This window comes from Mytilus galloprovincialis, chromosome 3, assembly GCF_965363235.1.
Source record: "Mytilus galloprovincialis chromosome 3, xbMytGall1.hap1.1, whole genome shotgun sequence".
Classification (NCBI taxonomy): domain Eukaryota; kingdom Metazoa; phylum Mollusca; class Bivalvia; order Mytilida; family Mytilidae; genus Mytilus; species Mytilus galloprovincialis.
The window spans coordinates 27,727,083-27,871,261 of record NC_134840.1 but is presented as its reverse complement, the minus strand read 5'-3'; the positions used below and the strand labels follow the sequence as shown (position 1 = coordinate 27,871,261).

The 144,179-nt window shown below is 32.2% G+C and overlaps 4 protein-coding genes and 1 long non-coding RNA gene across 15 annotated transcripts in view; 1 reads left to right on the top strand and 4 right to left on the bottom strand.

The window, feature by feature from the left end:
• The window catches only part of LOC143067601 (helicase-like transcription factor), a 49,072-nt gene extending 2,671 nt beyond the window's left edge, over nucleotides 1-46,401 (bottom strand). The window contains exons 1-24 of one of the 3 annotated variants that reach the window (XM_076240962.1): nucleotides 46,300-46,401; nucleotides 37,109-37,200; nucleotides 35,443-35,718; nucleotides 34,146-34,312; nucleotides 31,895-32,096; nucleotides 30,595-30,669; nucleotides 27,563-27,728; nucleotides 26,263-26,411; nucleotides 21,838-22,042; nucleotides 21,155-21,272; nucleotides 20,115-20,197; nucleotides 19,389-19,583; nucleotides 18,070-18,345; nucleotides 17,289-17,426; nucleotides 16,238-16,374; nucleotides 15,622-15,765; nucleotides 13,601-13,736; nucleotides 12,650-12,785; nucleotides 12,014-12,193; nucleotides 10,829-11,150; nucleotides 10,162-10,299; nucleotides 8,479-8,591; nucleotides 7,361-7,541; nucleotides 6,018-6,098 (exon numbers count right to left, since the gene is read on the bottom strand). In XM_076240962.1, coding sequence (XP_076097077.1) covers nucleotides 6,018-6,098; nucleotides 7,361-7,541; nucleotides 8,479-8,591; nucleotides 10,162-10,299; nucleotides 10,829-11,150; nucleotides 12,014-12,193; nucleotides 12,650-12,785; nucleotides 13,601-13,736; nucleotides 15,622-15,765; nucleotides 16,238-16,374; nucleotides 17,289-17,426; nucleotides 18,070-18,345; nucleotides 19,389-19,583; nucleotides 20,115-20,197; nucleotides 21,155-21,272; nucleotides 21,838-22,042; nucleotides 26,263-26,411; nucleotides 27,563-27,728; nucleotides 30,595-30,669; nucleotides 31,895-32,096; nucleotides 34,146-34,312; nucleotides 35,443-35,718; nucleotides 37,109-37,200; nucleotides 46,300-46,324 — 3,735 coding nt within the window. In that variant the 5' untranslated portion in view covers nucleotides 46,325-46,401. Of the gene's footprint in view, nucleotides 1-6,017; nucleotides 6,099-7,360; nucleotides 7,542-8,478; nucleotides 8,592-10,161; nucleotides 10,300-10,828; nucleotides 11,151-12,013; nucleotides 12,194-12,649; nucleotides 12,786-13,600; nucleotides 13,737-15,621; nucleotides 15,766-16,237; nucleotides 16,375-17,288; nucleotides 17,427-18,069; nucleotides 18,346-19,388; nucleotides 19,584-20,114; nucleotides 20,198-21,154; nucleotides 21,273-21,837; nucleotides 22,043-26,262; nucleotides 26,412-27,562; nucleotides 27,729-30,594; nucleotides 30,670-31,894; nucleotides 32,097-34,145; nucleotides 34,313-35,442; nucleotides 35,719-37,108; nucleotides 37,201-46,246 lie in introns of all 3 variants that reach the window. The other 2 variants (XM_076240964.1, XM_076240965.1) reach the window with 2 other exon arrangements.
• A 9,194-nt stretch (nucleotides 46,402-55,595) lies between these two features.
• LOC143067600 (uncharacterized) lies at nucleotides 55,596-57,523 on the bottom strand. The gene is made up of 2 exons (XR_012975983.1): nucleotides 56,664-57,523; nucleotides 55,596-56,016 (listed from the first exon to the last, which is right to left on the bottom strand). It is a non-coding gene; the product is annotated as an uncharacterized LOC143067600 (long non-coding RNA).
• Nucleotides 57,524-69,042: 11,519 nt separating this feature from the next.
• LOC143067598 (golgin-45-like) lies at nucleotides 69,043-83,906 on the bottom strand. Of its 3 annotated transcripts, none has more exons than XM_076240959.1 (7): nucleotides 83,824-83,906; nucleotides 73,070-73,570; nucleotides 72,440-72,516; nucleotides 70,996-71,118; nucleotides 70,611-70,739; nucleotides 69,976-70,195; nucleotides 69,043-69,278 (listed from the first exon to the last, which is right to left on the bottom strand). In XM_076240959.1, the coding sequence occupies exons 2-7, from the start codon at nucleotides 73,565-73,567 to the stop codon at nucleotides 69,114-69,116; spliced, it is 1,212 nt and encodes a 403-aa protein (XP_076097074.1). In that variant the 5' UTR covers nucleotides 73,568-73,570; nucleotides 83,824-83,906; the 3' UTR covers nucleotides 69,043-69,113. The 3 variants fall into 3 exon arrangements, with proteins under 3 accessions (XP_076097074.1, XP_076097073.1, XP_076097075.1); XM_076240958.1 differs by lacking the exon at nucleotides 83,824-83,906 and adding an exon at nucleotides 74,053-74,158; XM_076240960.1 differs by lacking the exon at nucleotides 83,824-83,906 and adding an exon at nucleotides 73,937-73,988.
• Nucleotide 83,907: 1 nt separating this feature from the next.
• Nucleotides 83,908-89,686, top strand: LOC143067599 (nucleoside diphosphate kinase homolog 7-like). Its single transcript, XM_076240961.1, has 9 exons — nucleotides 83,908-84,059; nucleotides 84,973-85,077; nucleotides 85,525-85,694; nucleotides 86,058-86,219; nucleotides 86,889-87,043; nucleotides 87,586-87,741; nucleotides 88,308-88,543; nucleotides 88,785-88,892; nucleotides 89,447-89,686. Exons 1-9 carry the CDS (start codon nucleotides 84,054-84,056, stop codon nucleotides 89,477-89,479), a joined length of 1,131 nt encoding a protein of 376 aa, XP_076097076.1. The 5' UTR covers nucleotides 83,908-84,053; the 3' UTR covers nucleotides 89,480-89,686.
• A 16,746-nt stretch (nucleotides 89,687-106,432) lies between these two features.
• LOC143067597 (ATP-dependent RNA helicase DDX3X-like) lies at nucleotides 106,433-143,377 on the bottom strand. Of its 7 annotated transcripts, XM_076240950.1 has the most exons (19): nucleotides 143,253-143,377; nucleotides 142,555-142,606; nucleotides 139,921-139,983; nucleotides 137,489-137,599; nucleotides 136,131-136,235; nucleotides 134,674-134,730; nucleotides 130,222-130,420; nucleotides 129,581-129,952; nucleotides 126,406-126,505; nucleotides 121,643-121,778; nucleotides 120,816-120,898; nucleotides 119,046-119,141; nucleotides 117,198-117,358; nucleotides 115,936-116,080; nucleotides 115,191-115,335; nucleotides 109,794-109,978; nucleotides 108,353-108,470; nucleotides 107,731-107,887; nucleotides 106,433-107,313 (listed from the first exon to the last, which is right to left on the bottom strand). In XM_076240950.1, exons 1-19 carry the CDS (start codon nucleotides 143,295-143,297, stop codon nucleotides 107,124-107,126), a joined length of 2,520 nt encoding a protein of 839 aa, XP_076097065.1. In that variant the 5' UTR covers nucleotides 143,298-143,377; the 3' UTR covers nucleotides 106,433-107,123. The 7 variants fall into 7 exon arrangements, with proteins under 7 accessions (XP_076097065.1, XP_076097066.1, XP_076097068.1 ...); XM_076240951.1 differs by lacking the exon at nucleotides 134,674-134,730; XM_076240953.1 differs by lacking the exon at nucleotides 137,489-137,599.
• Between the last annotated feature and the right edge of the window lie 802 nt (nucleotides 143,378-144,179).

Here is a 144,179-nt window from a genome sequence, read left to right as displayed (position 1 = left end):
ACCCCACTTGCACCGCTGTTTTTGCATAAAAAAGACGAAACCCTTTTATTCTCGTACTTTATTTCAATAAAAACACCCATACAGTATTCCGCGAACTTCCATGTTCATGATATATCATTTTTATTTAATAGTTTAAAAACATGGAATAGATTAGATTAGTATATATACAATCCATACAGAAATATTGTTGTCCTAAAATAATGTAGTAATGTAAAATCTATCATAAAAATATTTACACCTACTATTTTATGTACATAAAGCATAAAATATCATTAGTTACGATATCTTTAAAAGTACAGATTTAAAAGGAGTGGAATAGATTTAATAGCAAAAAGTAAAAGGGCACAGTTGTGTCTATTTATTTCTTGACAGAAAAAATAAAAGGATTAATACAAATATAGATAACTAATTAATGGTCTGGGATTTATTGTTACTATGTACACCACTAAAATTAATATTAATTGTTATTTTACGTAAAGAATTATGACGACATGACAAAGGCTAATTCAATAAAGACAGAGAAGATCGAAAAGTTTTCATCACCACTTGTACCTTTGGAGTAATGGATAATTTCAACAGGGAACCTTTCAACGCTCTTTTAAGAACGAAAGGACATTTCCAATTTTAACTATTTACACGTTGACTATGTAACAGATAAGGATAAACTACGCACACGATTTATCTGGAGCTCTGATGTGATTAATAATAAAATACAATAAAACCAAAATGTATATGCAGTCTAATTAATATTTATGTCAAAACAGGTTATCTTGCAACTTGATGCATTCTTACTTTATGGGACGAGTAATCTTAGGCCGAGTATATATATATAGCGACTGGTTTACGGTAGAAATTTTACCCTCCAGTATCTATATCTGTATGTAAATAAACCAGTGTAGACAATATTCGACGAAGTTGTCAGGGGCGTAGCTACCGTTAGGCACTTTAGGCACGTGTCTACACATAATTTTTTCACAAATATATTTTTTATTAAAGAAAATAATAAACAACGTGATCTATAGATGAAATCCAGTGAAGTTGTCAAAACTCTTTAATTATTGAATGTGTACACTAGTCTCTCGTCCTTAGTGAATGGAATATTGGATAGAATTGAATGTTTTTACGATTTTACTTAATATATAGAAACTATAAACTAGAATTTTGGTTCAGATCATTTCACTTCTATCAACAAAAACTTGAATGACCTCAACTTAGACAAATGAGTTTTTTAATTAGTAGTCAGTTTTCAACTAGCTTTCCACTTTGTCTTCACCCGACTTGCCAATGTTGTTCGTCCGTTCGGCTGTGCAGGATATATGCAGTCATGTCTGATCAGAATGGGGACATTAAACCCGATGCCTAGTTGTAGAGAGAATGCAACTCTTTTAGGAGTTCGTAGTTGGTATACTGAAAGGCAAAATTTCTGCTCCTATCCAATATCTTTAAATTTCCAGACCTTCGTCCTGGACGATACCTATTACAGGACCTAGCTCCAAGTTGTATTTATTGTAAATTTGTTTTTTTGTCCCGAGCTTGAATAAATATTTGACACTGGATGTTTAAAAATCATTCAATCAACTGGCTTCCAGTAATTTTGAGTACTCTCAGATTTGCGTGTAATGACCACAATTATTCAAGTTCCTAAGCAGGTAGGGATTTTACAGTAGAAGATATAAAGAAATATGAATTTCTTGAATTTTGTTAGGCATCGACTATGCCTGTATGTGTTTGTGTGGCTAGGGTGAAGGTTTAAGATTCAAAAGATTGATGGTTGCTGTCTAGCCAAAAAGCTAGTTTAATTATATAGTAATATCAGTGTTTAAGTGCCTATATTTCTTTTAATAAAGGATCGTCAAACGTATATATCAATCAGAACTGAATAGATATGATAATACCAAACAGGGTGTACTGCTCAATTAAAGGAATACGCTGATCTACGCTGGGCAATGCATATATTGTAAATTATTTTTTTTATATATTTCCAATTGCGTTATTTAATTCACCAGTCAGATGTTATGGTACATTATTCATAATTCTTCAAACTTTTCATCATGTATATTATAATTATCATGAGAAGATAACCAGTAAATTTAGTATTCTTGTACATAAAATTTTGCAGCTAAAACACTGAAAACCGTTTTCCTTGAGCGGCCCCCATACCCCCTGCCGATTGATGCCTACAGTTGAATTAATACCTAGCTACGCCCCTGGTTGTCAGATATGACTGGCGTTTGGACTATACTTTGCCGAAAGTACAACAGATTGATGTTCAATTACAAATAAATTTACTACCCCTTGGGGTACCACGCTACAGACATTTAATAGCCTGACACAAAAGCTACTAGTCTCGGACTAGCGGGCTAGCGTTAGTGTGAAACCCTAATGTTGAAGTTAACATACAAATTCAACCTTGTTTGTAATGTTCCCTTTGGTGTCGAGTAACAATTTGCATCAAATTATATCATTAATATCTTTCAAGACATTACAAAGTTATATCAGATTACAATTTGTAATTTGAATATGAGGACAAAAAAAAAAGAACTAAATTTGTGACCTTGACCTTCCAGACAGATTTTTCCATGGTATTTGTAACACAACCTTTGATATAGGACAACAATAATACCAAAGATAATCAAAGCACTGTAAGTGCTGAAGGCAGTTAACCAAAAACCAAGGCAAATGTAATTATGAAAACTGTGGCAATGTTGCTTCAACATTAAACATTCATATATTATAATGGTGATTCTGCAATGGTACAAGTTCACAATGATTGCAGTTGTTCTAGTTGGTAGTTAACGTTGGTTTTAGTTGACTGTTACAGTCTTCACGCTGAGTGGCAGCCCAGGCAAGTGAAATTGCTCTCTGGCCTGTAAAAATCATATCTACAGGCCAACAGAATCTAACTAAAAATTTCAAAATTTGAGCTCCGGGTCTGTAGATTTAAAAGTTCTTCGTACAGAATGCTGTTAGTCGTACAAGTTTACTTAGTACGAACATATAATAGAATGAATGGACTGGTTCCCCTGGAAAGAAAACTGAGTTTGTGTTCTACAGTACAAAAGTTATGAGACACAAATCAGACAAATGTTCACTACTACAGGGATCAAAGGTGGTCTGACTGAGTAACAAATCATTTACATTTACTATGGGCAGGCCACTGACCTGCCCATAGTAAATGTAAATGATTTGTTATATTGTCCCATACATGAATATATATGGTTTAGGGGTGGGGATCTTAACGGTTTTCAAGTTCTCAAACAGGAAGGGGTAGGGTGATCCCAAGGACTCCCCCTATATTTCATTTGAAATGTTATATTGTCCCATACATGAATATTTATTATTTAGGGACGGGGATCTTGACCGTTTCCAAGTTCTCAAACAGGAGGGGTGGGTGACCATAGGGACACCCCCCTATATTTCATTTTATTTGTTATATTGTCCCATACTTGAGTATATATGGTTTAGGGGTGAGGATCTTGACCATTTCCAAGTTCTCAAACAGGAGGGTATACAGTGACCCCAGGGACTGCCCCTATATTTCATTTGAATTGTTATATTGTCCCAAACATGAATATATATGGTTAAGGGGTGGGGATCTCAATGGTTTTCAAATTCTCAAACAGGAGGGGGTGGGTTGACCCAAAGGACTCTCCCATTATTTCATCTGATTTGTTATATTGTCCCATACATGAATCATCTTCGCTAGCCAAGGGTTACGATCAACTCCCATTCTCTTCACCCTTGGCAGATTAAGCCAACATTTGTGATTACAATGTTGCACCATCTATTGGAAGATTAAAGTCACCCCCATTCCAAATACATTATTCTCGACAAATGGAAGCACTTGAACTCTTCAATTTGGAGGTAAAAACACGGTAGCGTCTAGATTCTACACACTTGGTAAAGCCGGAAATGAAAATATACGTCAACATTCATGCATTTATGCATGGAACATACACAGGAACTTCTTTAAGTTGATTAAAAACATTCAAGTTGTCACTAAATGTAGTCATATGTTTAGGGATGTAAAGACTTGTTACACAATAAACATGTGGCAATTGTTTACAAACACTTTCTACATTTACACATGATCATGTAATAGGCGCTTTTTGATTGGATGCAGCGAGTTTCAACTGCAACCAATAAAAATCCTTACCTTGTGTCTCTGAAATTTTATCTCAATCCGCCAAGGGTGAAGAGAACAGGAGTGGATCCCCCTATATTTTATTTGATTTGTTATATTGTCCCATACTTGAATATATATGGTTTAGGGGTTGGGATCTCGACCGTTTCCAAGTTATCAAACAGGGGTCCCAAAGGACGCCACCTATATATCATATGATTTGCGTACATTCAGGTATTCTATAATATAGTTGCATTATTTGTGAAAATAAAGTAAGAAACTTCCAGCTGCTTTAACTGACCCTTCAAAATTGAGAAAAAAAAATGCCCCTTCAAAATTGCAGTAATATATTAACACTATAAAAGCATCTTACATGCATTATCAACATTTATAACTTATAAATTATTTTTTTACTGTGACCAGGAACATTTATATTGTTAGATATACTGTTCTCAGCTGTCTCATTGTATTTGATTTTGACATTAAAAATTGTCAAAAAGTAATTTCGAGTTTCTGTATAAAATATTTTCTGCTTTTTCTTTCTTTAACATATATCTTTTGGTTTTCAATTCTAGTGTTTATATTCATTTACCATGCATAGATGTATTTTGTCACCTGCCTGGATTTTTTTGTAGTTAAACGCCAAAATCCGGAATCACCCTTATCCGCTTCCAGAATCGAATCCGATATTGTAATTTAATCACGGCAGCCATTGTTTTTGTGTTAACAATGTTGATTTTGTCAGTAAAATACGATTTTACACATTATTTGTCCACTATTTTCTGTATAAAGCGAACTGTTGAACAAAATGAACATGGCTGTCATGAATAATAAGGATGAAAATAAGTTTTGAGATCGTTTATTTGGAGACTTTGGTGAAAAGGTTTGCAAAGTTATTTTTTATTTTCTTTCAAGTGGACTGGAAGGTCCGTCGGGCATAGCTAGTAACCAAGTCGAAAGTCCGATTGCAAAAGTGGAAGGTCACGGACCTCAGACCACCGCTAGATTGAAACCCTGCCTCCAAATTGAAAAAATACAAAAATTTCGCCTTCTAATTTGAAATTGCCGCCAACAGCATGAACAGTTGAAATTATTATATAATAGACTACTGACATAGTTGTACTATGTATTGAAGACAAACAATATTCCTACGACTTTTGCCATTTGGGAAATCTATAAACTTCTGTTCTTTAGAGATTTTCGGCAATTAATTATTTCATACAATTGTTCTTAAATATCTTAGCCAAAAGCACAGGCGAAAATAAACTACATAAGGATTCATAATGAGCACTACTTCTTATGTGCAACTTCAAAACTTTTCCGTGATTCAACAATCATTTAAGGTTTTTCTGGTCTTATTTTTTGTTATCGAGAATTAAAACTATTTAAAAAGGGTTCAATTAGTTATATATAACATAGTAGCCATCTAGATAATAACAATGGCAAGTATTTCAGCATTTATTGGGAAGAACACAAATCTAGGGTGCTCGCATAATGCAGCTTAACTGCATAATAATATCCTTTTTAACCACTGACAGATTCCTAGATACCTCACATGCATAATTTATCCCCAGTCATTGCAATATAACCCTTCCAAATGATTTCAGGTGGTGTTTTTGAAAGATCTCTGATACATTTAGAGCCTAATTTATATGTACATTATTTATGAAAAACTTCTGATGAATGGACTACCTTCTTTATTAAAATGAATTATGCGTATGTTAATATAAAGTTGCTCTGAATGGTCATCTATTGCAAGCTTGAGTAGAACCAAACAAATGAGGTAAATGTTTTAACTTTTATACATGGATTACTTTCACTGCAAAGTACATCTGGAAGTTAACTCTATTTATAAAATATCCAAGTAACTTTGAACAAGTAATTATCAGCCTACTTTTGTTATTGTTACATTCCTGGTTTGGCCAAGTCTGTGACATCTATCAAAACACTGCTCCTCTGTAGCTGGATTCCAGGCCTAAAAAAAGAGAATTCAAAATACATAATTTCAATGAAATATATATAACTAATTTTAGACTAAACTTGTGTGCGATAACTTTTAATTTGTATAGGAACCTATTGAACATAGGAATGATTTATAAGACATCCTAATTAACATAGGAATGATTTATAAGACATCCTAATTAGCTTTACTTCCTGTGCCTTAAAAAATACTCTGAATAGCTCTTCATAAAATTGCATGTCACTGCATTTTGACATCAGATATGCTTGACAGGGATGTCATAATGTTTGACCTTAACATATCACATTATCTTCTAGTTTGCCGGCTCAAAATCAATAGTTACTTCCCTATTCTAAAACCTGTATAGTAGGGGCTCAATTAGTGACTAAGAATTTGGTTGTATTTTCTACCCCTGCAATCAAGTATAAAAGCTTTCTGTTTGACAGTCTCAAAGTTGTATTTTATAAAGCATGCAATAGCCAGGAAACAAAGTAACATGTCTTGAACTGAATTTTAATGTGCGTATTGTTATGGTTGACTTTTCTACATTGGCTAGAGTTATAGGGGGAGGGTTGAGATCTCACAAACATGTTTAACCCCCGCCGCATTTTTGCGCCTGTCCAAAGTCAGGAGCCTCTGGCCTTTGTTAGTCTTGTATTATCTTAATTTTAGTTTCTTGTGTACAATTTGGAAATTAGTATGGCGTTCATTATCACTGAACTAGTATATATTTGTTTAGGGGACAGCTGAAGGACGCCTCCGGGTGCGGGAATTTCTCGCTACATTGAAGACCTGTTGGTGACCTTCTGCTGTTGTTTTTTTCTATGGTCGGGTTGTTGTCTCTTTGGCACATTCCCCATTTCCATTCTCAATTTTAACAAGTGTTTACATTTTGATTAATAACAAAGTAACAAATATTAATTCTCACAAACATATTTAACCCTGCCACATTCTTTATGTGTCTATCTCGAGTCAGGAGCCTGTAGTTCAGTGGTTGTCATTTGTTAGTGTACATCACATTTGTTTTTTCTCATTGTTTTGTTATAAATTAGGCCAGAAGACTTTTAATTGAATTGTTTCAAATTTTTGATGTACATCTTTTTATAGCCAACTATACATTTGGCTTTTTCTCATTGTTGTAGGTCATACAATTGTTTTTAATTGCTTTCATCCATTTCATTTGAAGTTGGGTGGAAATCTATCTAATTGCCAATCATACCACATCTCCTTATTCTTATATAACTAATAACTTGTTATTATCAATATAGAAGTCTTACAGGGTCCATTAGGAATACTCTGGAAGCTGCTATCAAGTTGATTCCAACTCCACCAGCTTTTAGAGATAGCAACATAATGGTAGGTGAACCAAAACTGCTGTTACTAAATTGGGTTATAGCTGTCTGTCTCTGCTTCAAACTCATAGTTCCATCCAACCTCACAAAGTTAAATCCATGCATACTACAAAAAAAATTATATCACTGTTAATGTTTATCTGTTCAGAAGTGGGCTGTTTTGATTGCTTTCAAATATTTCTACTATTGAGATTTCCATTGCCCAGCTTGCCCTACTTGGCATTCTATGAAAATGTAAATGCATGCATGATAAATTATCTAATTTTCCATTTAAAACTTCTTTCAATAGACAACTTTGGAGTTCGATGCATTTCCGTCAAAAAGTCTGGTTTTAGTGAACATCATTAGTGTGTTTAGGTGCATCTTCACTTCCGTTCCAATGTTGAGAAAGTGGTTGGAAAACTGTAATGCTATATTGCATGTATTATTCGGCAAACTAGATTTTCATAAATGACAATCAGCACTGCTGTTGTTGGGAAATTGTAATTAAGTACCTACAAAACAAATATTATTTCTAGTTAATCCTGCACAATGACGATCACTAAGACGCTTGATGGACGTAAATAGTGCAGATCATTGGACTATTCAATGATTAAACTTCCAATAAAATAATACATGTCATTCCTTGCAGCATTTATTATTACTAATATAAAATTAAATATAATCAACATTTCAAGAGGCATAACTTTTTTAACAATACTTGATTGGAACTGATTAGTTTTCTTGTCCTAGGCACTGCTGATATAAACCTTTGATATAAGTTTGATAAAACTCTAGAGAATTGTATAGTGAGAGCAGCTGCAATGCACTTTTCAATATAATTACTATTTCCAAGGGGCATAACTCTTTTTAAAATAGTAATTCAATAATAATTTTTAAACTTGTCCTAGCCATTGCCGAGATAAATCTCTGTATTAAGTTTAATATAAAGATGGCATAAAAATTTATAAAACAGCTTCCCAATCTATACAATAAGCTATTAAATATTAACTTTACTTTTGTCAGATCTACAACAATTACATTCACTGTTGTACCATACTTACCCTAAAGGTATTTCTATAAGTGACAACAAAGATGTGAATTGTGAAACAACCAAACTTTTAACTGTGGGGTCCTCTTGTCTCAACTTCAACAAAGCATTGATCAAGGCATCAACCTGATGTAAAAGAATTTTTGTTATTTTCATTGAGAGAGAAAATTTATGATAATTCAAAATATATTGATAAGAATCAAAACTCCCTCAACACTGTGTGATAAATGTTTCAAACTAATGTCCTATCTCCAGTAAAATTCCAAGCATTTGTACATATATCCTATCCCAACCTTACCTTTACTTTAATATCTTATCCAGCTAGGTTTTTGAGGATTTGTAATAATATCTTATTCAAACAATACTTTAGCATAATATATAAGCAGTAGTAATAATATGTGATATCGTTGAATTCTGCACATCTTAGCACTGGTTTTCAAAGTATTGTCATGATGACAAATACATTAGCCTAGTCTAAATAACTAGGACCCTGACAATTCACCGACATTAGAATGAATAACTTATCAAATTCAATAAATCTTTCTGGTTGCTAGACACAATATGTAGCCTTTTTGAACACCTGTGCTCACTAGACAGAAAGCTTCTTATTGTGACTAGCAGCTGATATTTAACAATATCAATATGCAGAGAATCTGAAAGTCAGTACATATTAGCACTAATATCCTATTACCATCATACCCTAGCACTAGAGTTCTTAGTATCAACACTTATATCATATCCCACTTTTTTTCTAGCACAATACAATAATACTCCAAATTGACAACAACACTGGAGTTTAATTTAATATTATTTATTCGTGAACCCCTGCATCCGAAAGAAACTGCCTTGCCACACGTGCCGATCTACAGGCCACCAGCATATACATGGACCAAGGAATATTCCATACATGCAACAAAATAACAACTGAACAAGATGACCACAATGTCCGATACCACCTTAACATCTATAGAAGATCTATAACAGAAGAAACATACCACGGGCGCCGATCTTAATAAAAGAACTAGGAATTCACAAGTCAACCATGCCATTAAACAGACCAACTACTGCAGACGATCCAAAAATTATAGTCACCAAATAATTAACAAGGGAACATTTTTTGACAATTTTATTATCCATAGCAGCGACCATAATCTTCCTATAGTTGCCGACACGCAAGGAAGTAGTAACCTCCAACAATGGCCAGGTTGGAAGAGAAGCCTTGCAAAGTGATAGGAACCATGGGAAGTTCGTCCAATTAGGTACCAAGCCTTAAGAACAATTTCATGTATCATATAATAGTAAAACAAACTCAAGTTACATTGTAAACAAACTTTTAATTTTCTATATTTATCTTATCTATTTATAACTCTGTATTGCTACTTTCACTTTTCATCGTTTCTCTCACCATGACGACGTCAAATTCAATGCACCACTTTGAGTACTTCAGGGATTAATTTCTGTATAAAAATTGTCCTGATGAAGCCCGTCTTGCAAGCGAAACATGTAGACCATAGCAAATAAAATTGCAGACAATTTGAAGTGTTGTTGTCAATTTGGAATATTATTCTAAGGTTGCATTCAGTTGCATGATTTGACAACCCTGCATACCAAGGTATCCACTTCAGGGACTCTATCGAGGTTCACCTCATGGAGTTTAATTTTCTAGCACAAGTATTGATATTCTATCCCATCTTACCTTAGCACTAGATTTCCAAGTACTAGCACTAATATCCAATTGTTCTGTGTCTTTCTGTTGATTCAACTCTTCAACTGAAGGTGAAAGCAATTTGTCTGTATCTACATTTCCTCTACATAATGGGCAATGTGGATGTGGCTGAAAAGATAAACATGGATATTCAATCATAGTTACCTCAGAGGCAAGATATATAAAAATTCAATACAGATAAGACATATTTGGAGATCTAGAAGAATAGGATTGCAAATCTTTGTCTATTATGATAAAAAACAAATCTTCAAATAGTACTCTCACTTATTTCTCTTTTTCTCTTTATAAATATGTGCAAGAACTAAATTAACTTGTGAAAAGAGGCAATTGTAAAGGCAGTCTTTACTGTAAAAATATATATGGAGTCCGGATATTCCCATTATATAATTGTGATACACTAATCTGGTTCAGGGTCTTTTCATTTACTGTGGATTCATTTTTTTTCGTGAATTAAGGAAAACTTGCATGTTTGTGGATATTTTATTTCGTGGTTTCGCAAAAGTCTGCACACAAGCCTATAGAAAATTTGTCATTCGTTGAACATTTAATTTTTTCGTTCACCTTTACCCACAAAAATTGGTATCCAACGAATAATAATTAATCAACAGTAAGTATGAAATATTTCTCAGAAGTATACCTTTTCTGCCTGAATCACAGTATCAATGCATCTCTTACAGAAGACATGTGCACAATGAGTAATAACAGGTTCCTTCAGACCATCTAGACAGATGGCACATTCTTCATCCGAACCAGATCCTAAAACCAACAACAATTTGCTGATTAATTTTTCTCTCAAATGATCAGGAATGGCCTGCCCTGGTTCAAGGTGCCCAACAGTCTCCTGAATTGCTGCTGCTGCTTTGGCAACAAGCAGTGGATGGCAACACATCTGTCTTAACCGCATCAATATAGCCAAAACATCGCCATAGTTATGAAGCAATGTACCTTGAGTGAAGTACCTGAAATGTTAAAATATAATGCTGTTAACTGTTTTAAATATCCATTATAACACTATATATTATCATGAATGAGACCTACCAAATTAGACTATTTACCGAATTTGTTATCACATAAGCAACACGACTGGTGCCACATGTGGAGCAGGATCTGCTTACCCTTCCGGAGCACATGAGACCACCCCTAGTGTTTGGTGGGGTTCGTGTTGTTTATTCTTTAGTTTTCTGTGTTGTGTCATGTGTACTATTGTTTGTCTGTTTGTCTTTTTCATTTTTAGCCATGGTGTTATCAGTTTATTTTTAGATTTATGAGTTTGACTGTCCCTTTGGTATCTTTCGTCCCTCTTTTATCATCATTTTTTTCTGTAAGAATGTGCTTTGATAAAATTGATTTCTTTATCTTGGCAGAGAATGATAATTCATTTTGATGAAAATGTTCAATTGGATTTTGAAAAAATTGCATGGTTTCAACATGGAAAGGGATATATGTGGTTTGAGGGACTTATTGCAACTCACCAGATCCAAACTAACAAGAATATTGTATTTTGAAGAATTTTTACACCAATGCACAAAAATTTCATAACACCTAAAAAATCTGATCTAGGTTTTAAAATTAGACTCAGAGAATTTTGAATTCATTTCTTCTACTACCTATATTCTACCCTTTGGATTCTCCAATGTATAAGAAACATATTTCTGTACAAGTGAAAAAATTAAAAAAATTATCATATATGAATGTCATTTTACAATAGATATTCTGTTTAAGGTACTCACTGAAATTAAAAGTAATTTTCATTCAGCCAGGACAAGTATGATGTTGAAATATTATTCCTGTCAATAGTTACAAATTATTTATATAGTTTCACCTGCTGACAATTATTTTTCCTTCCTTCTGCATGGCCTCGTAAACTGATCTTTCCTCTTCACTCAACTGGACATGTTCAATGAAAACATTCCTTTCAGGTAGATCTACAATTGGTTTATCATTTATCTTCATGGTCTTTGTTCTCCTCATAGCTATCGCTCCCATAAGATGCTGGACTCGTCTATAAAAATGTGTATCATAAGACAACAAGAAAATCTTTCAGCACAACCAATAAGTTCCTAGACTCGAATATCATCTGTATTTGTACTTTGCTCCAAATAGGAGTTATAGCTGGCTGATGCTCCCATTAAACCTATTCCTTAGCCTCATACAAATACAGATAATATTTCAAGGTAGTTGAATATTTGAGGTAGTTTTTGATAAAGTTGAAGTCCAATCAACCTGAAACTTAGTATACATGTTCCTTATGATATGATCTTTCTAATTTTAATCATTTTAATGTCAAATTAGAGTTCTGACCCCAATTTCACGGTCCACTGAACATAGAAAATGATAGTGCGAGTGGGGCATACGTGTACATTCTTGTTTTATATCTGTTTTTCCCCACCTTATTCTAAGAAAAGGGTTGCATAGTAAGAAATTTATAAATAACAAAATAAATAATAATTTGATATACTTAAGAGCATTGTCATTTCCCTCGTTCAGAGGTCTTTCTATTGCTCTGTTCCACCATTGTTTATCTGTAAATGGACTGATCTGTAGAAAGTTTACCAATGACCAAAGATCCTTCATGGAATTCTGAATGGGAGTACCTATAAATAGACAGATATTTATCAAATACATAGTTGTAAGTACAAATACAATTTATAGCAGTTACACAGCCTTTAACAAACCCCTTTTAAAACATCTAAGTATATTTTCTGGTTATATGAATTACCAGGTGTGTCTTTTTTCTTCAATAAAACATGCTATTTAAACCTTAAACAAATTAAAACCCTTGAGCAGAGCTCTACGGTTTATATTGATCTCTCAGATTGATTTCGAAAAAGCAGATAACAATAGGATTAGATCTTTCATGAAATGTGGAAATTCCGAGAGAAGCATGTAATTCCTGTTGAGAACTTTTCTTGTGAAATAAAGAAAATTATGTGTTTTATCATATCTATGGCGGTCTTTTACAAAAAACAGAATATTCATGTTGGATTCAATTTTTTTCAACTTGGGGCCATGTGAGCTAAAAATGTATAAGAACAAATTAAGAAATGCAGCAGTTAAAATTCATAAAGGGTTAAAAAGTTCACATCGTAATAAATATGTGAAATAAGTTATAAGTTGATGTGACCTTCATGGTAAAGTATCTTTCCAATTTTCTGTTGTCTAAATCTGATACAGGACCAACTACCAGACTGACACAGACCAGAAAACAAAATGCCACACTACTATCATAGGAAGGTGGGTCATAAAAGATATAATTAAAACTGGTCTCCTAAATTTAGTTCCAAGAGTACTCCAGTATCGATTCCTTTAAAATTGCCATCCCCCATTAAAAAAACCCAAAAAAACAAGTTTTAAGGATAACCATTGCATATAAATCAAAATTAGAGAACGGCAATCTTTGAATCTTTACCTGTCAAAATCCATTTTCTTTCTGCTTTGAGAGCACAAATAGCTTTTGTCTGCTGTGCATTTGGATTTCTTATAGCATGTCCTTCATCCAATACTATCCTCAACCATTCCACCTTCTGAAGTGGGTTGTTTTTTCCCTGAAAGATAACAATTTTGATAAAAAAAAAAAAAATTAAACAGGAAGAACAAGTGAAACTGTGAGCTACTGCTCGATGATGATACCCCCATCCACTTGACGTTACTTGACAGTAAACAGGACGTTGTTGAGTGATGAATCTAAAAACACATCACACAGTATAATTGACTTATATAAACCCTGAAACCAAATTTCAGAAATCCTTGTAATGTAGTTCCTGAGAAAAATGTGACGAAAATTTTCAACTTGGATGTCATGTGTAAAATGATGTAAGTGTTCCGTAAACAGGAAGTTGTCAAGTGATGAATCTGAAAATCACACAGTATAGCTGACTTATATAAAGCCTGAAACCAAATTTCAGATATCTTTGTTATGTAGTTCCTGAAAAAATGCGACGAAAAATATTCATAGGACGGACAGACGGACTGATGGACAGACAGAGGTAAAACAGTATACCAGTATAAACATGAGAAATAATCTCATTTTGGATGAAAATACGTAATAAACAGCTGCGCCATGAGCGCATGATACGCCTGACATCTTGTGTGGAAGTTTTATGCAATAATCATAAATAGTTTCTGAGAAAGTTTTAAGCAATAACCATATATTGTTTTTGAGACACGGCGGGACATGTGAAACCCCCAACCCTGTTTTTTTTTTACAAAAAGCTAAATATCACTAAATAAAATTTTGAATCAAAACCAAAAAGTATACAGATCTTTAGATTAATATAACAAAGAAGTGTGTAAAGTTTTAAGCAATAATCATAAATTATATTTGAGATACGGCGCGACATGTAAAAAAAAAAAAAACCTCCCCTGTTTAACAAAATACTCAATAACTCCAAAATAAAGTTTTGAATCATCACCAAAAAGTATTCAGATCTTTAGATTAATATAACAAAGAAGAGTATAAAGTTTTAAGCAATAATCATAAATTGTTTTTGAGATACGGCACAACATGTAAAAAAAAACTCCCCCTTTTTTACAAAATACTCAATAACTCAAAAATGAAATTTTGAATCATCACCAAAAAGTATACAGATCTTAAGATTAATATAACAAAAGACATGTGTAAAGTTTTAAGCAATAATCATAAATCGTTTTTGAGATATGGTGCGACATGTAAAAAAACCCTCCACCTTTTTTACAAAATACTCAATAACTCAAAAATAAAATTTTGAATCATCACCAAAAAGTATACAGATATTAAGATTAATATAACTAAGAAGTGTTTAAAGTTTTAAGCCATAATCAAGAATCGTTTTTGAGATACGGTGCGACATGTGAAAAAAACACACCCCTGTTTTAGTTACAAAGTGCCGTAACTCAAAAAGTTTTAATCTTATTTTCACCAAAAAGTATACAGATCATTTGACCATCATAAGAAACAACTATATTAAGTTTCATGAAATTTGGATAAGTCGTTCTCAAGTTACGGTGCGACATGTTTACGCCGGACAGACAGATGGACTGACGGACACTGGACATTTGTATACCATAATACGTCCCGTCAAAATTTTGATGGGCGTATAAAAATACAAAAATCAAGAAAATGAAGCTTCCAGGAGCATGTCTCCCAGATTTAAATCTTATGCATAACAATTCAAAACAGAAAATTCTTTACAAAAATAATACTGGGTTACAATATTCTGAAGGAGATCATCCTTTAACTTAGCTTCTTCGCATAATTTTCAAATTCTTTGCCAAATTTTAAGTCATTTATCACTATAATTTATATTTTCAGAGTGTACTAGTCCCTCTTCCCACAAAATGATAATTAAAAAATACATCATTTTTTTCCCCTAGAGATGTAGTTTTAAAGTTTGAAAAACTGATGTTTAGTTAACCTTGTCATACGACAAGACAAAATGACAAAAGACTTACCTTTGCATCAGCAGTAACTGTAGAGTAGGTAGTCAGTACTATGTCTTGTTGACCAATAATTTTGGGATCTTTAGTTCTACTGGCCCCATAGTATGTGTATATATCAAGATGCACATTTTCATGGATATGATCTTCAAACTGGTCCTATTAATGATTGAGAAAAAGATGCAGGTAAGTATAACCTAGCGTTAAAGTACCACAAAAGACACTGACATGCATTAATAGAATTGCAATGGTTTTTAATTACAATTGTAAGATTTGATCATATTAAAATTCAGGAGACATAGTTCTGGGCTGACCGCCTATTTAACAAGAAAGAGTAAATATTTCTTAGAAGGCTTACTTTACTTTATGTTTTTTTAATTTTCTGCAAAAAGTCAGAAGTATTTTGACATTAAACACAAGACTGTATAACAATTGTGTTGGCTAATCCAAAACTTGCAACTTCTTCGTGCCAGAAGCATTCAAAATATATGAGTAAGATTTTCATGACCTGGTGTCATGTTAAAGTTATTACAAATTGACCTCTTTTCAATATAAGTTAATAATCAATATATGTATACATAGATAATCTCTTTATTATTCCTTTTCATAAGAGCTTTGTTTCACATCTTACCAGCCAGTTGTTAAGAACAGACAATGGTGAAATAATAAGAGTACTTCTTGGTCCAGTTGTTTCAGTTCTTCCTGTACCAGAACCACACTCACTAGAGGAGGCATTACTACCTAAAACTTCTAAATCATCCAAAGGATCTAAAAAAAAAAGTTAAATTGATAAATGATGCTTACCAATATCAAATAAGTTATATAATCGTTTAACAAAAGAAACACTGGCAAATATTATAAAGTGAGATATGATCTTGGGGGTATGGTACATACTGGAATAAAATAATATTAATTTTGATAACTAGCTTCTTCCTTATAAAAAAAACTGTATTGTCTAATTCAAATAATCAAATAAAGTTTGAAAATGCGTTGTAAATGCTTTTATGAATGTAAGTTGTGAAGAGAATCAACAAGACAGCAACCCAACAAAAATTGCCAGGTCACTTTTTCTGCAATGTTCTCTTAAACTATCCTCTTTAGTTATGTAAAAAAATTGAAATTCTAGGCCAATGTCGTTTTAATGACACCAAAAAGTGTACCGGTAATCAACAATAATATACAACTTTCAATCCTATTAAGAATAAACTGTTAACCCAGATGTCTCAATTGTGTTCAATGGTATATATAATATTTGCCTAATTTTTCTTTATTCATACACCGACTATTTCAATGAATTCTATGCACCTACTATAGAAAACATTTTGTTTAGATGCAGAAGTCTCACTTCTGCTACTTTGTAGCTGAATGAATTTCTTCTGTACTATACAATCAATTTAACGGTTAGATTTTCCCTGTAATTTAAAATTTGTAAATTCTTTCACTGTCAAGATGTCTTTTTTGTTACTGGGTTCCAGTTTCATAACAGTTTGCCTCATATTTCTTGTTCATATACTGACTATTTCAATTTATTTGAGAGACCTCAGATAGAAAACATATTTTTTTTCAATTTTGTCTGCTAGCCCTCATTCTTAACTATCTATCAAATTCACTATGCTACCATAATACTAATTATTTTGGGTAAGCATATGTTCACTATAATATAATTAGAACAGAATTTATACCGGATTCCAAAATCATGACAGGTTGTTCTGCAGGGTCAGGTAAATCATCACAACATGTTATTGAGGCTGGTACTTTTACAGACTTGATAGGTTCAGTCTTCAGGTTACATCCTGTATTTTGGTCAATATTTTTAGACTCTAAAAATATATCAATGTATATAAGCAGTTTAAAAAATAGGTTCTCCATTGTTTGTATGATTGACAGATTTAGACAAACTTCTGCTGTATTTAAATTTTGATAACAAGCAATAATATTAGGGTAAATTAAAGAAGTATTTAAAGATGTGCCATCTTTATCTATACCTATCAAAATATACCAACCTCTAATGTGTGAGGCAACAAACACATATTATAGATGAAAGAATGGATTGTGATTCTCTTTTAAAAGTAACCAGGGTAATTCTATTTATACAAAATAACTTGTACCAGATCATTTTTTCCTGCATGCCCCAAATACTTTTTATAAGAGGTGAAAAATTGTGCCTACTTCATTAATGAATTCCATTGGGTTTAAAATGTTTAAATGATTTGTATTTAGTCAGATAAGATATTTACATAGGCCTTCAACATATTAAACCATTGTTTTTTGTGATGAAGGCTATATTGTTTATAAATATTGAACATCTTCTAAAAATAACAAATATGACAAAATGTAATGTTACTGTTTTGCTTTTGTTTTATATCTTTAAAGTATGTGTTGTTTACTTAAGTTTCCCATTGGTTATTCATTTTCTCAACTCCAAACATCTCCTTTTTATGTATTGCAATTACACATATTTACCTGAACAAGTATTAACAAAGTTTTTAGCAGCTTTGATAACTTTATGTCTTTGTCCAAATGCTTCAATACCAATACTCTTTAAATCTTCATGCCCCATCTCAACTAAAACATCTATTGTAATCTGTTCTCTATCAAATATTTCTTTTAAGTGGAGTAATTCTACACTTTTCAATAAAGTCAGTATGCAGTCTTCTTTGACAGAACCAGGTTGTTTTGTGGATTCATCAACAGTTGGAGAAGGCTTTTGCTTTTCACAAGGAATACTCGCAGTCGGCCCTGTTAAAGGTAAAGGTATGACTATAGGTATCACGAAAATCTAAAGAATATCTTGATTATCTATCAAAATGAGGTTAATGTCACATTATCTCAATCAGATGGACATGTATCCTTACTATAATTCTGTATAGCAAACATTGTAAAATTTTTAAAAAGTTACTAAAATTTTAAAGACATAAAAATACCGAAAGCTAATCAATGAACTATAAAAATCAGGTTTAAAGGCAGATGAACCCAGTCAGAAAGACATGTACACACACCTTCCTTCAAATGATCCACCTATTTAGAATACCTACTGGTTTCCAAGAAATACTCATGATTTCAATCAAATCTTAGGATGAGACCTCATGAAACACTTTATGAGTGTTGAATCTGATTTTTTGAATAGTTTTCTTCAGAGAAGTATTCAACCAACAATTGAGGCTACCTTAGCCATGCTAGCATATTTTTTTACCCTGCTTTCTAAATTCTGCCCAGTAACTTTATTTCCTTGTCCAAATGCAAGGATTCTTGTTTGTAGCCACATTTTGCAGGTTTTTTTTTAAATATTGTTTTACATTTACTACATTTATAGTCTAGATAGGCAATAAGGGAAGTGTGTGCCTGTGCCAAGTCAGGCAAAACTTTTAGAAATTTTGGTCCTCAATGCTCTTCAACTTCGTACTTTATTTGGCCTTTTTAACTTTTTTGGATTCGAGCGTCACTGATGAGTCTTTTGTAGATGAAACGCGTGTCTGGCGTATATACAAAATTTAGTCCTGGTATCTATGATGAGTTTATTTATCCACAATGTGTTATGTTGGTGAGTTCTATTGTGCTGATCAGTACTTTTTGTAAATCCCATTCTTTTTTTTTTACATATTACTAAAAACAAAAGTAACTGTTATCTTCAAATTTTGCAAGATAAAGATTTTCTTTTCAATATCTTAAGCATCTGAAGCATCAAAAGCATGATTGACAAAAATCAACTCTTAACTTGTATTCACAATCAGTCCATGCATTTATATAATATAACATGAATTGTTGATCAACTTTCATTATACCTGGTGATTGTGCTGGTGAAATCAAATCAATAACTTCTTTCTTTGTTTCTACAACAACTTGGGATTGCAGAATAACTTGATCAGTAGGAGATATCTTTTTACATTTGGAAATTCCCTTTCCTTTCTTTCCGATTCCTTTTCCTTTTCCAATCATTGAGTGGTAGGGCTTGTCATCACCTGATTGTTTGGCCTTTACTGTAAGAGAAAATAGTAATTTGAGATGCCTGTTTATTTCACGAACAAATCTCAACTATCTAAGGCAATTATACAAGACCCTTACACATAAAATTTCCTTGTTTTTTGCTTTTCAGATTTCACTATACAATATTTATTATGTACATCAATGAATGCCTATGTTTGTCTCATTGACATATACACACATTAGTTCATTCATGTATCCTGTAATGTCTTGCAATAGGAGCAATATTTTAAATTATTAAAGATCAACACAATTTGGAACTTAGATCACTGTTAAATTGACCCTTACAGATGTATATATGTAATTCTTATTAACAATCTCATATGTAAAACATGACTTACCAATCATAAAATTCATATAAAATTTCAGAGATTTGATAGACCTAATCTAAACACTTAAATCTGACCAAGTGTGATATTGAAGTAAAAACCAGTTTAGTTTACCAAAAAGGCTTTCCTGAATAAAATTTATTCAAAAGAAAGCGATGAACACTTGGAAGTAGGTGCAGGCTTATATTCACTACCTACCTTTCTTACTTGGAGTTTTAATTTCACCAAAATCTTCATCTGATCCACTGTCTTCTTCATATCTTATTGGCCTTTTCACTTGTCTAAATCAGTATTAAATTCAACTCTGATTAATATTTCATATACATCTTTGAAATTAAATATTTTCTAGTCAGTGGAAATGTGATTTCAAAATTTGCTACTTTAGGTGGTTACACATTTTTGAAAGTGTCTTCCCTGGGTTCAATGTATGTTTAAAGTGAAGTGCCCTTAATGCATGTAATAAATCATAAACATAGAGTAATATACATCAGGAGCCTTTAGCCTTTTTTAGTCTTGTATTATTTTTAATTTTAGTTTCTTGTGTACAATTTGGAGTTCATTATCACTGAATTAGTATATATAATTATTTAGGGGCCAGCTGAAGGACACCTTATGGTGCTGGAATTTCTCGCTGCATTGAAGACCTGTTGGTGACCTTCTGCTGTTGTCTGTTCTATGGTCAGGTGGTTGTCTCTTTGACACATTCCCCATTTCCATTCTCAATTTTATTTACACTGATATAAAACCAAAGCTTTTACCACACATGGGAAAGATGGTATTGCCTATTGCTTTACAATTATGATTTTTTTCTCAATACGAAAATCTTTTTCTCTAGAAACAGAAGTTTCATACTAAATACTGATGATCTCAATACAAAGAAATAAGAAAGACATATATGCAAGATCTTCAAAATTAAAATGACTTTTAAAAATTTGAAATAGCTGAACAGACTTGTACCCTGCAAGAGTGTATACTAGCCATAGGTTGGTTCTACTGCCTTTGAATGCTATTTAATATTAAATCCTTCCAATTTATAGTTCTGCTCATCATACTATTTCTGAATTTTCTAAGGGGTTTTCCAGATTTTTATCACTATTCAAGCCAAAACAACCTCTTAGCAGAACCTTGATAAATCTCACTACAAATTAAAATAAATCTATGTTTTATCAAATTCATCAATGTTTTATATCTCTTTAATGGGAAAAAAAATCATCTGCTGGAGTTTTTAACATACAAACCTTCTTGGTCGTCTTGTATTTTGACATGGTGATGAATTTTCTTTAGACTCCTGTATATCTAGTTTAAAGTCTGGATCCTCTTTCTTTAACATACAAGCAGCATCTCCCTCACATGTTACTGATAATATAAAACTTATTTACATTTAATGATAGCGACCTGACCTATAGTATCAAAGGTAGTGTACTAATTTAGTTGAAAAAACTTTTCCATATATTGAACTGACAGAGGGTTCAAATCATACATCTCTAAAGTCAAAAAGATTACTATAAAAGTAAATCTGATATGTTAAAACTCAGCTGATCAAAATAAATATATTACATTAATGTTTTCACTATTATATAAAATTGCTGAAAAAGCTATGAAACAGTACTCACAAAGTCACATTCTTTAATCAAAGCATTATTCCTTGAAATCGCAATTATAATAGTATCCAGCATTAATGTCAATTGTTAAACAATCAAAAACATTAATGCATATACAATTTCTGATCAATCAACATGGAGATGTTCAGGAAATTTAGTATCGATGATATTTATTGTATAAATATGTCTTTTATTAGCAATTTATAAGATATAACAGGACAAAAGTTCAACAAGAGCATTATCCGATTGTAAATATTGCATGCCCCGCCCTTATTCTAATCGAGCTAGCCTCCACATGTGGTTTTGTTTAATCTATATACCTTCCTCCAGATCAGATTCTTCTTCAGAATTAGTATCAGTGCTTTCTTCTTCCTCTGGAAGATTGGAATCCAAACATAATCCTAGCACTTTCTTTCTAGATATGGTTTTATTAATAGGCCCATTTTTATATGGTGAAGATTCACTAGTAAAATTCATTTTCAATTTCTTAAAAGGTTGAACACTTTTTTTAACATCTTGCACCATCTGGAATATATGGGGGGAAAAAATTATGAATGAATTATTGCAGTTCCATACAATTTAAGAAATTTTTCATTTGACCAGTCAATACACATACTATTTGTTCTTCCTAAACTTAAGTTATTCAGTAATCATTTATACTGCTTTCATTTTCTTTCTATCTTTTATATAATTTAAAGTTTTCAAGAGAATTTCCAAAAACTTGAGAAAAGGGTCATTTACTTAAAACAAACACATCATTTCGAAATACTAAATATTTATGACCTGTTAACCCATTCAAGGCGTATGATGCCTTAAGACATCCCCATGGTACCGCCTTATGATGCCTGAATGCATCATGGACAACGAAAAATGCTCTGGCCTACTTTCAGTTTTAATATCAGATCAATTACATAAAGCTGTAAAGCGTAAGTTACTACAATGTGTTAACAGGTTTCAAATTTTAATATTATGTATAAATTTTGACAATAAAAGTCATAGTTATATAATTTCTTCGTACTGTCGATTTGCGTTCATGATAAAATAATATGCCTCCATTGTTCAACTCTGTTGACATGTGCAGTCAACGTGGTCGCTTTAAAAAATGAAAGTTCATTACTTGACACACAAAATATTTAAACCATTTATGTATTGCTGTTTTAAAAATTAAGAATATTTACTTAGGACTGTTAAGTGTTTAATAAAAATTTCTGTATCATCAATTTTGCATGTTGTTGATTTATGCTCTGTTGACGATCGGAAGTTAACGATTTTTGCCGACAAATAAATTTCACACGACCTTCAGGTGTTCTCCCAACTAAGGAAATCCATATTTTTGTGCAGCCAATCAAATTTTTCTAGGCTAAAAGGCAGTTCCATAGTAAAATTGCAGTGAAAAATGTAGTATTGTTGTCTGGGTGAAAAATTAAAAAAAATGTCTCAATCTTCGGATGGAGAGTTTGAACGAAGGATTTTCACAAAATGAAGTTGATGCAGCTGCACAGCAGTACAATCATAGGCTTGAACAAATTGGGATAGGTGAATTAGATGTCGTTGATAGTGAAAATGAACCCCTTGTAGATGAGGCTGGTGACCGTCCTGCTGAAGCTGATGGGTGGCATGAAAATTTTAATTATTATGAGAGGGGATTACCATGTGGAAATAGTGGTCCTACCACAGTTTTAGATCCAGATAATGAGCCTGTTGATTTTTCTCATTGCTGTTTACCAATGCCATTTTGCAATACATCATACAGGAGACAGACGCTAATAAACAAATTTGTGATCATCCTGATGAAAATAAATCCCCATGGGTTACGCCAACTGTTGAAGAAATGAAGGCATTTCTAGGTTTTTGTTTCTTGATGGGTATCAATGTAAAACCAGATATAAAATCCTACTGGACCACAGATTTTATGCTGGAGACCCTGTACTTCAGTAAAGTCATGAAAAGGGATCGCTATATGCAAATTATGCGGTACATCCATTTTTCAAACAGCAAGCAAGCCCCACAGCCAGGGTATCCCAATTATTCAGCTTTATACAATATTAAATCGTTAATGAATATGTTCACAGATTCTATGGTTAACCAGTACATCCCTAAAAGGCAATTATCCGTTGATGAGGTGATGGTTCCATTCAAAGGACGACTGTCTTTTAAGCAGTATATGCCAGCCAAGCCTACCAAATGGGGAATAAAAATGTGGGCGATAGCGGAAGCTAATACAGGATATGTTTCCTTGGGAGGATAAATGGTGCAGCTCATGGTCTGGCAAACCGTGTAGTCAAAAATTGCATTGAAAAGGCAAATGTTATAGGGCAAGGGTACCATATTTATATGGACAATTACTTCACTTCTCCCTCCGTATTTACAGACTTGTTTGAACATTATAACACTGCTGCATGTGGTACTGTACGACTAAATAGGAGAGAACTTCCTACAGATATCATGAAGAAAAACCCAGAAGGTGTAACTAATCGTGGGAACATGCAGTTTAGACAGAAGGATGCAGGGACTGCTGTTGTATGGAAGGACAAAAAAAATGTAAACTTAATTTCAAGTTTACATGATTTCTCAGTTGGTGCAGTGAAGAGAAATGTGCAACAAGCAGATGGTATTTTTCAACGACAAGCAATACCATGTCCACAGATGATTTGTGACTACACACAATACATGGGAGGGGTTGATAGGGCTGACCAGTATATCCAGTATTATGTTTTCCAACACAAAACACTGAAAGGGCCTAAAAGGCTTTTCTTTACAATGATAAAAATGTCGAAATTCAATGCCTTAAGGCTTTTTCTGCTCTCTCCTCATCATCAACCAGAACCAGGTAAGAGACCAACAACCTTTTTGAAGTTTTCTAAGGCAGTAGCAGCAGGACAGATAGGTGGATACGCAGGTGGTTCAGTTCGTAAAGGCTGTCCATCACTTGTCCCAGTTGATGACCGTCTTACACAGAGACACTTGCCAGGTTCCTTTGGGAATAAAGTTGGTGCCATGTCTGTCACATGAGAGTCAAAAAAAAAATCAACAAGACACACATAGACAAACAAAATATGGCTGTCTAGATTGTGGAAAGCACCTCTATCTACCAGAGTGTTTCACTGTGTTCCATTCTGTTAAAAATTACTGTTAGTGTTATAGCTATGTTGTTAATTCCAGACAATTTTGAATTTATTGACTTTACCGTTTCAATTAGCGAACTTATTTATTTATAAACTATGAACAAAACTAAAGAATAACTGATGAAGGATATATTTAAAAAGATAGTATCAAGAGACATTGTAAAATAAAGAAGGAATGTTATAGAGAGATCAGGAGGACAACAAAATGTAGTAAAATGAACACTGATTTTTTTTTTAAAGACTTGAAAAGAGGCAAGTAACAAAAATTTTAAAATGTTATTTTTGTTTGTTATATAACCTTATAGCAGTTTAAAAAAGAAATCAAAATAATATCAATACCTTTAGTAGTTGTTATTTTCAAATATCTAATAATTCATTTGATTTCGATTTTTTTTAATGTACTTTTTTTATCTGCTTAAATTGCTATTAGGTTGCATGCCTGTTACTTAGTTTGAAATGAATGTTTTCAAGGAAGGTAATTTACTTTGACAAATACAGAGATTATTTGTATAATCACTGAACAAATACAGATTTTTATTTGTCATAGAACTGTAACAAGAATTTCTGTTATACCCTCAAAGTGATACGGCAATGTATTAAAGAGTTGTCGTCCGCCAACATGAACGACACTTTGCAAATGGCGGATTTCAATCGCTGGTACTTCTCATGTTGTCGGTCATTTATCGTCTTCCTAATCAGTTATGGAGCTGTCATAGACATTTCATTTTATTCTTTGTAACAAAAAAAAAACATCGAAAGTAAGTTAATAGCTCGGAAAGGGAACGGTCAGAAGAAACTCTCCCCTTCGCAGACATGTATTTGTAAACATTCAGTTATAAAAAAAACCTGTTACAATTGCTTCTTTTTAATATCGCTCTAACCACACCACAACTCAAAACAAGTAGGGTACGACTAAACCTAAAATGGTTTCACGAAAATCGATCTCAAATAGCGGTAATTGTCGTTTGAAGATCTGAGACGATTTTTTTAAGAGCACATGTCAAATTAATCCCTAATAAATCTCTGGCTATACGAACGCGCCAAAAAAAAACCAATTCCGTACTGAAAGTGTTAATCATAAATACTGATGAAAAATATGACCTCTTTACTAATGTAAGAAATAACATTCAAGTATGTCATATATAGTTACTCAGGAATATACCTTGTTCTGAAAGTTTAACTTCCCTTTGGAATTTAAGGAATGACTGTAATATTTTTTCTGTTTATGAAGAATAACATAAAAAAAAATTATTAGTCATTCCTTATAATTTATTTCAAAATTTCATTTTAAGACTGAGTAAATCATAAAAAAATGTTGTCAACGTCAGGGTCACATGACAAAATAATGACATAAGCTGATAGACAAAACACTGTCAGCCAATCAAAGAAATCAAAATTAAATTATTGAAGAATGAACATGAAATCAGGGTAAGATGACAGTTACTGTCAGAAAAGTTCTTAATATAACCAACCTCAATAACATTTTAGTTAACAATGGTGAAAATATAACATGTAAGATACAATAACTTTAAAACTGCTGCACCGGAAAGAGAAAACCAAGTCTCAATTTTTAATGATGCAAATGTGACAACTATCATGACTATTCTTTGAATAAAGTACCTGTTGTTTTTTAAGAATACTTAGATGTTTGGATTTTCTGATATGACCAGACACTGGTACTGCTATGGGTTTGTTATCTTTGAAGTTTGTCACTATCAGAGCAATCATTTCTAGAGTTTTCCCAAGACCCATATCATCGGCTAGGATACCTGAAATTATAATCATACATTAATTTTCTTTCTTTATCATGTTGATTATTATCAATAAATACTATTTTTTATGTCTGTAATTTACAAATACCTTAAAAATTCTGGAGTTTTATCCAAATGAATAGTGTGGGCAATTCTGGAGATATTTACAGATTGAAAATCATTTCAAATTCAAACTGTTACATTTAGAAATTCAGTGAGAAATTACATGAGATTAATTCACTAAAACCGTCAATACAACTTTATTGAGCCTTAAATCTAGTATATTTTGAACTAGACAGTTTGGAAACAGGACTGCAACTTTCAATTCAACTCAAAACAAAATATCAAACAAAGATTGTGTGAAAAATTTCTAGATGCTCGTCTTTGTCTGCACAACTTATTAATACCTAAATTGTATGTGATTGTTTGCTGTCTTTCCATGGAAAACCTTATTTTTCATCTTTAAAATGTAAAAATCATGTAAATGATGACATGTTTTGAATACTTTACCATTGTTAAACAAGCAAAAAACAAAACATTGATAAAGTTGTGCTCGTCATTAACCAGATATAGAAAAGAGTGTGTAAATTGCAAACAAATGCCGTGAGAGTGAGGCTGTAAATCAATACTAATAGATATTACAAAGGACTACAACTTTTGAAAGTAAATCAGACCATTGTCCTTTTAGTAAAATACTGTTAATTTAGCTAAAACAAAAAACAGGCAGCGGTATGAAACACCAAATAAGAAAGAATAACCAGTTGTTTAGTAATTAAAACATTGTTATGATGATTTCAATCCTACTACTACACTGTTTATATACTTAAATCAGGCACTGTTTTGGTGTTTGTATTTAAATTGTTTCACATTTTGTTATCCTGGTGGATTTTTTTTATAGTTTACTATACAGTATGGGTTTTGATCATTAGTGAAGGCCTTACTGTGGCTTACAGCGACCTGTAGAAAATAACATCCTTATCCTTTGATGGATAGTTCGTCTCACTGGCAATCAGACCAATGTTTTCTATTTTGATAAACATAAATATTAGTTGTTTCTTCAAAAGAAATTTCAATCAACTTTAACTGTTACAGTCACATTCTTATCTCTAGTTTTCTCATAAACAAGTGATACATGTTTGTCAAACTTTTTAATTTAGTACATTAATTACCTCCTCTGACACTATTTGGTCTTTGATTTGTTGTGAATATTGTAACAGAATTATAATATCTCCCATTTTTCTCTTCCCAAAATGGTGGAAGATGTGACCCCTTTTCTCTCTCTATCATCCATGATAGTGCTTGTTTTTGGTGGGTATACATAGTAGTTCCTATTGCCTAAATATATAAAGTACTTACATTCATTATATATATATATATATATATATATATGTACAAATACAGTTATTTGTAGAAACCTAAATATGCAAGTCAGTCATAATCAAAGCTAAACAGTTGTAAATTAAGTTTTCATGTCAACACCTTAAGCCATGACAGAGTATAATACTACCTGTTTAGGCTTAACATGCATCTAAGGTTGAACAATAATATCAATTGTAACAGTTTACAATATCTTTCACATGCCTAAAATTTACATTATGAGGGTATCTGGGACAACATCCCTAATGAGCCTCGAAATGAGGAACTCAAAAGTCACGTGTAAAGAAAAAATCTCTGTGTAGTGATATTGGACATGTTTCTATTTTTAACAAATGACTGAACTTAATTATTTGTGGTGATTGGGAAAGTAGAGGAACATAGAATAAATGTGTAAAAACTATGGAGCTATTGAATGTGTTCAAAGTATTAAATTTTCAAAGAACTTATTGTGTTAAAAAGGGGATATTTTACCACAAGGAGCCGCATCACAAAAGGATGTTCGGGGTTTGCTAATTTACGGAAAAAGTAATCTCACTTCGTACCACATATGTAAAAATGTCACAGCTTCGAAACGAGCTATCATACATATCCAAGTTTAAGATATGGACTGAGCTACAGGAAAAAAACGTTACCATTACCGCCTATGTAAAAACAATTAAAGATATTGAGCCATCTAGGTCACTTGGAACTGAACACAAAATATTACCCTTAATGAAAGTTAAGTTATATGTAAAACTTAACCTGGCAAATGAATCATGATATACAAGTCATAGTTGTTCACATCTTTGTCATGATATACAAGTCATAGTTGTTCACATCTTTGTCATGATATACAAGTCATAGTTGTTCACATGATATACAAGTCATAGTTGTTCACATCTTTGTCATGATATACAAGTCATAGTTGTTCACATCTTTGTCATGATATACAAGTCATAGTTGTTCACATCTTTGTCATGATACAAGTCATAGTTGTTCACATCTTTGCCATGATATACAAGTCATAGTTGTTCACATCTTTGTCATGATATACAAGTCATAGTTGTTTACATCTTTGTCATGATATACAAGTCATAGTTGTTCACATGATATACAAGTCATAGTTGTTCACATCTTTGTCATGATATACAAGTCATAGTTGTTCACATCTTTGTCATGATATACAAGTCATAGTTGTTGACATGATATACAAGTCATAGTTGTTCACATCTTTGTCATGATATACAAGTCATAGTCGTTCACATCTTTGTCCTTTGATCTTTGGTGGATAGTGGTCTCATCTCATTAATTTTATATAAATTATTCAGGACATCACAGTCAAGAATTGCACTTTAAGAATGAAGTTAAAAAAAGAAACACCACTTGGGCCACACCAATTTAATTTCTTGTTCTACGGATTTTTGGACTCCAAAATTTGGGGCGAGCGAGCGATTTGAAAATTTTAATAAAAAAATATTTAATTTGCAAATTTTTGAGGCGAAGCTTGAAAAGTAAAGGCGAGCGATTATATTTTTTTTTTTTTGTAAACATAAAATAGTAGGTTTTGACAATATTAAAACTTGATTTATCACTTGTACTTTAACATTTCTTTAATTTCTGAAGTATTTTTTCCCTGTTCACCAAGAAATAATTAAATCTGGTCTATGTATGTGTGACTGACAATGAGACAATTCTCCATCCAAGTCATAATCAGTTTGGGGGCAACCCCTTAATGTTATAAATATCCCTTTTACATGTTTTATGAGGGATCAATATAAGTTATAATATATTTGTTTGTACAAAAGGGCTCATATTTTCTCAAAGAACTATATATCTATCTGGTATTAAATGGTCAAAACATGTTCAAGAATTTTGCAATATTCCTGGACTTTAACCATGTTAAATTAACACATTTACTTTAACACTTAAATATTTATTCAAAATAAGTGGACCCCTCTTTTAGAAAAAGTTGTTTAAAATATGATGTAACTCTCCTCTTTTTGAGTACAAAATTCTAAGTTTTCAAAGGTTTTGTATAGAAGAACTATACAAATCCTTGGTATTTCTATTTTCTTTTCTACATCAGTAAAATAACCCCTTGTCTGAGGGAGGGTTGTTCTCAACCTGATAATAACAACCACAGTTCAAAGTACGGCCTTTTACACAGGGCTTTGATACAGACCAAACAGCAAGCTATAAAGGACCCCAAAATTATTAGCGTACATAATTCGAACAGGAAAACCAACGATCTAATTTATATATCCAAACGGGAAAATACCAATGAACAACATCAACAAACGATTAACTGCTGAACGACAGGCCCCTGAATCAATCAGGTGCATAAACATGCAGCGGCTATAGATAGTTTTGTCTCGCCAGCATACAATATAATTGCAGTTGAAGGCAAATCCTTCAGAAGTTCTTTGTAATTTATTCTAACAACGAACATTTTTTGATAGGGAATATAAGTAAGGGGGAAAGTAACCAATTTTTTGTTCTTTACAGGTATTTCCGCTGTTATAAATTTATATCGGAGCACTCCCACTTTGGATAAATATGTTTCATGCTGAAACAAATATTCTCACAGATATTTACACAGTGTGGTGGGGTGCTTTTATGTTTAAAATCGTTATATACAGGTTAGACTGTGATTTTAAAAACAAATGTTGATATTTTTTTATAATATTTACAAAAAAAAACGGTGCGGGAAATGGACATGATTACATTTCCAGATGCGGGAAGCGGGAATATAAAAAAAATAGGTGCAGGCGGGTCCGTCGAACAAGGAATCAAATTGGTGTGGCCTTGGATTACTAAAAATAATTTGAATCTAAGAAAAAGATACCTTTGCTGGATCAGAAGTACTAGTTTTGTCACCTTCAGATAGATTTTCAAACAATCTGTCCAATTCATTCTTCACCTAAAACAATACAAAAGTTGTCTTAAATAAAATAATAAATAAACATTGACTTTTCCCGGTATTTTGGGAAATGACATTTTACTTCAAATTGGAAATCTTTATCAACTGAACAGTCACTCTTGGGAATTCAGAGTTTGCGAAAACTTTGTTTGACCCGTCGGTCATGGGACCGACAAAGCAAGATTATTTGTCAGTCCTACAAAATTTAAGCCAGTCCTAAAAAATCTGTCAATTTGATCCTAAAATAAAAATAATAACATATTTCATCCAAAAGTAACTTTATTATTATTAGTTTTATTTTTCACAGCCAAGGACAAATTAATAAAGAAGGACCAGTTCTGATCTTCTGATTGTTCTTAATTAAAGTCATTTTCTCTATCCATTTCATCATCTGAATCATTTTCTCAGTATTTGTTATCTCCATCTAACATTTCAATCGCCGATTGTTTGCCATGAACAAATTTAGCAGGCCACATGTAGATCGGCACTTTGGTTTCCATAGCTTTCAGTTTGTTTATAACAGGAAACCAGTACCGGAAATTAACAGCAGGTACATCTGAAGACCAATGTTAACACATATTGGAATTAGTTGCGGTACAACTAATTACCGATAAAAAAAGGCACTGCAACGGCGGTTTTGACATCGTTCATCGGGACCGGCACTAGCTTTCAGAATACTGGTCCGAGCCTCATTTTGACCGATAGTATCATTACCTCCATAAAATATTGTCATCCCATTCCAGACAGAGGATTTATTACTATAAGTTATTATATTGATTGCATAGTATTTATATCACCCCCTATAAGGCTTAACTATCACATTTTTTAAAATCTTTATATTTATTAAACTCCAATACTATTTTCAACAAGTTTGACATATTATCAGAAGACAGTCCCTATACTACCATTCTACAGCATTCTTTCATCTTACAACCAATAACAATCACACAAATCCTAAATTTACTTCATTATATTAATAACACTGTATTAAACTTTTGTTTCTGAGTTACACAGTGGTGTAATAAAATGCATCCAAAATCCAGATCAAATCAGAATCTGAATTAGTGTTAAAATAATCGAAAACAAACCAAGAGAAAAAGGGATATATAAAAACTATGGAAAATAATTTCTCTCTAAAGTAGTTATTCCCTTTCAGAAGTTTGGGCTCATGCATACTTTTTTTTGATAAATTTAATTTCACCCATGAAATTTTAAAAATGCTTACCTCAGCAGGTGACAAGAAAGTCCTTTTAGGAGTAAGATATCCCATACTGGAAGATGGTATTGATTCCTGGTATGTAGGAGTATAGCCTGTAAACCCATGTAATCTTAACTTGTTCATCACCGTTTCCTGGTTCTCTTGTCTCCCCCATAACGATATATCTATTGGCATTGAATATGCATTTGTTGCTCCAAAAGGGACAACCCTGAAAAAGTTGACAGACATCTTAGAATAATTACATTCTCTCCTTTTCACCTTTTGCAATATTTTGTAACTCGTATTATATTAAAGTCCATTTAGAAATAGGAAAATGCAAATCCAGTTAATTTATTTATTGATCTAGGGCATGTATGCTTTAAACTTTTCCAGATACACAGGTTTGTCTGTACTCTGAGTAACTTTCGACTTGTATACACAGCCTTTTAAGCCATCTAGATCTTTTATAGTTTTGAATATAATAAGCAACAATGACAATTGTCATAAAGGACCAGTCTACGCCAAACGCAATCGGTCCTGACCGATGATATAGACACAGGTCTGCCAAATCATATGTCAATTCCCATCCGTATGTCCGGTGTTTCCCCATCTCTAAGTCCGCCTGAATCGCCTAAATTGGTAAAAAAAAATTGTTTAAACCAAAATGTTTCATATCAACAAAGTGACATATCCCTGTTTTACTTAAATCCAATTGCTTCAGACGATTTTGTATACTCCCATCTTAAGTAACAACATGCAAATCATCGGGGTATACCCATTTCTATTTATTTACTTAGTACCAAAAGGTCAAGGTTGAACAAGTCAAACATTGTATGACCAAGTTCCTTCAAGTTGAAAATTTAAAATAAAATGTATGCAAACTATTCTATAAATGCAAATTCTTGACTACCTTAAATTGAATTTCTATATCCAATCAAATAAATAAAATCAGTAATCCTGCAAAACAATCATCCTCACATGCAAATTTTGTGTGTTTACATTTGTTGGAAGACAGTCAAGTCATGTGCTTTTTGGTGGGAAAATAGAAAATACAGGAAATCCCTAGATTAATGACAACTATTTCTGGTTGTTTTTAGCCAGCTAAGAATTCCCATCTCATACACGACTGAAATGGGAGTGTTATTAAAATTTAAATCATGCACACTATCTTAGGGAAGGAGTGAAACTGCAAATAATTGTACATACTTACTTTTACATACATTTATTTTTTTTTTTGTTTTTTTTTTAGGGGGGGGGGGGGGGCAGGTTTGTGGGATTTAATAATGTCATTTTATACTAATCGTGACAATATTATAAAATACACACACCCCATAAAATGTTCTTGCCTGAACCTTTGGCTCAAAATTACTTTGCAATTAGTAATGTCTGTCTACGAGATTCAGTTGTTTTTTTTTTGTCAGTTAACTAAAATTAAATCTAAATTTGTCATGTCTCTATCAGAAGTATGTTCATGGGGGTATCCATAGTAAGCCCTTGAAATGTAACATGAATGAAAGACAATTTTTACCATTTATATCATTAGAATTTGACAGAGTACATTTAAAACATACACATTACAATAAGCTTTATTAATTGATTTTTTTTTTTCTCGGACAGACAAAAATGTGTTCGGTCAGACAAAACCTACAACACTGTCTGACCTAATGTCAGACACAAACCAAAAGAGTTTTGCACAGACTGAAGGACAATAGGTGAATAATATGAAAATTCTTGCACTTGTCATTTTTCTCAATTTCTAGCAGTTTTCAAAATAACATTTAGCTCTGAGTTCTATTTTGAACCACTGGCACATTTTTTTTAACTAGATACCCTGAGGATGATTGTGGCCAAGTTTGGTCAAGTTTGGCCTAGTAGTTTCTGATAATTATTTTATAAAAGTTAATGGACGACAAAGGACCCAAGTGATGAGAAAATTTCACTTAGCCCTTTGGTCCCTGTGAGCTAAAAATAGTCATGCAATGGCAATAACTATTGAAAGAAGTTGTCCTTGTTATGTTTAATTTAGCAAGAAAAGACCTAAAAATTTTGTACAAAACAGATCCTCTCTCATCTATAAGAGCTTTAAAGATACAAGGCAATTTCTTGCATATACATTTGATACACTAGAATAATTGTGACAACGTTTTGGCTAGTAGTTTTTAAGGATAAGATTTGTGTAAAAGTTTGTCAACAGAGGAGATGTTAAGGCAATAGCTCACACTCCCACTAGTGCCCTTAAGGTCATTTGCACATATATTAATTCAGCTTAACTCCATACCCTTCAGGTCTTGCCAGATTCCTATCAATAATATCTGCCAGTGGTTTAGCCAGTTCTCTTTTGATATGGCCAACTTGTATACGGTCAACATTGGTTACTTTTATGGCATTACGGTCATACTTATTTTGTTGCTCTCTCTCCAAAGCGACCATCTCGTTATTATTTACCTATGAAAACATAATACTCAAAATTCTAAATTTTATTGCAGTCCCATATTTCATTTATTGCATAAGAGAATAGATCTTTTTCATTTAAAAAGCCAAAACAATATAAAGATATACAATGAGTCAATAATCATGATAAACATTAATGTCACAATTTCACTTGTAAAGAACCTTAGTGAGCAAGCTCACAATACCCCAAGATTAAATTTGCTTTAAATACTGAAAGATCTAGGTCAAATTGAATTTTCAAGAGAAAAGTCCACCTAAAGCAAGTCAACAGCCCTGTATAAGGCATCAGTGATCTAGATATGGACAATGCCTCTCTCCTTTCCCCCCCAAAAAAAAATCAAAATCCTGTGTCCATGCACATCTCCATTATGTGTTTGAACATCCTACAAAATATTAGAGCTGTATCTCCAAAACTGTAGGAGATGGCCAGACAAATCATGATCTCTTTATGCAGCTTGTACCAAAAAGATGACTAAGTCCAACTACCTGTGGCTTTCAGAATATTTAAAAGAAATAAAAATGCTGTGGTCATGCACACCTCCATTATATGTAAGAACATCCTACAAAATATAAAAGCTGTACCTCCAAAACTGTAGAAGATAGCTGGATATTATATTTTTATGCAGCTAGTACCAAAAAAGCCCAACTACAGGTCATTTTCCAAATATTTAAAGAAATAAAACTAAATCCTGTGGCCATGCACAATTTGTGTTAAATAGCCTTAACACTAAGAGTAAAAGTTCCACAACTGAACTATGGAGGGATATATATTCAATCAAAAGAGAGCTTTCTTCCATCAATTAAATTATGTTAAAGTTAAATGAGAATGAGTTATCCTACACAGTGCTGATAGATAGTTTCAAGCAGTTAAACTTCCTTTTCAAAAAATTATTGTTATAGGTATACATTTTTCCTTTTTTCTATTTTGGTGTTGGCGAACACTTTTAACAGAACATTTAATTTGTTAACTTTATGTTCAGTATTGTTTTTCATAAAAACTGAAAACCCTTGTTAGAAAGATTATTAACTATTATCTAGAAGTTTATATTTACGCTTGAATCTGTGACAACTCTAAGACAGATGTTCTCCTCAGACAAACTTTATGTATATATGTGATAACTTACCGAACCCCTATAGTATTGTATTCCGACTATGTTACCTCGGATGCTTCCGAGGAGAACTTCTTCATCTAAGTCGTCGTGACCCATTTCATCAAGGTCAATAACAGGTGTTGCCATCTGTGAGTGTGAGGTTCCCATTGAACTCCCCGCTCCACCATAACTCAAAAATCCTTCACAACTCCCAATATCGCCATAGTTCATATAACTTGAACCGCCCATTCGAAATGATGCTCCAGATTCCATCCATCTCTTTTTTTGTTTTGGCTTCTTTTTCTTTGCCTGACATAATAAAAAATTAATATGATGTGATTGGTTCTAAAATTACCATGCAAAACAAGAAAAAACAAGAATGTGTCCACAGTACACGGATGCCCCACTCGCACTATCATTTTCTATGTTTAGTGGACCGTGAAATTGGAATAAATTCTCTAATTTTGCATTAAAATTAGAATGATCTTATCAAAGGGAACATGTATACTAAGTTTCAAGTTGATTGGACTTCTACTTTATCAAAAACTACCTTGACCAAAAACTTTAACCTGAAATTTGCACTATCATTTTCTATGTTTAGTGAACCGTAAAATTGGGGTCAAAACTCTAATTTGGCATTTAAATTAGAAAGATCATATCATAGGGCACATGTATACTAAGTTTCAAGTTGATTGGACTTCAACTTCATCAAAAACTACCTTGACCAAAAACTTTAACCTGAAGCGGGACAGACGGACAAACGAACAGACGGACGGACGAACGGACGCACAGACCAGAAAACATAATGTCCCTCTACTATCGTAGGTGGGGCATAAAAAACAAGAATGTGTCCACAGTACACGGATGCCTCACTCGCACTATCATTTTCTATGTTTAGTGGACCGTGAAATTGGAATAAATTCTCTAATTTTGCATTAAAATTAGAATGATCTTATCAAAGGGAACATGTATACTAAGTTTCAAGTTGATTAGACTTCTACTTTATCAAAAACTACCTTGACCAAAAACTTTAACCTGAAATTTGCACTATCATTTTCTCTGTTCAGTGAACCGTAAAATTGGGGTCAAAACTCTAATTTGGCATTTAAATTAGAAAGATCATATCATAGGGCACATGTATACTAAGTTTCAAGTTGATTGGACTTTAACTTCATCAAAAACTACCTTGACCAAAAACTTTAACCTGAAGCGGGACAGACGGACGAACGGACGCACAGACCAGAAAACATAATGTCCCTCTACTATCGAAGGTGGGGCATAAAAAACAAGAATGTGTCCACAGTACACAGATGCCCCACTCGCACTATCATTTTCTATGTTCAGTGAACCGTAAAATTGGGGTCAAAACTCTAATTTGGCATTTAAATTAGAAAGATCATATCATAGGGCACATGTATACTAAGTTTCAAGTTGATTGGACTTCAACCTCATCAAAAACTACCTTGACCAAAAACTTTAACCTGAAGCGGGACAGACGGACGAACGAACAGACGGACGGACGAATGGACGCACAGACCAGAAAACATAATGCCCCTCTACTATCGTAGGTGGGGCATAAAAAATTAAGCAAACAGTTTAGTTTTATTTTGTTTTTACAACCAGTTTGAGTGGAATTATCAGTTAAAACTCAATCACGCTAAAAGTGTACTAAATACCATCCTATTTGAAGTTAACATACTTTTCTAGTATTTGATGAGAATGTTGCCCTTGAGTACTGTGATCCTCCAGTGCTTGCTTTGCAGGTCTGTTTTGTTCTAGCCATATTTAATTCTACAAAAGAAGAATGATAAGTAAAAAAATACCTGCATTTTGAGAATATTGGGGGAAAAAATCAAAATCCTGTGGGCATACACACTATAATGTAAAGAAACATCCTATAAAATATCAAATCTGTAGCTCAAAAACAGTACAAAGAGAAAGCCATACATATATCATGCAACTATATCAGGACGCACAGGGGTGAATTTATATGCCCCTAAATATTTTGTCACAGGAAAATAAAAAATATTTAAGGCACGTATCTGATTAAACATTATACAGTACTATAACATATGTATGTATATCTCCTTTCATCAGCAGTTGAACAAGAAATTTAACCTTTAATACATCGATAAATACTAAGCAATAATAAATACACATACACTCATCTGAATAATCCATCATTAAAATAGTTATAAAACAAGAGTGCACACGCTGAAATGTCTCGCCTTCTTTACTTATCATTGATATTATGTTGATAGACCTAAATATAAAGCTTTATTACAACTGTCACATTAACTCAACATTAACCAAGAAAACGAAACATTGATCAATGAACCATGAAAATGAGGTCAAGGTCAGATGAACCATGCCAGGCAGACATGTACAGCTAACAATTCTTCAATACAACAAATATAGTTGATTTATTGCTTATAAATTAAGAAAAACAGACCAAAACTCAAACACTTAACACTTAGCAATGGACCGTGAAAATGAGGTCAAGGTCAAATAAAACCTGCGTAACAGACATATAGATAATAAAATATTTCCATACACCAAATATAGTTGACCTAATCATAAAGTATTAGAAAAATATACCAAAACTCAAAAACTTAACTTTGACCACTGAACCATGAAAATGAGGTCAAGGTCAGATGACACCTGTCAGCTAGACATGTACACCTTTCAATCATTCCATACACCAAACATAGTAGACTTATTGCTTATAGTATCTGAGATATGGACTTGACCACCAAAACTTAACCTTGTTCACTGATCCGTGAAATGAGGTCGAGGTCAAGTGAAAACTGTCTGACGGGCATGAGGACCTTGCAAAGAACGCACATACCAAATATAGTTATCCAATTACTTATAATAAGAGAGAATTTAACATTACAAAAATTCTTAACTTTTTTTTCAAGTACATTGAAGTAGTCACTGAACCATGAAAATGAGGTCAAGGACATTGGACATGTGACTGACGGAAAGTTCGTAACATGAGGCATCTATATACAAAGTATGAAGCATCCAGGTCTTCTACCTTCTAAAATATAAAGCTTTTAAGAAGTTAGCTAACGCCGCCGCCGGATCACTATCCCTATGTCGAGCTTTCTGCAACAAAAGTTGCAGGCTCGACAAAAATGACAAACAAAAAGCACACTGAAACATCTTTCCTGTTTCACTGATTAAAATTGAAATTTGAGTTTTAAATTTAAAAAGTTTTCAAAATGAGATTTGACTATAGGCATCACAAACTGAACTGTGAACATCAAAATGAGATCACAGTCAGAAGAACCCTGCCAGTCTAACATGTTCACCTTACAATCATTTTATCTATAGTTACACTAAATTATTTGAAGTGTTTGAAGTTTTAACATGACAGAAGATATTACATTGGGAAAATATTTTGAAATGGTCTACAAGTTCAACTGGAGGTAATCCTTTTAAAAAAAAAGATGTGTTTATCAGCTCAGCACCTTCATACATTTTCACAAGAACTATTTGAAGTCTGCCAACATAAACTGTTAGTGCAAAATCTCCTTACATATTTAATCGTCTCAACAATGAAAAGAATTAATGTTCTATAAAGATTATAAATAATAGCTATTAAACTTTAAATGTAAATCCTATTGATACCATTTAAATACTATCATTATAGCGGATGGAAAAAGTCATCCTTACTGAGCACACAGCTTAGTTGAAAGTTTAAGGCCTAAAAATTCATATCGTTCATCATCCATTAAAATATAAGTCAATATAAACTAGAGGCTCTAAAGAGCCTGTGTCGCTCACCTTGGTCTATGTTAATATTAAACATTGTACACAGATGGATTCATGACAAAATTGTGTTTTGGTGATGGTGATGTGTTTGTAGATCTTACTTTACTAAACATTTTTGCTGCTTACAATTATCTCTATCTATAACAGTAGTTTCGGTGGAAAATGTTAGTGAAAATCTACAAATTTTGTGAAAATTATTAAAAATTGACTTTGAAGGGCAATAACTCCTTAGGGGGTCAATTGACTATTTTGGTCATGTTGACTTATTTTTAGTTCTTACTTTGCTGTACATTATTGCTGTTTACAGTTTATCCCTATCTATAATAATATTCAAGATAAAAACAAAAAAAACAGCAAAATTTCCTCAAAATTACCAATTCAGGGGCAGCAACCTAACAACCAATGATCCAATTCATCTGAAAATTCCAGGGCAGATAGATCTTGACCTGATCAACAATTTTACTTCGTGTCAGATTAACTCTTAATGCTTTGGTTTTTGAGTTATAAGCCAAAAACTGCATTTTACCCCTATGTTCTATTTTTAGACGTGGCGGCCATCTTGGTTGGTTGGCGGGGTCACCGGACACAATTTTTAAACTAGATACCCCAATGATGATTGTGGCCAAGTTTCAATTAATTTGGCCACGTAGTTTCAGAGGAGAAGATTTTTCTAAAAGATTACTAAGATTTACAAAAAATGGTTAAAAATTGACTATAAAGGGCAATAACTCCTAAAGTGGTCAACTGACCATTTTGGTCACGTTGACTTATTTGTAGATCTTACTTTGCTGAACATTATTGCTGTTTACAGTTTATCTCTGTGTAAAATAATATTCAAGATAATAACCAAAAACAACAAAATTTCCTTAAAATTACCAATTCAGGGGCAGCAACCTAACAACAGAATGTCAGATTCATCTGAAAATTTCAGGGCAGATAGATCTTAACCTGATAAACAATTTTACCCCTTGTCAGATTTGCTCTAAATGCTTTGGTTTTTGAGTTATAAGCCAAAAACTGCATTTTACCCCTATGTTCTATTTTTAGCCATGGCGGCCATCTTGGTTGGTTGGCGGGGTCACCGGACACAATTTTTAAACTAGATACCCCAATGATGATTATGGCCAAGTTTGGTTAAATTTGGCCCAGTAGTTTCAGAGGAGAAGATTTTTGTAAAAGTTAACGCTGGACGACGACGACGGACGACGACGACGGACGACGACGCCGTACGCCGGACGCAAAGTGATGAGAAAAGCTCACTTGGCCCTTCGGGCCAGGTGAGCTAAAAAAGAAGATGTGGTATGATTGCCAATGAGACAACTCTCCACAAGAGACCAAAATGACACAGAAATTAACAACTATAGGTCACTGTACAGCCTTCAACAATGAGCAAAGCCCATACTGCATAGTCAGCTATAAAAGGCCCCAAAATGACAATGAAAAACAATTCAAAGGAGAAAACTAATGGCCTTATTTAAGTACAAAAAATGAACTTCATTTTTACCACATGTTCGCTGGGTGAAGTTTGTACATGTTGAATAACCTTCTGGTTGTTTGATCATGCTCCACAAGACAGTCTTCACGATGAACGGCAGCCCAGACTTGTAAAATTGCTCTCGGCCTGTTAAAATCATATCTACAGGCCAACAATCTACTGTAACTAAAAATTTTCTAAAATTGAGCTCCAGGCCTGTAGATTTAACAGGTCATCGTGAAGACTGACAAGAGCCCTGCACAATAGAGAATGAAGAACTTAATAAATAAGAGTTTATTCCTAAACGGAAGATTATACACACAGAAGAAGTATACTTGACAACAAAATTATTTTTATTTACCCGTGTACTATATGACGTAATTCTTTTTTATAGTTGATGTTTTTCATAAACTTGTTTAACATTTCACAGCGGTTTTATACTTTTAACTTAGTTTAAAACTATTTATTTACTTTTTACCTTAATTATTCATTACTTATTTTTATTAACTATGTATTTGCATTGTACCACAGATCAAAGGAGTAGGTCCAGTAAGACCTCTTTTTGGCCCCAAAATATAGCAGTTTTACAAAATTGTTAAAATGTAAACTTTTACTTAGTTATTGGATAGTAAAATGATTCTGCTACACAAATATGGGCTGTTTTTGACAATACAATGCACATATATTGGGTACTTGCACCATGAAGTCGTGCTAAATTACTGAAATCTTCACAATTCCAGCACTTTAGTTAAATTTTAGACGGTTTCCGGGTATAACAAAAGTGGCCGCATTCGTGTTCATTCAAAATATTGAAATGGAAGTTGTATTTGATGATAATACATAACATATGTAAAGATTGAGGATGAACACGGATGCGGCCACTTTCATTTGTGACAAAAACCATCTGAAAAGTGTCATTTTTTCGCATATTTGGTAGATTTTTCATATTTGAGCTTGATTCGGAACGTTTTTAATGACTAAATAAGTTAAAATCTTGCACATAAAATAATTGAATCATATGAAATAGACACTTTAGTGTTTAAAAAGTGGTCAAAATCTTTCGTCAGATGAAACTGAAATTTGAGGCCAAAATCGGTCCTTACCGGACCTACTCCTTTATTCGTTCATTGTGTGATAATTTGTGTAACTACCTTTTTTGATGAGTTCAGCTTTCCATTGATATTTTATAGTGTGTCTTTCTATGTTGTGATGTTATACTTTTGTTTCAGAAAAGGGAGAAGGTTTGGAACCATTAAAACATTGAATCCCCCTGCAATTGTTTGCACCTGTCCTAAGTCAGGAATCTGATGTTATTGTGGAGGTTAAAAGTACAATGTATGATATTTTCGCTAATATAAACAAACACGTCTGTTCAGCCATAATAGTCCAGTCATTCTAGCCAAAATATGACCAGACCAAACCTCAAACTAATTGCAACAGAATGTTCTTCTAGTTTTCCAAGCTGGTTTAGGTGTACTGTTGAACATAAAAAAAATCAAGAATGTTTGGATGAAGGGAAATTGTTAATTTTGGGTGAAAACTTTGATTTTTTGTGAAAAATCACTGAAAACTGGTAATTTGCCGTGACTCAAAAACAAAAATAGTAACTTGCATAATTTTTAATGAAGTCAATAGATCTTATTACAGTAATGATTTATTTAAACGTTCATGAACTGCAAAGATAAGGAAATTGAAAATTTTGGGTGAAAACCTTGGATTTTGATGAAAAATCGCCGAAAACTGGAAAGGAGTAGGTCCGGTCCGGTAAGGACCGATTTTGGCCTCAAATTTCAATTTTATCTGACGAAAGATTTTGACCACTTTTTAAACACTTAAGTGTCTATTTCATATGATTCTATTAATTTATGTGAAAGATTTTAACTTTATTAGTCATTAAAAACGATCCGATTAAAGCTCAAATATGAAAAATCTACCAAATATGCGAAAAAATGTCACTTTTCAGATGGTTTTTGTCAAAAACGAAAGTGGCCGCATCCGTGTTCATCCTCAATCTTTATATATGTTATGTATTATCATTAAATACAACTTCCATTTCAATATTTTGGATGAACACGAATGCGGCCACTTTTGTTTTACACGGAAACCGTCTAAAATTTAAGTAAAATGCTGGAATTGTTAAGATTTCAGTAATTTAGCATGACTTAATGGTGCTAGTACCCAATATATGTGCATTGTATTGTCAAAAACAGTCCATATTTATGTAGCAGCACCATTCTTCTATCCAATAAATAACTATAAGTTTACATTTTAACAATTTTGTAAAACTGCTATATTTTGGGGCCAAAAAGGGGTCTTACTGGACCTACTCCTTTGCCGCGACTAAAAAACAAAAATAGCAACGGACACAATTTTTAAGAAAGTCATTAGATCTTATTCTAGTTATGATTTATGTAAACGTTGATGAACTGCAAAGATGAGGAAATTGAAAAATTTTGGGTGAAAACCTTGAATTTTGATGAAAAATCGCCGAAAACTGGAAATTTGATGCGACTAAAAAACGAAAATAGCAACGTACATAATTTTTAATCAAGTCAATAGATCTTATAACAATAATAAAGAAATATAAACTATGATGATTTTTGAAGTATAGGAAGTGATAATTTTGGGTGAAAATGTTAGTATTTTTGATAAAAACTGGGAATTTATGTTTTCTTAATAAAAATCAAATTATATCATGAGTCTTCAAATTAATTTTATATACATGTTAAGTGTTTAGATGGATCAAATAATGACCATTTCGTAAAATTAATAGATCATATAACAACAATAAAAAACGATTGACCGGTATTATACTTTTTTTTAAAACCAAAATATTTACTTTATATGATAACAGAACCATGCAAATTGTTTTACCGAAACCCCTTAATCATGCTTATTATGGTTTTTGCGTATTCTACATAAATCTTTAGAACATGTAGAAGTTGATTGTCACTTAATCGTCCATGTCAACTGTTTTGCTCGAATTTGTACAACCAGTTCCTTTACATTCGCCACAAGCTACTGAACATTCAAGTCCGTTTTTTCTACAAGTACATCTATTAGTATCACAGTTTGTCTTACAATTGCATCGAATAATGTTCAGCAATTTAGAGGGAGCTGCGTCCATTGTACACTTAACTGGAACAAGGTTTCCATTAGCGACTTTCCAACCCCATTCACACGGATTTAGATTGTCCTTGTTCATCCACATTTTCATTTGAAGATAAGCTCTCTGGCTATGAAATGAAGCCGCATTTGATGTTGGCGGCAAAGTATGAATTTGAACGCATGTTTTGTTTGTCAATACTCTTGCAGCAAACTTCCTGTAGCGAAGAACATTCAGTCCTTCATATGGAGCACCATTATATAAAGAGGAAATAATGTTTTCACCAGCAGAAATAACATCATCATTTGCGTTAGCATTGCAAAGTAACTGTGCCTGAGTCTTAAGAAAGTCATGTTCTCCAAATTTCTTTAGGGTCGCTGCCTTACTGACACCGAACATTCTTGAAGTTGTGTCACAACCACTGATAGCATGAATTAAAGGTAACAATGTACATAGTTCCTCACCAAGCAGCAATTTGGTCTTCAAAATATCCCATATTTTAATATGTGTGTTAACTTTTGACACATTGCCGGATTTGAATATCAGCGAATTTGATGTAACGTCCGCATGATGAAGGAGTAGTACCAGAAGATCAGTGTCCTCTTCAAGCAAAACAGTTGCTTTTGTTTTCGCTGATTCGATGGCAGTAAGGGCAATCAAAACATCAGCATCGGCATCTGCGTGTTTAGTTTTGATTCCCTTTTCTACCATCTTTGCACTCAAGAGATTAATAAAGTTCTGCTTATTCTCAATGTTTGCTAAACATATTTCTTTTTTAGATTTGAAAGGAGTTCTATCTGTTAATGAAACTTTTGTGCCTATGATTCCTTTGGTGCGCCGCTGATGAGTGGCATCTTTAGTATCTGGACCCGAAGCATATCTATCAAATACAACTATAGCTTTATTGTATTTCCGTTCAACGCTGTCAATGTACCTTTGACAAATTTCACCGAAAGAAAGTCCGCTTTGCCAGTGTATACGATGGAGAAAAGAGCCGCCATCAATAACATACTGAGTTTCGTCGTTTTCGCTCATTTCAAATGCGCAACAGTCGCCCTTTCCCCAAATAGCATCTGCAAGACTAGACTTTTGCATGTTCGCATGAGACCATTTGGATCAAACATTGAGCTGGGATGACTACAGAGTTCATAGGCGAATATTTCGGACTGATCTTCATATATGCCATTTGATGCAGCAAGAAAGCGCTGGAAGAGAAGCTGTGAATCAACAATAATGACATCATCATCAACTTTGATAGCCGATTTTGCACTTAAGATAGTAGCCTGTTCTTTCCTTTTAAATGAAAATTCATGTATTTTTTTTCCGTCCATGGACTTCAGTATTTTAATGCCTAATTCCTTCGAATTATCAACATTGACAATTTTGTCCGCCGAGACCCCTGTTTCTATGTTTCGCAAACTCGTTTCCTCTACAAAAGGACTTCTGCTAATAAGAAACGATACAAATGTTTTCAAATCTTGACAGTCTCTAGATCTCCTTGACTCCCCACCTTCTTTATGTTGGTCACTTGTTCCATAATTGACTCCAGTAAACTCTTGTAAAGCATTGTTCATTTCCGCGCAGTCTGGCATAGATAAAATCCATTGGGCTCGCTGACCCTCTGACATACCTCTTCCTCGAGTCATACCGCCTGTCGTCTTTAAGCTTCTCATTAAAACCTGTTCTATGACCAAATCAGAAGAAAGACCTGCCCAAAATTTATCACTCCTCCTTATAACATGATGGTAGAAAAGCTAATACTTCGGGATGGGTTGTTTTTCAAGTTCTCCATTTGTTGTAAGTATACCCGTGATGATTTGACATACAGATTGCTACGGATGATCCCAACAACAGAAGTAAGCGTGTTGTACACCATTGTGAAGATAAATCAATTAAGACTCACGACATAACAAGTTTTAGTGGGGTTGACAGCCAAGAAATCCGCATATAACGGAATTTCGTCACCGCCTGGCATTTTTCAAAATTGTGAGTTAAGTACCTTGTGTAATATAAAGCCTTTAAAGGTATAAAGGGAAACAAAATTTTGAGACGAGTGCCTGTGTGTTCCCAGGTGTCTTTTTTTCAACCATTTTTTCACTTTAGACACATTGGTATTCCACTCTCAACTCCTTACATGATCTTACATTTCACTATATACGATACATGAAACTCAAACAATATGGCCAATGGTTACATTTTCAATTCTAGTCGGCTCTAGAGGCAATATATGAAAAAAAGGTATATACATTTTTAAAATCTAAATTATATGAAAAGATTGGGGTAACAGAAGCCCAGCAGCACCCCTATCAATATGGTATCGAAATAGCACCCCCACCCCTACTTTCTCAGCCGCATACTCAGAGCTGAGCTCCTGGATGAAACCCAAGCCAATAATGGTATACATTTTTTAAATCTGAATTATTTGATAGGGTATAATTGACCGTTTGTTTGTTTATATTTATCAAAATTATAATTACAAATTTAGCAACTCAACAAGGAGGTTTTTCAGTAAAAGAGGTAAAATGTTAACCCCAGCAAATACCAAATGGCAGCATGCACCGAAATCCTGTTCGTCTGCAATAACTTCCATTTAGTTCAATACGATTTCCCGCCAAATTTCATTTCCTGGGCATACTAGTTTAAGGAATGTGACCCTGATCTCAATTATTCGCATGGATTCTTTGAACTTTAACACAGTAATGTTCGTCTCATTTTTCAATATACCAAATAAAAAATCATGAAACTTTAAGGGCTGTTATTGTTTTTTTGTCTGAGTCAGATATTTTTTGTAGGAAAACAATCAAACAGGAACATTTATTTAGTTTTATGAGGGGGCAATAGGGTTAACATGTTAACAACACCTCGATTTTGGCAAAAACAGTCAACAAAGAATGCAAAAATGCTGATAACAGTTAACAAATTGGGTTGAAAACAGTTAACAGCTTAAATTGATCTCTGATAACAGAGGGCCCATAACAGTTAAGGCAGCAACCATTTGATTTTCTGGGGGGGGTTCTGGTGAGAAATACTTTTTTACTCTAGCAATGTTGATATTCTTATCCAATATTTTGGTTGGAAGCGTGTGATGTAGTTTCATGTCGTCTTTCAATATGATCGCATTGCTGTCCATTACGGATTTTAGGTTTACCTCAGATTTTAGTATCCAACTTAGCAGTTAGTAAACTGTAATTTGCTTTGGATGTATCAAATTTTTTTAGAGCTGCTTTCGTATCTATAGCTGTATGCAATTTGTGTCTTGATATTGTTTCAATTTCGTTTCAAACGCATCCCAAGTTTTAATTTTTTCATCCAAAACAAAATTGGTAATAGGAATCTCTTCATCCATTGTTCAAAGTAACCCTAACCCTTACCATGATGACAGTAATAAGAGCGGTCCAACGATTTACAGAAAAGAGCGACGATTTACAGAAAAGAACCGAAAAGGACCAAAAAGAACCGAAAAGGACCGAAAAGAACCGAAAAGAGGATACATATATATTTATTAAATAAAGTTAAAACCATGTATATTCACGGATTTTTGTTATATTGTTAACAATTCTTCGTAATAATAAAATTGAATGCATAATTCAAAATTTAGATTGTGCATTTATAGGGATATGTGAATTTACAAAAAAGAAACAATATAACTTGGTTTTTTTAGTAATATTTTTTTTAATATATGTATGCTTAATTATCATTTATTTTTCATCAAGGATTTTAATCTTATCATTTAAATATTTGTTTTATAGATATAAGAAGGTGTGCAAACTCCCAATCAAAGTCATAATTTGTACAAGTAAACTATTATAGGTCAAAATACGATCTTCAACAGGAAGCACACACCAAACAGCAAGTTATAAAGGGGCCCCCAAAAATGACTATTGAAAAAAACATTCAAACGGGAAAACCAACGGATTAATCAATATAAAAACGAGAAACAAGAAACACAAACCACATCAACAAACGACAACCATGCACTGAACATCAGGTTCCTAAATTAGGACAGGTGCAAATATAAATGCAGCAGGTTTAAACGTTTTAATTAGCATATTACATGTTTTTAATATTACACAGTAAAAATAAATGAAAAGCAAATATCATCGTACTACAAATGTTTTTTCCTTACATTTAAAAAAAAATATTTCCTTTGTTTATATTTAAGATGTCAGCGTATTGCCCGGTGGCATTAGGTATGGTAATATAAAAAATATACATGTCAGCATCACCATTTCCTCTCGGATGTTAAATGTCAAATATACATTTGTTACATTTAATCACGATAATCGTCACTTTAACAAAAATAAAAAGGCTTGTTTCCTCACTTGTTTTCAAAATTACAAAAAATGGTGAGAGCACGTAGTTGTAAATCTCGATATCGAAAACAGTACCCCTGCTGTATCTGTAGTAAGGATTGTGAATGTACAGAATCCTTCCTCTGCTTTGGGTGTGGAAAATGGGTGCACAGTGGCTGTTTCGGCAATCAGAATTAACAAAACAATGGGCAACGAGAGGACTAAAATTTTGCTGTTTTGATCAGGAAAGTTTTGACTGCCAACAGTCCTTGTTAAGGTAAATATTTAGAAAATAGAATTATAAAATTATTGGCCGAAAATTTCGAGTCCTGCTACATGTAAAACTTGCCAAACTTTACGAGATTCTTGTTTAGTTTCAATTTCTTAATTCGTATAAAACAAAGGGCTACATGAGAATAAAAGAAGATTTATTAATAAAAAAAAAATGACATCATTATTCGATCGGATTATGATACTAACTTAGTATAATAGTCCCAATTATTAGTATTTTATAGTCTTTTCATTTCGTCTTTCATAGGAAATATAAATAAACGAAAAGCGCACCCGCTCTCGGTATAATTGTTAATTGTTTACCTTATAATTAGCGTATAGATTAAAGGGTGCGAAAAAGTTAATGACCTGTGGATTTCTATCTATTTTATCTAATAAACCACTTAAAACAGATATGTAGATTAGCGAAATGATGTCCGATAGTGATAAATATTGGCCTGCGCTACATATATCTATTTTAGATAAGTTTGTGCATGGAGATAACGGGACCTATCTTTAACGATTTCAAATCATAGACAAGTTTAACGTATCAAAGTCATAATTAATACACATTAATTTAACATGCATGTAATACACACACACAAAACACAAACAAAGGCAAACAAATAGAACAAAATACTAAAATAAGTGTGAAGAAGTCGAAGAATTCTGTAAGGAGAAATTTCCATCATTGAAAGGCTACTTTTCAACGGTTTTGAAGCCAGTACTTAAGGGGAAAATACACGAGCCGCAAAATGCGGGAAGAATTGAAAGAGAGTGGACTAACAACAATAGTGAATCTTACAATCATGTTATTAAGATAGTTGTTGATTGGAAGCCTCAGTCATTAGTTGACTTTGTGATAAAGATGACAGACATGGTAGAGGCTAATTATAAAGACTTACGGAGAGCAGTGATAGGGAGAGGACCTTATATATAAATACGCTTACGAGCACACACGAACATTTTAAGATTGACAGGCATGTTTGGGCAAATAAAACTTTAATGGAAAGGTACAAATATTTTGCCAGGTTCCGCCGATAGCGTATGAAGACCAAATTGGTTAAGTCAACAGATGGCAGACGAGTGGTCAATGAAGCTAAGTCGAAAGGAAAGAAGAAAAGTCAGAGGAAAAGGAAACTGGCTGATAGGACAACTACGATAAAACGGCAACGCGTGCAGTAAATTGATTTCAAAAAAACAAACTGTGTGTAATTCAATGTATTTATATGTGTATATATATTTCTCAGCACTAACTACTTATACTTCTTGTTTTTCTTTTTATACTAGGTAAAATACACTAATAAACCTGGAGCGCATAAGTCAATGTCAACACTAGTATTAATTGAATTATAGTATATTGCTATTATTTTGTTGCGTGTTTCCTGGAGTATTTTTTTTATTACTCATATTACATATCTATTGTCTGTGTATTGCATATGTTATTGTTTGTATGGCTATATGCCCTCCTAGGGGCCCTTATTTGTTGAATAAAAAAATTCTTTTCTATATTTCTATTCTATAAGATAGGCATCCAACCCTACCTGTAATTTTTCACATACATGTGGGTTAAAATTAGTCCTGTCACAGTATAAGGTTTTCAATGATTTGCAATTTGCTTATTTCCTTCGATTACAAAAAAAAGTCGATTTCCTTTTCGGTTCTTTTCGGTCCTTTTCGGTTCTTTTTGGTCCTTTTCGGTTCTTTTCTGTAAATCGTCGCTCTTTTCTGTAAGTCGTCGAACCCTAATAAGAGTAGGTGTGCAGTTAAACTATTTAAATACCATTTGTTGAATGATGATATGTAATCTGGGGGATTATTTCGACATTTAAAGACAGTGATCAGTCGGAAACCAGGTTGAAATAGAACAAAAGAATCGAAGCTCTCTATTAGAGAAGGCGATAAATGTTTACTGTATTGTTTACTATAGTGACAAATTTTTAAAAAGTTAATAGAAACAAACAAAACTGCAATTTTCTTCTCAATTACGAGGTGTTTTATTTCAAAAACACCATTTGCATAAGTTTTCAATTTATCTAGTACATAGTTAAGCAGAACAATTAGATATCAAGTCGACGACATGGGTATCTTTCAAGTTGGATGACAAAAATGCATAACCTCCGATTTTTTTGAAAAAATTACCACGGACGGAAAAGATATCAATCTATTAGTTCAGTAATTTTCGTGTCTGCCCTTCCATTATGTGACTGAAGAAAAAATTCCAAAAAATAGGTAACAATTGTATCGAAAAGAGAAAATCGAGTGCACCTTTTTATGTTAGGGCGTGTTTGAGTTGAGTATTTTGTCTTGATATCGTTCAAAGTAAGAATATTTCATACATCGTCTCGCTTCAGATTCTATTATTTTTATATATTAAAGCTACAGGTTGACTTTATAACACAAAAAAATAACAGTACTAAAAGATGAAATATATGGGTCAAGTGAAATACCTATCTAATGAGTCACAAAAACAGGGAAGGTGTGTTCGAATAGCTATTTTTTTACTGAAAGTACTTGACGACAGTCTTACAAGTTGGATGATGAAAATGCATATCTTCGAAAAATTCTAATTTTTTGTGTGTGATAACTAGGGTTTATAGTCTTCAACCACTAAAAAAATCTAGTCTGCCCTTCCACGAAATATTTAATTAGATTTTTTTTAAATGTTTATGATTTTTCGAAAATTCCACCTAACAACCGATCAGACAATAGTTTTAAGTTGAATCAATACAGACAAGATCATTAACTGATGCTCATTAGCTAGTTGATACATTTGTCTTTTAAAATATAACTGACATATAAGGATCGTATTGGTGCAATGTGGATAAATTTATCGGTTTCCAAGAGCAAAATTGGTAGCGCGTCATCGCTACAATGGCTTCCATTTTTACGATTGTGAAAATGAACTGGCGTAATGGGGAGATAATTTTGACGAAGTAGGATCCTGACTGTGATGCCTACGAAAAGTTGCATATAAAATTTATTAAAGAAATCTTGGGAGTACACTGTAAGGCCTCGAATGATGCATGTCGTTCCGAACTTGCAAGACTGCCATTGAAAAATAGGATAATGTTATCTAGCATTAAATTCTGGGATCATTTAATCACTTCAGAAGGAAGTTTAGTTCACCAAATATATAATGCTACAAAAAAAAGCAACCCATGGGTTAAAAAGTTAAATATTATTATTCAAAACTTAGGTTTATCTTATTTGTCAAATGATAACCTTACTATTAAACCCCTGTTTGGTTTCATAAAACAAAGACTAACTGATCAGGGTTTTCAGGAACAACATGCAAATATTTCAGCATCTCCTAAATTAATATTTTTCCAGAGTGTCTACAAAATTAATGAACGGGCAGGTTATGTTGATGCTTTAAAAAATAGATCAGATCGATCATCATTATGTAAATTAAGAGTTAGTGCTCATAACCTTGCCATTGAAAGAGGAAGATATTTAAAAATGCCCAGAGATCAAAGAATTTGTGAAATCTGTAAAAATGGCGAAATTGAAAATGAACAGCACATGTTGCTACACTGTAGCGGTTACTCCAGTATTAGAGAGTCTTTTGTATTAAAAATGTTTAATATTACAGGAAAAAGTGTAACCACATTGGGTGATAAAAATATAATAAATATCATACTTAATAATACATCCTATAAGGCACTAAAATTATCTTCCTCTTTCGTAACAAATTGTTTTAATGCAAGAAGTAATCTATTGTAATAGATTTTCATTATACCTTTAATCGTTTATTCACATATATATATAATTGTTTGTATTTTACTACCATGTATAGCAAATTGTTTATCCATTCGGTCATTACCATTTATTGTAAATGCGTTTGTGCCAATAAAATATTGTCTAAATATTGTCTATATTGTATTATTTATCATTATTACAAGTACTATTTATAATTAATACATGTGAAAGAATTAAGCAACAAAACTATAGAAGATTTAAATTTAATAAATCTAGCATGCATACATTGCTGTTTTTCATGTAACAATAACACAATGACCAATGTAACCGTAGCCTCAATAATTATTGTTACATTCGTAATTAGTCAGGTCCTTACCCAACCATGCATTCCGGCATTTAGTCTCCAATGTAACAATAATATTTTTATTATTGTTACATTTCCATGTAACCGTAGCCAGTGCCAAAAATATAACCCCTCCCCTCTTTTTGAAGTTTAATGGTTATTCTTCAAAAATACATGCATAAAATTTCTAATTCAGGTTAACTTAACTTGAAATACAAGTTCACTTTACAATCATTTTGTCAAAGATTTGTATAGTTAGACTATACAAATCCTTGAATTCATACATCAACAGGGGTGCAGAACCTGTCCCCATTCAAATGCATTGATCGTTAAATCAAAGCGCGAAAGCGCTGTAAAGGCAGTTAATTACAGGTTGTGTGTATTTCTAGTCCAGTTATATCATTATCTTCCATAGAACAGAGGTGGTTTGTAGAATTTAAGATTTAGAGTTCTTTTGTACCTAGTTCACCTATATCTATAGTCTACTGTTTACAGTATATTTTCTGTGCCTCGCCATGAAATGCATTTTTAGCCATGGCCTTGTCAGTTTGCTTTAAATTTATGAGTTTGACTGTCCCTTATGTGTCTTTCGTCCCTCTTCTTTAGACATATAAGAACTTTTCCTTTTCAATATAAATAGACAATTTTTAATTATTGATTGTATACGCATATTCTATGACTCCCATAAAAAGAAGTTCACAAAGATTGACTAGTCTCTGTACTGTGTGTATAGCAAGAACATCAAGTAACATAATGGTAAATGTACATAGTAACACATCAACTTTTTTGATGACCATACCTGCCAACTGTCAGTATTTGCAGAGTATTTCCCCCATCGAGCTCGAGGCTCCCAAATGGAAATTTTGTAAGAGCAATTTTGTCGACTATTTTAAAGAAAACAATTCAACAATGGCAATGAGCTTGTTTATGCACGAAGAAGCCAAAAACCACATTAGAATATATTTGAAGGGAATCCATGACAAATCGCCCCATTAGCAAATAGCCCCACTTTTTCACTAACTCGCCCCACTTTAAAAAAAAACTGCCCCAACCTGGATAACCAAATCGCCCCACTTGTGAAATGTGTTATATCCCTTAATATTACTCCTGCCAACTTGCCCCAACTTATAGAAAACGAAAATATCTAGATAAATATATTATTAACCAGGAAGAATTTACTAATGCCAACTCGCCCCACTCATGTAAAAAGATGTTATCCCGTTGTATATAAGTTAAATTCCGTTAATATTACTCCTGCCAACTGGCCCCACCTAATGGAAATCAGTGAAATCTAGATAAATATATTATTAACCAGGATGAATTTAGTAATGCCAAATAAAGGCAACAGTAGTATACCGCTGTTCAAAACTCATAAATCCAGGGACAAAAAACAAAATCGGGGTAACAAACTAAAACCGAGGGAAACGCATTAAATATAAGAGAACAACGACATAACACCGAAACGTAACACACACAGAAACGGACCAAGCATCAGACAAAACACCACGAGAATAACAAATATAACATGAAAACCAAATACATGAATTAGGGATAGACAAGTACCGTGCCACGTCTGATCTCAATATCTCAAAAATAAGAGAAAACACAAACGACTCAACGTTAAAATGCAACACACACAGAAACGAACAATAATATAACAATGGCCATCTTCCTGACTTGGTACAGGACACTTTTAAAGGGAATAAAAGTGGTGGGTTGAACCTGGTTTTGTGGCATGCCAAACCTCGCACTTTAATGGCAAGGTTAAATATAACATTGAAATGACAACATATTACAGGACTACAATACAAATAAATAGGAGAACATATTAGACAAAGAAAAACATGATTAATAGATAACAAAAAGCATCAGGTTTAAAATTCAATACGCCGAAAACGCGCCTTGTCCACACAGGACTTACAAGTGACGCCCAGATATAAAAGATCGAAAGAGAAAAAAGTACAAAGAAATTTAAGTTGTACAGCACTGGAGATAAAAAGTTGAAAAGGTTTCGCCAAATACGGCATTGTTTTTATGCCCGGGATAAGAACATTCTTATTATATAGAACAATTCATGCTATTGCAAACAGTAAATTTTATCAAATGAATATGAAAGAGATATACATAAAGAAACTGAAGTATTAACTAATTACAGAAAACTAAACCCGAATACATAACGGCCAGATATAAAATATCGAAAGTGAAAAAGGCACAAAGCCGCACAGCACCGAAGACCAAAAGCTGAAAAGGTCTTGCCACTCTCCCCACTTATGGAAAAAGATGTTATCCCGTTGAATATAAGTTAAATTCCTTATATTGCATTATGATACAATTAACAGGTTTCTTTTCAATTGTTATGCAAATAACTAAGCTTCAAAACTTAGTTATTCTTCAACAATACATTTTTTTTTTTAGAATTATAATTTCAGTATATCAATAATAGTAATTAAATAAATTTTCGGTTTGTTTGTATTCTGTGTAGATTAGTTTTCATTAAAGTGGTGCGAGTTTTTATTTTTAATTATATATATATATATTAATCTAAATATTACCGTTTTTTTATAAGTAGGGCGGGTTGGCAGGAGTAATATTTAACATGATTTAACCAATTTCACATGTGGGGCGATTTGATAAATCAGTTTGTGGCGGTTTTCTTAAAAGTGGGCGATTAGCCAGTGGGGCGACTTGTCCTGCTTCCATTTGAAGGCCCCCTTGAAGGTTTTGTATGACTATATGAACCATCTTTCACGTAAAACCCCCATGTGCATTTTGAAAAGTTGGCAGATATGTTTCTAACTCCAGACAAAATCTACCGGTATGAATGAAAAAGAAGTTTTCAATTAAGGCTCTGTGGCCATAACAGCTGTCTCATTAGCATTTTAACCACTTCCCATATTTGCAATTAAAACAATAGAAGAAAATTATTCAACGCAAAAACAAAACTTACTTGTAAATATGAAATTCTCTTTACGGTATGAGTTTTTCTCATTGTTTGAGATTGTACAGTAGTATCTGTAACTGCTTATACCTATTTCTTATTCACTTTTGCTTGATAAACTCACTAAATATCATGTATATACATTGTACCACATCTCCTTATTTTTATATGCATTCCAATAACATGAACAATTGTAATTCAATTCTATATACCAAAGCAAAATGAACTGCACCACTTTCATTCACTAGTATGCATCTTTTGGCAAAATACAAGTTCTTAAATGACACAAGATATATTTATTGATAAAAAAAATAAAATTTAGTATACAACTCTTTAACAGGTATAAAAAAAAAAGCACAGCTGTGTCATAACTTGTGAAATCTTTGCTGAAAACATAGACATTGATGGTATTTGAGTAATTCCATATGTGAAGCTCAACATTAGCTCGTCAGTTGGTGGTGGACAGTTATAGTTCCTTTCTGCAGGCTAGGATGAATGACTTTTCAGGAAAACCAATTTCACAAAATCAAAACTTTCCTCTAGATTTCTCCTACAATATTCATCCAGTTTAGTTCTTTTGGTTTAATTGGACACCGTCCTGATTTTTAATTTTGCAAACCATTCAGTCTCTTGCTTGCAAATGGTGCATGAAAATAGGATTGGTATGGCAGTAGACAAGTCTCTTTAAAGTGGGTTTGTGCCCTGAAAAAAAGTTTTATAACTTAAGTTTTTTTGAAACTTGTGCAACACACATACCTAAATAACTATAACATAGAAGAGAGCATCATTCGTGTCAATGTTTTGTTCCTGTTTACATTGTCATTGATATTTTTTCAGAAAGCCTGAGGCATAGCTCATGAATTCCTGTCATTACATCCTAAATTAACATAATTACTGCTAGAATAATTATCAGTATGATATACGTACACTATCATTGTACAGCCCAAGTCTTCAGTATATATCATTGTTGCATTCATTCACTCCTGTGTTCAGTCGTTCAAAAATATTTAAACATCAACAAATGAACTTTAATATTAAAGGACAAGAAAACACTAGAAAAGATACGTACATACAACCCGTATTTAAGTGTATTTGAAAGAGAAAATATATCTGGTTAAACGATGTATAAAGGAGGAAAAAATTGCAGATATTGCATTACGATGCTTTCTACCTAATAGCACGTGGATATGTTTACATATTTAGACTTGACCCAGTATGACCCGTACCTTGTAGGTCACCGCCGTCGTTTAAACACTAGACTACAGTCGTGTATAAGACAATAAAATGCTTAAGCCTGTACTATTTGTGTGAAGTAAATGTGTTTTTTCTGTACATTTAAATTGTTTTACCTGATAGCAAGGACGTATATCTATCCGTTTCCTTCTCAATTCACTTTGTCAATTTCTTCGAGCTCCTTCAAAACATACGTATTACTGCGCCCGGAAGTGAAAATAATATTAGAAATCCTCGTAAAATAATGCTATTTTCAATTTTGTGGAATCCATTTTGTTATATTTATTATATAAAGATAAAAAAAGTTACGATTAATTATGAATTTGCATATCATTATACGGAACGTTTATGGACTATTTTTCCATAGCTGTAAGTCGGTCATTTTGGCGGGAAATCATGTACACATACACACGTAGATTGGCTGGTACCTGATCGTAATGTTACACATCAGATATATCAAATAGCTAATACCCGGAACGTAGTACCGGGAACCAGGATAATACGTAGACAACATACATAACTAATACCGAAATTGAAAACGCTTTACGGTTTCTCGTTTATAAACTGAATTCCGCTTTGAATTATAGAAGATGCAATATTAATCATGTTCAGTCGACTTTTCATTGTTATATCAACGTCTGAACTAATTAAAAAATCTTTAGATCTCAGATAACACTCGAAATTGACCCGACCTCTTTCCACACGGAATACAAATAATGATAGTTTGTAGTCAGGTTGACTGCTTATAATGCAAAATACACATTAATAACAAGTTCTATAAAACGAACAATACACACTGATCGTTTCTTTAGTCCCCAATGTAAATGAAAGAAACAAAAACCATATCATACCATAAAAAGAAGAGGAGAAATTCGAACATTTCCGGATCTTTTTCTGGCCAAAAGACCCCCTGCATAGATTGCGTATGAAAAGATTAACCTTATGACTTGAAAGTCAGGCCTTAAAGCACTGCCTTTAAAAAAGGGGGGGTCCAACCCCAGGAACCCCCCACCTCTTGATCCACCACTGCCAAATATAGTTGACCTATTGCTTATAAGTTATACAATGTAGTTTCTAAGAAACAAACTTATAATGGTTTACTTTTTTAAATTGTTATTTGGATGGAGAGTTGTCTCATTGACACTCACACCACATCTTCCTATATCTATTAGCCAGGAAAACTTAACATTGACTAATAAACCATGAAAATGAGGTCAGGAACAGATGAACCATACCAGACATAAATGTACACCTCAAACACAATCTGACCAGTATGCATTAAATATAGTTGGCATATGGTATTATATTTAAGAAATAAACTTTACCATGAAAACTTAACATTGACTTATGAAACATGAAAAAGAGGTCATGGTCATATGATACCTGCCAGACAAATATGTACACCTAATTATATAACAATCATTCCATACACCAAATATAGTTGACCTAATGCTTATAGTTTAAGAAAAACAGACCAAAACATAACCAGATGCTCCGCAGGGGGCAGCTTTATACGACCGCAGAGGTCGAACCCTGAACGGTTGGGGCAAGTATGGACACAACATTCAAGCTGGATACAGCTCTGAATTTGGATTGTGATTAAAAAGTTGAAACAGCATAGGTTTCTGACACAGAATGAATGTGGTCTAATGAACTTATTTTTTTTGTTGCTTTTGAGCAATTTACTATGCTGTTGAATATTAATCCTCTCAAAGAAAAAATATTTTTAGAAATTTTCTTTTTAAATTCTGAAATCTGAAATGAGAAAAAAAATTGACCCCCACCCCAATTTTTTTTCACTTCCCCCTTTCCCTTATTCCAAAAATGATCTCAATTCAAATTTCTAATAGAGTTTTCAACAATAATTACTCATTTAAATACATCATTAAATATTAAAATATAAAATGTCATACAGTCATGGTTAAAATTAATATTAATTTTAATAGTAACATCTAAAAAAAAAAAATGGGGAATGTGTCCAAAAGGACACAGATGATGGCCCTGCTAGCATATAACTTAATAAAGGGACATAACTCAAGAACTGTAAAAGTGAAGCTGCCAAAAATTGAACTTGAACTGAGTTTAGAGGTAATAAGCATTATATACACATTTCATTAAATTTAGTTGAGACAAACTTAAGTAAGAGAACAGAAACTAAAAAAATCTTCAATTTTTCAACTTGTGAAGGGGCATAACCCTAGAATGGTAATCAAAGTGCTTGTAATCACTGAATGGTAAAGATTGCTTTAATTTATCAGTTGGTAGTAAAGTGAATATTGCATTGTATATTGTATATAGCATTGATTTAAGTTGATTCAACTTCTATTCTGGACAAAGAAAGATAACTCCAATTTTCAAAGAAGATTATATAAAGCATTAGTTTTAGGTGATTCAACAACCATTCTGGACAAAGAAAGATAACTCCAATTTGTTGACTTGAAACTACAAAAATGCTTGTTTTGGCCCCTTTTTGGCCCTTTATTCCTAGACTGTTTGCCCCATAACCCTTAAAATATATCTCAACCTTCTTCTTATGGTATTGAACATTGTGGTATAATTTCAGAATAATTGAAATACTTATACACAACTTGTTCTGACACTAGATAAATGCTATTTTTGGGCCCTTTGGGCCCCTAATTCCTTAACCTTAGGGACCATAATCCCCAAAAGCAATCCAAAGCTTCCTTTTGTGTTTATAAACATTGTGTCAAAATTTTATTGATTTCTGTTTACTTATACTAAAGTTATTATCCGGAAACTATCCGTCTTCCTGGCTACAGCGACGACAACATGATACCAATATACGACCGCAAAATTTTTTGCGGCCGTATAAAAACTTAACACTGAGCAATTAAACCATGAAAATGAGGTCAATTTCAATGAAAACCTGCCAGGCTGACATGTACATCATACAATGTTTCCATAAATTAAATAAAGTTGACATTTTACATATAGTATTAGAAAAATAAGAATGTGCCCATAGTACACGGATGCCCAATTTGCACTATCATTTTCTATATTCAGTACTAGCGAAATGTGAAATTGGGGTCAATAATCTAATTTTACATTTAGTTTAGAAAGATAGTATCACAGGAAACATGTGTACTGAGTTTCAAGTTGATTGGACTTCAACTTCACCAAAAACTACCTTGACCAAAAACTTTAACCTGAAACTTGCACTATCATTTTCTGTGTTCAATGGACCGTGAAATTGGGGTCAAAACTCTAATTTGGCATTGAATTTAGAAAGATCATATCATAGGCAACATGTGTACTAAGTTTCAAGTTGATTGGACTTCAACTTCATCAAAAACTACCTTGACCAAAAACTTTAACCTGAAGCGGGACAGAAGGACAAACTGACGGACGAACGGACAGAGGAACGAATGAACAGACAGAAGCACAGACCAGAAAACATAATGACCCTCTATTATCATAGGTGGGGCATAAAAAATAAGAAAACAAGTACTTCAATGGTTAACAATTTATTTATAACAGATATTGCAAATAACAATTGTGCCACCACTCTTCCAAATGTCAATAATGGCATCATGTACAATAATGCTGTCTTATAAATATCATCTACAAATAACATGTAATAAACTCAGAATCAATGAAGAACAATTAGCATTTAAAGTGAATAAAACTATATAATAGTCATTTAATTTTCAATGATAAAATGATGAAGCTACAAGTCTTTAGTGGTGGGATGAGTGTTCCGTATGTTATAGTTAATACAAATAATTTTATAAAATCATAAAACTTTTGAATGTTCTTAATCTTATCAAAACTTTAAAACTATTTTTGTTGCTTTCAAAATTCAATCTCTGCTACAATAAAATGTTGTAACAAACAAATATTTTAAAAGTGACTGTAAATGTTTGATACTTTTACTAATAATATGAGAAAATTAAAATTTATTGAAAAATAACCCCTAAAACTAAATTGGGCTATAAAAAACTTCTTACATACAGTCAGAAAATATTTCACTTAAAGTGACACATCAAATATGTAAACAATTTCTCTTGACACACTATTATAACTTATATATATAATTCCTGATTATATGAGTTAATAGTTTAAAGTATATTTTTTGCAGGATGATTTACGCCTTTTACATCATTTCAAAACCCAATGTACATGTCAAGATTCACGTAAAAGACTGAAATACATCATTTCTATGATGAAGAATGGTAAAATACCTTATGTAGGTACAGCAGGGAAAACGCCATCAAGCATAAATGATAATCCAATATTTAAGTTTTTAAATTACTTTAACAAAAAAACATAAGGATATGTAGTGTAATTACCAATGAGACAATACTCTTTTCAAAATAAAATTTAAAAAAAAAAACAGAAAGGAAGAAATAAACCTTGATGTATATCGTAAAGTACGACGTAAACACCATACCTATGCCCAATGAATCTTCAACAGTGTAACCAATACCATAAGCTCTAAAAGGTTCTGACTGACCAAAAACTATATTTTAATATAGGATTAATTATCTGTTAGTAAAGTTAAATTTATCTTAACTTGAAACTAGAGGCTCTTAAGAGCCTGTGTCGCTCACCTTGGTCTATGTGCATACATGTATTAAACAAAGGACACAGATGGATTCATGACAAAATTGTGTTTTGATGATGGTGATGTGTTTGTAGATCTTACTTTACTGAACATTCTTGCTACTTACAATTTTCTCTATCTATAATAAACTTGGCCCTTTAGTTACAGAGGAAAATATTTTGTAAAAATTTACAAAAATTTACCAAATTAATGAAAATTGTTAAAAATTGACTATAAAGGGCAATAACTCCTTAAGGGGTCAACTGCCACTTTGGTCATGTTGACTTATTTGTAGATCTTACTTTGCTGAACATTATTGCTGTTTACAGTTTATCTCTATCTATAATAGTATTCAAGATAATAACCCAAAACGGCAAAATTTCTTTAAAAATTACCAATTGGGGGCAGCAACCCAACAACCTGTTGTCCAATTCTCCTGAAAATATTCAGGGCAGATAGATCTTAACTTGACAATCATTTTAAACCCTTGATAGATTTGCTCTAAATGCTTTGGTTTCAGAGTTATAAGCCAAAATCTACATTTTACCCCTATCTTCTATTTTTAGCCATGGTCGCCATCTTGGTTGGTTGGCTGGGTCACTGCACACATTTTTAAACAAGATACCCTAATAATGATTGTGGCCAAGTTTGGTTAAATTGGCCCAGTAGTTTCAGAGGAGAAGATTTTGTAAAAGATTACAAAAGTTTATGAAAAATTGGTAAAAAATGACTATAAAGGGCAATAACTCCTTAAGAGGTCAACTGACCATTTTGGTCATGTCGACTTATTTGTAGATCTTACTTTGCTGAACATTATTGCTGTTTACAGTTTATCTCTATCTATAATAGTATTCAAGATAATAACCAATCAAAGTGATGGATATCACTGATGGAAAGATTAGAAGAGTAGTTTGAATTATTTCATATTAAGGTATGGTGGGGGAAATGAACATTTATAAAGCACTATTGCTGAAAATTGCATTAACAGCAGGTCTTTAGAAGGAAACTTGCTTTTCCAGTATGAGGATAAAATGAGCTCGAATTAAATGATAAGGGTCTCTTAATTTGCACAATTTTATTTAAACTGCAGTTTATATATATCTTATCCAAATAATGTTGCCTGTTCTGAACATGTTTCAAAAAAACAAAAAAAAAAAAACAAATCTAAAATTCTTCTAGTAAATGTTACCAACTATCCTTGTAAGACATAAAATCTAGACCAACAGATAAGAACTTTAAAGTGTCAACAAAAATAATCTAAAAATTTTGTTTTGGGGCATTTTGTAAGTTGAAACAGAGGTTATATGACATTGAAGATTTAAATATGTATAGTGCCTTTAGATCAATTTTTAAAGTATTTTTCAGCACAGGGCATTGAAAATGTACCTTTTCAACATAAACAAATTAAAAAAACTTATTTATTGAAATGTGGATTCTTTCTTGATTGCAAAAAATTATATATACTCACTTCTAATAAAACTTTAAATGACTAAAATAGACATAATGTTTGATGGGGAATACACTAATAAACAATGGTTTGTTATAATTAAAAGTTTAAAATTTTCAAAACTGTTTCAAGCCTATTCCTGATAAAAAAAAAAGTGAACTAACCTACAGTGTTGATTAATTACAGATGATAATGGGAAATTTATCAAGTAAATTATAGGCCTTACTTGAATACCTTTTATATATTCATATTTCATTTTTTTTAAAAGATCATTTATCTTTCAGATATAATTTACAGAATCACTTTAAGTAAATAAAATTAATGTAGATCAAAAGTAATAGGCAATAAATAAATCATCCTTATATATCAAACATCTAATATATACATTTGTGTATTCAATTATCAGGTCAATTTTTTGTGTATTGATATGTATATGTATAATGTACATTGTATATTGTATTCGTCAAAATATTACTTTGCTATCAAACTTTTTATTTTATAGACAATCCGGTACATATTTAAATATTTCTATGTAAACCTCATGTTTCACAGTTGTGACTGAGGGTAACTTTGTTGTTATTATTTAAGGTCTTTCCTCTCCGCGAGGAAAGACCTTATTGTTTTTCTCATGTTTTTTTTTTTTTTTTTTTTTTTTTTTTTTTTTTTTTTTTCATCCAGCATTTGTTTGACATGGCCTCCCCTCGTTTCTATTGGAGTTATCAAGACCAAATATGGACCATCGGTAGAACTCATCATGAAGTATTACCAGATGAGGCTGTGTAGGATTTTATCATCCCCTTTAGAAGTTATCTCCCTTTTATTGGTTTTTTTCGACATGGCCCCCCCCTCGTTGTTTTTGAAGATATCATGACCTTATTTGGACAATAGTTAGATCTCATCATGATGTGTTACCATATGAGGCTGCTAAGGATTTCATCATTCCCTATGAGAGTTATGTCCCCTTGAAGCAATTTCCTTTTTTTACATTTTTCTCAAAAAGTATTCAAGATAGAATCGATTTGAAAACTTCAACATGTACAAGACCAGATGGCAATGTTAATAAACATATATAATCATTTTGTTGTTAACCCTTATAAGGAGTTATTTCCCTTGAAAAAAATACACACAATTTTTGAAAAATTGTATCTCGAGAACCGGAAGTCGTAAAGACTTGGGACCTACACCAATAATCTTAAATTCATGTGACCTTTAATTTGCACCCAAGGTCAAAGGTCACCGAGTGCAAAAAAAAATTACGCTGCAATTTCAAACTTGCATATTAAGAAAACGATAAGAGTTTGCTGCATACTTCCAGCGTATAAGATATTCCTCTCGACGAGCTCTACATTTTATACACTGAGCTCAAAAGAGTCCGACTGTCTGTTCAAAAGTTACGACGGGATGATTCTTAAAAGTATAGTATTGTGTGTATATCTTTTTAAAGGTAACAGATATCAACCTACTATAAACTGCAAAGATGATCAGTAGTTCAAGACCTTTAATTTGAGGTCAATGTCAGGTCATGATGAAATTTCACCTTGATCTTCACAGTATACTATGACCTTGACCTTGTGATATTTGAAAGGTCAAGTGGTCCTGAGTTGAATGGTGGTAGTCCCATGTCTCTACGACTTCCGGTTCTTTAGTTTGGTATTGCATCATATATTTGATGATTAATTGTGACCTTGGTGAACTTTGAAATTGTCCCAATTCTTTTTCTATAATGTTGTCCTTTAACTGTAGATCATTTATCATTTAACAGATTTGAGATATCTATTATCGTTTAAGAGATAATGCAGTTTGAAATTTTGCGAGTGGCGGCATGTATTTATGAATCAACAACAGCTTACCACTTAAAATGTTTAAGAAATTGAAGATGCTAACATAGTTATATGTTTGACCAAATACCTAAAACATTCCATTTAAAAAAACACCAAAAAATCAATTTGAAATTTTCATGTTTTGCATTGATTTTGTAAGTTTCATAACTTCTATTTATATCGTTGATATTGCATCATTTTTAGCACTTTGTCAAATGGGGTCATCTGATATATCAAATTGAAGGTCTCAATAAACTCTTCTTAAAAATGAAAATTTTAAACCTCTTTTTCATCCCAGGTGGAAGGGTGGGGTCATTTAGTGCAAAAATACAAATTTCTCAGATGGTAAGGTTGTCGCATATCAAATGAAAGAACATAAAGCGTACATTTCAAATTTCAAATTGACGTCCCGCAAAAATTTGTTGGATGGGGTCATTGAGTGCAAAACATAAATTTTCTTTTACGATAGGATTGTTGTATATCAAATGAAAGGTCATGATGTGTACATTTGAAATATCAAATTCCCAACCTCCAAAAATTGGTTGGATGGGGTTATTAAGTGCAAAAATCAAACTTTTTAGAACATGGCGTTGTCGCATATCAAATGAAAGCTCATCTACCCTGTGTTACATATAACATACTTCCGATCTCAAAAAAGTACGCGGATGAGGTCATTAAGTGTAAAAAGCGAAAAGTTTCAAAAGGTATGCTTGTCGTATATCAAACGAAAGGTCGTAAAAAGTACATTACGAAAACATCACTTTTACAGGAAAGACCTTTCAATTGTTTTACAAACAATTGAGATACTAGTTTCTTTTTCTTTTTCTTTTTTTTCTTCCAACATTTGTTTGACATGCCCGCCTCTTGTTTCTGTTGAAATTATTATGACCAAATATGGACCATCGCTAGACCTTACCAATATGTATTACCAAATGACCCTGTTAAGGATTTCATCATCCTCTTTAGGAGTTATCACCCTTTTATTGATTTTTTTCAACATGACCCCCCCTCGTTGGTTTTAAAGATATCATGACCTTAAATGGACATAATGTAGATCTCATCATGATGTATTACCATGTGAGGCTGAATAGGATTTCTTCGTCCCCTATGAGAGTTATATCCCCTTGAAACAATTTCTTTTCTTTGCATTTTTCTCAAAAAGTATCAGAGATAGAATCGATTTGAAAACGGCAACATGTACAGGACAGATGGTAATGTTAATGAACATGTACAATCATTTTGTTATTAACCCTTATAAGGAGTTATTCCCCTTGAAAAATTGTACATAATTTTAGAAAAATTGTATTTCGAGAACCAGAAGTCGTAGAGACTTGGGACCTACACCAATAATCTTAAGTTCATGTGACCTTTCATCTGCACCCAAGGTCAAAGTTCATAGAGTGCAAAAAAAATTTACGCTGCAATTTCAAGCTTACATATTAGGAAAATGAAAGGACTTTGCTGCATACATACAGCGTATAAAATATTCCTCTCGACAAGCTCTACATTTTTTATAATAAGCCCAAAAATGTCTGACTGTCTATTTAAAAGTTACGACGGGATGATTCTTAAAAGTATAGTATTGTGTGTATATCTTTTTAAAGGTAACAGATATCAACCTACTATAAACTGCAAAGATGATCAGTAGTTCAAGACCTTCAATTTGAGGTCAAGGTCAGGTCATGATGAAATTTCACCTTGACCTTCACATTATACTATGACCTTGACCTTGTGATATTTGAAAGGTCAAGTGGTCCTGAGTTGAATGGTGATAGTCCCATGTCTCTACGACTTCCGGTTCTCAAGTTTTGTATTGCATCATATATTTGATGATTAATTGTGACCTTGGTGAACTTTGAAATTGTCCCAATTCTTTTTCTATAATGTTGTCCTTCAACTGTAGATCATTTATCATTTAACAGATTTGAGATATCTATTGTCGTTTTAGAGATAATACAGTTTGGAGTTTTGCGAGAGGAAGCATGTATTTCTATATCATCAAGAGCTTACCACTTAAAATGTTTAAGAAATTGAAGAGGTTGACATAGTTATATGTTTGACCAAATACCAAAAACATTCCATGGAAAAAAACACCAAAAAATCAATTTGAAATTTTCATGTTTTGCATTGACTTTGTAAGTTTCATAACTTCTATTTATATAATTGATATTGCATCATTATTTGCACTTTGTCAAATGGGGTCATCTGATATATCAAATTGAAGGTCTTAATAAACTCAACTTAAAAATGAAAATTTTAAACCCCCTTTTCATCCCAGGGGGACGGGTGGGGTCATTTAGTGCAAACATTCAAATTTCTCAGATGGTAAGGTTGTCGCATATCAAATGAAAGAACACAAAGCGTACATTTCAAATTTCAAATTGACGTCTCCCAAAAATGGGTTGGATGGGGTCATTGAGTGCAAAAAAAAATGTTCATTTAAGGTAGGGTTGTTGTATATCAAATGAAAGGTCATGATGTGTACATTTGAAATATCAAATTCCCGACCTCCAAAAATTAGTTGGATAGGGTAATTAAGTGCAAAAATCAAACTTTCTAGAACATAGTGTTGTTGCATATCAAATGAAAGCTCGTCTACCCTGTGTTACATATATTATACTTCCGATCTCAAAAAAGTACGCGGATGAGGTCATTAAGTGTAAAAAGCGAAAAGTTTCAAAAGGTATGCTTGTCGTATATCAAACGAAAGGTCGTAAAAAGTACATTACGAAAACATCACTTTTACAGGAAAGACCTTTCAATTGTTTTACAAACAATTGAGATACTAGTTTTCTGTATACCATTGTATTTACAAAGGTTATCGGAATAAACAGAAACTGTATTGGGTCTGTCTAATTATGTAAGACTTAGGTTGATAGGTAATTTGGTCAATTTGATTGACAGTTTAGGAGGTGGGGCATTGTAATTAAAGGTCCACCTCGTCTCTGATTGTTTAGTGATAATGACAGTTGTCAATCATGCAATTATTGTATCAATACTTATTCCTTAATCAAACTAATTAAAAAAAAGTCTGCACATGAACACACCTTAAAGACATACATTCTTGAATGAACTGCTCCAATAATATACCCATTTTTCAGTTTATATGTGCACATACATGAGAACCATAGGGAACTATATTTCAGTGTGAATACATTTAGTAACAGTAGCTAACCTGTCGTGTTGTTAGGGAGGCCAGTGCCTAAGTAAAGATTTAGAACAAGTTCTAATCTTTCCAAAAACGGCAAAATTTCCTTAAAATTACCAATTTAGGGGCAGCAACCCAACAACAGGTTCTGTGATTCACCTGAAAATTTCAGAGCAGATAGATCTTGACCTGATAAACAATTTTAACCCAAGTCAGATTGCCTTAAATGCTTTGGTTTCAGAGATATAAGCCAAAATCTACATTTTACCCCTATGTTCTATTTTTAGCCATGGCCGCCATCTTGGTTGGTTGGCTGGGTCACCGGACACATTTTTTAAACTAGATACCCCAATGATGATTGTGGCCAAGTTTGGTTTAATTTGGCCCAGTAGTTTCAGAGAAGAAGATTTTTGTAAAAGTTAACAACGACGGCCCGCCATGGGGGGCTAAAAAATATTAGAAAAATAAAAATTCATTAAATTAAATGCTTATTTCTTTTATAAAACAATTTTGACAGATACATGAAAATATTAAAGAGAAAAATTTGGTACACTGTCTTACTCTTGTATAATTTTTACACTTAAGCATTTTTAATTGTAAACATAGCAATTGTTAATTGTCATATTTATTATCATGATTATAGGCTAAAAATACTATGTAAAATCGTTATCAAAAAGTAATATTTGATCTCCTCTTTAGTGACTCTGTTTCAAGCAACACAATAATTGTCACTAATTTAATTCTGCCAAATTATTTTATCACAGAACAAGTCATATACATATTATGCACATATCTTTTAAAAATTAAAGCAAGACTGAAAAGCCCTATCAGTATTTAGACCATATATGTACAAGTCCAGACCATTTGCATATACATCTTATATATTACAATAGCAGGGGACTGTGAAAAAGTTTGTGTCCTTTTGGAAAAATATCTACAAGTTTGGTTGAATTTTTTAAAGTTCAAGAGTTGCAGATAAACAAAATAGGAAACAAATAACCACAAAACAAGACAAAACTCAAACCTTTGCTGTGGGGCAAAAAAAAATAATTCATCACAATCAATTTCAGTATATGATCATCCATTGAAATTAACTTTTCTTAAGTCTTCATATTCTTGGTATAGATTAAAGGAAAATGTGATTTGTTATCTCTTTGGCTGCAGCTTCGTTCCTTGGTTGTTGTTTTATTTTTAACATTTTGATTTAAAATAAAAGGTAAAATCTTCTTATTACATTTTATGAGATCCTAAGCTGCTACAAACAAACCAATAAATTTGCTGAATGAGGGAAAATCGCCATATTATTTTTCAAATTAAATGTATTTTGATAAAAGTTACTATTTTAAAAGTAACTAGAATGTACAAATAGGATCCTACTATATGTAAATAAACTCTTGTGGTCGGTTATTTGTTAATGGTCCACATACTAAAATGGTCTGAAACAATAGCATGAATAATTGCTGTTACCTACTGACACAAAATGACTGAGGAAGTATGGTTATGATTAAAAATAGCAACAAAATAAATGTTTAAAGTCTCAATCAAATTACATCTCAGGAGAACACATTAAAGAAACAGTCTTAGTTATTATACAGCAATTATTTCCCCTGCACAATGAGGACAACAGTTGAATGTTAAATTGTCAAATTTAGCTTTTGGGTGATATCTTGGTATTACTGCTGACTCGGGGTTACATGTTATGGCTGGATGATGAGATTTTATGTCATCTGTAGTTATTCTTCTCGACAAAATCTGAAAAACAAAGTAGTGGTTAATTAAATCGGTATAATAAGACATTTTTGGGGCAATTTTTTCCTAATTTTTAAGATTTTTTTTATCATATTTTGATTTATAATTGTATCAATAAACCAATTTTTTAAGCCGTTTAGGATTTAGCAGTTTATTGATACAATTATATAAAATATGTTCCCTATTGGAATTTTGAAAACAAGGATATTCTGATTTGTTGATTTAATTATAGGCTGCTGCTTATTTAACTTCCAGTGGAAATATCTTTTATAAAAATAAACTAAAATATTAAAAATATACATGTTACATATTGGTTAACATTCATAAAATTGATATAACAATAAACTAATGTAGAAATAATGGCAACTGCTTTTGGCAGCTGTTGTATCATAGAAACTTGCAATTAGATAATTTTATGTTTATAACAATTAATTAACACAGGCGAATACATTTCTTAAAATGAATAAACAATGAAATTTATTGCTAGTCTAATAAACTTATTATATATTTTAGCATATATTTTTTTTATTTCAAGAATAACATTTTTTGTATGACTTCAAGAAAATTCATAATATTTGTTTTTAATAAAACACCCCTTTATTAAACCAATATCTCCATATGAGTGGATAACTGTACAAAAAACTATAGCAGCATTTTGATGGAATAATGCATTCTACATGAGTCAAGATAATTGACTAACCTCATAAGCATACGACTCAGCATGTGTGAGTGTGTCCTCCCATCTTAGGTCCATATTAATGCTGATCTCTGGTGTCCTATTACTGGGTAACAGTCTATATTTAATACTTTCTGATAGATTATGATTGGCTTTGGCAAGGTCCAGATTATTGTTAGAATTCTGAGGAACTGATCTATGAATGTTCAAGGGGTCAAATGCTGCTCTAATCTGCTGTAAAGATCTGCAAAATAAAGTTCCAGGTTATAATTTGATTGAAAATGTCTGAAAACTTCAAAACTTTTGGATGACCAATTTCTGAAATCCATAATGAGCCTTATGAAACTGATCAAAATAGTTTTCACAAATATATAGATTTCCTGTGAAAGCATGATTCTTCTAGCAGGATTAAGAAAAATGTTTTGTTTTCAAATTATGTTTTTCTATTTGACTTCATCAGACATGGTGATTTTTATTCATGACATCTCAACAGCAAAAACAAAAGGTTGGCAAGAAAATGTGCATCATAATTGAATTTTGATAACTGCAGAAGAGACCATTCCAGCCGCACTTTGAATATAAGAAAAGATTAAACTGTTTGAGGGAAAGTATAATTTGACCAAGAATAATAGAAATCTGTTAAATCAAACACTGTTTACCTATTACATTCTACCATGTTTGATCTCAATTCATGTCTCTCATCTAATAACTGTTGCACTGCATTCTGGGATTCCTGATACTGCATAGCAAAAAAGGATTTTGCACTAGCTAATTCATCACTCATTACTCTGAAAAATTAAAAGAATGTTATATAAAAATTTCAATTTATTGAACACATAAAAATCTGCTTGAGCAACCAGGTGATACCCAGTAGGAAACAGTAAGTAATGTCAGCATATTTGACATTTTCTTAATTCACAAAAATGTTCTGTTTGAATATTAAATTCATCTTCAATATTACATCCATGAAAAGTTATTCTTATTCTAAACATTTTCATTACCCCACTGACCATATTTGATATTTTCAATCTTCATTATTCTTACCTGCTTGCCAAATATTTACTTCTCCACATATCAGCCTGTATTGAAATTGCATCTAAGTTTTCATAATCCTCTGATCTCTTCTTTGTAGTGAATCCCAACTCCTGGGTTAATTCAGCTCGATCTCTAAATTACAAATAAAAATTAAATCTTTTTACAGATAAATAGTTGATACATATTTAAATAGTTCTGTGTTATGCCATAATTTTTTTTTTAAAGTGTTATGTTTGGCAAAGAATGAGATTACACACTTTTTAAAACAAGTCACTAGCTATAAAACCAGATTTTATCAACCATTTTCTACATAAGACAATGCCTGTACCAAGTCAGGAATATGACAGTTGTTATCCATTCGTTTGATGTGTTTGAGCTTTTGATTTTGACATTTGATTGGGGACTTTCCATTTTGAATTTTCATTTAAATTCAGTATTTTTGTGATTTTACTTTTACAACAATGTTTATATCATAAAAGCATATCTAGGTGCAATGTTGTCTTTGGTACATATGTGCATGACATTGTAATATACATAATGCTGGAAGAAAAATATTTGCTGGACCTAACTTATTTTGAACTCTCATCTAATTAAATAAGCATTATGACCTATTTGATTTTTGTTATGTCAGTCATTGTTTTGACATTAACAGTAATGAAAATAGTAAATAAAAAAAGATGACTTCCAAATAAATTAAGACACATCCATTTATGATATCATTTTCTACATAGATATCAAATCTCTTTCAAATGCATGCACTTAGAATGTTCATTTATCGGTAATTTGTATATTTTTCCTTTGATCTTACTGTCTAATATTTTCGAGTATCAACGTACTGGCTGTTTCACTGAATATGATGTCATAATTACCGATAAACAGAATAAAAGGTAGTTTCGTTTTTGATACTGACTATATCATGTGGAATATCTTAACTCGCCCTAACGGGCTCGTCTAGATATTCCACATGATATAGTCAGTATCAAAAAAAAAAACTACCTATTATTCTATATGTATTTGTCTATCCTGTTATTTATAAATAGAAGCATCCCGATTTTTTGGGATAATTTTAAGACCTTGAGAATCAGTTTGGAAAAGCAGAAGATACATGTATATGTTTAATAATAGGAAAAAAAAAATTTCTCCAAAACAATTGTTGAAATTAAGTTTTTACTGCAAATGAAGCACAACTGTACAAAATTATGTTCCAGTCCTAATGAATGATTTTGTTAGAAACAGTATCTAAAAATAATCATGATTTTTTACCAAAACAAAATCAAAACTTATTTTCCAAAGTCACAAAAACTATAATATAAAGGGATTTTTTAACACCAAGAATCAATGTGAAATAGCATAATAGTACAGATCAATTTACCAATTTTCATTGAAATCCTAGTGCAAAGAAATGTTTCTCCAAGATTTCTTTAAACAAAAACTAAGTTTTTAACTGCCTTACCTTGCAAGTCTTTCTACTCTTGAATGCAAATCATCCCCTACTGAGGCTACTAATAGTTTCTTTAATTCAGAATTAACCTACAACAGAAAAAAACTGAAATAGCTAAAATAGTTCTTCTACAAAAGGTATTCATTTAAAAAATAAATTAATTCAATGTTATTCCCAATGTGAAATTTAGTTAAGTGTAAACCTTTGTTCCATTTTTTTATTCCAGGTTGTGATGCACAAACGATAAAAACATAATGCTAATAAAAATAAAATAAAATAAATACTATAGTTTTAATTTAAAAAGAGGCTTTACATTAGTATGATATACTAATATATCAAGTTTCAATGTGTAATGTAAACTGTTCTCCAAAGATCTTTGAGCATCAGGGTATTCACATACTTTATTTTTGCATCCATCCCCTATCAAAACTTAATTTCTTTCAGCTTCAATAAAAATAGATAATATTCAAGCACAATTTGAAATTTCTTAAATTAACATGAATGCAAAAAATTGCTAGAACTTAAAAGAGACTAACACATGAATACAAAGGTCCATAAAATATTCAAGTTGGAAATTTGTAATTCTTTATAATCATGATAATTCAAAACACCGTTAATAAATTATAACCTGAAAAAAATTACCTTGACCTGAACATCCAGTTCCCCTCTCAGCTTAACAACCTCAGCCTTTAACCTTTTGACCTCTGCCTCACTACCAGGCCAGTCTAATGGGGAGGCATTTCTTATGACCATTTCCAGTTTTGGTGCCTCACTTTGCGGTCTTATATTTGATTGATTTTTTTCATCCTGGTCTAAATATGGTTCTACTTTACTGACAGGTTTTACAGTACCTATTGGTAAGGATGTAGTGTCATTTTTATCACTTTTGTCCACTTTATTAAGTTCACTTAAACTTTTAGAGGTTTCTGCTTTCTTTTTTCCTAAAGTGGATTGAAAACTGTATTTTGGCAGTGGATGTCGAACTAAAACAGTTCCTTTAGATAAATCATTAGGTACTGTAGGTGGTCTTGGTAATTGTCTCCCTTTGGACTTCAGACTTGAAATTCCATCATGGGAAATTTGAATTTCACTTTTGCTTGATGTTAATATTTTAGCAGAAGGTGGAATACTTAGTGCCATTACCTGAAGAAGAAAAAATTAATTGAGTTCTCATTCTATAATACTACATTTTGAAATATAAACCTTTCTTAAATATTCCAATTCAATAAGGTCATGAAGGGCTGTAAGTCTGATGTTCATTCTTTCTGACAGATTAAGATACACATCGCTAACTTAACATTTTCCATCAAGAATGACTGTACATATACATGTAGTTATTGTAAGAGATGAATTGCTACTTACAGTACAAATACAGGTACATTTTATACAACATGAGAATACATTAAAATAGGTTAAAATAACAATAAATGACACAATATATAACTATGTTACTTCTTAAAAATTCTCAAAAGTTTGAGTGATAAGAAGATAATAACAATGTGTATTTACCTATAAAGGTCTCACATTTAAACAAAATTAATAAAACAATTAAAAAACAAGAATAAGGATAAATAAATGTAGATCCCCATATTTATTTCGATTTATTATCATCAAATCATACTTACAATTACAAGGAAAATACTTAAAATGCCTGCAGTAAGAAATGTCCCAGTGTTATTTACCTGTTTTACCTGGACATAGTGATACATACTACATAGACATTTATCATCATTAACAACTAACAATAAAGTTTACTTATGTTCTTGGTATGCCTCAATAAATATTGACTTGTCAACATTCTCAGATAAATTGATCAATAATTCCTGTGTTATTTGATGATTATTTGTTTCATATTTTCATGATTATAAGTCCTGTTTTTAAACTATAACCAGCATAAAAATACAGTTGATCATCAGATTTAAAAAATACATACATCATGTACATCAGACTTTTTTTTATCAACTAAATGTATGTAGTTTATCAATTTGTCACTTCTTCACCTGATATATGCAAAAATCACCTGAGCTGCAGAGTATACTGAAAGGCCGAGTGCAATGTTTATCAGACAACATGGCCTGGGTCAAATCAGGCTGACTATAGAGTCAACCTGAACAGTCTAGAAAGACAACTCAGAGTCTCAGACAAAGAATTGCAAGAGGATTTGAACTAAACAAATTATTATAAATTATTCAATGTTATATTTTACATGACAATATCTTTTGCATGTTGATGAATTAATCTGCAAAACATAAATGACATAATAAAAACAATTTGTTTAATGTGAATTCAAATTTTTAATGATTGATATTAATTTACAAATGATTTATGATATAAAATTTAATTCAAGCTAAAAAAAAAAGTTTAGAGTTGAATTTGTTTAATTCAGTTGTTTGTTTTTTTTTTTTCAGTGTTATATTATTTTATTTGAATTTTAAATTTGTTAAGTCTCAAAGTAGTGTTCTTGGATAATCTATATGAATGTCTCTTCATAGAGGATTCAAGTTTTTCATCTTTTCTTGACTCAAAATGGGTGTCAAAACTACATCAGAGATGACTTACACTTATCATTGAATTCGTGTCAACGGTCTGAATCATGAAGGTTTTCCTGCAAGCATCACATAAACTTAACATTACTAATGTTCTATGATAATTAGGTCATTGTCAAAAGAACAAGACCAGAGATACATGTACACCTTACAATCATTCCATAGTCCATACACCAAAGATAGTTGACCTGTTGCTTATAGTATCTGCTATACTGACAAAATTACTGAAATGTATCTTTGACCAATGAACCATGAAATTAAGGTCAAGGACAATGGACATATGACAGACCAAAACTTCGTAACATAAGGTACATGGATTTTAACATACAAGATATGAAGCAAAGATAAACATGTAGGTCTTCTATCCCTTCTATAAAAAAATAATTAAAACAAGTTGTCATTGATGAATTTGATCATAGATGGAAAATTTATATTGATTTGGCATGCATATCATATAACATGCAAACATAATAATCATTAATGATCTTTTTACCAACTATAAATGGAAGGCAGATTGTCAGATAAAACTATACTTTAACACTTCTTTGACAACAACACTTAAGTAAACTGCAATTTCTAATGTCATGATAATATGCAATCATGGATAAATCAGTCTGACAACTTCTCAGATCCATCTCTCAAGATGGGGCAATATGTGCAATTGTTTCTCCATAGGCTGTAATGGTAACATTTTCTTCTCTAGCTCAGCCCATATCGTAAACTTGTATATGTATGATGGCTTGTTTCGAAGCTGAGACATTTTCACATATGTGGTTAAATTTTCGGGGTACGAAGTGTGATTCATTTTTCCGTAAATTAGCATACCCCGAAAATCCTTTCGTGATACGGCTCTTCATGGTATCACTACACAGAGGTTTTTTGTTTACAAACAACTTTTGTGTTCCTCAATCGGAGGCGCATTAGGGATATTGTCCCATCTGGTTGTATAGAAGAAATTGGATGTTACATCTCTTTCAGTTAGAACCGGTCTGAATATTAATTCTAACTTTTTATGGGCCCTGTTATTTGGAAAATAAAAATATTCTTTTCTAATGTATAGGAATATATTTAATATTCAAATTGAATATTAAATATATTCCTATAGATTAGAAAAGAATATTTTTATTTTCCAATATTGACAATATTATATAAAGGAAGTTAAAGTTCCTACATTTTGAAAAATTATAAAAACAATTATCAGTTAGGAGTACTTACCCGTATTACCCATATTACAGGTTCTGTGGTGTCAGCCTGAACATTTTTCAAGACCCCCAGAAGCTATGAAAAAAATTACACAAAATCGTGCATTCTTAGCGTTTCCCAGACTCTCAGGAGGCACAATCATTTGAGTGTCCCTTGGAACCTCAGTCTCCAAAAACACCCAAAACGTCAAGTTAAAGACATCAGTCAAGTTGAAAACACCAGCGAAGTTAAAAACACATTCAAAACAGAAGGCTGTATCAACACCGAAATCTACTAAGATTGAGGTTTGCTGATAATGGCAGTCAAGATCATGAGATATTTCTATTTAACTGACAGTCCACCTTCTGTGAAGAAAGCAAAACTTGACAAGATTTCTTGGTTTAATGAAAAAAAGAGAGTTATTAACACTTGTGTCGATCCTGTCAATATATTTAAAGCCAGACACATAAAATACAACTATAGACTTTGCTAATCTCTGTTAAAGCATACATATTTTTTCTCAAGAAGGTTTATATCATATATTTATTGATGTCGCAGATTTCTCAGTTTCGTGACTTAAATATTGTTAATCCTTATAAAAAAATATTAACATACATGTATGTATAATCAACGTGTACATCGGCGAATGTGAACACAGTCCAGTCATTTTTTTGTTTATCATGTTGACATTTTCGTATAATATATATATTCATCTCATAGATTCCAGAATTTCATGGAATTTCAAATATTGTAAAATAAAAGAGATATTAACACATGTGTTGATCATTTCAATAGTATTTAAGCATATATCGACAAATGTGAATACTGTCCGGTCAACTTTTTTAGCAGAAAAACATTTTTTTTATTATATAAAATTATATATTCATATAATTTATTAATATAAATTTATATTTTCGTATATTTTTTTAATATAAATTTATGTTTTCGTATAATTTATTCATAAATCTCAAAGATTCCTGAATTCTTGGACAAATATTGTTAAACAAAAGATATATTAACACTTGTTGTCGACCAGTTGAATGTATAGCGTATAACGGCGAGTGTTAATACTGTCGGGTCAACTTTATTTGCTCAAAAATATTTTATTTTACTTTTTTTGTTCGATTTTCATAAAATTTATTTTAATATCTTTAACCCTTTCGGCGCCAAAACGACATTTTTGTCGTTTACCGCTAGCACGCCAAACAACATTTTTTTCGTTTTGTGGTAGAATCCACAAAGCCTTAAAAAGGTATATAAAAAACTTCCTTTGACTGCCAAAACCATATTGGGTTTAAAGAAAAATAATTGACTTTGTTCTGTTATTCAAGAATAAACAAAAAAGTCTCAAATATATATTGAATTTTGGGGTTGAAAACTATTTTTTTCTGAGAAAATGTGCAAATGTTTACACATTCTATATGATACTCCAATTATAAACTGTGTATGCCTTTATTTATTAAATTAACTGAATGAAATTAGTTCACATTGTTGACTGTAAAAAAAATACAGATGTTATTTTATTTTCAAATTGTAACGTTTATCTGAATGACGTCAACAAAACTGGTGCTGTGTGTGACGTTTCTGCGTATAAAAGTGGCAGGTACTTGAAATTACTGGAAACATTTTTACCGATTTTTACAATGTGAAGTGTTACAGATCGAAAATCATTCGATGATTGGTAACAAAGTTTTCTGTTTGTAAATATATTCAATAAAACTAGCTCGGCAAATATAGTCGGTAGAATCCGGTAATATCTCTTTTTGAATGAACTATTTTACCCATCATCTTTCTTGAGAAATTTACCCATTTGGGGTTGGCTCAAACATGGGTTGACTGCACTAGTATTAAAAAAAACAAATATTAAAGTTATAACTTATAATAAATAATTTTGACAATGCCGGTTAAAATAATTTCTGCGAAAACCAAATCAAACCCGGATTTTTGTATTTATCATTCTAATACATAATTATGGCAAACAATCTGCATACTCCGCCTTATGTGTCCATGCGTCTCACTTTGTTGTCAATTCAATGTTAGAATACATATTCAATTTAAGTGTTTTGATTTACCCATCACTTACTGAGTATTTTTGGATTTATTTTTGTCCTTTGTTACTGTGTTGGTTTTTATGTTTTGTGCTTGGTCCAATTTTGACAAGTCAAGCTCTTTTTTAAAAGTTTTTTGCTATTTGTTCTAATGTTAAACTGGTACCCGACAGTTCTAGATTAGAAGAGGGAATTAATGCCTACGAAAATTACTGAGTTATTCCAAAGCCAGGGAGAAGACTTTGGCAAAGTGGCTGTCGTTTCACATACCCTTTGTTTTTCATGTTTTTTTTTTCGATCATGCAATGCTTAAAGCTTAAACATGTCGTGATTATCACATTTTAAACGTTTCACATTGAATTATATAGTGACCAATCGTGCATACAAAAAAGAAAGGTAAAAGATACTAAAGAGAGTCAAACTCACAAGTCGAAAACAAACTAACAATGCCATGGCAGAACACTAAAACTGACCAAACAGACAAGTTAAATGTACACAGACAGCAAAGAATACTAAAGACTGAGCAACATCAACCCAACCAAAAACTGAGGGAGATCATATATACATAACTTTTGTTGAAGGCAGTACGACGAACCGTAGTTTATAGCCTTGTCCAGATGACTATGGTGGCTATACATGTATGTGTCTCATTTGTAACCATACATACAGATATCATGACTTTCATATCATAACGGACTCTTTCAAAAATAATACTGGTGCCAAAAGAAAATTCTGAATTGTTTATTTTAACAACCATAATTGTTAAACAACAGCTAAAGAATAAAACAATATATAAACACGGACGGCAGTGCATGATTCTATAAAAATTACATACAAGCTAATACTAGTACTGACAATTTAAACCCAAAACACGCAATTGATATACGAACTTGTATATATATACAGAAGTTAGCATGTATATCAGTCCATCTGATCCATTAAAAATTATTACACTATTGTCATCATTTTGAATCGGTTTTTCTCGTTTCTAGGAAAAATTGAACAAGACTCCAATCTAGCTACTTCGTATGACTATATATGAAAAAAGATCAAGATATAATCAAATAGAGCTATGGAAAAGAGATAAAAATATAAAAACATATAATGAGGCATCTCTTGTAATTCCAAGATCAAATATTTCCGTTTGGTTTAAAAATCAAATTTTAAACTGGAATATAAAGGGTCGTCTAAAATTGCATATTATTCACACAAGTGCAATCTTCTATCTAACTATGGTTGGGATATGAATGACAACATTTTAACCCGGGACAATTTATCTGTGTCAGTCAACGGCGATGTTTTCCACTCATGTCTGAGAGTTGTTTTATTGTCCCAGTCGTTGTTTTCGATAGTATTTTAGTGGGGTTTTTTATTGTCCAAGCGGTTGTGTTCGTTAATATCAGACTGCTAAATTTTGTTTTAGGAAATGAATGATATAGCAAATATTGGAAATCTCCAATAATTTATTCACAGCCAATTTATACTTTCGCTTTTAGTGTTTGAAATATTGTATAATGCATATGTTCGACTTTCTTCTTTTCAGACTGTAAGTTGACCTCTATATATCTTTGTTAATTTGTTTACGTCCTGGAGTTAAGTCTCATTTTCACCGTGTCTGGATCTTTTTTTTAAATTGAGAGAAGGGTTTTTGATGCAATTCGACCAGTTTGTGATTATATTTGTGCATGTATCAAATCAAATTCAAAACTTGAATAATCAATCACAGTCAAAAGGAAAGTACGTCGTCCGTAATTATGATTGAAGTAAACTATTGGTACCAACACATTTACCTCTTTTATTTCAAACTCCAAACTAACCGTGTACATGTACTAGTTTAAAAAAAATAGACACTACATCATAATGTAGGAATCAATGAAAGAAAATAGTTCAAGCATTTAGGGCTATTTTAACGAAATCCCTAAATAAACTCTTGCCAAAAGAATGCGTCTTTACGATTAGACAGTTTCTCCTCATTTTCTGCCGAAATCACAGCAATGAAAAAGGGATTTATAACAGATTTTCGATGTCAATGATCGCAAAAAGAAACATAAAATAATTTTATCGACAGGCCCCATTTAATGACAAAACTGGGATTAAGTCGGACATGTATTTAGCACAGCAAAGTATTTCTTAAACCTGAACCTATAACTGTGTTCTTTACTGAATATAAGTTCATAACACTTTTTAGAAATAGTATCTGTAAAAAATCGGCTTACTCCATAAAAAGGTCAAGTCAGTTTGAACCACAGATATTAATACATTAAATTTAGACATCAACAAGTGTTTGTTGCATAAAAAAATAAATATTTGGTGAAATTATGAAAATTCGCATGCCGTTGACATGTAAAATATTAATTGACTTGAATACCAAAAAAAAAAAAAAAACAGTAAAGGCTATATAAAAAAAGAAGCAAAATGGATGCTACATGTAAATGTTCACTACTACATGTACTGGTCTACATGTACATTCCTCAAAACCAAATCGGCAAATTAAAATGAAGGATAAGTCACACAATTGTAATGTTAAAGCAAACTTATTTCAGATTATACATTTTCAGAAAAAAAATAAGTTATTGTTGTATATTCATGAAATATTTGCCGCTGAACTATTTATTACTCAATAAGTTGACTGATATGCAAAGATCGGCAAAGTGTAAGTCGAACTCTTCATCGATGGTGCTATAGAAAAAAACCAGACCCGCGCCAAGTATGAATTAAGAAACTGAGAACACTTCTCGTTTTTTTTAATCATTTGATGATATCAAATCTTACATATGATGATGCTTTATAGAGGAGCGTAAAAAGAGAGGGGTTAACTGCACGGAAGAACGCGAAATAAAATTGCCATTTCACGATGAACGAACAAATGAAAACTGCTTGCACGTTGATCTTTTTATCGATCTACAAAACATGGTGAATAACGAACCTTTTTCAAGGCCGCACGTTAAATAAAAATGTCAAAACACGTTGCACGAAAATAACCCTTTACCACCCTCTTTAAATATCAAAATACAGTAATTGAACTATATTTTCTCCATTAAATCTTCAGTGTTAATAATATTTATCGTGCTATAAGAATCTTCATTTATTTCGATATTGTCGGGTTTTTAGTATTCTAGAAAAGAATAAAAATTAAATTAAATTAACTATGAACTCTAGCCCGAAAATTAAACAAAAATCACTGAACATACGCATTCGCTACGAGTACTCAAGTTAATTCAAAGGTCGCCGGAGATATCAGAAATTTCCCCGAATGTATGAGATGTCCAATTAATCGATTAACGAGGATAGCGTGCATGTGCTTGTAGGTAATGTGTTGACGTTACGTTACATATCATTTTAGTAACGTCATTGAAATATGTATGGCAACGTAACCATGTGAAAAAACAACGTCTTGGCGCTCAAAGGGTTAAGTTCTACAAATATTAAAAAAATCTACCAAATAACAAAAAAGTTATGCTTTCGGGTCGATCCGGCCCCACGTCGATCCGGCCCCACGTCGATCCGGCCCATATGTAAAGTCGATCCGGCCCCAATAAAAAATATATTTATAGGGAACAGAAATAAAGATATATAAATGATGTAATTAATAAATGTTTATGATTTTTATTATAATGTAATAGTTGTAGACTACGGTAAAAAAGAAAAATCTTCAGATGAGTATAAAACAACTAGATTGATTATGTTTTTATTACAAGTTTTCAAGATTATCGGGTATAATTATAATTAAAACAATTCAAACATCAACATTAATCAGCAGTAATTAGCAATTTCTTTCAATTGACTTTGATTCTAACAAGTCTTTCATCTTGTGTAATAACAAATAGTTACATACACAACGGTACAAGCCGATCCCCAAGCTGATACATACAAACTTTGTTTTTCTTTTAATTAAGGAGGCTCGAGGGTATAAAAATTTCAGAAAAAAATAAACATTTGTTTTTCACTACAAATTTTATTTATTACCTTTTGTAGTTGTTACTTTATCATATGGTACAAAAATCATTCAAAACAATCAATTCGAGTTGACCCCAGATGACATTTAAAATGTGTACATCATTGAAAAAGTTCCAAATTATCTCCCTTTGGTGGAAAAATGCCCTTTTTTGGCTTTAAAATTGAAATATCTTTTTTAACTCATCGGTGACATATATTTTTTAATATAATTTCCATATAAGCTGTACTTAAACTAAATTAGGCCATAATAAATAATAGGTTTGTTTGCCCAAACGCTACCTACCCAGAAAAAAGGTGCCTACTCAAATTCTTTTATTGTCCTGATTTGAAGAATTTTTTTTTTAATTAAATAGGCATGAAGACTAATAAACATCTGATACTTCAATTTCTTTTTTTGAAATAAAAAAAGAAAATGCCTACCTACCTACCCTCTGTCTCAACCTTTGGGTAGGGTTTGGGCAAACCAAAATATTTTTAAGTGTGGCCTTATTGTAAAATTTGAGAGATTTCTGTAATAAATTTCTTTTTTTATTTCGATATTACCTATATTTCTCCTATTACTTCAACCACCTTTACAAAAATGTATGCTTCTTTCGAAGGCAGATTGTGAGCGCAAATGAACGGTGACCCCACTTTTTTATTTTAATTTTCTATTAACTATAAGATAAAGTTCATTTATAGAAAAATATAGAGAAATACTATATAAATGATTTAGACCCGCGAACCCCCGAGAAATTTTGTTTGATTTGCTGAATCCTATCTATAAAAGAGAAGACAGAATGCTTTTATTTTTAATATCACAATGGCGTTTCCTTGTGTGGTTTGTCTCCAACATGTTAGACCTCGACAGCATGCACTTCAGTGTGAGGGATGTTCAAAGTGGCAACACCGTCTATGCAATACTGGTAAGTTTCTAATTTGCCTTTTTTCTTTTATATCATCAAACTGTAATTTTGTATATAAGTTAGTATACTATATAGTTTTGTTTCAAATTTCAAAAACTCATCATCGCACACTTTTTAAAAATTCCATTTATACTGTTGAAATGTGTCACAAATTCCTCCAAAATCAATACAGTTTATTCATATTTTATTATGGGGCCGGATCGACGTGGGACGGATCGACTTGGGCTGGATCGACTTGGGGCCGGATTGACTTGGGGCCGGATCGGTTTGGGGCCGGAACGACCGGATACCAAAAGTTATGACTATTCATATCTCATCCGGTCAACTGTCCGGTCACAATCCTGTCAATCGTCCTGTCATTAGTGCAACCCCAATAACTTCCTGTTTATGATTAAAACAACAAACATGTTAATTATTTGATTGATAAAAGTGATTACTTAATGAACAGAATAGTCTAATCAAAACATCAGTCAAAGAATGTTGAGAAAACTTCAAACATATTAACTTATGTATTCTAATTGCTTAATGATTAATATGTGATGATTTTTTAGTTGTTTGTATTATAATTATTTATATTATATCCATTATTGTCAGATGCCGATTTGACTATAATTACTGTCGGCGCCGATTTAACTTGTACCCCCCGAAACTGTAACATTGTCATGCATTACAGGCGCTTAGGATTTGCCTTTTTTTTGGCACTGAATATTCAACTTTCTGTTTTTATACAGCATACCCTACATAGTTTGTCTAAGTACCTTCTTATTTGGTAGAATAACGGTAAACAATATTTTTTTCTGCCACCCAAAACATTACAACTTCCGGTTTCATTCAAAGGAAGTGTTCACGGAATCCAATCAGAAGACTCTTAACAAATCATGTTTTAAAGTTTGTTGCCAACAACAACTTGTACGGACTGCAACACATTTTCAAATATTATCAAGGATCAACACATCCTACCATAGAATATATACGTACCACTTTCAACATGGGGGTAAGAGAAAATTTTAAAACGAAATCATTGAAAAAAATCAAATGATTAGATAATAATTTTATTAGTTTAATCTTGTTTGAACAGGGCCAGGAGCGAAAGCAAATATATTATATAGTTTGTGTGATTTGCTTTGGCGTGTGCTGTATTTAAATATAGACAGGTGCTATCTGATAAACTCTTAATTATCTTGTCGACCCATGTAAAATGATTCGTCATGTGCTCACATCCCACAACAGTACACCTTATCGCTATTTGTCCACCATTACTGGAAATCACACAGGTTCCCGTTAACTTTTGACGTCATAAAGCAAAATATCTGACGCCACAATGGAATAGTGATTGTTGTATGCGTCAAAAGTTCAAGCGGCCGGGTCAGCCGGGATTAGCGATAAGGTGTATCATGACAATGTGACTTTCAATGAAAATACACAAACATCGTAGAGAGACAAGAAACTAGAAATAGCAGATCATACAAATTGATTGACTGCAAAACAGACATCCGAAAGAACTCTTTTTTTCCAAAATCAATAGTCCAGTGGAACCATCTGCACGAGGATATTGCATGCCAAAAGACAGTTGAGGCTTTCATGGCTGCCCTCCTACAGTTGGACTAACCAATTAGCTCTCCTTCTAGTGTGCATATATCCGCGATCGGATCCTGCACTGTGTAACATACAGAACAATCCAATTTTCCAGCCGGAAGTTGGGAGCAGAAAGTTGCTTGCATTCACCAGTTAAAACTAAAATCAGACCCTTCAAATTCTGAACATAATTCAGAACCAAATGACATTTTGGTAACAAGACAATATGAAATCTAGTCACGTTAACTTAGCACCTGGTATAATCAAAACCTGGATATAGTCAATTCAGCATCCCATAATTTATTAACCTTTATATTATATTGTTTATTTAGGAAGAAGACCGTTATTGTTTCATTGCTGAATGGTATGACCCACATGCAGCCTTCATACGCAGATATCAGTTTATGTATTATGTCAAAGATCAAACAGCAGAAATGGTAATACCATTAGATTAAACAATTTACCAGTTTGATAGCTGGAAATAATGAAATTTAAAATGAAAATGAAAATGTTTCTTAAATTCAATCAATTTTTTTAAGATTACAAAAAAGAATATGTTGAATTCAATTCATCATTTCTAGTGTTTAAAATTTTAATTTACACAAGATAGAAATAAAATTCAAAGTAGACCAGCTGGTAGCTAGAGGGTAGTATCAATTATGCCCATTAGCTATCACATTCTTATACAGTATTCATTGGGGACATCAAAATTTATAATTCAACACAAATCTTAAGTGCTTATCCTGTAAAAAAATTTTTACACTTACAAATGTATAATATAAAAAATTTAAATGTTACACCTAATAACATGAATAATGCATTTGATATGTTATGACAAAGTTTTATATCCATTTGTAATACATATATGATGTTATATCTTTCAGTTTGACATTAAAAATCACAGAGTATTTCTGAAGAAGACAAAAGTTAGTGACTGTTTACGACTAGAAGATTTATATATTGGTAGTACAGTAAACATCTTGTCTAGACAGCTGAAATTTGTAGATTATGGAGATGATTACACTAGGACCAGATTTTCTCATAAAAAAGAAAGGTTTGTAGAAATAAAATTAGTAAATAAAGCAGTTACTTATACCATATATAACAGGAATACAGTTATTAATAGTCAAATTGTCATTAATAATCATAGTTTTCTGTGTATACTATATTTAAATACTACTTTTCATATTCAAATTTTTAACTAATGTGAACTTCAGGATATACATGAAATAAAAAAAAATAAGATATGTGCTGTATTGGATAATGAAGGATTGTGCTGTTTTATTAAAGACATTACAATTGTTCAAACAACAAAATCCCAACATTGAAGTTTTGTTGTGCTGATTTTAAAATAAAATAAAGATCTGTATACGTGCAGTTAACTTTTATGAGAGTTTGTGTTACTTTCTATTTGTAGAACTTTGGGTATCATAAAACCCGATTCCACAGCCAAAATGGGTCAAATATTAGATGTGATATATCAAAAAGGATTTATGATTACACAGTTAAAGATGTGTCAGCTGAATAGAAATGAAGCTTTCCAATTATATCAAGAGCATCAGGGAAAACCATTTTTAGAGTGAGTACTAAAATTATCTGTGCGATTACCATTGTTGCAAATAAAGGTTACTTAAATATATAAAACTGGCAGTGAGTCCAAAATTATATACTGATTTTTTACTGTTACAAATCTTTAATGATTAAATTTACTTTTGTTTGGTAATGCTAATAATGCTCAAATTTAATCAATTGATGTAAATTAGAATTCTCATTAAAAATAAAGCATACATAGAATTTGTTTTCACAAGCAATTTAATAAACAAATGTTAAGAAAATATTGTACAAAGAACTCAATGTACCGAAGATGCTGAAATCAGCAAAGAAACCATGGAACGGACACGTATATGTTAAAAGAACACAACTGTTTAAGAAAATAAAATTTGAATAACAATTTTGTTAATCATGTTAAACAATGAAACTTTTATCCACAAATAAAATGCAAGAGATCAAAGAAAGAGGAGTAAACAACTATAGGTTACCTTATGGCCATCAACAATGATCATAGTGTTAAAGCTATTACAGGCCCTGGCAGGAAAAATGTGAAACAGTCTGAAAGAGAAACAATTAATAAAAAGACATACTGGCAAACATCAACCATTTAAGACAACCACTAAAATAACATGCTCCTGACTGAAATACAATAGTTTTATGACTTATTAAAGGTAAATAACTTTTCTCTCCAACACAGCAATTTATTAAATTTTATAACTCGAGGACCAGTGATAGCTTTTGAAATGATGGGACCTGGAGTAATCTCTGCCTGGAGAGAGTTACTTGGTCCAACAGACTCAGCTGAAGCAAGAAAAGTGGCACCCCAGTCAATACGGGCAAGATTTGGAAAAGGTTTGTGCTCAATTATTTTAAATAAAGGGATGTCAGTTTTTATTACAGTAAGACAGCAATCCTAAACACAATTTTTCTGGATTATGAGTTTAGAACCTTTACTATTGTTATACTTTGGATGTCAATTGTCAATATACAAAAAACTATATTTTGATCACATTTTTGTTAAAGGAATGTAACAGAAAGGTTACATAAGTAATTTACTGTACATTAAGATTTAATGTGATGTTTTTATAAATGCTTATAAAACCACATTTTCTTTACCAATTTTAAGTCTCTCATTTTAGTTTTTTAAGTGTCAATCTACTACCAAACAAAAACAATATAGTTTCAGGAACTACATAATAAAATTGTTACTTTCGAAACCTTTGCAGAAATGTATTTAAATTAAAGGTGATGTTGGGTATATATTTGTACTTTGATATGAGACAACATTCACAGCAAACCAACAACACACTACCAACAGACACATGCAGTCCTTAACTATATTTTTTCATGTCCACATGATCTAACTTGATATATAAAGTGTTGGTAATTTTCAGACAACACAGAAAATGCCTGCCATGGTTCAGACAGTACAACATCAGCTGCTAGAGAGGTGGAGTTTTTCTTCCCCAGCACTGGACCTGGACGACAGAACACTGCTAAATATAGTGAATGTACATGTTGTGTCATCAAACCACATGCAGTGAAAGCAGGTATGGTTTTGAAATAATCTTGTGTTTGTATTAATACTTGTCCTTTTCAATATCAATCAAAAATTCTTTCTGATGCATTTGAAGTAAGACTGATATAAGCAATGGTATATTTTTATAATACTGCCAAAAAATTTGATTGTAATTAAGTGTGACTATTGTATCCATTTTTGCCCTAACTGTTCAGGGTTGGACGTACATCTGCTGTCGTATCCAGCTGTGTTAGGCGAAGCCATTTATTATCATTGTATTACTAATTTTTGGCCAACTGGTTATTTAGTAATGTATGCGTGTTAATATTAATAATATAGGAATCTGGTTACACATCAATGAGACAGTGACCACAAACACACCGTAGCTAGAAAATTATTTCATAACAAAATTCAGACCAAAACTATGAGGTTCAACTATATATATATGGGAATATTGAATACTTTTAATAGCTGATTGATAGGGAAATGATTTTGTTTCTTTTTAACTTTTTACTTTGTAGATGCTTGCAAATAGTCTTCAGTAGTAAAAGATTATGACATGAAAATAAATGAAATCTATTCAATGAAATATTGTAGGTCTTTCTGGACAAATTATTAGTGCTATCATGGAGGCAGGTTTTGAAATATCAGTGTTAGAAATATTCCACATGGAGAAGGCAAATGCTGAAGAATTTTATGAGGTGTATAAAGGAGTAGTACAAGAATATGGTTCTATGGTATCAGAACTAACATCAGGTCCATGCATTGCTATGGAGATCAGGGCACAGGAAGCACCAACAAAATTCAGAGAAATGGTTGGACCAGCAGATCCAGTAAGTTGTGAAGTTTTAAACATGACAAATGTAAAATTAAGGATATAAGTAAAAGAATATGTGCATTTTATGTCTACAAGGCAGCACTAATTAAGATCAAAATAGGAATCTAGAGGGCAACATATGATTCCCAACTATGGATAAGAACACTAAAATAGAATAGAAGCAGAAATCACAAAATTTCTGTCACCAATAAACATGAAAATTTTAAAACATATTTCTGTTTTTTTTTCTTTTTCAGGAAATAGCACGCCATCTAAGACCTAGAACTCTAAGAGCTTTGTTTGGTGTAGACAAAGTACAAAATGCTGTCCACTGCACAGACTTACCTGAGGATGGATTATTAGAGGTAAGAATTAAAACTGAAAAGTGTATGTTTGTTTATAACATTGATGTTGGGTTGAGGTAACACACAATATTATCTGTGGTTCTAATAATGTTTTAATAGGTGGATGGACAACATGCAAACTTGCACTATATAAATCACATTTGACAAGTTGATTTATTGTAAACAGGACATTTAATTCCATTATACTATATAGCTAGATTATAAGAAAAGAAAAGTAATGATTTTAATTTTTTTAAAGGATATGAAAAAAAAACATTTAAAAATTGTCAATTTCTAATGTCAAAAGGGGATGGAATCATAAAAATGCATACTGTATCCACATGCAAATCTAAATCCATAGTAAAGTTACATAATGTCAGCCATTTACTAAGCTCATAAGACACACATCAGGAAAGTACAAGAAGCCTATTATTATTTATTTCATACACTACACTCATCAGAAATGAATTACAAAGGATTTAACCTTTATTTCATTTAAAAAAAGATTCTGGAAGATAAAGCCGGAAGACTGGCAAATGATGAAACTGGATTATTAATATTACATTCTATTTCAGGTTGAATATTTCTTTAAGATTTTGGATCGCTGAAGCACCTAGAGACATTTTATTGAATCAGATCATTAAACTCTATAGACAGCTGTGATATCATGTATTGTAGAAGGGAATGAACCACTTCAGCATTTTATTGAAGACTTAATGCATTGACAGCAATCTTTTCAAAATGTCCAATTGTAAATATCTAAATCTTTCTATCAATTTTTACCATAAAATGAATTATATATATATATATATATATATATATACTATATTCTCTTTTTCTTATCTTCTTGGCCTCTTGGTATGAAAAGGAAATGGGTATAATGAAACTTCCACAAAAAAACTTTTCTAGCATGAAATGTTTATTTTCATGGTTTGGTCTATAAGCAATAGGTCAATTTTATTCAGTATATGTCTGTCTAGTGTGGTTTCTTATAATATAGATATAAGAAGATGTAGTATGAGTGCCAATGAGACAACTCTCCATACAAGTCACAATTTGTAAATTTTAAACAATTATAATTCAAAGTACAGTCTTAAAAATGGAGCATTGGCTCACACCGAACAGCAAGATCTAAAGGGCCCCAAAAATGACTAGTGTAAAACCATTCAAACAGGACAACGAAAAAAAAAATGAGAAATGAGAAACACCTATGAACCACATCAACAAATGACAACCACTAAATTTCAGGTTCCTAACCTCACATTCTTAAATCTTTAATAATATTTAAGTTATGAGATACTTCAAGTATCATACTTGTAGTAAAACTATATCTTTAGGATTATCAAGGTAAAATAAAATTTTAAAAAAGTAATACAGGCCAGACTTTCAGCATTTATACTCATGAGACTGATAAACAAATTAAATGGTCTGAGTTAGCATTTAGTGTTTGTTCTAACTTCAATGCAGCTATCAAATCTAAGGTACTAAACAATTGTGATAATGAATTTCTACTTTGTCCATACTTTCCTCAAATGATTGATTGTTGGTGCTCTAAGGCGATATTCAGCAGGCTTTGCTGTATCATAGTGACCACTTTTTATTAGTTGAGGAATTTAGAGTGTCCACAAAGAACAACCTCCCTTCAACAACAAAAAACCTGGCAATCTAGTTCATGGTTCAAATCAAATGCATCTTGCCACAAGCAGGGTCTACCTTAATTAAATCAATTGTAGATGACAAATTGCTTTATTACAACTATCACATAAGATTAACATGATCCAAGAAAATGAGGTCAAGGTCAAATAAACCAATTTGGAAGTTAATGTATATCTGACAGTCATTCCATACACCAAATATGCTTCAAATATAGTTGACATATTGCCCATAGTTTCTAAGAAACAAATTTAACCAGGAAATCATATTGATCAATGAAACATGAAAATGAGGTCACGGTCAGATGGACCCTACTAGACAGCCATGTACACCTTACGATCATTATATGCTGTACAAATAGTCGACATATTGTATAATATGTAAGTCTGAGAAACTAGTTAAACCAGGAAAACCTAAGATTGACCAATGAACCATACAAATAAATTTAAGATCAGAAGACAATTGACAGACAGACATGTACACCTTAGGCCCCAAAAAAATTAAACATGTGTTTCCATTTACCCTGCCTACCCTAATTTGTAGTGCCTATCCTAACACTTTTTGTGCCATTTTAGAATAAGCACTGTTAAAGTTTGACTGATTCCCTAGAAGTAACAAGCTATAAAATATGTTTGTAAAATAAAACTATATTGCCTATCTACCTACCCTATTTTTAACACATTTATTATTATTTTGGCCTTACAATTATTCCATACCCCAAATAGAGTTGACCTACCGGTATTGCTAAGAGTATTAAAAAAACAATAAAACTTAAGATTGAGCAATGGACTGTAAAAATAAGGTCACAGTCAAATAAAACATGCCAGGCAGATGTGCATTGTAAAATTCTTTCATACACCAAATATAATTGACCAATTGCATACAGAATTTGAAAAAAACAGACCAAAAACACAAAAAACTGAACTGTAAACACTGAACCATGAAAATGAGGTCAAGGTTAGACAACACCTGCTATTTGGACATGTGTACCTTCCAATCATTCTATACACCAAATATAGACCTATTGCTTATGTATGAGTTATGGGAATTGACCATGAAACTTAACCTTGTTCATTCATCCATGAAATGAGGTCAAGTGAAAACTGTGACAGGCATAAGTGCCTTGCAAGTTGTGCACATGTATACCAAATAGTTATTACTCATATAAGAGAGAAATTAAGAATCTTTTTTTTCAAGTTAGTCAGTGAACCATGAAAATGAGTGTCATGGACAATGGACATACCACAGCACAAATTTCACAACATAAGGCATCTTTATAACTAGAAGCTCTATGGAGCCTGTGTCGCTCACCTTGGTCTATGTGCATATCAAACACAAAGGACACAGGTGGATTCATGACAAAATTGTGTTTTGGTGATGGTGATGTGTTTTTAGATCTAACTTTAATGAACATTTTTGCTGCTTACATTTATCTCTATCTATGATAAGCTTGGCCCAGAAGTGACTTGTAAATATTTTGTAAAAATTTACAACCAGATGCTCTGCAGGGCGCAGCTTTATACGACTGCAGAGCTTGAACCCTGAATGGTTGGGGCAAGTATGGACACAACATTCAACCCCCCCCCCCTTCCCAATTTTTTTTTCACATCCCCCTTTCCCTTATTCCAAAACTGAACTCAATTCAAATTTCTAATGGAGTTTGCAACAATAACTACTCATTTAAATTCATCATAAGATATTAAAATGTAAAAAAAGTGCTTGTTATCAATGAATGGTAAAGATTGTTTTAATTTATCAGTTGGTAGTAAAAGTGAATATACATTGTATATTGTATAAAACAATGATTTAAAGTCATGAGAAACCTCAAATTAAAAAAAAATTGAAACCCTGAACGGTTGGGGCAAGTATGGACACAATATGTTTTTTTATAACTTTCAGCTAAAAACACAGAATTTAATGATCATCCATATTTGTTAAATCATAACAGACAGTGAGAAAAAAAAATTGACGATTATACCATATATTTGTGTAAAAAATGATAAAATCGTGCACAGAGGACTATATAATAATGATATAAACATGCATTGGTTCAAGAATTGGATAAACCGTATTTTTTGCCACTCACTCATTTCTTATATATGACTTTAAGTTGATTCAACTACTATTCTGGACAAAGAAAGATAACTCCAATTGAAAATTTCTTGCTATTGCACAATATTGTGCAATTAGATATTTCTTGCTATTGCACAATACTGTGCAATTGAAGATTTCTTGCTATTGCGCAATATTGTGCAATTGAAAATTTCTTGCTATTGCACAATACTATGCAATTGAAGATTTCTTGCTATTGCTGAATACTGTGCAATTAAAAATTTCTTGCTATTGCACAATACTTAATATGAAAATTTTGGGTCCTGATTTGGACTAACTTGAAACTTGGCCCATAATCAAAAATCTAAGAACATGTTTAGATTCAGCATATCAAAGAAGCCCAATAATTCAATTTTTGTTAAAATCAAACTTAGTTTCATTTTAGACCCTTTGGACTTTAATGTAGACCAATTTGAAAACGGGACCAAAAATTAAGAATCTACATACACCGTTAGATTTGGCATATCAAAGAACCCCAATTATTCAATTTTTGATGAAATCAAACAAAGTTTAATTTTGGACCCCGATTTGGACCAACTTGAAAATTGGGCCCATAATCATAAATCTAAGTACATTTTTAGATTCAGCATATCAAAGAATCTCTAGGATTCAATTTTTGTTAAAATCAAACTTAGTTTAATTTTGGACCATTTGGACCATAATGTAGATCTAGACCAATTTGAAAACCAGACCAAAAATTAAGAATCTACATACACAGTTAGATTCGGAATATCAAAGAACCCCAATTATTTAACTTTTGATGAAATCAAGAAGTTTAATTTTGGACCCTTTTGGGCCCCTTATTCCTAAACTGTTGGGACCAAAACTTCAAAAATCAATCCCAATCTTCCTTTTATGGTCATGAACCTTGTGTTTAAATTTCAAAGATTTCTATTTACTTTTACTAAAGTCATGGTGCGAAAACCAAGAAAAATGCTTATTTGGGACCCTTTTTGGCCCTTAATTCCTAAACTGTTTGGACCTCAACTCCCAAAATCAATCTCAACCTTCCTTTTGTGGTCATAAACCTTGTGTTTAAATTTCATTGATTTCTATTCACTTATACTAAAGTTATAGTGCGAAAACCTAGAAAATGCTTATTTGGGCCCTTTTTGGCCACTAATTCCTAAACTGTTGGAACCAAAACTCCCAAAATTAATCCCAACCTTCCTTTTGTGGTCATATACCTTGTGTCAAAATTTCATAGATTTCTATTTACTTAAAACTAAAGTTATAGTGCAACCAGATGCTCCACAGGGCACAGCTTTATACGACCGCAGAGGTTGAACCCTGAACGGTTGGGGCAAGTATGGACACAACATTCAAGCTGGATTCAGCTCTAAATTTGGATTGTGATTAAATAGTTGACACAGCATAGGTTTCTGACACAGAATGAATGTGGTCTAATGAACTTATAATATTTGTTTTGCCTTTGAGCAATTCACTATGCTGTTGAATATTAATCCTCTCAAAAAAATGTTTGAAGAAATTTTCTTTTTATTTATGAAATCTGAAATGAGAAAAATTTAACCCCCCCCCCCCCCCATTTTTTTTCACATCACCCTTTCCCTTTTTCCAAAACTGATCTCAATTCAAATTTCTAATGGAGTTTGCAACAATAACTACTCATTTAAATACATCATAAAATATTAAAATGTAAAAAAAGTGCTTGTTATCACTGAATGGTAAAGATTGTTTTAATTTATCAGCTAGTAGTAAAAGTGAATATACATTGTATATTGTATAAAACAATGATTTAAGTTGATTCAACTACTATTCTGGACAAAGAAAGATAACTCCAATTGAAATATCAATTATATATATATTGTATAAAACAATGATTTAAGTTGATTCAACTACTATTCTGGACAAAGAAAGATAACTCCAATTGAAATTGCAATTAGATATTTCTTGCTATTGTGCAATACTGTGCAATTGAAAATATTTGCTATTGCACAATACTGTGCAATTGAAGATTTCTTGCTATTGAGCAATACTGTGCAATTGAAAATTTCTTGCTATTGCACAATACTGTGCAATTGAAGATTTCTTGCTATTGCTGAATACTGTGCAATTGAAAATTTCTTGCTTAATTGCACAATACTTAATATAATAATTTTGGATCCTGATTTGAACCAACTTGAAAACTGGGTCCATAATCAAAAATCTAAGTACATGTTTAGATTTAGCATATCAAAAAAGCCCAAGAATTCAATTTTTGTTAAAATCAAACTTAGTTTAATTTTGGACCCTTTGGACTTTAATGTAGACCAATTTGAAAACGGGACTAAACATTAAGAATCTACATACACAGTTAGATTTGGCATATCAAAGAACCCCAATTATTCAATTTTTGATGAAATCAAACAAAGTTTAATTTTGGACCCCGATTTGGACCAACTTAAAAACTGGGCCAATAATCAAAAATCTGAGTACATTTTTAGATTCAGCATATCAAAGAACCCCAAGGATTCAATTTTTGTTAAAATCAAACTAAGTTTAATTTTGGACCCTTTGGACCTTAATGTAGACCAATTTGAAAACGGGACCAAAAATTAAGAATCTACAAACACAGTTAGATTCGGCATATTCAATTTTTGATGAAATCAAACAAAGTTCAATTTTGGACCCTTTGGGCCCCTTATTCCTAAACTGTTGGGACCAAAACTCCTAAAATCAAACACAACCATCCTTTTATGGTCATAAACCTTGTGTTTAAATTTCATAGATTTCTATTTACTGATACTAAAGTTATGGTGCGAAAACCAAGAATAATGCTTATTTTGGCCCTTTTTTGGCCCCTAATTCCTAAACTGTTGGAACCAAAACTCCCAAAATCAATCCCAACCTTCCCTTTGTGGTCATAAACCTTGTGTCAAAATTTCATAGATTTCTAGTTACTTAAACTAAAGTTATGGTGCGAAAACCAAGAAAATGCTTATTTGGGCCCTTTTTGGCCACTAATTCCGAAAATGTTGGGACCAAAACTCCCAAAATCAATCCCAACCTTCCTTTTGTGGTCATAAACCTTGTGTTAAAATTTCATAGATTTCTATTCACTTTTACTAAAGTTAGAGTGCGAAAACTAAAAGTATTCAGACGACGCAAGACGACGACGACGCCAACGTGATAGCAATATACGACGAAAAATTAAAATTTTTGCGGTCGTATAAAAACCTAGAAATTGCTTTTTTGGGCCCTTTTTGGCCCCTAATTCCTAAACCGTTGGAACCAAAACCTCCAAAATCAATCCCAACCTTCCTTTTATGGTCATAAATGTTGGAACCAAAACTTCCAAAATCAATCCCAACCTTCCTTTTATGGTCATAAATGTTGGAACCAAAACTTCCAAAATCAATCCCAACCTTCCTTTTATGGTCATAAATGTTGGAACCAAAACTTCCAAAATCAATCCCAACCTTCATTTTATGGTCATAAATGTTGGAACCAAAACTTCCAAAATCAATCCCAACCTTCCTTTTGTGGTCATAAACCTTGTGTTAAAATTTCATAGATTTCTATTCACTTTTACTAAAGTTAGAGTGCGAAAACTAAAAGTATTCGGATGACGCAAGACGACGACAACGCCAACGTGATAGCAATATACGACGAAAAATTAAAATTTTTGCGGTCGTATAAAAACCTAGAAAATGCTTTTTTGGGCCCTTTTTGGTCCCTAATTCCTAAACTGTTGGAACCAAAACTTCCAAAATCAATCCCAACCTTTCTTTTATGGTCATAAATGTTGGAACCAAAACTTCCAAAATCAATCCCAACCTTCCTTTTATGGTCATAAATGTTGGAACCAAAACTTCCAAAATCAATCCCAACCTTCCTTTTATGGTCATAAACCTTGTGTTTAAATTTCATACATTTCTATTTACTTAAACTAAAGTTATAGTGCGAAAACCAAAAGTATTCGGATGACGACAACACTGACGCCAATGTGATACCAATATACGACCAAAAAATTTTCAATTTTTGCGGTCGATAAAAACAGCAAAATTTCCTTTAAATTACCAATTTAGGGGCAGCAAACCCAACAACAGGTTATCTGATTCATCTGAAAATTTCAGGGCAGAGATTTTGACCTGATAAACAATTTTACCCATGTCAGATTAGCTCTAAATGCATTGGTTACAGAGATACAAGCCAAAATCTACATTTTACCCCTACGTTCTCTTTTAGCCATGGCGGCCATCTTGGTTGGTTGGCCAGGTCACCGGAAAAACATTTTTTAAACTAGATACCCCAATGATGATTGTGGCCAAGTTTGGTTTAATTTGGCCCAGTAGTTTCAGAGAAGATTTTTGTAAAAGTTAATGACGACCGACAAGTGATGAGAAAAAGATGAAGGATCCAGGTCTTCTTCAACCTTCTGAAATTTAAAGCTTTGAAGAGGTTTGTCATTGTTGTGTCCATGCTGCATTATCCCTATTTATGTGTCAAGCTTGACAAAAATCTTTTGTTTTGGAAAATATTTATGTCCAATTATCCATGACCCTCAAGTTATAGTGAGCATTAGCCCAAGATCTACAATATATCATCCAAGTCAGATATTTGAAACAAGATTTACTGTGAGCTTTCTAATTTTAACCTCACTTTTCACCTTAAGGATGTACTTGATTGAAATTAGATATATATAAAATTTTAAATTGATACAATATGCCTTAGGTGAGCCTTAGAGCATTAGTTGAGGATAAAAATAAGCTAAAAATATTGATAGGTCATGGAGCTCCTTTTCGAGATATTTGATTTTTAAAATATGGCAGGAAAAGACTTTTACCTCACAATTGCATTGGTATTATGGTCTCAAATCAAGAATCTGCCTAAATTTTGTTAAATTACTTTTATGAGCTATTAAGCCTTTTAAGAAAAGATAAATGGCTGTTATGGGACAAAATATCTTACCTTGTACTGTATGGAAAAACACTTGGAGTCTGTACATCCGACACAAATTTCAAAAACCCATCCAAGTACATCCTTAAGGTGAAAGGAATAACTAAGAATTGAACTTATTTGGGAGCAGATAACAGAGAATACAAAAGCACTGAAGCTTGAAGATAATTGTCAGCTATGACAAACAAGAAGACAAATGACAAATCTAAATATGTCTCCCACTGTAAAAATTACCCTTAAGAAGCTTGGTATCAAATAACCAGATGCTCCGCAGGGCGCAGCTTTATACGACCGCAGAGGTTGAACCCTGAACGGTTGGGGCAAGTATGGACACAACATTCAAGCTGGATTCAGCTCTAAATTTGGATTGTGATTAAATAGTTGACACAGCATAGGTTTCTGACACAGAATGAATGTAATGAACTTAAAAAAAAATGTTTGCCTTTGAGCAATTCACTATGCTGTTGAATATTAATCCTCTCAAAAAAATGTTTGAAGAAATTTTCTTTTTATTTATGAAATCTGAAATGAAAAAAATTGACCCTCCAATTTTTTTTTCACATCCCCCTTTCCCTTATTTCAAAACTGATCTCAATTCAAATTTCTAATGAAGTTTGCAACAATAACTACTCATTTAAATACATCATAAAATATTAAAATGTAAAAAAAGTGCTTGTTATCATTGAATGGTAAAGATTGTTTTAATCTATCAGTTGGTAGTAAAAGTGAATATACATTGTATATTGTATAAAACAATGATTTAAGTTGATTCAACTACTATTCTGGACAAAGAAAGATAACTCCAATTGAAATCCAATTGGAATTTCTTGCTATTGCACAATATTATGCAATTAGATATTTCTTGCCATTGTGGAATACTGTGCAATTGAAAATATTTGCTATTGCACAATACTGTGCAATTGAAGATTTCTTGCTATTGCACAATACTGTGAAATTGAAGATTTCTTGCTATTGCTGAATACTGTGCAATTGAAAATTTCTTGCTATTGCACAATACTTAATATAATAATTTTGGATCCTGATTTGGACCAACTTGAAAACTGGGCCCATAATCAAAAATCTAAGTACATGTTTAGATTCAGCATATCACAGAGGCCCAATAATTCAATTTTTGTTAAAATCAAACTTAGTTTAATTTTGGACCCTTTGGACGTTAATGTAAACCAATTTTAAAACGGGACCAAAAATTAAGAATCTACATACACGGTTAGATTTGGCATATCAAAGAACCCCAATTATTCAATTTTTGATGAAATCAAACAAAGTTTAATTTTGGACCCCGATTTGGACCAACTTGAAAACTGGGCCAATAATAAAAAATCTAAGTACATTTTTAGATTCAGCATATCAAAGAACCCCAAGGATTCAATTTTTGTTAAAATCAAACTAAGTTTAATTTTGGACCCTTTGGACCTTAATGTAGACCAATTTGAAAACGGGACCAAAAATTAAGAATCTACATACACAGTTAGATTCGGCATATCAAAGAACCCCAATTATTCAATTTTTGATAAAATCAAACAAAGTTTAAATCTGGACCCTTTGGGCCCTTTATTCCTAAACTGTTGGGACCAAAACTCCCAAAATCAATACCAACCTTCCTTTTATGGTCATAAACCTTGTGTTTAAATTTCATAGATTTCTATTTACTTATACTAAAGTTATGGTGCGAAAACCAAAAAAAATGCTTATTTGGGTCCCTTTTTGGCCCCTAATTCCTAAACTGTTGGGACCTAAACTCCCAAAATCAATACCAACCTTCCTTTTGTGGTCATAAACATTGTGTTTAAATTTCATTGATTTCTATTTACTTAAACTAAAGTTATTGTGCGAAAACCAAGAATAATGCTTATTTGGGCCCTTTTTTGGCCCCTAATTCCTAAACTGTTGGAACCAAAACTCCCAAAATCAATCCCAACCTTTCTTTTGTGGTCATAAACCTTATGTCAAAATTTCATAGATTTCTATTTACTTAAACTAAAGTTATAGTGCGAAAACCAAGAAAATGCTTATTTGGGCCCTTTTTGGCCCCTAATTCCTAAAATGTTGGGACTAAAACTCCCAAAATCAATCCCAACCTTCCTTTTGTGGTCATAAACCTTGTGTTAAAATTTCATAGATTTCTATTCACTTTTACTAAAGTTAGAGTGCGAAAACTAAAAGTATTCGGACGACGACGACGCCAACGTGATAGCAATATACGACGAAAAATTTTTCAAATTTTGCGGTCGTATAAAAAGCTCTGCTTTGTAGTTTTTATGCAATGAAAATTTCTGATACACGACTCTGCAAAATATTCACATGGTATAGCTTTCCAAATGCTAGGTGTCAAATACTGTATCTAGATGCTCTGATTTGTAGCTGCTGAGAAAATGTGACAAAGGATAGAATAAACATTAGGTACCAGTATTTTGGTTCATTTTCTTATTTAACTTGCAGTGGTAATCATTTCAATATTCTTGGTTAAATAAATGTTTAATATTATTTCTAACGTACAAGAAATGTTTAAAGAGAACATAAACAATCATTAGTTTTCTTTTTTGAATTGTTTTGCACATGTCATTTTGGTGCCTTTTAATGCAGACTATGCAAGTGTTTGTTTTGTTTGTTGTAGAAAGCATTTAGTTTTATGTCATTTGGTCTCTGGTGGGGAGTCGTCTCATTGAAATCATACCATGTTTCTTTATCTATCCACTATGAGACTGAAACTTCAGTTACTTAACAAGTCAAATTCACTGAATGTCTAAGAATGATTAGACATATGGATCATCTGAAGAAGTCATGATCTTCTTTAAGTAAACAAGTCATTACAGAAATGATTTTTTTATTGAACAACCACATTCAATAAGTAAAAAAATACAAGTTAAATAGATGTTTGTTCTCAGTATAAAAACGAACATCTCTTGGCCTGACATATAAAAAAAAGTTACAAGTAAATGCCGCCCTATTTTTCTTTGCTCTCATTTCATGCTTTATCAATACACATACACATCAATGGGTTAAAAGTCAAACACATTCAGGCTGGTCCCAAATTTTACCACTGATAGGACCTCTTACAAAAATGATTTGTTCATAATAATTCTTATCAAGTCATATTGATGATTGATTTTTTTCTAAATATAATAACAGTGGTGTCATTATTTTTCATTCACTAAAATCTAGAAACAAATCTTCTTTGTAAGAAGTCTTGAACTATGTTACCAGGCCTTGCTTCCACTCTTCATTGTTTTATCGCTTGTTTTATTAAGTCTTGGTAAATTTAAAATTACTGATCAATCTCTTCATAGATCAAATGCATAAACTAATTTTTACCAATTCTAAATTAATTATTCATAATGAACATTTTTTTGGCGTTCAGGTTATCATGAAAGACAAGGCCTGTGTAACTAATACAAAATAAATATACTGTTGAAGAATAACTTGGCACAAATCTTGCTAAAAAATGGTTTCACAACTAAGTTAAGTCTGGAAATGGCAGGTATTAATTATCAAATCCAAACCAAAATTTTCCAAATTGTTAAATTAAATAACCCTTCAGAGGTGGACTATATATCTCTCCTTTTAATCATATAAACCATTCACTAAAACTGATTGTCACTCCAAAACTATATGGTCAGAATCAAAATCTTTCCCACTATTTCCACCAGGAGGTTAGTTATTGATAACAAATTTTAGAAAATGAAAATATGAATTATTACTATCATTTGACATGGATCCAAGTAATATACATGGCTCCGATATTACTTGATACTTATTACACATAGGTTTATGACTGTTCAGTGTGTAACTGTTGGTGTAAATTATTTTTAGAAATCTTTTACAAATTAATGTGTCAACAAATACCTTTTGTTGTTAAACAGAATCTCTGTATACAGTTTCGAACAAATTACAATGTTTACATTTTAAATTCATAAGAAAAACAATAGGACATTATAAGACAACATTTTATGTTATCAAGGCATAATAAGTCAATGGAATAAAAAATCATTTGACTACATTTCAGTACTTTGACTAGATTTAGAAAACAATATATTTTCACTTTCAACAATGCGGACATGGATCGCACCAAAAGTAATCATCCTGTGCTCTTCATACAAATTTATTTGACAGTAACAGGCATCAACATCTTACCCTGAATTTAAACATTATGTGTTTCTGTATTCCAAACAGGAAAAAAATGCCATTTCAAATTACAATTTTTGACTACTGAACTCAAGTTATATATAATAAGGCACTTATACTAATCTCCTGATAAAACTGATTTATTCATTTAACAGTAAATTATTGGTGGATTATAACTTTCCTGTAAAAAAACAAATTGTCTAGAGTTTCTTTTTACAAAGAGATAATCGTTTCATTTTACAAAAAAGAAAATCTTTTAATTTCTTCAGTTTTATGGCAATGCCCTCAGCAATATCACAGCAAATTGTATAACTGTTTCCAGTGTTCTCTCCACAAATCTTATATATCTAGGTTAAATGAAAATTTTGAAATTTTGTTTTTAGCACCATGTATCATAGGATATCCATAAAACAATCTATTTGACCTTCACATTTAAATGATTCCAAAAGGAAATGGAGAGAACACTGATTTCAAATAATAATTTCAGTCTATATTTTAAATAACTTGAATTATTTTAATCTCTTTTCAAATTAAAACATTAATGGTAAACCTATAAAATTAAGTCAGGAAGATGTTAACAATGAAAACTAACATCTTTCATAGGTACTTAATTATACCATAAAAATATACCTTTTTCAAAACTAATCTTTAACCAAATCATCCCCTGCAACATGTACACTTCCCCACACTCACAACACAAAAATCAAGACCCTCTCATTCAGTTTTATAAAAGATAAAATGATAAAAATCAAAAAGATTGCCATTTGCAAAAAGAAAAAAAATAAATCAAAAATTAATAAAAAAAAATTAAATAAAAATGTTTTAAAAAACATCATTTTAACATTTGCTCCTTCTACTTGTCAGTAAAGATTGCACTTAGCTGTAGAAAATAAATCACAGATAACTTGATTCTAAACAATATTAAACAAATATCAAATAACAATATGCAAAAGGAAAAAACTCAGCCAACAGGCTGTTATCGTCACTTGCACTATGTTTGATTTTTTCTTTGGAAGCACTATTTTAGAATAACTAATTGCATAAAACTGAGCACCAAGTCTTGACTTATATATAAATCAGATCTTTATTTATATCACATAATATTATGAATATGAGGAAACTATTATGAGCAGAGGATGACAATTTGACATAAATAATCTCTGACTTGAGTCAGTTTGTATACCAGAACATTTATTTTACAAGCAATCAATATACCAACAGGAAATCTTCACCAATCACTGATATTACCTGTATGGCAGAAAATTCCTTTATAACACCCATCTTTTATTGAGTTATCAAATTGTACCTTCACATAAGTATATCTAAATTTGAGATTTTGTAAAACATTGACAAGAATTGAGATTTAATCTTATATCTATTCATTTTGTCTACTGAAAATATATTTGATGTCAAAATAGTCAGTTGTCACAAATGTGCAATAAATATCATATATATTTATATTGCACCAATCTATGCTGAAAGAATATTACATTTTAAAAGTGAGCCAGATGTCTATATCGAAAAAATCTGAGATTCAAAGCAATTAAGCATACCAATGAGAAAATTATCTATTCATACACATAAAAACAAATCCAATTAAAGTCAAAACTAGAACAATGTACAACAAAGATAACTGAACACTCACAAATAATGAAGAACATTAATCTTAAAAACACAGATATTAATTCACATAAACTCTTAAAATGTCTGATCTTAAGAACTTTCAAAAACTTGTAAATATTCACAGAATTTACCATGTCTGAGAACCATATTTGACAGGTACAATAACACAACAATGCTCTGTACCAAAACGTAAATATTTTGGAAGTATATATTTACAAAAATTAATATCTTGTGTGTTTGAGACATGATTCTTCAATTATGAAATTTAAAATACATTTAAAGACATGGCAAGTTTTATATATATATCATGGAAAGACACTGAAAGTCAATTAAAAAGATTAAACAAAATACACTGGAATGAGGACAAAATTCTTTTTCTTTACAAAATATCGCAGGTAAATTCTATTTTTTCCTGAACACTTGCATTTCTATCTATAATCTATAAAATAAAATTTACCAACAATGGATATGTTTTATAAACAATAAAATGTGTATTTCAACCCAGCAATACTATGACAAGATGATAACAATCTTAACAAGAGAGCTTAATATATTTCATACAATGGCATGTAATGTGCAAAATATGGCATCCTTAATTCTATAAGAATACTGTGTTAGACACCATCACTGAAGGAGCACACTTCAAAAATCACAATTCTTTTCATACCCTGAGATCAAAGTCTTTAATATTTGTATACCGGTTGCCCTAACCACAAAAAATCTAATGAAGAAAATTTGTAGCAAGTCTATAATGAGAATTTTATCCACAAAAATTTCTGTTAGTAGGACAATTGGGCAGTGTTTATCGTATACTTTCAAATTTGAATTGTTTTTATATTTAATATTACAATCTTAATGCACGTATAATAAATTATGAACACATTTTAAAAATTAATCAGATCGTATTTGTTTTCTTCTTTACAATTAAAAGAAAACTTTGAAATAATGTAACAAAATATTGAATGAAGGTTAGTTCACAACTTGTTGCATTGACTGAAAACAATCTCCTTTCTATGCATCATTTAAATATATAAATGCCAGCAAGAAAAAAAGATTACATGAAGTTCTTTTTGTTTACCCCATTTTAATCATGTTTTGGGCAAGGAAAACTTGTTCGTTGATGCTCATATAAAATTAACAAGCATAGAGCAACAAATATAACACATCTGTTGCATCAAGGCTGGTTAAAACTTGGTGAGTATCAACAATGTCATCAATAAAACGTATAACAATGACAGTAAACAATTCAATATCTGAAAGACTTTGAGTATATTTTGGTCAAGATTCACACTACATGCCATAATACTGTTCCATGATTAGAAAATAACTGGTATCAAAAGTCTGCTGTTCAAATTGCGTGCATTTTTAACATGTTATGTTACAATTCATGTATATTATAGTTACTGGAAATGTTATTGTAAGAAATCACACATGTAATTTGATACCAGATATCTTCATTGTTTTTCTACAATCTCGTCACAATCAACTGAGATTACATAAGTGGTGCCATAGATATTGGCACAACAATTGTCATAAAAATTTGATAGTACATTAACAGGACGGCATATATAGACTACACTACACAATAAAATGTCAGGCCGAGTAACCAGAGGCAGAACCAGTAAGATTGGTATCCCCAAAAATGTATGGCACTCATAACAGGAATGAATAAAAAATATACCTGTACCAGTGCTCTGATCCAACCAGAAACCCTCTTACAGGTGAATGGACATAATAATCAACGATATCTCTTCATTGGACAGGACAAGTTCTTAACACTTAATATGTTATGTCAAAAATCTTATACTTCAATAAATTATCTTGGTCTTTCACAAGACTGTAATATTTATAAAACAAAGTAATGAAATCAAACTAAAATGATTTTAAATTTACCATCTTAACTTTGTAACTTTACAACTGCAAGAGGACAATTTTCATTTGGAACTTTTTAACAAAATATTTCAAATCATTTATGGACAATAAAATCTAAAGAAATGGGCATTGTTATCTAAATCAATAAATTACTTTTTATTGTCACAATAAAAAAGAAATAACAAAATGAATGTTTAAATTTAAAATGATTTCCCTTCTACCAGAAATGTGACAATGTATGTTAATAACAATGGTTAAGATACAAATGAAATAATATGAGTTTATTCAACCTACTGATTATCAATTGTAAATAATCACTTTCATTTTCTTTTAGTTCAATATTCAAGGGCAAGGTAAATATTTATTTACATTTATAAATATTGATTGCACAAATAGAATACTGAGACAGTAAAATCTAATAAATACAAAATACTTGGATTTCACAAATGAGCCATGAGAAAAAAACGCATGTATATGTTATATCATTGCACATCATATTTGTTTATCTTAATATTTTAGTCAATGTACAAATGTTTCATCTATTTTAACATGCAAAACGCATCAATTGAATCAACTTTAATCAAATTATTATTCAACAAAATGTATAAAATGAAGAAGTTCAATCTCTAATTTATTTTCTTATTAGTTTTTTAATTCTTTTGCTCAACAAATTAAAACATATAGCAAGTGTGGGTTTGCATGTTCCCTTTTAGCCCTTAATATTGATCCATCAGTTTTTAACAGGATTAGTTAGGATATACATGTATGATAAAAAAAAAAACTTATGGCAAAAATTTTAATGATATCTTAAGAAAGCAATAGCAATTTGTATATCATTTTATAGCAAGACAGCTCTTGTTTATCATCTGATAACTTTGAAGTAATCACAAAATCTGTCAATTTACTTTTAAACATATGTTACTTTGTATTTTAATAAATGAAATTATGATAATTTTTGTAATGCAAGCATGCAAAGGCACAACTTAAATTTGGTATCAGCTCGCCAAGTTTTGGAATGTCTATGTAATAAACCTTTCACTGATTTTATGTTTGATCTCAAAACAATAACAAGTTATAGATGCACCTGATCACTGCACATCCTTGGCACCATAAAAAGGAAATTACTGTTATCAACAAATTCAAGTCACTGACCTACTTCAGTTGGAAGTGACTATCACAAAATCAAATTACATTTGAGCAACAATTTAAACCAATAACATTTAAAAAAAATCTATCAAAAATGAAGTAAGTACTTTTCTTTGCTTATACTTTATGTATCTCTTCCAATAGGAAGTTTATCTAAATATATGATTCGTAAACAAACGTATCATGTTGATCAAAGTTTGCAAGACATATTTAATAATAATAAAAAAGTTAAATTCATAACAATTGTTATTTTTACTGATTTTTAGTTTTTTAAACTAAATATATCATTAGACTGAACAAAAAATTGTTATTGATTTAGCTAGTCATAACTTAAGTGTACCTGAAGTATGGATGCAAAAATTTTCATCATTTAAAAAATTAGCATTTCTCACAAATTATACCTTCAATTTATTAAGATGTCATTATAAATACTGTAAATCATTTAATATTGACAGCTTGAAACTTTTTAATGGTAATGAAAAATGTAAATGTTTTCAATCCATAAATAAAAATTAGGTTAGTTTATCAAATTAAACAAAAAACCTTTGTCACCCCAATAATGACCAGGAATTAACATTCTCCATAAACGAATTTTTAGAAAAATTAAATTCTAGTATACATTGATTTGTATCCTATCAAATACAAAATGGCAAGTCCAGATTGTGTCAATAGCTGAGTACCATGGACATGGGAACAAATTTAGATTTGGAAAATCTTACTGACAGCACCGGTTCTCCCTCACTAGTTACCCATCAAAAAAACAATTACACAAGAACAAATGTGGTTGTATAAATTGTCTGTTATTTAGTTTCCCCACCAGTCTGGACCAGAGTTATTACTGTAGCTTCCACCATATGAACCGCCATAAGATCCACCACCATAATTATTGTAAACTGGAGCAGGCATAGTATTGCCATATCCCCCCATGGTCTGCTGAGGCTTTGGTTTACTCTGTTGACGGTAATCTCTTGACCCAAAGCCAGTTCCACCAAATCTGAAAGGAAATTTTATATGAAAAATACTCTGTCATGAACAATTCAGTAAAAATCACAATCAATTCTAAGTGTAAGATTAATTTAAAATGAAGCCCCTATTTATTTAATTTTATTTAAAAAAATTTGTGTGTGGGGGGGGGGGGGTAGACTGTTGTCTTTGGTGTTTTAAATTGAATGTGAATGAACATGTAACAAAGTTCCTCCAAAAAAAAAAACATTAGGTAAAAAATAAAAATGACAAACTACAACAAGTTTTGCATATAAACTTACTAGTCCTAATAATATTTTACCAGTCTGGGGCATTGGACTAGTGGCTAACAGTGCAGAGTGTTGACTTACAGAACAACCAATAAACACATTCATTTTAAAACATTCTAATGAATCCTTTTGTTAAACAGCATTTTGGGGTTATCTACCTTTTAGATGCACCTCGTCTAGATGATCCACTTGGTCTAGCATCATATCCCATGGATTCTAACCAGGATGGCACTTCCTGATGAGATTCTACTAATAGATCCATTAAATCACGAATAATGTTCTTATTCTTTTCATTGAAGAAAGAAGTTGCCAAACCTGTAAAATTAAATCATAAGTAAACATTATCTTCTTGTATGCATAAAAATTACACCATTATTATATTACCTATTATCTTATTGTATGTTTTAAGAAGCAACACCATCTCCTTTGATATTTGTTTTATAGTGAGTTTATAACTTGAAATTATCCTTTTAAAGGATTTACAAATCAAAGAATAACTAACTAATATATGTGACAAAATATAAATATGTTTCTGAACACCTGATTATTCATTATAGTTGTCATATGATTTCAATATGTTATTCTGTCCATTTCAAATAAAACTGATATTAAACAGCAACAATTAACAATTTGTGAATGAATACAATGCTTGTTTATGCTATCAGAAGTTTCTGCAATCTTTTTTTTTTTACACACATAGAAAATCTAATCTCCTTCTTTCAGACAAAAACAGATTTTTTCTTTGAAAATAAATTGTTCAAGAAATGCACTTATTTATACCGAGATTTCCTACTCTGCCAGTTCTACCAATTCTGTGAACATATTCCTCAATATCACTTGGAAGGTCAAAGTTCACCACATGTTTTACATTTGGGATATCCAATCCTCTTGCTGCCACCTTTATAATATAAAAAAATTGATCAATCACTTCTTAAAAGATGTTACAAAAAATAATCTGTTAGAATAACTGAAATTTTATCAAATTCAGGATATATCGACTCTAAAGTGCTAATGTGTAGTTTTGTTTGTTTTGTTGGTTGATAAAATGATGACTTGTTGGTCACTTAACATTTCCTGTTTAATCTTCCAATAAAATAGAGAATGGAAATGGTGAATGTGTCAAAGATACAACAACCCGACCAAAGAGCAGAAAACAATACTTTCGGTTGCCAAGTTACCTTGAGGTAGTTCAGAGATCTAAATTAATTTAGATTGCAATTTTCATACTTTGCCAAAATGAAGGAAAATTGCATTATATTTTCAAACATGTTAGTGTCATTCTTTGATTTTTTTTTTGTCTACATTCCGCTAGTAAAATAAACTGAACAAATAATCCTCAAATGAAAGGCTCGTGGAGAACATTGAATTAAAATCTTTGTCAACCATTTAACTTTGACCCGTTAATTTTAGACACAATTTACGCAGAATTCAAGTTAAGGATGTATTCATCTGAAGTTTCAGTCTCGTTGAAATCTCATTTGGGAATTATTTCCAAAACGTGTGATGCAAGTGGTAAATATCAATGAATTTTAAAAATATTATAATCAAACTAAAGTCTGTGAAAAAATTGTATTATTAGAATAAATAAATTGGTGAGGGGTACAAAGAAATGATTTACCAAAAATATGTACATCCCATATCATTTTTTTTCTTTTCAAAATTTTTAGATATGTATTTTTTCCAATCATTTAATAACATAGAAGTTGGAATAATATGCTTTATGTTCTGAAAAAAATATATATGGGGAAAATCCCAAATTTACAAAATTGACAGCATGGTCAATTTAACACGAAAAAGCAACAAAATTTTATAACTTTCTAATATTAACACCAACCTATAGGTTTTTTTTAAGCCAGATTTATTCAGATTGGTCCACTTCATTTTCAGAGAAAGTATTAAAAAAAGTTTGATTGTGAAACTGTTAACATGAAGATAGCCCCAAAATGGGTTAAATTTATGGAAAATGGGAAAATCATTTAAATTGAGTACTTTCAAATGGTTGTAGCAAAAAAAGAAGTGCCCCACCATATTATTTTTTCTTCTTTCTTCATCAATTACTTTTTCAATCATATAAATCCTAATAAGTTTACTTCTAGAAATGTTTGGCTCCTCAGGTGTTTTTTAACATCACATAACTTACATGCAAGTCCAATATAAAGTATCAACAAATAAATTTTTTTGCTGAACATTGAAATTTGATACAACTAAAGATCTATCTTACAGCAGTGGCTACAATAATTGGTCTGTCACCATTTCTGAAGCTAGCCAATGCTTCTTCACGTTCCTTTTGTGATCTATCTCCATGAATACTGGTTGCTGGGTAACCTTCACGAATCAAGAAATCTTCTAGTGCATCAGCTCCCTTCTTGGTTTCAACAAAAACCAATGTCAATGAATCCGGACCAGCTGAAAATATAATTCAGTGTAAAGATATAGCCAGTGTGTAATAACAATTATATTTCACCTTTAAATATATCACGCCCGTCACTCCAAGAGATTGGTCTGTTAATCTATATTGAGTATGCGGTTATATGGGCGGTTGGGCTGTTAATCGGGTAGGTTATATGTCTGTTAAGAGTAAAACGCACAATTTAATGTTTAACTCTGTTAAATATACAGATTTTTGGCATATTATAAGAACCAAATAAAAAAAAAAAAGAAACGTGTCTGGCAAAATGATATCTATCATAAAACATTTCCCACTTGTAAAAACATTTCCCAGTTTTCAGTAAAACTAAAAGGCGTCATATAAGTATGTGGTATCTATGCTTATAAGCATTGCAATTTTTGGGATAAAAGGCGAAAAAAACATTTTTAGATATCATCTAAAGGACACAAAATAGTACTTTGGTTAAATAACAAATAAATTGACATTAGTAAATATTTCATAATTGTAATATAACATGATTAATACCACATTTTAGTGATTATTGGGGGATTAAGTCTGTTAATGGGTTGGACAATTTCAATTGTGTCAGTTAGGAGTTATTTACCCACAACAATAGTTTTGCTACCATTATATTTTCCCATTGAAAAAGTTAAGAATGAGATGTACTTGAGAAGAAAAAAATGACAATACTGTGCAACAGTATCCTTTAGTAAGAGCATCTTTATTTTGAATTTTTGAATTTTATTGAAGGGTATGTCACTTCAATGTAGCGTGATATGGATTGGCTGCTGGAATATGCATGAATTTATCAACGTTTTCAATCAGCCTTATTTATTGTTTCTGTTCAAAGTAGTACGTTCTAAAATCCGCCTGAAAGTGTCTGTCTAATACAGGGTGCATATAAAGTGTTGTCTTTCTCATATGCACATGATATTTGCCACTGGACATTAAACCCAAATTCGTCTGCATCATCCAGTTGGATCTTTTGTTCTAGTACTTAATCATATGTTGTTTACAAATCATTCTGAAGAAGTAAATGGAAAGGAGGGAATACAGCTATATATGGTTATCTTGAGTTTTAATTCATTTTATTCTGTTAGTTCATATCTATATAAGTGCAGAGGAGAACTGCAGTTGCACATGTGCGCTTGTAAACTTCTAGCATTTATCACCAAGTAAAGTTGAGTATATCGTAATCCGTTACTGTTTCAAAGTGAAAAGGGGTGTTTCATGTCTGTATTCTTAAACAATTATTATTTTTTGTCTCTTTTTTAGCATTGTATCACTCTCTACTGTCTATCTATTATTCTGTATTCTGGGTCTCCATCCAGATTCTCGTGTATACCATGAGGGTCTGATTTGGGGTTGTTTTTTATTTCTGTATTCTTTAGTTTTGTCACTTTTCTCTACATTTTATTTATTTTACTCATTATTCTTTCTCTATTCTTTATATCTTAGCATCTCAATATATTTTACTTACTGATGTTTAGTTACATTACAACGTTTATCTCTGATTTATATACTGGTTAACAATGTAGATGACAAATTGGTGTCATTCATAACAATGAAACAGAATCCACATGATATATGCAACCATTCTTGGATGAAATTCATATTACTTTAATATTACACTTTTTGAAACCATTTTTATCAATTTTCAATTTCCATTGTCTTAATTTATGTTTCATTGCTCATGTGTTGTTTCCGTATACTTAAGCCACTCGTCTTGAGCCTACCCGTTTTATCCGATAACACCCCATATAGCGATCAAATCATACTATATTGCCATTCATAACTCTTAACCCTTTCACCGATTGCTGCCCAGACAGAAGCTACTCCGAGACGATGGCTTCCCTGGCTACTATTACTCAAGTGGGAGATCTTTAAAATAAATGTCAATAAAAACTTGTTTGTAGTTATTTGTGTATTTATTTCATTCACTAACACCATGTTTACAGTTTTGTTCATGTTTTGATAATTTTATTTCATAAAATATTCAAATTTTCGGCATAATCTAGGTGAAATTCTCAAAATTCTGCTCTTAGACCCCAAATCGTAATTTTAAACCCAAAACGGCAAAATTTAAAAAATTTATTAGGCTGTACAAATTCCTCACACTGAACGATGTCCATTCCAAGTTTTTTGTACATAAAACGACATTTTACGTCAAAAAAGTAAACTAGTTTGGCTTCAATTCTTCCATATTCTTTCTAAAAAAATGTTCCCTCATTTCAAATTCTCGTAAATTCTGTAAATTTCGTCTGATTTTGACACGGTTTTCAACAAACGGAAGCGCCATGTTTACACTTTCATCCGGGTATTCATCAAAGAAATATAACTCATGTTTGCACTGTTTTGAGCAGGAAACATAAAAGAGGTATTCCGATCCCGGTAAAATGGGACTCATCATCAGCTGTCTGAAGCGTGAATCCCGGTAAACCGGGACTCATCGGCGAAAGGGTTAACAGAGCAATTAACAGACCAGAAATTGATTTATGTCACCAAAATACAGATTTTTTAGTAGATTTTTCACATAATGATATCAATATGGTTAACAAACAGCATGCCTGTCTTTTTTCGATGTTCAAAATATTGCATGCAAGTTAATTCAACCAACTTGTCATTTTGTGTACATTTTGTTTGTGTAATATGTGTATAAATTTATTGATGAGTAACCGGCCTTTTTATTTTATAGATCGTTTATCGAAGCTAGAAAAACCAGATGCTCCGCAGGGCGTAGCTTTATACGACCGCAGAGGTTGAACCCTGAACGGTTAGGGCAAGTATGGACACAACATTCAAGCTGGATTCAGCTCTAAATTTGGATTGTGATTAAATAGTTGACACAGCATAGGTTTCTGACACAGAATGAATGTGTTCTAATGAACTTAAAATTTTTGTTTCTCTTAGAGCAATTCACTATGCTGTTGAATATTAATCCTCTCAAAAAAATGTTTGAAGAAATTTTCTTTTTTATTTATGAAATTTCAAATGAGAAAAATTGAACCCAATTTTTTTAATCACATCCCCCTTTCCCTTATTCCAAAACTAATCTCAATTAAAATTTCTAATGGAGTTTGCAACAATAACTACTCATTTAAATACATCATAAAATATTAAGATGTAAAAAAACTGCTTGTTATCACTGAATGGTAAAGATTATTTTAATTTATCAGTTGGTAGTAAAAAGTGAATATACATTGTATATTGTATATAACAAAGATTTAAGTTGATTCTGGACAAAGAAAGATAACTCCAATTAAAAAAAAATCTTGCTTTTGCACAATATTTTGCAATTAGATATTTCTTGCTTACTATTCTGGACAAAGAAAGATAACTCTAATTAAAAAAAAATTGATATTTCACAATATTGTGCAATTAGATATTTCTTGCCATTGCGCAATACTGTGCAATTGAAAAGACTTGCTATTGCACAATACTTAATATAATAATTTTAGATCCTGATTTGGACCAACTTGAAAACTGGGCCCATAATAAAAAATCTAAGTACATTTTTGGATTCAGCATATCAAAGAACTTCAAGATTTCAATTTTTGTTAAAATCAGACTAAGTTTAATTTTGGACCCTTTGGACTTTAGTGTAGACCAATTTGAAAACAGGACCAAAAATGAAGAATCTACATACACAGTTAGATTTGGTATATCAAAGAACCCCATTTATTCAATTTTTGATGAAATCAAACAAAGTTTAATTTTGGACCCCGATTTGGACCAACTTGAAAACTGGGCCAATAATCAAGAATCTAAGTACATTTTTAGATTCAGCATATCAAAGAACCTAACTGATTCATTTTTTGTCAAAATCAAACTAAGTTTAATTTTGGACCCTTTGGACCTTAATGTAGACCAATTTGAAAACGGGACCAAAAGTTAAGAATCTACATACACAGTCATGACAGTTAGATTCAGCATATCAAAGAACCCCAATTATTCAATTTTGATGAAATCAAACAAAAGTTTAATTTTGGACCCTTTGGGCCCCTTATTATGTTGGGACCAAAACTCCCAAAATCAAACCCAACCTTTCTTTTATGGTCATAAACCTTGTGTTTAAATTTCATAGATTTCTATTTTCTTATACTAACGTTATGGTGCGAAAACCAAGAAAAATGCTTATTTGGGTCCCTTTTTGGCCCCTAATTCCTAAACTGTTGGGACCTAAACTCCCAAAATCAATACCAACCTTCCTTTTGTAGTCATTAACATTGTGTTTAAATTTCATTGATTTCTATTTACTTAAACTAATGTTATTGTGCGAAAACCAAGAATAATGCTTATTTGGGCCCTTTTTTGGCCCCTAATTCCTAAACTGTTGAGACCAAAACTCCCAAAATCAATCCCAACCGTTCTTTTGTGGTCATAAACCTTGTGTCAAAATTTCATAGATTTCTATTAACTTAAACTAAAGTTATAGTGCGAAAACCAAGAAAATGCTTATTTGGGCCCTTTTTGGCCCCTAATTCCTAAAATGTTGGGACCAAAACTCCCAAAATCAATACCAACCTTCCTTTTGTGGTCATAAACCTTGTGTTAAAATTTCATAGATTTCCATTCACTTTTACTAAAGTTAGAGTGCGAAAACTAAAAGTATTCGGACGCCGGACGACGACGACGACGACGACGCCAACGCCGACGCCGACGCCAACGTGATAGCAATATACGACGAAAATTTTTTCAAAATTTGCGGTCGTATAAAAATAATTACACTTTTGGATTCAGTACACTGAATTGTTTTGCCAGACATGAATAGTTTTTATGATTGAAATATCTTTTAAAAGTTATACAATGAAACATACTGATCTTGCAATGATTTTCTCGATAACACATGATTAACAGACTTTAGCCAACCCGATTAACAGACCAACCACCCATATAGCCGCATACTCAATATAGATTAACGGTTAGCCGAGTGACCACAGTGAATATGTCAAATTTCCATTCTCAATTTTATCCTCTACTTTAAATGAAATTAAAATACTAAGATGTTGTATATTCTTACCATATTTTGATCTGACACCGAGAGACCTCATACATTTCTTGATTACAATGACTTGTAATAAAAGAAGTTGAAAAGCTTTAAACTATGCAGTATCAAATTTAAACAAAAAGAGATAAACAATGCAGCCTATGAGACTGCATCTTTAATGCTAAAAAATCATAACTTCCTGATACAGTAATAAGACACAATTAGCTACATATAAAACTAACCTGCAGCATTCAACAAGTCCAACAAGAAAGATCGCTTTTCCCCTTCTTCTACCCACACAACTTTCTGCGTAATATTCTCACTAGTACTTCCAACTCTGCCAACAGCCAAGAAAATGTAGTTTTCCAAGAAATCTCGTGCCAGAATCTAAAATTCAATAACATGACCATATATATTTTAACAGATACAGTGATCAAAGTTAATTTAAAAGACAAGATTGCACACATTGTGCTAAGCATTCTGCCATTGTAATTCAAAGTATAAAAAAACAGGAGCAAATGTCCAACTTATCAAAAGTGCTGAAAATTAAGTCATTTTGTTCAATATTACTGGTGAAATATGTGATGATTTTTTTTTTAAAGTTCATTCAACATATTGAAATATCTAAAGTATCAGCAAACAGAAAACATGCTTACACGTAACAACTCATCAATGTCAATCTGCTGAAGTCATTCTGTTCAGTGATTCCTGAGAAAGTAGGACAAAAATTTGTTGGATGAACAGACAAGAAGTCTGCAATAAAGCTCCCACTTTAAGAGTGGGGGCATGGCTGGTTTCATGGGTTACTTTCTTTATTACCTGTTTTTATAGCTTTGGCGCTTGATTTAAATTTTACCTCTCGCTAAAATCTGTAAAATATTATCCAACATTTTGATTCTATCAATCTGACAAGTCTGTATATCAAGTCTTTATAGCTTAAGATTTTTCTTTAATCTGCACAATTTTGATTTGTACATTGATATTTACCTGAATTTCCTTTGGGAATGTAGCACTGAACATAAGTGTTTGTCTTATACCACAAGCTGGCATAGTATCTTTCTCAACAATTCTTCTAATCTGTGGTTCAAATCCCATGTCTAACATCCTATCAGCCTCATCAAGAACTAAAAATCTGCAATGGAATAAATGCATTGCAAACTAAACAAAATATTATATGATGTATTTTACAGTTTAAAATAGCAAAGATAGGGTTACTCTTCATGATGCTGGTTATTTAGGTTTCCTTATCCTTCTTTTCCTTAAAAAGAGAGCACTCCCTGAAATGTCTTGCTTGTACAACTGATCATGTTTGAATTCTAAGTTGAAAGAATAAGAAAGGTTTTACTACTGGTAACTCATTTAAGAATTGAATGCTTACTTTTTGTAAATTCATCGGGGTGTAAAAGCGTTGACCGAAGTACATTTTGTATGAAGCGCAGAAGCACTTCATTCTAAAAATATGTGCACGGTCAATGCTTTTACAAATCTAGGAAATTACAAAAACAAGCATTCAATACTTATAATTACATTGTTTAGCTCATATCATGCAAACACAATTTCTATAAAGTTTTACTTTAGTTTACCTGTGCACTTTATTGTGGGACCTCGTGTCAACATGAATGTTACATTTAATTGTGTAATGAATGTCAATTTCAAGACGCAAGATTGCTGTTAGCCAATCAAAATAATGTATCATAATGAAACATACATGCAATTATATGCTTAACATTATCAATTACTTTGAAAATGAAGTCATGGTCAGATAAACCCTGCCTGACAAAGTGACAAACATGTACACCTTACAACCATTCCAAACACTAAAAGATAATTGACTGATTGCTTATAGTATTTTAGAATCACCCAAATCACAGAAATTTTACATTGACCAATGAGTCATGAAAATGAGGGCAAGTTAAGATGAACCCTGCCAGATGGACATGTACACCTTACAGTCATTCTATACACTTAAATATAATTGACTGATTGCTCATAGTAAACTATGAAATGTCCAAAACTACCTTCAGAAATATATAGCTTCAAACAAATAGTTATAAAAGCTGCCAGCATGTAATTTAAAGCATCCCTGTAAAATTCAAATTTTGGAGAACCATAAACTCTTTTCAAGATTTTGTCTCAAACACTTTTTTTTTGGTTTTGTTTGTTGGTTTTTTTTTTTTAACTTTTCACCGAACAAAAATAATTTATCAAAGCATTTCTGTTTTCACTATCAACAATTTCTGAAAACTTACTTGCAATGATCAAGACCAATTTTCCCTCTTTCAATCATGTCAACAAGACGACCAGGTGTGGCCACAAGGAGATGGCATCCTTTATCAAGATCTCTCATCTGTGATCCTATATCTGCACCTCCATAGACTACACAGGGACGTACTCGGGCACGATAAGCAAACTACAAGTATAGGACAACAATTCAAATGTTAGAAAGAAAAATCGTGGTAATAAACAAGTTTTTTAGGAATCAGAGGTTTCCAAGATCTCTGCAACGTCCACTTATGGAAACTAAAAAAAATCATTACACCACTCAAGTAAAAATTCTTAGTTGTTGCCATTCTGTATGGCAATTAAGCCTAAAGAATTAAAATGTATTACAGATGTATATCCCATTCATTCATGTACTTAGTCAAAAATTTGTTAAGGGTACTGTCACCTAAAACTGCTGCTGTCTGTAAGTGTAAAAATTTTAAGTTCATTCTCAATATTAAAAATTCAAAGTATCAGCAAACAGGATGTCGTTATCTGACAGATTTAATAAACAGCTGCGCCATGAGCGCATGATATGCCCTTGTCTTGTGTGGAAGTTTAATGCAATAATCATAAATAGTTTCTGAGAAAGTTTTAAGCAATAACCATATATTGTTTTTTAGACACGGCGGGACATGTGAAACCCTCAACCCTATTTTTTTTTTTTACAAAAAACTAAATATCACTACTATAAAATTTTGAATCAAAACCAAAAAGTATACAGATCTTTAGATTAATATAACAAAGAAGTGTGTAAAGTTTTAAGCAATAATCATAAATTGTTTTTGAGATACGGCACAACATGCAAAAAAAAAACCTCCCCCCTTTTTTACAAACTACTCAATAACTCAAAAATGAAATTTTGAATCATCACTAAAAAGTATACAGATCTTTAGATTAATATAACAAAGACATGTGTAAAGTTTTAAGCAATAATCATAAATCGTTTATGAGCTACGGTGCGACATGTAAAAAAACCCTCCCCCTTTTTTACAAAATACTCAATAACTCAAAAATAAAATTTTGAATCATCACCAAAAAGTATACAGATATTAAGATTAATATAACTAAGTGTTTAAAGTTTTAAGCCATAATCAAGAATCGTTTTTGAGATACGGTGCGACATGTGAAAAAAACACACCCCTGTTTTAGTTACAAAGTGCCGTAACTTAAAAAGTTTAAATCTTATTTTCACCAAAAAGTATACAGATCATTTGACCATCATAAGAAACAACTATGTTAAGTTTCATGAAATTTGGATAAGTCGTTCTCAAGTTACGGTGCGACATGTTTACGCCGGACAGACAGACAGACGGACACCGGACATTTGTATACCATAATACGTCCCGTCAAAATTTTGAAGGGCGTATAAAAAGCACCTACTGACCAAGTATAAAGTCATTCTGTTCTGTAGTACATGAGAAATGTGTGTAAAGTTCATACAACATATTGAAATAATTACATATCTGAAAGTGCTCATACGTAATAACTCATCACTGTCAAGTTGAAGACAAAATATGAAGTTGTCCTGTTCAGTGATTCCTGAGAAAATATTTGTTGAACAAACAGAAAGGTGAGGGCAACAGAGCCCCACTTTATAAGTGGAAGTTTAATATCATACTTTGAATTTATCTCTGGCTATTCCAAGAATATATCAATGGGCTCATATTATCATCATGGGATGACAATAAAGGCCTGCCTTTTTAAATTGGGGGCAACAGTAAAAACTTTTTTGAAAAAAAAAGAAACCTCAAAAAATTAAATATTTTGTTTGTGATTACATCTACAAAATTTCAGCATTTTCATTAAAAAAAAAAGTTTTTGAATTGGTTTACCTTTCTAGCTTCATCATAGATCTGTGAGGCCAACTCTCTGGTTGGGGCCAAAACCAAAGCTAGTGGGAATTGTTTCCTTCTTCCATACTGTCTTCCCTGTAATAATAATAAGTGATCTTTATTGTGATTTTAGCAATACTAGATTTAGTTTATAACTCAATAAAATGCTTCGCTGAGCACAGCCTGATACATATGCAGAGGTCAAACCCTGAACAGTTGGGGCAAATTTGGACACAATATTCAAGCTTGATAATGTCTAAATTTGGATTGTGATCAAATTTTTGACATAATACAGGTTACGGACACAAAATAAATGTGGTCAAAGATCTTACAAATTTATTGTGCAATACTGTGCCCTCCCCCCCCCCCTTTTCCAAACTATTTGAAACCTCTCTTTCGAGCAATAACCCCATAACTCAATCCCAGCCTTTCCTTTGTAGTATGGAACCTTGTAGTACAATTTGGAGGGATCCATACACTTAAACACAAGTTATTGTCTGGAAACTAGAAAAATGCTTGTTTTTGGCCCTTTTTGGTCCTTTATTCCTACATGTTTTGGGCAATTACCCCCAAACTCAAACCCAGCTTTCCCTTTATGATATGGAACCTTGTAGAAAAATTTCAGAAAGATCCATACTCTTACACACAAGTTATTGTCGTGAAACTAGAAAAATGCTTGTTTTTGGCCCCTTTTTGGCCCTCAATTCCTAAAATTTTGAGGCAATTACCCCCAAAATCAATCCCAGCCTTCCCTTTGTTGTGATATGGAACCTTGTGGTACAATATCAGAGAAATCCATACACTAACACACAAGCTATTGTCTGGAAGTTACAAAAATGCTTATTTTTGGCCCCTAATTCCTGAACTGTTGGTACCATAACCCCCAAAATCAATCCCAACCTTCCTTTGTGGTATTGAATCTTATGGTAAAGGTAAAAATTCATTGAGATCCATTCACTTAAACTAAAGTTATTGTGCAAAAAACAATGTGTCTTCGGACAGCGACGACGACATCATACAATTATACGATCCCAAATTTGTTTTTGCAGTCGTATAAAAACTGATCTACACATGAAATGTTCATTATTATACGATAACAAGAATGTGTCTGAAGTACACGGATGCCCCACTCGCACTATTATTTTCTATGTTCAGTGGACCTTGAAATTGGGGTAAAAACTCGAATTTGGCATTTAAATTAGAAAGATCATATCATAGGGAACATGTGTACAAGTTTCAAGTTGATTAGACTTCAACTTCATCAAAAACTACCTTGACCAAAAACTTAAAACCTGCGGCGGGACGAACTGACAGACGAACAAACGGACGCTCAGACCAGAAAACACAATGCCCCAGTACTATCGTAGGTGGGGCATAAAAAGTGTAAAAGCTACCATAAATCTGACTGATCAATTCCAGAAAGTTCAAATAAAATTGAATCAAAATTAAGACCACAAATAAAACATTCATTTTTGGGGGAAAACCTGATTTAGGCCTCCTATAGGACATATTTTTTAGCTATGTATATCCATTGACGCATTACAGAAAGCGGTTGCCAAGAAGGTTTATGAATTTTTTTTATTCAAACTGGGAGAAAAGTTCAAAGAACCATTCAAGTCAGCCTTAATTTTGTACCAAGAAATATTGTCTGAAAATTTCAAAAGGATTGGTCTGTAATTCGTATGTTTGTGTAAAAAAAAACCCACGGTTTCCCTTGATGGAAGGAACTTTTAAGTCATCAACTATGGATCTTTCATGCTTCTTTCATACCTCTTGTGCAGTTTGTTCAGCAGGTCCATTCTCATACACACGATTCAAAATTGGCACTAAAAATGCAGCAGTCTTTCCAGAGCCTAAAGCACACAAATTAGATGATGTACAATATAATTACTCAAGGGTTAAACAGTTATGCATTGCAAATTCATTTACATAGTTACTGCATTTAGTGAAACACAAAGTTTTGAAAACTACAATTTCACTGGCCTTATTCAGTGTGTTGTTGGCTTTTCATGTTTTAGTTATGCTATTGTCTTTCTTTGACTAATAGTTCTTTATTGATTCTTATAGTAATGCTATTGTCTTTCTTTAACTTATAGTTTTTTATTGACCCTATTAGTAATGCTATTGTCTTTCTTTAACTTATAGTTCTTTATTGACCCTATTAGTAATGCTATTGTCTTTCTTTGACTTATAGTTCTTTATTGACCCTTATAGTAATGCTATTGTCTTTCTTTAACTAATAGTTCTTTATTGACTCTTTCAGTAATGCTTTTGTCTTTCTTTGACTTATAGTTCTTTATTGACCCTTATAGTAATGCTATTGTCTTTCTTTGACTGATAGTTCTTCATTGACTCTTTCAGTAATGCTTTTGTCTTTCTTTGACTTACAGTTCTTTATTGACCCTTTTAGTAATGCTATTGTCTTTCTTTGATTTATAGTTCTTTGTTTCCCCTTTTGTATGTTCTTTTCTGCGAAAATCTTGATTAAAACAGTTCAAATATAGAACAGATTTTTTTCAAACAAATACAGTCTAACATAAGATATTATTATTATTTTAAATAATATTTTTTTGCAGTTACTTTTTTAAAAGTCTTACCTGTTTGTGCACAAGCCATTAAATCTCTCTTGTTTAGTACAATAGGAATAGAATATTTCTGTACAGGTGTAGGTTTACTGTATTTGGTCAGTATAATATTATTTCTAATAATTTCTCCCAAAGTTGTTTCCTCAAACTGCAAAAAAATAACATAATTCATGTATGACTGCTTATAATTGCATCAGCTGTAATTAGACAGAATAAGTTAAATAAAGAACTAGTCTGCTTCTAATATTTACAAGAATGAAATACTGAATCCCAATACTTTTCAGTAATCAGTTTGTTTCATTCGTGTTAAAATAAGCTACAAAATAAATTGATGATAAAATATAGACCTAATTTGTATCTGATTGACCTTAGGTGGAGATCATGTGTGCACATGTGCTTAACATGAATAATTATTAACCCTTTCAAAGCTACACAAAATCAGATGATCCGCAGGGCGCAGCTTTATACAACAGTAGAGGTTGAACCCTGAACGGTTGGGGCAAGTATGGACACAACATTCAAGCTGGATTCAGCTCTAAATTTGGATTGTGATTAAATAGTTGAACAGCATAGGTTTCTGACACAGAATGAATGTGGTCTAATGAACTTAAAACATTTTTTTTTGCCTTTGAGCAATTCACTATGCTGTTGAATATTAATCCTCTCAAAAAAATGTTTGAAGAAATTTTCTTTTTATTTATGAAATCTGAAATGAGAAAAATTTAAACCCCCCCCCCCCCCCCCCCCAATTTTTTTTTCACATCCTCCTTTCCCTTTTTTCAAAACTGATCTCAATTCAAATTTCTAATGGAGTTTGCAACAATAACTACTCATTTAAATACATCATAAAATATCAAAATGTAAAATAAAGTGCTTGTTATCACTGAATGGTAAAGATTGTTTTAATTTATCAGTTGGTAGTAAAAGTAAATATACATTGTATATTGTATAAAACAATGATTTAAGTTGATTCAACTACTATTCAGGACAGAGAAAGATAACTCCAACTGATAATTTCTTGCTTTTGCACAAATATGTGCAATTAGATATTTCTTGCTATTGCGCAATACTGTGCAATTGAAAATATTTGCTATTGCACAATACTATGCAATTGAAGATTTCTTGCTATTGCGCAATACTGTGCAATTGAAAATTTCTTGCTATTGCACAATACTGTGCAATTGAAGATTTCTTGCTATTGCTGAATACTGTGCAATTGAAAATTTCTTGCTATTGCACAATACTTAATATAATAATTTTGGATCCTGATTTGAACCAACTTGAAAACTGGGCCCATAATCAAAAATCTAAGTACATGTTCAGATTCAGCATATCAAAAAAGCCCAAGAAATCAATTTTTGTTAAAATCAAACTTAGTTTAATTTTGGACCCTTTGGACTTTAACCCTTTCTCCGATGAGTCCCGGTTTACCGGGATTCACGCTTCAGACAGCTGACAACGAGTCCCGTTTAACCGGGATCAGAATACATCTTTTATATTTTCCGCTCAAAAAAGTGCAAACATGAGTTATCTTTCTTTGATGAATACCCGGATGAAAGTGTAAACATGGCACTTCCGTTTGTTGAAAACCATGTCAAAATCAGAGGAAATTTACGGAATTTACGAGAATTTGAAATGAGGGAACATTTTTTTTGAAAGAATATGGAAGAATTGAAGCCAAACTAGTATACTTTTTGGGACCAAAAATTAAGAATCTACATACACATTTAGATTTGGCATATCAAAGAACCCCAATTATTCAATTTTTGATGAAATCAAACAAAGTTTAATTTTGGACCCCGATTTGGACATCATCGCGGCATATGCCATGTATCGCGTTGAAAGGGTTAAAAGAATATCAGTAGAAAAAGTGACAATAGAGAACTGATTTTTTTTATCCGATTCTGCCCGCAATAAAAATTGTTCTTATAAATGTTACAGGTTTTAAATGAAAACTGATTTTTTCCATTTTCATTAATGATATGAAATCAAACAGACCTAGACAATTATCATTATACTATTACACATGCTATATATATTTCTTTCAGGGTCACATGCTCATCACTTGTTTCCGTAGATCAAGTAGATAGTATTGTAAGTTTGATGGCATACAGTCCCATGATGTTGATACTTTATAACGATTCCATTCAGTGTTTATTGTTTCCATTGAAACTTTTGTAATTTTGATCTATGTTTAAGCATATTTTTAATCAAATTTGAGTTAATTTGGTGGATGTTTATCGGCAGTTAATGCCCCTTAAAGTAAGTTGCAACTAGATAAATAATAAAACATAAATTACTAATAAATCAATTTGATACAGCTGACCTGAATATACCTATTTTTGGTAGATTTTCATTGGGTTGTTGCTGATATTTCAAAGAGGATCCTGGCAAAGGGAAAACTTTCAAATAAAGTTTGTAGCATCAATTTACCTAAATTTTATAAATAGTGAAAACACTAATAAATGTAAATTTGGTCAAACATTCACCCCAAGTTATAAGAAAGATACAGGAAGGGTTGAGAACTTATAACTACAGTGACAGATCCAGAAGTTTTCATAAGTGGGGGCCCACTGACTGACCTAAGAGGGGGCCTGCTCCAGTCACGCTTCAGTGATTCCCTATATAAGCAACCAAATTTGTTCCCCTGAGCCCCCCCCCCCCCCTCCTTAATCCGCCTTTGAACTAGTTTAAACCACACCACATGTTCATGTGCCTGTCTAAAATCATGAAGCCGGTCATATTTTAATTGTTTTTGTTCTTTGGAGAATTTTATTGTAGCGGAAGATCTTTGATGTATAAATTTATTAACAAGGGTGAACATGCTGAAATGTCTTGCCTTCTTTACTGACCATGGATTTAATGTTAAAAGTCTTAGGAATATAGGTTTTATTACAGGAATCATGTTTAAAGATCCTTGACAAAGAGATCAAGGTCAGATACTTTACAATTATTCCATACACCAAATATAGTTGACCTATTGCTTATGGAATCGAAAAGCAGACTAAAACACAAACCAGGTGCTCCGCAGTGGTTGAACCCTGAACAGTTGGGGCAAATTTGGTCACAATATTCAAGCTTGATTCTGTCTGAATTTGGATTGTGATCAAACATGTCAAATTTTTGACATAATATAGGTTTTTGTCACAAAATTAATGTGGGCAAAGATCTAACAAATCTATTGCACAATACTGTGCAATTGGAGATTTCTTCTTGAAACTTTTCAAAATTCGAAATTTGAAAAATTTTGAAAAAAAGGTAGCCCTTCAAAAAATGGTCAACAAAAATCCCCCCCCCAAAAAAAAACTTTTTGAAACCCCCTTGGAGCAATAATCCCATGCTTTCCATTGCAATACTGAACCTTCCTAAACTGTTGGGACTTAAACTCCCAAAATCAATCCCAACCTTCCTTTTGTTGTCATAGACCTTATGGTAAAATTTCATAGATTTCTGTTTACTAATACTAAAGTTATTGTGAGAAAACCAAGAAAAATGCTTATTTGGGCCCTTTTTGGCCCCTAATTCCTAAACTGTTGGGACCAAAACACCCAAAAACAATCCCAACCTTCCTATTATGGTCATAAACCTTGTGTTTAAATTTCATAGATTTCTAATTACTTTTACTAAAGTTAGAGTGCAAAAACCAAACGCTTCGGACGACGATGACGCCAAATTCTCAATTTTTGCGGTCGTATAAAAATGCTTCTTTTTGGCCCCTTATTCCAACATATTCAGGAAAATTACCCCCAAACTGAATCCCAGCCTTCCCAGTGTTATATGGAAACTTGTGGTACAATGTCAGAGAGATCCATACAGTTACACACAAGTTATCGTCTTGAAACTAGAAAAATGCTTGTTTTGACCCCTTTTTGGCCCTTAATTCCTAGACTATTTGCCCAATAACCCCTTAAAATAAATCCCAACCTGATATTAAACATTGTGGTACAATTTCAGAACAATTGAAATACTAATACACAACTTTTTGTCCTGAAACTAGATAAATGCTGTTTTAGGCCCCTTTGGGTCACTCATTCCTAAACCTTTGGGACCATAACCCTGAAAATCATTCCCAAGCTTCTTTTTGTGGTTATAAACATTGTGTTAAAATTTTATTAATTTCTTTTTACTTATTCAAAAGTTATTATCCAGAAACAATCCGTCTTCGGACGATGCTGACAATGACAAAGTCACCGTCGTGATACCAATATACAACCAAATTTTTTTTAATTTTTGCAGTCGTATAAAAACTAGTTAAGATTTGCATGTTTTTAGAGCTAGACATACTGAATAGACACCTGTCCATTGTTGAAGGCAGTAAGTTGATAACTAGATGTTTTTTTTGTTAATTGAGTTATTACTTATTTTATTTTAACACGAACAATGTTTATTCCACATCTTATATTAATAGGCACTGACTAAACAAAATGGATGTTCAGTGTATTTGTTATTTTCATTTGTAAACTTGTAAATTGTATCTTTCCTAATGTCAGTTCTTATAGTAGATGTACATCAAGTATGACAGCTTTCAGGCATATAGAAAACTATAACTATGTCCTCTGTAGCTGGGAAAAATACATTATTTGACATTTGATACACCAAATGCCTGTAATAAAGTAAGAAGCAGGTCAATCTGAATGGAACTTATATCTGATCATTAATCAATCAATGAACAATTATATACTACATTGGCCTGAATATTTGCAAGAACTCTAAACAGATGAGCTAAGAAGGCAAGATCCATCAAAAAGTTTGTTGAATCTAATAATGAGACTTACAGTATCTACACATTTTGGTACATTTTCTCCTGTGGCTTCTACAGGAATATCATCATACTTGTCAAAGTTTATGCCACTATTATTACCACCGAACAGTTCACTGAAATCAAAATTTTAAGTTAGTTAAAATTCATTATAAAGATACAATATCCAACACTGTAAAACAATAATGTATAGAAATATAGTATTTTTTCTCATTCTTTTCATATTCAAATTAAACAGACCATTACCATTATAGTCGCCGTCACGTAAAATTGGCACCATGTTTTTTGTCAAAATTTTCTTAAATATTGACCGCGTTTACTAAAGATCATGTTTTTCAATTAGTGGAATAAAAATCCTGTCTAAATATCCACTACTGTCCTACCTTTTATTGTGTTTGCACTGTATAATCCTGACCTTCACATTTTTCAAGATTATTTACATTGTAAAACCGCCATCTTGGTTTCTATGAGGATCCCTTATTCCATAACATTCGTTACTCTCCGGTAATATCATTGTCATTGATGATACAATTTCCCGCGCTTTTTTACGTAAAGATGACGAAAAGCTCCGAGAGACACAAGAAAATGGAGAGCACGTGGAACTCCACGGCAACACTTCCGATAATAACAATGTCGGATTCCACCATACAAAATTATCTTGGATTATGTGAAGGTCAGGATTATACAGTGCAAACACAATAAAAGGTAGGACAGTAGTGGATATTTGGACAGGATTTTTATTCCGCTAATTGAAAAACATGATCTTTAGTAAACGCGGTCGATATTTAAGAAAAATTTAGCAAAAAACATGGTGCCAATTTTAAGTGACGGCGACTATAGGAAAATATTTCAATTCCATACAAAATAAAAAAAATTTTTTTTACATTTAACAAGCATTCTGAGAGTTTTGCATGGCAATACATACATGTAGTCCCCTACCGTTTAAAAAGTAATTGAACTGGAACAAAATGCTAACTTGGTCTATAATTTGTCATGGTGTAAACTATATAAGAAATATCAAGTCAATATCTTCAAGCATGACCAAAAAAAGTGTGGAAAACTGATAATTTAGGTATATTTTCTAAGTCCAAGGACCATAAATCGCACAAATCATCAGACCTAAACCAAATTCGTACTTGGTCTGTGCCTTGTCATGATAAAACTATTTACCAATTATCAAATCATTATCTTTCAAGCATGACAAGATAAACAGCTGTGCCATGAGCGCATGATACGCCCGTCACATTTTCAAAGAATAAAGATCAATAAAGTTTAATTAATTCTCAATGTCATATTAGAAATTTATGAAAATCAAAACGGAGCTTACATCAATAGATATAAACAATTCACCAAAGCTTCAAGAGAATTGCTGACAGCATTTTTGAGTTATTGTCTGAAAACTGGAAAATCACCCCTTTTTTAATGAATAAAACCCAATAACTCAGAAATGTAAAATGTAAAATTTATAAAATTGTAAAGGGAGCTTACATAAATAGATATTAACAATTCACCAAAGTTTCATGAGAACTGCTGAAAGCATTTCGAGTTTTTGTCCAAAAACTGGAAAATCCCCCTTTTTTATTATGAAAACCCTATAACTCGGAAACGTACAATCTAAAATTTAAAAAATCGAAAGGGACCTCATGGCAATAGATATAAACAATTCACCACAATTTCTTGCAAGTTGGTGAAAACATTCTTGAGTTATTAGTTATTGTCTGAAAACTGGAAAATCCCCCTTTTTTTAAATGAATAAAACCCCAGAACTCAGAAACGTAAAATCTAATATTTATAATTAGAGGCTCTTGAGAGCCTGTGTCACCCACCTGTATTTAATGATGCATTGGAAATCATGTATTAAAAGGTTAAAATCATAATTCATAGTATTAGATATTAGACATTTTTATTAGATACTATAATGATATCTAAGATAATAACAAATAAATCGGGAATATGTCCATGGGACAGAGATGATGCCTCCGCTTGCATATCATATAAAGTTATAAAGAAACACAACTCTTGAACAGTAAAAGTGACACCACCGAAATTCCAACTTGATCTGTATTTATTGGTAATAAGCATTGTGTATAAGTTTCATAGCATTTGGTACAAGCAAACTAAAATTAGAGAATGGAATCGAAAAAATTCAGCAATTTTTATGTTTATAAAGAGGCACAACTCAAGAACTGTAAAAGTGACGCCACCCAATTTCAAACTTGATCTGTATTATGTGGTAATAAGCATCGTGTACAAGTTTCATAGCATTTGGTTGAGGCTAACTTCGGTTAGAGAACGGAAACAAAAAATTCAGCAATTTTTCCATTTGTAAAGGGGCAATACTCTAGAACGGTTAAAGTGACACCACAAAAATTCAAACTTGATCTGTATTTTGTGGTAATAAGCATTGTGTATAAGTTTCATAGCATTTGGTTGAGGCATACTAAAGTTAGAGAACAGAAAAGAAAAATTCAGCAATTTTTTCCATTTGTAAAGGGGCATAACTCTAGATTGGTTAAAGTGACGCCACCGAAATTCAAACTTGATCTGTGTTTTGTGGTTATAAGCATTGTGTATAAGTTTCACAACATTTGGTTGAGGCAAACTAAAATTAGAGAACGGAAACCAACTTTGGGATGGACATACAGACGGACAAGGGTAAAACTTACTGCCCCCTCCCCTACAGCAGGGGCATAAAAAAGTGTGGAAAATTGATTTACCAGACTGACAGTTGGACAGACAGTTTAACACCCATTTATGAAAATACAGGAGATGCAGATAATCGAACCTATTGCAACTATGGTGCTGTTTAAAATCAAGAATAAATCTACACTTCATGTCAGACCTTAGTGACCAACTGACGGATTGCAAACCTAAAGACCCTTTCAACTTCGTCAGTAGGGGACTAAAACTAAATAACATTCTATTTATCCTTAATTTTGAAGTTCACAGATTTCATCTACCCATCACAACAGTTTTAACCCTTATCAGGAGATCAAATATCTAACAATCTAATTTGCATATGGGTATGCTCGATTGATTTTGAAATGGAACTTTTTTGTAGTTTTCTACACCTGATCATATTTCATGGGACTAAAAAAAAATATTCTGAAAACCAGTAATATCTACCCTTAAACTGAAAACTGAAGCAGGATATTTTAATTGTTTTTAGGTATTAATAAATTTCTATATACTTTTCGAGTCTGTCATTTCTAGGAAGAGGAACAGTCCAGTTGTCCTTTGTGGCCTCAGGGTAACCTCCTTCAGGACTGTTATATTCAGTTCTATTGTCCCAACGATTATTTATCTGCAAGCCACTGTCACGGGCCTGACCACCTCCTCTACCCATATCACGTCGATTGTAGTTCTGGTATCCACCAGCTCCATTGGCTCCACCACGGCCACCATCAAAGCTAGTGTTGTAGCCACCACGGTTATCACTGTATGGTTGGCGAGAGTCATCTTTGAGAGCATCCCATCTGGAGCTGCCTCCTGCATATCCTCCAGAGAAAGGTGGTGCACTGCCCTGTCTGTTCATTCTATCACCACCACCTCCACGGCCATATCTGAAACAAAGATTACAAATTTTGTTTTCAGTGGGATAATTTCTAATAATTTTTTTCTATTAGTTATATCTGTTAAGTCGCTAGTTACATGAAGAGTCTTGTAATATTTGCTTGAAGGTTAAAAGCTTCTGAGCAAATAAAAAAAAATGGTTCTTCTCTAAAGCAATGTTACAATATTACAAGCATTTTAACTAAAGCAACAGGGAATAGTTTGAAGAAGATGTTTGAGCACTGATTTTTATAATTTAGAGAGACAACAAAATACCAACCCTCCTTGGTTGCCCTGATAACCTCCTCCACGATTGTTATAGTTGGTGTATCCTGCCTGGTTTCCTTGGAAACCACCTTGGTTATAGCCTCCTTGACCTCCTTGGTATGCTCCACCTTGGTTTCCCTGGTATCCTGCTGAGTAACCACCTCTTCCTCCACGATTGTAAGAACTATATCCACCACGATCATTTCCCATGTCTATAAACATTAAATATTTTGTCATTGCTTATCATAAATCAAGGTTTCTCTTTCTTATGATAATTAAGGAAACCTTGATGGTTAATCTACTAATTGTACAACATTTTAAGGTCTTTTGGTATAAAATACTAAGAATTACTTAAGTGGGTATCCTAAGGCAATTTTTCTTAATTTTTTATTTAGAAATCAAAATATGCTGTTTTTCAGAGGGAACAATATGGCAAGTTATTCAGTTCGGAAAACTCACTAATCAAAAGTAGCTTGTATTGTTCTGATCTTAACTTCTGAATAATTTCCCTGTAAACAAAAATTAACTTTCGCATTGAAAATCTTTTTCTGTTTAATCGAAAGGCAATTTTTCAGACCACATTAGTTTTCTATTTAAAATCTTACAACCCTCACCATGCAAATAACCGAAATGTGATCTCTGCCTAATGAAAATTGACAACGTAAGAATATTTCAAGTCTGTTCAATAACCAATTTTCAAAATCACCATGAACATTTTGCTAATCATTTTAATATAATCAACCATTCCACTTTTTAATTTTCATATTTAATGACAAAGGGTCATGGAACCTTAAAGACCATAAAAACTTGAGCATAAGTTGACCTGTCTATAAATAAGTGCATTTTTGTTAAAAAGTCAATAAATTAAAAGTGTGTAACTCATCCCATGCACAATATCTAATCATTTAGAAATTGAAGAAACATTGGGACAGGTTGGGTTTCTATAGCAGTTCTGTTCTTCAATTTTTGTGTTTATACATTTCATATTCTTTATTGGGATGATTGAAGAAATCAAGAAACCCTAAACAACTAATTCATGCTCAATTAAACTCCTAACAGTTGAATTTGCCCCAGCTGTCACTTAAATATTTCACATCTTAAAGGAAAACTATTATTTTAAACCACTTAATAAAGGGTTAGCAATGTCAATCAATATCATAACCACCCTTGTATTTAATATTTAGTTGAAGTGGTATGGGTCTTTCAAATCTTATACTTGTTAAGCAATTTTTTATAGTAAGCAATCAAAAAAAAAATTAATTATATTTTGTAGGGTCATATCCTTCATATTCTTGTTTTGAGCACTTCTTGTGATTTATAAAATAACCAATGGCAATACACAAAATGAAAACAATGGGGAATTCAATACAAAATATGACTTAAAATTGCTAACAGAGAACTAAACACATCAGTAGTGCTCTTTTGTTTTCAATGAGGATTATATATTCAGAGACTTATGTTAATTTTGCTTCCAATGCCAGATTCCTGGAAATTACTTACGATTACCAGGGCCGTAACTACCTATGAGGCAGGGGAGGCAACTGCCTCCCCTGAATTTTCTACACCAATTTTTTTTGAAGTAATAAAATGAAATATTGACAATATATACACGAAGAACTTGAATTTATATTATTAACAACACTAGTTTACTGTTTTAACATTGTTATCATGATACGTGATATGTCTGTCATTTTCCGGATTTTTGATCGAAAGTGAACCGTTTCAGTATTTATTTTTTTCGTGTGGCCGTCCGTCTGTTATTGAGTATTCGTACGAGAACAAATATGAAACTTTGCTTTCGACAATTTTGAATAAAACATAACTATTCACAATTATTTAGGGGCTCAATTAAGCAGAGGAAGTTACCTTTGTATTGTGAATCTTTTAAGACATCGGAAATTCATTACCGGCTGAATCAGCTGTTGGGTCGTTTTTTTAACGTCTCCCGATCGTACGAGAACATTATGGTCAATGCCTCCCATTTGTTGTAGCAGGGACTTTCTATACTAAGTATAAACTAGCATAGAAAGTACCTGGTTGCAGTTATTAACATGTCTGTTCAGCTTTCAACAATATTGTAATTCAAGGTCCTCGATAAAAAAAAATCAAAGAGCAGAATGCTCTGAGGGATACGATTGCCATATAGTTTTCATTGACACATGTATAGCAGTTCTGCCAACTTTTCATTAAGCAAATTCGTGAGATTTGGACAAAATAGAAAAGATCAAAAAGGAAAAAATTGATCCAAGGATACTGCTGCAAAAAAGCATGAACATGCGTGAGTCTCACACATTTTTGGCAGCCCTGGCCTTGAAGGCATAACACTTTGCTCAGTGCTTGGAGCACAAAAATCATGCTCGAAACAAGAAATCAAGCAATTTCATTGGTTGATTTTCGAGTATGAGTACAAAAAAACTGACTCGAAAGTTTTATGACCGCAAGGCCTGGTACAGCTGGATAGTATTATTTTCAAAACTAACTCAACTGCACATGCAAAGGTAATATAAATCTGAATAGTCACTCAACTTTAAAAATAGCTAATCCCGGATACAAGTGTACGAGCAATGTCCTTATTGTGTTTTATTTGTGTGCTATGAATTCCAAGTTTACTTTCGAAAGCAGTCACTGAGAGAGAGAGAGAAGGTATTTCACTTCATAGTTCGAGATTACTCTGATGTCCGACGGCTGATTTGCCAGACAAGCTGGGCCCATGGGGGACTTTTATGCTAGTATACTTAAATTACAAACTTAATAGTCCCAGTCCCATATATTATATCAAGTATTATTGGATGCCGAATTGAATTTTAAATATATAGGTGCCGATTTGACTGGATGCTGATTTAACCAGGTGCCGATTTGACTTTTTCTATGGGTGCCGATTTGACCAGGTGCCGATTTGACTTGTACCCAGTAATCTCGGACTATTCACTTCGTATCTTATCACTGTTAATTCTAGGAGGAACCCCATTTCTAAATCTTTAATTATTAATTTCCTTTGGGTCAGTGGGCATGAATCCTTCCGTACACACTCCTCTGTTTAAATTGAGATCGTTCTTAATATAATACGATAACGAGTTAATTTTTTCTTGCGATTTTGACAGGAAATACTTCAGAAAGGGAGACAACTCGAAACGATAATATGGAAGACTCCATTTCGGCTAAAGGGGTGTTATAGGTAAAACTTCATTGATTTTAATTTAAATGATGCATATGATTTTAAATTATGCAACAACATTATTAAACCCTCAATAGCCATAGGTAGACATAGAAAGAATCCAATGAGTTTCAAATTAATTAATAAGCGGGGAATCCAGAACAACCACTCAATCTGATACCTCTTGAAATCAAGAAAACTATACGCATGCGCATTAATACATAAACAAACCCGCGACTTGCGATTTGGAACAAACGTTTATTTAATTTATGATATGATGAATGAGTCTCAATTTCTTTATGAGAGTACAGTATCAGTTTCATAACGGTAAAATATAGAAAACTCCACTTCAGTTCTTATATATGACAGAAATAGAATTATCGGAATTCAAAGAACTCTCGCATTTATCAAAACTGGGGAATTCCCTCTGACGTGTTTCTAAATTTATAAAAGCACTAAATATAAATACTGCTTAATTCTGATTTTCCGTGTTGTTAAAAACACGCATATAAGTCAAGAGAAAAATCAAACATGAAGATTATGAGAAGAACATTACAGGAAAGTTGTTTATGTTCAATCCTTTTGCTTGTTTTTACCTTTTAAAGCAAGACAATCATAAGAATCTGAGATGTTGCTGAATGTTTAGAATAAAAGGGTTGACGTGAGGGAATGAGCCCTGAGTCAACAGTAAAAGTCTACAGATTGCTTAAAAGCAATCGTATCCCAAAAATCTTGCGTTCTTTAATCTTGCTTTATATGTTTTTTTAACTTACCAGTTTGATTTCTAACAAAAATATCTTTAAATACAGATAATAATTGTTTGCATAAAAATTGCTCCCAGGATCCAGCAATACTGATGTTTCTTACAGTCACAGTCAGGAAATCGAAGGAAAACAGGTTATCTTTAGCCATTTTACTAAGAGAGAAAAATCGGCGGCCACAATGAATTTTAATGTTAATAATTGTAGGTCAAAGTACGGCCTTCAAGAGGGAGCCTTGGCTCACCCCGAACAGCAATCTCAGCTTGTTTTTGCATAAAAATTTCTTCCAGGTTCAAGCAAAACTGACGTTTCTTAAAGAAAGGGAATCGAAGGGAAACAGGTCATTTTTAGCCATTGACTGAGAGAAAAAAAATCAGCGCTCACTCGGCGGCCCCCAAACCCCTGCCTCCCCTGAATTCGAACCCCAGTTACGGCCCTGATTACAAACGTTTTTTTGTTAACTTCCAAAATTGAACTTCATGATGTCATAAAGTCTTTTTTTATTTTTAATATTAAAACTGGAATGTAAACATATTGATTCAATATCTACCTGTTTCTAGTTCCATTCCATTTTTTGTTGTTAAACTGTCCTTTTGTTCAAGTCCATCTATTAAAATTTTTTTGTGTTCTAGTTAATAATCAAAATTTCAGTAATGTTTATCAGTAAAATTTACTGCCAATTTTCTTTAAAAGGACATAGTTCCAACTCCATAGAAACCCATCCTAAATTAGTTAGACAGGTTCAGTTTTTTTTCTTTTCTTACCTGTATATTTAATAAGTAGTTCTAAAAATACACAACTTTCACTGCATGTTTTAAACATATAACAGAATTTTGGTCCATCAGTGTCACTGATGTAAATCAACCCGACAAGAAAAAAGATTTGCAATGACAAAGTTCACCAAGTTCACAAATACTTTTATCCAGATTGTGTCAAAAAAGAATTGATTTCTAATACATAATCATTTAGTTTGATAATGTATTATGACGACTTTGATGCAACAATTACCTAAAAAGTTTTCAAAATGAAGGATCAGACGGGAGAGATCCGTTTGCACCAAAAATGCGTCCTTTTGCACCACAACTTTTTTTCTCTTACGCTACGTTTGCGCCACCTGTTTTAAAATTACATGGTATCATTTGCGCCAAAAATAAAACATACGAATGTGCCAATTAGAAGAAAAATGACTTCCCTCCTCCTTTATTTGGACTTGGAACTGGCAGTTTACACGGCAAATTTTTCCTTTTCTGAAACATACTTTCTTCTTACTACTGCTGCATGGGTACTTCCAAATTTAATGTATGTAGTAGCTTGTAACTTCACTTTATTGTTCAAAAAGACAAAGATTGAGGGATGAAATGCAGAAAACAGATCATAATAATTCCCGTGGAATGCTTCTGCTCCATTACTGGTACGTCTTGTGGTAGATAGAGTTTCAGCCAATAACAAAGCACTGCGTCATCAACATACATGTATGTGGCTAAAACATAATCAGCAAAAGCTTATATTTTCTTCTTTTGATATATCTTTATTAAAAATTCAGCAAAGTAATGTTTTCTTCTCTCTCTGTACATGAACTGTATAATGCATGTCAAGTCATTTCTCTCCAGATGCTCATCTTCAATGCTGAAACATCTCCGAACATATGATATTTTTTAAGCCAAAAATAAGAATACATATTTATCATTAATATGTATGATAGAAATGTGTACAGGTAAACTGGCGCAAATGAGTTCCGAATATTGGCGCAATTGATACATTTGGAAAAAAACTTTTGGCGCAAATGATACCCCTGAAAAACAGTAATTGGCGCAAACGGACTACTGCCGACCAGACAGGTAAATCATTGATCTAATCTATCAGACTTTAATGAGGGTGTTTCATATAATGTAAGTCAAAAATTAAACCTTTCACCAAATTTCTTAGTTGATTAGACATTTTTTTGGTGTCCAAGAAAATTATTCAAGGACCATGTTGAGTGACCAAATATTTGGTAAATTATCTTACTTGGTTGACTATAGCTCTGTGGAGGTCCTCCATTCATAGCATATCCTCCACCACCGCCTCCTCGGTTGTAGTTTGGTGGCTGATAAGCACCTCGGTTTCCACCCTCTGTAAATACATCATATACAATCAGATCTTTTAGCTTAAAATCTTTATAAAGAAATACACAAGTTAACACATAGTGCAATGACTTTAATCTGAAGTTCTAATGACAAAGGTTCTATTATAAGCAACAGTCTTACAGAAAATAAATAATCATGTAGTCTGATGTTCTATAATGATTTTAATATTGCTCATGGAAGAGAAAATGACACAGTTGTTATCATGTTTGTACATTACGTCTGTATTGTTGATATAAAATGATCATTTTTGAGCATGTATACTATTGTAAAAGTACTTTTATCAGTTGGTACGAATCATGGCTTGAGCAAAATTTACATGTTGGTGGGTTTTAAATTGATGGATTTTAATTTCAAAGAAGTATTTGAAGCCATCATGACTGAAGATTCCTGAAAATAAACCATACGTAAAGTTGTTTAATAATAATTTACAGGACATTGCAAAATCATGTTCACCTAATTGGTCCATCTTTCATCAATCAAAACTTATATATCAAGAGAATTAAAAGGTCTCTAGTCGTACAGTTTAGTGACTTTTGTCGTTTTTTTTTGGAATAGCATGTGGGTTAAGTCCTGTCTGAAGCAGCTGGTCTGAAGTTGTATATAAAAATTCCATGAATTTGCTAATATGCGATGTACTCTCTAGATAATATGACCGTATCCATGTAGTCAAACCTACATGGGAATCTTTTCATGTAATGATTTGTACAACATTTTTGTTGGTCACTTAAATTCATGGCCATCCACAAAAACCAAATACCATGAAAGTTTGTACCCTATGAATAAAAGTACGTTTACAGTATTCAGTGAATCCTTTTTTTCTAAAATGAAATCATCCTAAAGGTAGATGTGTATAAAAAGTAAATCTGACATTACCAAAGATCTTTTTCAGTGCAGACACCAGAGGCGTTATGAACATTACCCGTAAATGTGAATCTGATAGTGATATTAGCAAAGGAGAGTCTACAAGTTCAATGTTTTAGATCAAGTGTCTAGTTTCTGGTGCATTTTAATGGGGGTTCAAAATAATGTCTTTTTTGGTTGTTGCTGTCTTTCAATGGTAACAGATTGAAATTACACAATGAGATATGGAACAACTGTGCATGAAGATTATTTTTCAATTTGTACTAAGACAACCTTCTTTTCGGTTTACTAAATGTACTTGATTTTGTCTCTTTTTTGTACTCTAGGAAATATAACAGACAGTGCTGTAAACTTATTTAGGCCTATTAAAATACAAACCTTTTTGGTCATTCTGCGGGGGTGGGACATTGGGTGGTGGCCCTTGTCCAGCATTTCTCACATGGGGCGGGACATAACGGGACCCAAAGTCATTTAAATCTTGTCCTTGTTCTGCAAAGAACAGTTTGGACGTAAGTCATTGAACACACGCCACCAAGATAAATATTTATATTGTTATTGTTATAGGTGCACAGTAATTTCTACCAATATCCAAGAAATTGAAGGTCTCCATTAATTTTTACTGACTACATGTATTTTCAACTTCTTCAAGTACAACTGGTAACATAAAACACATGCATGCAGACTGCTTAAGAGGAAATATTAGGCAACTTCATTTCAACTCTTACTCATATGGAAACATTAATAACAGGTTATACTATATACCTTGTAACCATCTCTGTGAAAATGTCATTTCTAGTAAAGTTAACATTTGTATCTTTCGAAAGCCTTATGGAAAAGGACAAGTTCAAGCTTATTCTCAGCTGATGAAGTAGTTTCATCAAAGATGCTTGAAATAAATTACTTTGAGTATCAACTGCCAATTGATGATAAAAGCTCACAAAATTATACTTTCAACATTTGAGCTAAATGTGTGGGCTAGTGCAAATAATTGTATATTTTGAAATTTTAAAATGATTTTTAAAGAAAAACAACTCAAATTATCATTTAACCAATCACAGGCTTATGAGTTACCAAAATACATGTTTAATCATTTTCCATCAGTTAAACAGAAGACTATGAGGTGTTAAATCTATCTATTTATTTCACATTATAACTTTTTCTCAAGACAAGTCAAGATGTCAAAATGATGACTATAAGAGAACTTGGATGTCCATTACACAAATCTCAAATAATTCCAATTGTAATGGTATATTTTGAAAATCAATAACTAAAAAAAAAATTGCTGCTGAAGTTTCAGGCAACACATGTTTAAGTCAAAGACATGCCACAATTTCAGTCGTATAAAAACAATGTGTCAAATATTGATGAGATTTCCAAGTTAAGATACATTTGTTAAGTCTAAGGCCAGTTTTATGAAGTCTAGGGTTAAAACCTAAAATATGGCACCCTCTGTAGTCTGGTTGTTTTTCTAATGCTGTATTTTTGTAAAAAGGTAAATTTTTATGACTTCTATTGTTGAGCATTCCAAAATATGGTAAGACAGTGCAGTTATGCTGCCAATGTTGAGAACACCGATTTTTCTCCAAGCGCAACATTATGCACAATTGACCTTTTAAAACATCTATCATGTCTATTGGTGTGATAATTTAAGAGTCTTGTTTTTTTAAACCAACAAACATGATTTTTAATGAGCAATATATGTAGATTACAAAATGTATAGAACTACAAAATGTATGAAATCTGATAAATTGTTAAATTAACAAAAATATTGATAACTTGCTTAAAGTACGTGTTTTGTTAATTATTGTGTCAGACATTTATCCACTGTGGCAATTTGACAAAAATTGAGTGAATGTTGCTAGCTTAATGTCCAGTTGCAGTATTTGATGCATTTAAAGGATGACAAATTATTGACATTTAATACTTTGGTAGATTCTGTACGGGGAACAGCGGGGAAGATAGTTAGGGAAGTTGACTACATTTGGAAAATAATGGTACGTTGCAACTTGGATAAAGACAGTAATTTTGCCTTCAACAGACCACTAAAAGATTTTCACCATAGTAGTTCCTTCACATACAGAGGATGCAACACTCTCTCTAAAAGAGGAATCAGATTTAACCCCATTTTTACAGGATGTGGCAGTGAATTTTCATATCCCTCACAGCAAAATTTGGCAAAGGTTTTACAGTCAGTATGTTTATATCCTTGTGTTTTGTAGAAATTGGTATAAGAGAACAAACTTATCATTGTTTATTTCACTTACAGATCTTAGATTTAGTGATAAATCATGAAAAATTTAATCAAAGGAAGTATTAACAGTACTGGACATGTATGTATAAATACTAAATCATGGATTTTTTTTAATGTCAGATGTGTTGTTTTGTTACACATTTTTTTTTATATTAATTTCCATTCAGAAAAATAACTACATGCATTTATTTCTAAAGTAACAATAATTGCTGAAAGCACTATACTAAAGCCTCACTCAAAAAACACTGACAAAGTTTCCAAATTGGTTCTTCAAATTTGAAGTACACAACAGGACTGTTTGTGTGAAGCAACATTTAAATACAACATACACTGTGATATTCATGTATTCATTCATTTTCCATTCAGGAATGACTAAGAGATGGGAAGAAAATACAATACAAGATTTTCCTAAGGTCTTTGTGGGCCAAATAAGGCCCTTTTAGAAACAATTAAGGGGCCTTTTTGGCCCTTGCAAATAAACCGTAGGAAAATCCATTGAAATAAGAATTATAAATGTGCATGCTATGTTTAAAGCTTGAACATTTGATAATGATCCCACCTTTGTAGTTGGGAGGTGGTCCCTGAAATCTGTTAGCTTGGTTAGGCCAATATTTCGGTGCATCTACAAAACAAATGTATTAATCTTGACTTACTTTTTCATTTTTTTCCCTTTCATTTAAGAATATTGTATTCTAAATTTGATGGAACAATATGATGATTACAAATTATATTGCTCTCATAAAATCTGAATACCTCATTCTTCAAGCATTTTTTCATCTAAAAACAATATATCATTCTAATGTTTTTATACAATCCTGCTGCTAAACACATTGAAAGATTAAATATATGTTTGCTTTATTTAGATATAAGAGAGGACATGCCAGAGCTTCAGAATTCCCATTTCCCGTTTCCTGGGGAAAGAAATAAAATATTTGGATAAGGGCTATTCCAGAAAAAAATGTATGGGGGGGGGGGGGTGGAAGTCAGTTTTTGACAGCACCCACCACCTAGACAATTTTTTGACAGCACCCACCACCTAGACAATTGTAATTGAGAATTACAGTGCATTATAGTGTGAAAAGTTGCTCAAGTTGCTCTGATACCCATCACCCATGTATTATTAATATAATGTGCCTTCCAACCCCCCATACATTTTTTTCTGGAATAGCCCTAAGTAAACACCCAGGTACCAGTTTCCTGTCTGTAAAGTATTATAAACTTGTCTTTAAGTGGTACTTTCCAGTGCATTGTATTCTTCTTTGACTAAGTCAGTAATTGGACATATTCTAGTTAAGAAACTGGTTTACTGAATTTATCAATTGTTTCCTTGTGTATACAGTTGTAGTTTGTTACTATCAGTAAACAGTTATGAAGGTCATGAAGCCATGAGTTTGCATAATTTTTTTTATCTTCGCTGATTCATCAATGAAACAGAAATGATTAGACTACTGCAAATCAAACCTGTTGTATGTTCACAAATAAAGTTGTTAATGTTTTTTCATTGTTCATTTATCAAGCCTTTTTTCACACTAAAAAAATATAGAATGGAAAAGTGAAAACTGATGTGGGAAATAAAAATTTTATGATAACTTGCCGATGGGTAAGTGCTTTTAAAAAAAATTCCGAAGCCCTGCATGCAAAGATGTCTCATCAGCTTAAAGTTATTTGAAACGAGTGACTGGTGAAAAATGATGTGTACCCAATTCTTGAACCAATGTATGTATATATCATAAACTTAGTCTTCAGTGTATTATTTTATCATTTTGTACGCAAATATATCGTAAAATCGTAATTTTTTCTCTCTCTCTCTCTCTCTCTCTGTCTGTTATGAAGTGAAAAAATGGAAGCTACTTAATTGTTGTTTTTTGAAGCTGTAGTTTACAGATTGTCATCTTATAGTAAACAATCAACAAAGACGCATGCGGCATGGATATTGAGCACGTGTTTAACATGTACAATCAGACAGATAATTGTTTATTTTTATGACAGATCCATCACCGTAATTTTAATAGAAGCGTCATATTAATTTTATAATGAAAACTATCCACTTGGTTATAAAAAACAGATGCATCATTTTATTTTAATTTGAGTTTTCATATGACTTTAACTTATGCGATTTAGGGGAAACAAAGTATATGAAAAATGATGGCTGTTTTTATTTGGTGGATTCTCTGTTGTAAAAATTGATTTTGTTCACCTAAATTGATGTCTTATTTACTGATTATACTCTAATACAGAGTACCCTTCACTTAAAATTTCAAATGGTCCTGGACCTCTCATTACTTAGAAGAAAATTTAAACCCCTTTTTCAGCTGCCACTGTAATAGGAATAGGATCTTAGAAGAATATTAAGACTTTGTTTACATGCGAGACAAATCAAAATTAACAAGGAATTTCATGTACTTTATTTCAAATAGAAATGAATAAATCTTGAGAAGCTGTCAGTGTGTCTTTGTTTCTAGCTAAAATTTAAAAAGATCAAGTTATTTTTCTTTAAATTCCTAATCAGAAAAGGATAATAAATGTAGGATGTCTCATGAAAAACCAATAAAACATTTGAACCTTCTTTCAAAAGAATATATAATAGGACAACTTCGAACTTGGCCTGTGACAAATCAGACAGACTAATAATAACTAAAACCTTTTATAAAGTCAACCCTCACAGTATATAATGACAATTGAAATCATGTGAATTTGATTGATTTATTCATTTGTATTATCTTGCTTTTTTTTTTATATATTTTAATCATCACATTTTTTTGTTGTATTATACCTAAAGTTCAATAATGTATCAACTTTTATCATATATTAGTCAACTGGGACCGTCTAAATGACAGCTAAGACAATGTATAAAATAGAATTTCCCCTATTTAAATGATGAAATCTAATAAATGCTGCAACAAAAAAAATTTGTTATATGTAACTTTAACATTAAAGACAGTTTGGGTTGAAATTCAAGTCTTAGTCTTTCGTGTAGACAGTCCAAGTTGTCTAGCACCTCCCTTAAATCAATAATATATACATATATATACTAATTATATAAAAGTACATACTTAACAAAGTAACCTTCATACAGCACTGCAAATAATTTACATACATTGTATAAAGGAAACACAAAAATCACAAAAGAAGTGAAGTAAATAAAACAACAGGTGTAAATTTTAGTAAAATAGAACAAGCCAATATAACTTACTGTTGTAGTTGTTGTAAGGACGACTGTTGTCTCCTAAGCCTAGACCAGCAAACTGCAAAATAAAACATTCAAAACATCTTCGTACAAGTTATGAACCAATAAATGCCTGTAAGTTGGAACTTTTAAAATTTTTAAAAGTCGTGTCCACCAAGTAACTACATGCTCATACACCTTATCCCTATTGCATAGATGTCATACAACAATCACTTTTCCATAGACTAGTGCTTGCTTTGTATTAATGACGTCAAATCTTATAGGAACCTTTTGAGATGAATAGCACTAACTTATCTTGATTTATTGAAAAATTACATGCTTACGTTAACTTCGAAAAATTGACAATTTTCAAGCCTTACAAACGTTTTTTAATGGGCGTTATGAAATATTTTGTAGACATCCTCACTTCAACACTTGGCCATCAAAATTCTGGATTCGCTCATGATCTGAAAATTGCTCTCTTCTGTCAAGGAAAATAAAATAGGTTTACATTTTTTCTGTTACATTTCATACTTGTGAGTCAAATCTATATTTTAACGCTATAAGTTCGAATATGAACAAAGGCAATGATAAAAAAATTCAGGCATCCGCCATTTTAACACGAAGCGGCGCCTCGCCACATGAGTTTTTTTGCTTCATCTTCACATTAAAAAGATTTTTTGGGTGTTTTTTTCTTTAAAATATTGAATTTATTACTCTCTTACCTGCTGATCTAGACCCTGTCCATTTTGATTGGGAGCATTTGACATATTATAGAAGTTTATGATGTTCTGTTCTGTAACGATGTTCGGCCTCTTGCTTAGTGGTAAAAGGACAAGGTCGTTTCAGCAGCACGGATCGGAAACGTGATAAGGGACAAATCATTTCACAATTTAATCAAAATATTAATTTTGTCTTATTTTCTTTTTATTTTCTTATCTTTCGTTTACCAAAACTAAACTTAATTTTCAAATTTTACTATTTTTTATCTTAAAATTTTGATCAAGTGATATCATCCTATCGAAGGACCCACGATCTAAAATAATACAAATAATTTCCCGTCGGAAATTGCCGATTGACACTCGTATGAAATTAGTGATCAAAGGACATATCAGCGGATTTATCCGAGGATTGGCTATTCGTTATATCTCGATCTTTCTCGGTCTTTTTCGTCTTGAATCTGATCCCACGTGGCGTCCGTCGTCCGTCGACCGTCGTTAATTTTTACAAAAATCTTCTCCTCTGAATCTTGGCCGTTTGAATGGTTTTACACTAGAAATTTTGGGCCCTTTATATCTTGTTGTTCGGTGTGAGCCAAGGCTCCGTGTTGAAGGCCGTACATTGACGAGGGGTCGGACAGGGTAAAGGGAGACAGGAAGAAAGGAGAGAGGGCGGGAGAATGGAGAGAAGGGGAGGAGAAAGGAGTAAAAAAGGAGACAAAAGTGCATATTAGAATAATTAAAATTAAGCAGGCAAACAATTATTTAATAAATGAGTCAATCAAAAAAATTAAGATTCAAGAAAGTGCTAATAAAAAGTAAAATAACAAAAAAAAACGACTCCGAGGACATTAAAAAACGGAAAGTCTGTAATCAAACGGTAATCAAACGGTAAAATCAAACGGTCAAATGTTGTTGTTGTTATTAATTTTG

What these genes read in the sequence shown, in the direction of transcription:
- LOC143067597 (XM_076240950.1), bottom strand. Translation starts at nt 143,297, where the DNA reads ATGTCAAATGCTCCCAATCAAAATGGACAGGGTCTAGATCAGCAG. An exon ending in TCCTTACAACAACTACAACA is followed by an intron (nt 139,984 to 142,554) that starts GTAAGTTATATT and finishes TTTGTTTTGTAG; the next exon opens with ATGCACCGAAATATTGGCCT. An exon ending in AGAAATGACAGACTCGAAAA is followed by an intron (nt 126,506 to 129,580) that starts GTATATAGAAAT and finishes TTTTGATTTCAG; the next exon opens with TGAACTGTTCGGTGGTAATA.
- LOC143067598 (XM_076240958.1), bottom strand. Translation starts at nt 74,136, where the DNA reads ATGTATCACTATGTCCAGGTAAAACAGGTAAATAACACTGGGACATTT. An exon ending in AGAGTAGAAAGACTTGCAAG is followed by an intron (nt 71,119 to 72,439) that starts GTAAGGCAGTTA and finishes TTTGTAATTTAG; the next exon opens with AGATCGAGCTGAATTAACCC. An exon ending in AACATGGTAGAATGTAATAG is followed by an intron (nt 70,196 to 70,610) that starts GTAAACAGTGTT and finishes TTTATTTTGCAG; the next exon opens with ATCTTTACAGCAGATTAGAG.
- LOC143067599 (XM_076240961.1), top strand. An exon ending in TGGTTGGACCAGCAGATCCA is followed by an intron (nt 88,544 to 88,784) that starts GTAAGTTGTGAA and finishes TTTCTTTTTCAG; the next exon opens with GAAATAGCACGCCATCTAAG. An exon ending in CTGAGGATGGATTATTAGAG is followed by an intron (nt 88,893 to 89,446) that starts GTAAGAATTAAA and finishes ATTCTATTTCAG; the next exon opens with GTTGAATATTTCTTTAAGAT.